At 39.3% G+C, this 144,179-nt stretch overlaps 7 protein-coding genes and 2 long non-coding RNA genes across 20 annotated transcripts; 3 read left to right on the forward strand and 6 right to left on the reverse strand.

The window, feature by feature from the left end:
• Nucleotides 1-2,750: 2,750 nt before the first annotated feature.
• On the reverse strand, nucleotides 2,751-15,047 carry LOC113585382. Of its 2 annotated transcripts, XR_004775834.1 has the most exons (5): nucleotides 14,874-15,047; nucleotides 7,700-7,728; nucleotides 7,109-7,262; nucleotides 3,421-3,543; nucleotides 2,751-3,241 (listed from the first exon to the last, which is right to left on the reverse strand). It is a non-coding gene; the product is annotated as an uncharacterized LOC113585382 (long non-coding RNA). The 2 variants fall into 2 exon arrangements; XR_004775833.1 differs by lacking the exon at nucleotides 14,874-15,047 and having other exon boundaries at nucleotides 7,109-7,227; nucleotides 7,700-7,832.
• LOC118241070 lies at nucleotides 9,377-12,238 on the reverse strand. 2 transcript variants are annotated; one of them, XR_004775832.1, is made up of 4 exons: nucleotides 11,954-12,238; nucleotides 10,741-11,378; nucleotides 10,372-10,495; nucleotides 9,377-9,665 (listed from the first exon to the last, which is right to left on the reverse strand). It is a non-coding gene; the product is annotated as an uncharacterized LOC118241070 (long non-coding RNA). The 2 variants fall into 2 exon arrangements; XR_004775831.1 differs by lacking the exon at nucleotides 9,377-9,665 and having other exon boundaries at nucleotides 10,020-10,495.
• Nucleotides 15,048-15,311: 264 nt separating the features above from the next.
• Nucleotides 15,312-19,367, forward strand: atf3 (activating transcription factor 3). The gene is made up of 4 exons (XM_027022843.2): nucleotides 15,312-15,470; nucleotides 16,049-16,296; nucleotides 17,280-17,387; nucleotides 17,819-19,367. Exons 2-4 carry the CDS (start codon nucleotides 16,057-16,059, stop codon nucleotides 18,074-18,076), a joined length of 606 nt encoding a protein of 201 aa, XP_026878644.1. The 5' UTR covers nucleotides 15,312-15,470; nucleotides 16,049-16,056; the 3' UTR covers nucleotides 18,077-19,367.
• A 5,143-nt stretch (nucleotides 19,368-24,510) lies between these two features.
• Nucleotides 24,511-25,754, reverse strand: batf3 (basic leucine zipper transcription factor, ATF-like 3). Its single transcript, XM_027022836.2, has 3 exons — nucleotides 25,567-25,754; nucleotides 25,208-25,312; nucleotides 24,511-24,672 (listed from the first exon to the last, which is right to left on the reverse strand). The coding sequence occupies exons 1-3, from the start codon at nucleotides 25,612-25,614 to the stop codon at nucleotides 24,526-24,528; spliced, it is 300 nt and encodes a 99-aa protein (XP_026878637.2). The 5' UTR covers nucleotides 25,615-25,754; the 3' UTR covers nucleotides 24,511-24,525.
• Nucleotides 25,755-27,267: 1,513 nt separating this feature from the next.
• Nucleotides 27,268-29,656, reverse strand: nsl1 (NSL1 component of MIS12 kinetochore complex). The gene is made up of 6 exons (XM_027022837.2): nucleotides 29,457-29,656; nucleotides 29,236-29,314; nucleotides 28,861-28,991; nucleotides 28,569-28,623; nucleotides 28,352-28,419; nucleotides 27,268-27,879 (listed from the first exon to the last, which is right to left on the reverse strand). The coding sequence occupies exons 1-6, from the start codon at nucleotides 29,643-29,645 to the stop codon at nucleotides 27,634-27,636; spliced, it is 768 nt and encodes a 255-aa protein (XP_026878638.2). The 5' UTR covers nucleotides 29,646-29,656; the 3' UTR covers nucleotides 27,268-27,633.
• Nucleotides 29,657-30,985: 1,329 nt separating this feature from the next.
• Nucleotides 30,986-47,997, forward strand: flvcr1 (FLVCR heme transporter 1). The gene is made up of 14 exons (XM_027022839.2): nucleotides 30,986-31,034; nucleotides 33,433-33,488; nucleotides 34,116-34,196; nucleotides 35,432-35,723; nucleotides 35,922-36,612; nucleotides 37,048-37,192; nucleotides 40,054-40,194; nucleotides 40,315-40,379; nucleotides 43,425-43,528; nucleotides 43,745-43,855; nucleotides 44,726-44,831; nucleotides 45,081-45,192; nucleotides 45,296-45,357; nucleotides 45,933-47,997. The coding sequence occupies exons 5-14, from the start codon at nucleotides 35,950-35,952 to the stop codon at nucleotides 46,014-46,016; spliced, it is 1,593 nt and encodes a 530-aa protein (XP_026878640.2). The 5' UTR covers nucleotides 30,986-31,034; nucleotides 33,433-33,488; nucleotides 34,116-34,196; nucleotides 35,432-35,723; nucleotides 35,922-35,949; the 3' UTR covers nucleotides 46,017-47,997.
• Nucleotides 47,998-48,870: 873 nt separating this feature from the next.
• vash2 (vasohibin 2) lies at nucleotides 48,871-66,782 on the forward strand. 4 transcript variants are annotated; one of them, XM_027022831.2, is made up of 8 exons: nucleotides 48,871-49,248; nucleotides 49,368-49,753; nucleotides 53,058-53,146; nucleotides 53,705-53,761; nucleotides 54,361-54,435; nucleotides 58,593-58,974; nucleotides 60,473-60,624; nucleotides 64,375-66,782. In XM_027022831.2, the coding sequence occupies exons 2-8, from the start codon at nucleotides 49,448-49,450 to the stop codon at nucleotides 64,442-64,444; spliced, it is 1,131 nt and encodes a 376-aa protein (XP_026878632.2). In that variant the 5' UTR covers nucleotides 48,871-49,248; nucleotides 49,368-49,447; the 3' UTR covers nucleotides 64,445-66,782. The 4 variants fall into 4 exon arrangements, 3 of the variants coding, with proteins under 3 accessions (XP_026878632.2, XP_026878633.2, XP_035380146.1); XM_027022832.2 differs by having other exon boundaries at nucleotides 48,871-49,165; XM_035524253.1 differs by having other exon boundaries at nucleotides 48,871-49,753.
• A 1,241-nt stretch (nucleotides 66,783-68,023) lies between these two features.
• Nucleotides 68,024-75,608, reverse strand: angel2 (angel homolog 2 (Drosophila)). Of its 6 annotated transcripts, none has more exons than XM_035524251.1 (9): nucleotides 75,575-75,608; nucleotides 72,826-73,298; nucleotides 72,459-72,679; nucleotides 71,981-72,050; nucleotides 71,227-71,642; nucleotides 70,604-70,706; nucleotides 70,281-70,341; nucleotides 69,985-70,199; nucleotides 68,024-69,305 (listed from the first exon to the last, which is right to left on the reverse strand). In XM_035524251.1, the coding sequence occupies exons 2-9, from the start codon at nucleotides 73,289-73,291 to the stop codon at nucleotides 69,154-69,156; spliced, it is 1,704 nt and encodes a 567-aa protein (XP_035380144.1). In that variant the 5' UTR covers nucleotides 73,292-73,298; nucleotides 75,575-75,608; the 3' UTR covers nucleotides 68,024-69,153. The 6 variants fall into 6 exon arrangements, with proteins under 6 accessions (XP_035380144.1, XP_026878629.2, XP_035380143.1 ...); XM_027022828.2 differs by lacking the exon at nucleotides 75,575-75,608 and adding an exon at nucleotides 74,091-74,211; XM_035524250.1 differs by lacking the exon at nucleotides 75,575-75,608 and adding an exon at nucleotides 73,942-73,976.
• A 32,445-nt stretch (nucleotides 75,609-108,053) lies between these two features.
• Nucleotides 108,054-140,636, reverse strand: galnt14 (UDP-N-acetyl-alpha-D-galactosamine:polypeptide N-acetylgalactosaminyltransferase 14 (GalNAc-T14)). 2 transcript variants are annotated; one of them, XM_027022821.2, is made up of 16 exons: nucleotides 140,357-140,636; nucleotides 135,810-135,979; nucleotides 128,524-128,622; nucleotides 125,639-125,706; nucleotides 125,423-125,488; nucleotides 120,632-120,753; nucleotides 119,984-120,071; nucleotides 119,582-119,666; nucleotides 115,759-115,862; nucleotides 114,799-114,925; nucleotides 113,133-113,225; nucleotides 112,937-113,020; nucleotides 112,025-112,169; nucleotides 109,408-109,527; nucleotides 108,693-109,012; nucleotides 108,054-108,348 (listed from the first exon to the last, which is right to left on the reverse strand). In XM_027022821.2, the coding sequence occupies exons 1-15, from the start codon at nucleotides 140,486-140,488 to the stop codon at nucleotides 108,854-108,856; spliced, it is 1,662 nt and encodes a 553-aa protein (XP_026878622.2). In that variant the 5' UTR covers nucleotides 140,489-140,636; the 3' UTR covers nucleotides 108,054-108,348; nucleotides 108,693-108,853. The 2 variants fall into 2 exon arrangements, with proteins under 2 accessions (XP_026878622.2, XP_026878623.1); XM_027022822.1 differs by lacking the exons at nucleotides 108,054-108,348; nucleotides 108,693-109,012 and having other exon boundaries at nucleotides 109,489-109,527; nucleotides 112,000-112,169.
• Between the last annotated feature and the right edge of the window lie 3,543 nt (nucleotides 140,637-144,179).

Here is a 144,179-nt window from a genome sequence, read left to right on the forward strand (position 1 = left end):
CAGACTCACAGAGAAGGAACTGCAACATTTCTCTGGCAGTACAGGAAAGCTGAGTAAGGAGAGGTGCTTTCACATAACCGCCTATTAGAACAGATTAGACCTAGCACTGCGTTTCAGTGCTGTCCTACCAGAGTCCTCTAGAGGGCAGCACAAAACTACCAGTCCAGTCTACAGTGATTACACACCAGTTGTGTAATAGCAAAAATGAAGTATGAGACCTAATGGTCAGATCAGCTGGGCTGTTCCTGTTAACATTAGAATATTATGAAACAACTTTTTACAGTAATTTTTTTATTTCAAAGAAAGAAGTCAGTTAATGAGTGGATATAATTTTTTTTCCTGCTCACGAGTGTGATTATGTATATATTGTCAGGGTTTAACATAATTATAGTGTGGATTTGACTGAACTCTATAGCACTAGACATGAGTAATCCAGTATTGTAAATAATTATTGAGTGTATAAGACATAATGAAGTAGACATTATATTTAAATCTTATGTATAAATGCTTAATGTATTTAAACAACAAAATGTATTTAAAATGACAAAGTTTTAAAGTATTTAAAGTATTAAAAATGAAAATCATATTCCACAAAAAGTATTAAAAACAAATGTAAAAAAGAGAGCAATTTTGTCATTTCAAAAAAGGAACAGTTCAAAAATGATGTGATTCTCAGCGGAAGTATTCCAACCCATGTGGCAGGAGTGCCGGTGGAAGTCTTTTTTTTAATTATTATTTATTTTTTATCCCATAACAGAAACACGTTTTTACTGGGCACAATGCTGAATGTGCTGTACACTGGAGCACATGGGGCAGTCAGAGAGACAACCACTAGCACATGCTCTGGGAGTGATAAGGACTTTTGTACTTGTATACATGAAGCACTGAAGGACATATTTAATATTGAAATATCCTTCCAATTTTGTGTGTTATACTATATGAGGATGGTTGGACGAATACATATTTGGGGTTTTGATATGTTTGTAAAAAACCTCTCAATATGTGCTGGATTCTCTGGGATTTTCCCACAACAGAATAAAGACCTAATAAATGAAATATATACAAAGGAAAACAATTTTCCTCTACAGATGACTACATTTGTCAAGTTCTGGGATACTTCTCTGCAACACACCTTGTGGAAGTATCTAATGATACATCTACACAGCTCTAATGATACACCTACACAGCTTTATTGTAGTTATTGTAAATATATGACTTAGCAAAACCTATATGGGACTCTTTAAGCTTCTACACACTTTAAATTATTTTAATGCCCTCAGAATGTACATAGTTACTGGAAATGCAGAAAGGTGAGGACAGGTACTGCTATACATTAAAAGTACTAACCCAGAGTAGATTGTAAATGCACCTGCTAATGTGGATGACAAAGCCCAGAGGTCTTGTGTGCCTGACATAGGCTGCATTCACATTACAGGCCTTAATGCTCAGTTTCAATTTCCTGCTAAGGCCCAGTCTTTATGCCCTGACTCTGCATTTACACTTTTAAATAGTCCATATCTGTTATCAGTGTGGAACCCCTGCCCTAAAGAGATCTGCATGTGCACACAAAAATAACTTCAAAAAATCCATTAACAACATACATATGTGTATGTGTGCATGAACAATGACAAAAAGCCATATTTGTGAAACAATCAAAAAACTGAATGAAATAACGAAGCAGCTTACATTCATTACATTATGAAAATGTTGGCTTACAGTTCAACAGCTTTGGAAATATAGACAAAGAGTGGTAAACTGCAAAGGGCACAGCTGCTGGAGAGAAGCCAGCAGGATGCTGAAGGTGATACTAATCTGAACAGTGAAGTGTGATAGGGAAAAAATGAGAAAAAGAAAACACATTATATTCAATTCTAGGCAATTTAACAACCTTAAAGGGCCTACATCCTACATTTTTCTTTTGTATTTTTCCTTGATGTTCTTTTACAACTTTTAGGTGGCTTTATGTTCCTGTGGCACAGAGGGACTGAGAGGTGTGCGGTTCTGGGAAGTTTTTTCCTCCATAGCAACATTAAACACAGATGTAAGCAAAAGGAAAAACAAACCCAAAACAGCAGGAACTGTCCCAACTTGAGTAGAGGAGATGCAGTAGCTGTCGTAGCTCAGCACAGCTAGACATGCACAGCTCTGGAGGAAAGAACCTACAGGCTTAAATAAAAAGACAAATAAACAGGAAACAGTTGCACAGAATCAGTCATCATGTGATTGGGAGTGGGACAGGTGTAACGATGAACAGTTAAGAGGCGGCCGTATTCGCTGAGAGAGCGAGTTTTATTATGGGCAAGTCCAGAGTTGTAATCGTTTGAACAGTCCAGGGTCACAGAGCCAGCACATAGAGTCTCAGAATACATCCTTACCAAAAGGACAAAAATCACACGATGACAAACAGGGGTTAGGAATTTGCACAGAGGCTAGGAATCACAACAGTGACTAGACCAAATGAAGACTATGTACATGACATCAGCTACATAACACAAACAAGACATGAATGAACAATGACCAGCAACAAGACTGCACAAACACAGGGATTAAATACATGGTCTAAAGCACACTAAACAAGTCACAGGTGCAACTCATGAGAGGTGGAGAAAACGAAGCTAAGGAATAGAACCTCAACAAGAAAGTAAACAAAAACACGAGACAGGGAAACCATAGAGACAGGGACGCTAGGAGGGGCCAATCATGACAGTACTTCCCCCCCCCCCCCCCCCCCCCAAAAGCACACAGCACTGGAGACTCAACAAGAGCAAATAAGGGAACAGATGCAAGAACAGACACAGAAACCAAGAGAGCAGGAGCAGACAGAACAGCACACGAACTAGGAACAGACGCAGAAGCGGAAGCAGGAACAGAACACTGGACAGAAGACTGAGGATGACAAAGAGGCTGGCAGGGAGGATGAAGAGACACAACAAAAGGCGACAAACAACAAGGGAAGACCAGACGCACAAAAGGACGAGGATAACAGCAACACAACACAGACCAGGCCAAGGACAACAGGACAGGAACAAAAACAGACACGGGCACCGGAATGGGTGCGGACAACACAACAGGGGTAAAAACAAACCCAGGCAAAAACAACAACAGGGCAGCAGAAGCAGCTGGCGGGTCCGGGAGGTCCAGGGTCCGGGGGCACAGGGACAGCTGAGTGGCATCTACTATGCCAGGAATGGGAACTGGAAGGATGGCTTGTAGGACAGCCACTGGTACAGGTGGGGTGACCCTGGAGGAACACAGATACAGAACCCTTTCGTCGGATCCCAAAGCTCATACGGGCTGTGGGTAGCTCGCAACTGCGCTTGAGAACACACGAGAACCGTGAAATGGAAATACTCATGTTTTGTGCTGCAGAACGCTCCCCCCTGCCACGTTGGTCAAGATAGGCAGACTGATGGCGCTTACCTGGGATCTTGTCGTAGTCTTGCCACAAGGGACCTGTGTACCCACAATGCTTGGGATTTACATTCTCTGGCTTGGTGGTGCTGTGTCTCGCTCTCTTACTGTGTCCTTAGTAGGTTGGTTATTCTGTAATAGTGAGTGATTAGGAGGCTGACGAATATGCAGAGAAGAGCGGGTTTTATTATGGGCAAATCCAGAGTCATAATCGTTTGAACAATCCAGGGTCATAGATCCTACACGTAGAGTCTGAAAATACATCGCTAACCAAAAGGACACAAAACACACGATGACAAACAGGGGCTAGGAATAACACAAACAAGGCATGAATGAACAATGACCAACAACAAGACTACACAAACACAGGGATTAAATACATGGTCTAATGCACACTAAACAAGTCACAGGTGCAACTCATGAGACGTGGAGAAAACGAAACTAAGGAATGGAACCTCAACAAGAAAGTAAAGCAAAACAAAGACACAAGACAGGGAAACCATAGAGACAGGGACGCTAGGAGGGGCCAATCATGACAGCAGGTGCTCCGTGTGTGTGTGTGTGTGTGTGTGTGTGTGTGTGTGTGTGTGTGTGTGTGCGCATTGGCGTGTGTGAGTGAGTGAGTGAACGGGCGTGTACCTCCTACTGGTTACCGAGGACACCATGACATTTTCAAATGTAATTTTTTTTTACATTTTTTACATTATCATTATCCCTTATAATTAAACTGTTACAGTCTGTTACTGTACCTTTAAGATGGATATAAGATAGATTGGCTATCCTGAATTGTGCCTCATTCAAAAAGCACTGGGCTGCAACCTGCCTGACAGTTAGTAGGTGGGGCCAAAGTGCTATAGGTTGAAGGGGAATAAATATGTAAATGAGCTTGTTGTCATGACATCTTACATTCCATACATGGAGTTTATGAACTAGGGATTGTATGGTGCATTCTGAAACTTTAATAGTATTTACATATTACTTCAAAAATCTTTGTTTAACTAAAGCAAGGGAAATTCAGTTTCCCTATGATAGCAGCCCTTTAAATTCATACTGGGTACACAGTGCCAGAGATCAAATATGTATCCAATTGAGGATCACATATAAAAGTAGTGTGATTAAAAATATATTATTTTGGTGTGTTTACACTGCATGAAAATAATTAGATGTGTTTCAACTATAGATAAAAGTTTAATTTATATCACCAAGTGTCAAATATTACCAATTATTTGCCCTTTGCCACCCTTCTTTTGCACAAGATCATCCATTTTGCTACTTTGACCATGACCAATCTTAACTGAAGTAGTGGTCATGAACTCATCTTAAGGTCATATGCAGTTATACTTGACAAAGCTCTATTTGTACCTAGAGTACTCCTAACCTCAAGTACAGCTCAGCTTGAAACACCATGCTTCGAGTCTCATGCAAGACAAGCATGGAAACTATTCTCTATCCTGCTCCCAGATGGTGGAATGAACTTGCAGTCTTCAAACGCAGACTGAAGACCCGCCTATTGGTGGAATATTTAAATGACCACTGACCTTGCTCCTATGTTGACTAACTGAAACTCTACTACTTATTGTTTATTGCGCTGATTGTTGTCTGTTATAGAGCTTATATGTGTTTTGCATTTCAAGGCATCAGCACCGATCCCTGTATTCTACAATATTCTAGTTCATTGGTATCTTGGACTCTAACCTACTGTACTGTACTAGGATGTATCTATAAGGAAATGACAAAGCACTTTTGTAAGTTGCTCTGGATAAGAGCATCTGCCAAATGTAAATGTAAATGTACTAGTTTACCTACTTGACCACCAACTAAAGAAAAATACCATTTTACAACAAACATTTTGTTAGAGATCTTGTGTTTCTGTTTAAGGTTATTACTTTGTATTAAGTGTTTACTCTGCATTAAATTATAGTCACAAAGCTTAGCTTGTGCTTCTGTTCCTAAAAGAATAATAGAAGCAGCAGACTCTATTGAGATAGGAACGTGGTTTTACTGAATATGGAGATTGTAATTGATATGTGTTTGATATGTGGACCATAATTACACACTTGGATCTTAAATTATTGATCATAAATGAAACTTAAATTGCAATTCAAATATTGGTCAGAACAATTTCTTTTAGATATTGACATTGTTCAGCCCTAGTTCTTAAATAGTTCTTAACAAATGAGAATTACACTTTTTAATAAAGTGAGAGAAAAGTGTTTCAGGAGCAGGAGCACTGGGTGAAGGAACGTGACAAGCGTCACAGTATTGGACCTGGGATTGTTAATGAAAAGGCTTTGCTCTTCCTGGGAAACTCTTCACTGCTCAGTGATTCAGTGGGCCGAGACACACATCCCAGCACAGCGGTGGCTGTTCTGGACCCACACAACAGCCCACCCATTCAGGGCCCTAACAGCACCTCAGAGAAAGGACAGCAGTGCACAGCTAAAGCATCAGAGAAAAGACTCAAATCAAAAGAACTGTTCTGGGTGACATATCCCCTCTGGGCCAAAGAGGCTCATGCAGAAGCAATGTGCAGACACAGCAGATGCTCAGAGGAAATGGAGCCAAGCAGAAACGTGACTTCTTTAGTATTGTACTGGAGTGCCAATGCTCATATAAATAACATAGCAGTATGTCATACATTCTCAGAAAGCAAGTCTGTCTGTTACTGAGAAGTGTGAAGATTTCAGCCTGCACGTCACATTTGGCAGACGTTTCCTTTAGTGGTAGAGGCATTATTCTCCAAGCTTCACTACATAACTACAGAAACAAAACTTGGCCATAAAACATTTCTTGCAGATTAACTATATTTGGGGTAACATTTTCAAATTTTCATTTTTGGTTTTTAACTGGGTTGTTCTTTTAATTATGACATTCTGACTTTCTGACATTGCTAAATTTAAATCATATGTTCTGGAGTGTAGATGACTGCATATTGGTTTATAATTATAAATTATCTGCTGTCCAGACATTAGAGTCCCTTGCAGTCTTCAAATGCAGACTGAAGAGCCATCTATTTGTGGAATATTTAAATTACCACTGACCCTGTTCCTATGTTGATTAACTGAAACTAGTTTTTATTATGTAGTTACTGTAGGGTATTGTTTATTACACTGATGTTGTCTAACAAACTCTAGTAATTATTGTTTATTACACGTATCATTGTTTAAGATAGACTTTATGTATTTTGTACTTCTAGGCATCAGCATTGATCCCTGTATTTCTACAGTATTCTAGTTCATTGGTATATTGGACTTTAACCTGCTGTACTGTACTAGGATGCATTCTATGAGGAAATGACAAAGTACTTTTGTAAGTCACTCTGGATAAGAGCGTCTGCTAAATGCTGTAAATGTACATTTAAATGTAATTATAGATTTGGTTTCTGCCTATTAATGTGATTCCAGTACATATATCCAACTTGATGGATTTGTTATAACTGCTACAGAAATTACAACATGTCTGCAGCTTCCAACCTGCCTTCACTGAACTACATTCCCTAGAATCCTCTTGTCCATTTCCAATCCTCTGATTATGAATTACACCTGTGTCTAGTATATTCCATTGTGTCTGTCTATAAATACTTACCTTTTGCTATTTTTCTAAGTCTAGCTTAGCATTTGTCTATCTTTTCCAAGTTGTTTAACCCTTGTACTTACCTCGTGTGTTTTGGACTCATACCCGTTTTCTCCCTGTTTACCTTTTTGCCTGTGAAACGTCTGAGTGCCACAGACTGTCAGAGATTTTACAGTCATTTCTGCTCCTGGGACCTTCGTACTCTGATGTCAGTGGATGGACTCTGGTGGAGACCTTGCACCTCTGTGACAGCATTTAATGGGCTTGTTATGAGTAATCTGATTTTGACCAAGAACAGATATGGCCTCTTAATATATTGTAAATGCATTTGTTCCTCTATATTTTCTTAAAAACTGCAGAATAAGCTATTTTAAAAATATTTATTTTAGAATAAATTACTGTAAAAAACAAAATAAACATACAGATAAATAAGTAAATAAAAGCATAAAATTATGGATGCAAGAGTATGTAAAATATGTAAATGAATAATACATAAACTTTATAGAATATAATATTCTATATTTATAGAATATCTACCAACAGTCATGACAACAGTATAATCAATTTACTTTTCTATAATAAACACATGACAAAAATTGTTGTATTACTGTTCAAAATGGGAATATATGTGAGTCAGACTGCTTCCAACCCAACAGAGTTTACCTGTACTTAATACCAATATTTACGTTGGCTGTGTTGTAAAACATCCATCTACCTGTAATGACTGAAACAGCATCTCCAGTCCTGTATGATAACGATGAAGTGAGAGGTAGAGGTCACCCACACAGAGGAATGACATGTTGTAGGTCAGCGGTGATTTATGTCGTCATTATCACATGAATGGAAACGTGAAACAAAAGGAGACATACTTAGACATGCAGGCATGCCTTAGTTATGGCAGAGTAAGAGTTTCACAAGCTTCAGGGTGATATGCATGTACAAAGCAGTTATATAAATAGTCTGTTTACACCCACTGACTTCTGAGTGTCAGGTGACACTAAAAATTTATCAAAACATGACTCAGCAGGAACGTGTCAAATGTCAGAAACTGCAGTGCTCCTGATGGTGACTGTGTTTTGAGTCAGACATAAACAGGCAGTTCAAGCAAGTGTGTTTTCCCCTGTGAAAGCACAGTCACATGACTTGCACTGACTACTGGCTTTGTTTTGCTCGAACAAACAGGAAATTCCCCTTTGTCACATGATCCAAGTCTGTGAAATTGCCCTATAACCTTTTTCCCGAAACTGTTTATAGAAATTGCATTGCAATCACAATGAGGGCATTGCATCACATTTATTCTGTTTGCACATGACACACCACACTTAGCTGAAATAACTATGCAGGGTTTTTTTTTTATATGGCAGTAACCATGTTTCATTTCATTGCTACTCTATAGACCATATCATTTTGATAGTTAAAGTTGAAAAAGGCCTTTCAGAGGAACAAAACGGTAGCATTGTGTTCTGTGTACTAGAAATAGTTTGTACCAGGCATTTTATAGTGAAATTCTAAACATAATTATTCATGTTTAGGCATTATAGACATTGTTCATATTTAGATGTGCACTATCCTCGAGAATTAATATATATCTTTCAAACTTGGTATACCCCTACTTCAATTAAATACTATTGATGAAGAATTGTTCTCTTGGTTTGTACCCTAATTATTTAAGCCAGTCTGGTGTAGCCAGAGGTAAGTGAATATCAGATTTTGTAATGATGACTCATGCAAATGCACCTGTATTAAATGTCAAGTGCTCTGCTGTTACAGGACAGTGTAATGATCCTGGGCCAAGGATCAGCCTGTCTTATTGTCACATGGTCATGAAACAGTGGAATATCACAATCTACATAATCAACATACTCAGCTAATCTTCTTTGAGTACATACAGGTAATTCTCAGTTTCTAACATATCGCATTATTATAATAAGTTGGTGTTATCTATGAACTTCATAAGAACAACCAAACATTCTGAAACATCTTCACATCCTATGAAAATATGTTGAAGAATCTAAGTGGAGGAATCTACATATTTGATATGTGTGCCCAAATTCATGCTATTCACATCATGTTGAACAAATTTGTTATGCAGGTTGGTGCTGTTGTTTATGTATGCCATGAAATACTAGTCTAGATGCAATAACTGTAACAGGAAAAATACTTAGTAATTTTTTTTAATGAATAAACAAAATGCATTTTTGTTTAATTTTAGCACATATTTATTTCTATATTTATCACTATCATATATATCACACACACACACACACACACACACACACACACACACACATATATATATATATATATATATATATATATATATATATAGAGAGAGAGAGAGAGAGAGAGAGAGAGAGAGAGAGAGAGAGAGAGAGAGAGAGAGAGAGAGAAAAAACAAGCAATATCCAAATTGAAACAGAATTGTTTGTGACTTAAACATAATGTGATGGCACACTTGCTGTGGTTGAGTCCTGTTGTTTGGTTCAGTTATTTCACTGAGTAGAGACAGTCTGTTCCTGTGCTATAGCAGCTTGCAGACACGCTCTCCATGTGTTCTGTCATCATGGCTGCTGGTTGGCCATCCTCAAAGGATTACTGTTAACTGTTTATCCCCCAGTGGAATGACGCACACCGCAGTCACACCACAGCTAGGTTAGATGAAGTCATCTCACTTGAGTAAGCTGATTGGAGAATGGATTTCATCAGCTTCCTGCTCAGTGTATCAATTCTGCATGAAGCCGGATATCAGCATGTGTGCAGACACAGGGCTCTTCTGACTAGACACGATCTCCCGAGTGCTGTCGGCAGTTATTATAAAACTGATATATATATATATATATATATATATATATATATATATATATATATATATATATATATATATATATAATATACAGAGAAAGCGAGATATGTGATAGGCAGTGATACATATAAATAAATAAATAAATAAATAGATATGTATTTAAATTGAACAAAATACATTTTGTTTATTAATATTTATTTTTAATCAGTATTTTTACTGTTGCAGGGGGCTCTTTCTACAAATATGTATCCAGACTATAGTAATTAATGCCATACATGTGTGTGGTTGTGTTTATAGAAATAATTATTTTGAAAAAAATGTTCCTGTAATATATTTTATTTCAAAATTCAGTCCTTTATAATGGGTGCTGACTGTGTTTAAGGACCCACTACAATATCTTGGTCAAATGATTACTCAATTTTGTTTTTAGAGGCCGTGTGCAGTGGGAACTCAGTGTAATTGTTTGTGTTTGTAGCCTCTGGTGTCTGCGCACACCTGCAGACGGTTTAGTGTGTATTTTTTGTGTTTATTTAAACTGATGTTGGTGCATGCAGTTTTGTCAGTCATTGAACATGTATACGTACGTCATGTGTTTCTCTTTCCCCATTTATGTGAATGTCCATGTCTTCCGTGTTTCCCATTAAACGTCTGTTACCGTCGAGGGAGACTGAGCGTCCTGCTCCTTACACTGCGGGACTCGGTCCATTGCTATATATATATATATATATATATATATATATATATATATATATATATATATATATATATATATTTTTTTTATTATTTATTTTTTTTATTTTTTTTGAACTGTATTTGTTCTGATGTGGCATATCAGATAGTCCAAACAGATTGATTTAATGGATCTATTCACTACATGTATTCCTACATCTACATCTATCTAAGGCCCTTAATTTCTGATACGGCACATTGAATTTAACATTTGGGGAACTTACGTAATTCTTTTTCTGGAATGTATGCCATTTTGAGAAAGATATTATCCAGGGAAGATGCTGGCTTTGCAGAATTGCAAAACTTTGCATTACAGAAATATCAGTGAAACTGTCAGACGCACTGAAGCCACACTTCTGTTTCAGACCAAGACCAAATAAGCAGAGACAAGATGCTTTCACATCTGCAGGAAATGATCCAATGAACCAAAGTAGCATTTCACATAGCCATATATGGAATTAATGCAGAAGAACAGTTCATATAGTCATAAATGAACTAAAAAAACAGTTCATAGTCATAAAAGGAATTTAGCCTACAACTGCATTAGCACACCCATAATACTGTAAACAGAACAATAGCAACAGTAATGCAGTAATTTCTGTACACTGCTGCTCTAATTTAAAGTGGGTATGAATTATATAAGACTATGTAAGTGGGTGATGGGACAGTCGTGATCTGCTCTGCCCCTCTAAATGGAACCTGTCCACATAGGACAGATATAGTGTAACATACGGGCTCTGCTGCAGAAGGAAATGAGGTCAGAGCCCGTGAAGGGACTGGGAGTCCTAGTGGCGGCTGTCCTGGCTGTCCACATGCCCGGGATTAAAGTCTGTTGGGTTGGAGTCCGTCGCTATGGCTCCCACTTGGGTAAACAAATATAGAGTCTGTTAGTGTCTGTTCCATGGTCAGTGTGATGTGAGGGTAGTACTGATTTAACTGGGACTTTATTAATAACTATGACCAGAGTTGATGTGCATGGTGCAAATGTACGAGGGAAGCTATCAGCTATTATTTAGACACCGTGTCAATCTTCATTCTGAAAGAGTTAAGGTGGACGCGTCGGTTTGGTTCCACAAGTGCTGAATCATTGGGGATTTTATTATCATTGAGCTGCTTTTTAGCCGAGAGTGCGCGTAGGACTTAACACGTCTAAAAACAAACCACATGACCATAGAAAAGTTGAACATAAAGTATATTTATATTGAAATATGTTGATCAGAGGCTACATTCTATACTAGAAAAGACTCTCCATAACATAAAGATGACGTAAACCTTTCAAATCAGTTGGCAGGACAACACGAGCAGTATAGTTTTACAATTTCGTTGACGATAAACAGCATGAACAGAGTTTGTTGTTGTTTTATTAGTAATATTTTAAGCCTATATTTCTATGCTTTTTCCAGGTTAAAGTGGGCAAGCTGGCGAAAACATTATTACCTGGGTGACACTATCAAAAGATTGTAGCTATCCAAAGATATGTGACGCTCATCTACTCGTCTCGTTCTTGCAGTTCAGTAAAAAGATAAGTACCTGTAACAATAGTACGGAGCGATGACTCATGCTCCAAGCCTTACCGGAATCTAGTATGTCATACCGAAAGCACAAATCAAGCATCGATCCCCACATTTGTGTTGCATACCCTTTTCTCTCGGTCGCGTGATCTTGAGGAAAAGAGGATGATTCGTTGCCACTTCTCCGCGAGGAGATGTGGCTGAATGAGTAGCGCCCGGTTACCGGAAAGGATGACGTGGGCTCCTCTGTGACATAACACACGCGGTTGTCTTAAAGAAACAATGCGACTTTATGTACAGTCTTAAAGTTGCCTGGCTCTCCTACCGTGGAGCAACTACACCCCTTATAATAAATGAGCATGTTTACCAGAAGAATATTTAAGCAGATTTTACTTGGTCAGTAAGACGGTTTATATACTAACGAAAGTGGGAAGCTAAAAGCGTTTTTGAATGTGGACTTCATGACTCGCAACTATTCTTGGAAAATAGTTTTAAATATATATTTTTCATTTTTTTATTTATAATCTCTTTTCAAATATTTCTTTCTTTGTTTTTCTTTTTCCTTTTTGTATTAATTAATTTTAAAAGTCTTAATTCATTTTTTAAAGGCTGGTCTGAAAAAAGCAACACTAGATTAGTAGTAAATAATGACATGGTTGTTTAGAAATGTTCGTGTTCTCTGGAGGTAAAGACTCGTAAAGAAAACACAGAACACTAATCGTAGCACTCTTCAAAACTCATAAGGTAACATTAATGTGACCATAACCTATCACCTGTGTGTTCTAACGTGCGAAAAAAGTAGAAAATTATTAGCATTTTTATTACTGTAACTTTTAACAGCTTACACTATTCAAACTGCTGTGTTAGATAAGAGTATGATAAAGGAATGTGAAAACTATGTGTGTCAGCTTGAAACACAAATTAGTCATTTTTCAAATTATAGAAACATGACTAAAATGCTAAAGTTTGTTATAATGGATGGCTAATGGGTGGCTAGTGTGGCTAACTGCCTCTGGCCGCTGTTCGTGTAGATCAATTATAACTGCCAAACATCATCACTTTGAAAGGTGAAACAGCTAAGCCTAAAACCTCACAGTGTAATAATAGCTAATAGGTCAGTATTGACTTAATAACAGCTGTACTTATGCTTCAGTATCTTTTTGAGGACACGTGGCCCCAGACCTTTAGCCACCTGTCTGAGATACGTATGTACAAAGGAAGAGCAATCTCCATGACTCAATTACTGCCTGCCCCTCAGTGGACTACAGAAGAGACACACTGCACATACTGCAACACTGAGCTGTACAAACATTCAGAAACATTCACTTCTACAGTTAACTTGCCCCATGGTTTTAGAATTCAGACAAAAGAAGAAAATAACACACACACACACACACACACACACACACACACACACACACACACACACACACATATATATATATATATATATATTAGAATTGTCATGAGCATTGATTATTATTATTATACTATAGTTGTTTGGTTCTATACTGACTGTTCATCAGTATTTACCTTCAGGTAATTTATCATTTACACAACACTGTTATACTGCATACCATGTGACATTTCCCAAAGAATTGGGATAAAGGTATTTAAAATGGGTTTTTAGATGAATTGGTATTTATGGAAACATTTTACATAGTTATATAACTGTGAAATAAACATTATTGTTTGCTGCCAACGCCTTGATGTCAGTGACCTTGAGCTCTGAAAAGTTATTATTATTATTATTATTACTACTACTACTACTAATATACCTATGACTACACTTAAATAAGTTTTAAATAAGTTGTAGGTCACTATTATAGATCACAACATAATATGTTAGTGGTTAGCTTTATGGCATAGTAATTCTCCCCTTCCATTCCTCACAGCCAGCAAGATATGGAAACTGGAAAATGAACAAAGCTATGTTTTGATTACTGTGGATTGTTCCTCGGTAACACTCTGTGTGTGTTTATGTGTGTGAGTGTGTGTGTGTGTGTACATTTCTAAAGTGTTATAGCTAGTGGTGGCTGCACTGAAACGGCTAAGGGAGAGGACCGGAAATTTCCAGAGCGACATGAGTATATACAGGGTTTGTAACGACACAACAGATCGAGGAAGTTGCGCCTCAAAAGAATGCAACATATGGCCATTCCCCACAAATCAACTCAACCACAAAGAGCTCAAACACACATTATCAACTCAAACAAACAGCTCAAACACACACTATCAACTCAAACACAAACAGACTTACTGGAGTTCTTGCTTTCCACCACATCTTCTGGAGAACTTTTAGAGAATGTTTTTAAAGCTCTTATTTCTTTGGTACACTCCTCTGATCAGATTCAGACAAAGCAATAACAATGAAAAGGCAGAGTTTGTGGCTGTCTAAGCATTCCTTGTGTGTATCAGTAATGGAAAACAAACTTATGGAAACAGACTGACTACACTATTTGTCAGTGCAGTCCAGTCACAAAATGACTCATTTTATAGGCATATATAGGTGTATATATAGGTAAATATAGGTATTTATAGCTATATATAGGTAAATATAGGTGTGTGTGTGTATATATATATATATATATATATATATATATATATATATATATATATATATATATATATATATATATATATATATATATATATATATATATATATGTAATATATAGGTAAATATAAGTAAATATTTTATATATTTTATATATATAGGTAAATATAAGTAAATATTTTCAGTGCCCCTCTTTAAAAGTATATTGAATTTTAAATATTGATTCACACATTATGTCTACACAGTACCTTACAGCAAGGAAATACAGATCCATAGAAATCCACATTACCTTAACATTTCTCCATCTTCAGGTTTCTGCTTATGTTCTGTTTGTTTTCTGTCTTGTCAGTAGCCTATATAAAGGACATCTATGTTTAACTAAGAGTGGCTTTATGTTGTGTTAGGTGTAGTGAGGTTGAACTAGACTGGTTATGTTTAAGCCACAAATCCTTACCTAAGTGTCCTAACTACTCTGCGTCCAGAGAGCATACCAAAATTCTTCACTCATTAGACTGGTATTCCTTCATTTGCTCATTAGTGTGAAATGTTACGACTTAAATTCCCTGGGAGTTAAAGGGAAGAGCCCGACTTAAATTCCCTGGGAGTTAAAGGGAAGAGCCTGTCCAGTTATGGTGTGTGCACAGGGTTGCCTGATTGCATCATCGTGAAGCAAAGCTCCACTTCAGGCTATAAATAGGCTGACGTCACTCCTGCCCAGCCCCTCGCTAGTGGAATACCTCTAGGGTTAGGGTTACCTCTACTACTATAAAACAGGGTGATGCAACGGGCCGGCGAAGACTGGAACTTTCCCAGCTGAGTGAGAGAACACCCTAACGAGGAGAAGTAGTCACGGTTGAGCTCTAATCAAGCCTTTGCTCGGGACAAGGTGAGTGATGAAGTTTGCTGTAGGCTGGGTTGGTGTAGCCATCGCTGTTTAAATCATCTAGCTGTTCCTTCTCATATGTACCGCGCGCTGTCCGTCTACAGTTTACGGCTTAAGCCTGTATGTGGACATGTCTAGGTGTTACAGAGACTGTGAGTTTATTCTTTAATACGGAGTCTCCGGAAAGCCTGCCCGGAACGTCACGATACACTGAAATCGCGTGTAATCTTTGCAATCGAAAGCAAGCACGTACAGAGCCAAACCAGGCTCAGTCTCACGTAACCCAGATCAGACTTAAACCCTGAACCGCAGCACGTTTCCACTGTAACTATGAAACTTGGGCTAAATCAAGCAAGTGGCTACGAGATAGTAGACAATTCAGGGCTACTTTTCCTTCAAGTTATGTAGAGTAGCTGTTGTAAATGTTGTAGGTTATACGCCAGAGGAGTTAATGCTTAGGAATGCTTGTTTGTTCGCGGTAATACAGTTCGCAGTAGCCTTGTTGTGAAACCTATAAAATCCCCTTTTTTACACTCACGTGTTACTTGATTCCATCTACCAATTTTGAATGAATGTTTTAGATTTCAGAATGATGCTTCAGCATCCCGGTGCGGGTGTGGGTCCTTCAGAAGTGAGCGCATCGGCTCTGGTCCCTTGCCTGTCCCCGCCGGGCTCTTTGACGCTGGAGGACTTCACTCATTTCAGCCCTCTCATCAAAGAGGAGCTGCGACACGCGATTCAGAGCAAACGTGTGTCCAGCGGCATGAACACCGCGAGCACTGACTACGGTAGCTCCAGCTCCGAGCGCCCCGCGGCAGCCAGGAGAGAGGTATGATTCCTAAGGCATCGGTTGTATACGTGGTTAATGTATGCAGTAGACTGCTTACCTACGTACAAACAGATCCGTTCTAAAATACTTAAATGGCTTTCTGATCTATTCATTATAAAACCTATTAGCTTGAAAAAGCCAGATTCGTGAACCGAAATTTAAATTATACAGGTGTCTTGAGTAAATCTAAAGTAAATAAAGTTGCCTCTTAAGGGTCTTAGTTAATAGTTTCTCTTCTACAGCTTACCTTAATCATGTCTTAGTGAACTGTTTCTCTTCTACAGCTTACCTTAATCATGTCTTAGTAACTGTTTCTCTTCTACAGCTTACCTTAATCATGTCTTAGTGAACTGTTTCTCTTCTACAGCTTACCTTAATCATGTCTTAGTAACTGTTTCTCTTCTACAGCTTACCTTAATCATGTCTTAGTAACTGTTTCTCTTCTACAGCTTACCTTAATCATGTCTTAGTAACTGTTTCTCTTCTACAGCTTACCTTAATCATGTCTTAGTGAACTGTTTCTCTTCTACAGCTTACCTTAATCATGTCTTAGTAACTGTTTCTCTTCTACAGCTTACCTTAATCATGTCTTAGTAACTGTTTCTCTTCTACAGCTTACCTTAATCATGTCTTAGTAACTGTTTCTCTTCTACAGCTTACCTTAATCATGTCTTAGTAACTGTTTCTCTTCTACAGCTTACCTTAATCATGTCTTAGTAACTGTTTCTCTTCTACAGCTTACCTTAATCATGTCTTAGTAACTGTTTCTCTTCTACAGCTTACCTTAATCATGTTTTAGTAACTGTTTCTCTTCTACAGCTTACCTTAATCATGTCTTACTAACTGTTTCTCTTCTACAGCTTACCTTAATCATGTCTTAGTAACTGTTTCTCTTCTACAGCTTACCTTAGTCATGTCTTACTAACTGTTTCTCTTCTACAGCTTACCTTAATCATGTCTTAGTAACTGTTTCTCTTCTACAGCTTACGTCTGAAGAGGTCGACAGAAGGAAAAGACGAAGGGAAAGAAACAAAATTGCTGCTGCCAAGTGCAGGAACAAGAAGAAAGAGAAAACAGACTGTTTACAAAAGGTAGGACTAGTTTAGTTAGGACTGACTGATTAATCATTAGTATTATTAGGAACTGGGTTTGGGATTCATTATATTATTATTATAATATTTTACTGATTCATTAATTTTGTTAGAATTAACTGGCTTACAGATTCATTAATATTATTATAATTAACTTTTTAAGGATTCATCATCATCATCATCATCATTATTATTATTATTATTATTATTATTAACTTGTTTAATGAATCATTATTATAATTAATGGTTTACTGATTCATTATTCTTTTTTAATATTGTTGATTACCGCATGTTCTTTATGATCCTAGTTGTTTCAGATCAGTCAGAATAACAGTCCTAATAACCCAAACCCTAATAAGGATCTGTTGACATTTCAGATCAGTCCTAATAAAGTTCTTTTGATATTTTGACCTCTTCTCTCATTCCTGTAGGAATCTGAGAAATTGGAATCAATAAATGCTGAGCTGAAGGCCCAGGTCGAGGACCTGAAGAACCAGAAGCAACAGCTGGTCTACATGCTGAACCTCCACAGACCCACCTGCATCGTGCGAGCCCAGAATGGCCAGACCCCCGAGGATGAGCGCAATCTCTTTATACAGCAGATTAGGGAGGGCGCTCTTCAAGGTTTGAACCTTAGTGTCACTGCATCTGCACAGTCTGTAGTGCAAACCACATGTGGTCATCTCTGAGGCCCAGACCGCAGGTGTGTGTGAAGTTTTGTGATGAAATTTCAGCAGGTTTTTGCCAAGGAACTGTGTCGGATCGACTCCCAGATACTGCTGGATGAGACTAGACATTAAGCACTGGCTGGTGGCACTCCGTAAACAGCCTGTCAAAGCATTAACACTGAAGGACTTTTGAGGCGTTTTTCTTTTTTTGTTGTTATTTAGAACTACACTGTTAGATGGTGACCATGTCATGCCATTTTGTATGTACACCGCGATCTCATGTTGACTGACAAAGCAACGTGTTATTAACTCTGTTGGTTATTGTAATCCTGCTAGTATCCCTCATAATAATGACTGCTAATGCTGTGAAGAAAAATGGAACTGAACCCACTGTGTCTTTGAGAGTGTAATGGATATTTATACTTCAGTTCATTTAACATGGGTTGTGACAGATGTGTTGTTTGTCATGAGTCGCTTCAAAGCTGAGTGATGAAAATACTCAGAGCTGCTACACTAATTTCTCAGGATATGAATGACATACTGCAGGAAAACGCCACAAACATTAACAAGGAAATGGAGATGAGTTGGATTTTGAGTTAGCAGCAGAAAAGAACGAATGATGGAGAAGCTGGTTTCTTCTTCTGAATGTCCACCACTAAGCCTGTTCCTCTTATCATCTCAGAAGTCCAAATATGTTTTGTTACGATGTTTTAGGTGGGACAGTCTGGTGAGGCCTGTTGCTAATGAGCAATAGGGGTCTTTTTGTGTTAGTAATAAGACTCATGTTTATGTTTGAAATGTTCTACTGTATTTTTTTATATATTGTAGATGTGTGGCACAATCAACTTCAAAATGTATTGCATTATATGAAGCTCTTGAGATGGTGGCTGTGGTCTTAGCACTCCTGTCAAAATATTTCACTGTTGCCCTGCAGAAATATTCCCAGAAATCCTGTTTCCCAACACAAGCCCGTCTGAACATTACAGTGTTTTCCACTTTCAGAAAGAACACCTGAAACCAGGGACTTCTGGACTTTGGTTTAGTTGTGTTCAGAATAGTCTACTGAGCACTAGACAAAGAGTTCATTATTTATTTAAATAAGATAAATGACGCTGGCGTCAATGCCTTGGATTGTTTGTTTGTTTATGAGTTATACTGTTGAAACATGGTACTACTGCCATTTTCAGTCGAAAGCTAAACGTTTGGTGGTCAAGCTTTTTTATTGTCAGTCATATTCCACCACTTCAAGCTCTACATGCGCTTATCAGAACTGTTTATATGAAGCTTATTGTAAAATCACAATAAAGTGTAATCAAACAAAAAAAAAGTGTAACATTTTTAATGGCCAAAAAGCCCTTTGTGAGTCTGGTGTATGGCAAGACTAGCTAATATTTTGTTGTCAATCTGCTGACAGTAATTCTACCACTGGATTTATAATTTTATATTTTCCATGTGTAAGTATATTTTTGTTTTGTTATAAATGTTAAGACATTTGAAAGGCCAGCAATGCAAGTTGTCAGGCAGGCAGGTTTTTAGGACAGAGGCTGAATAATTATCAGCTTGTGTATCAGTCATGAATCACTGGGTTTTATTTGTCAACTTAATGGGAAAATGGTCATGTCTGACTAAACTTTTCCATACAGAGGGAAAGTATAATCAGGCAGTTCTGGTACTTTGAAAGTTTAGTAAACTACTTTGAAAAAGTACCATTGAGTCCCACTAACCTTCTAAAATTCAACAGAAACTGTACTGAACATAGTAAAATGATAGTGAAACACCAGCTTGTCTGTGCTGAATCACTGGGGATTGTCTGATTAACCAATATATCTGGTAATTTCCAGATTGGAATTGGTCCCAAGGGTTGGTATCAAACTTATCAACTTTCAGTATTACCTACTGCTTTGTAGGAACTGCCTGTCAGTAATACATTAACAGTTTACAATGCTTTGGTTCCACTCACTAACAACTTTACTGTAGTATCTGTCAACATACAGGCAGAGAAGGACTTTTCATTGCGCTCCTATAGAACAACAAATCCACCAGTCTTTGTCTTCAGAAAAGAAGACACTGTAGTCCCGTAAGCCTTCTGGGTACGTTACATCAGTACACAGTAAAGACTTACGGAAATACTTGTGCAATATGGTGGCTTTCTTACATGTCTGTCCTTGCAAAAATCCCTTGTAATAATGAAAAGCCAGCTTCTAATAATTCTGCCCTCATCCACTGGCCATAAAACACACCTGTATATTATTGTGCTTATTTATGCTGTTGTTTCCTTTGAAGTTCTTTTATTTATTTATCTATATCGTTTATGGTAGGAAAACACATTTATGATGCAATCAAGGCAGTGGTGCCACATTTTGCTCCATAACAGCTGATGTATTGTAAGGAAAATGTTGTAAGTGTAACAAATGCGAGAATCAGAAACAATGGCACTGATGTGTGTGTGTGTGTGTGTGTGTGTGTGTGTGTGTGTGTGTGTGTGTGTGTATGTGTACCCAACCCAAATTCTGGAGGAGCTTCTGAGAGATAACCACAGTCTCATAGACTTTCTATATCACTGCTGTCAACTATGTACCTGATGCTTGGAATGGTCTCGTGGAATGTGAAGCATTTTGTAAATGTATTTGGGGTATTCCTTTAACTCAGCTGTTGTCAGAGCTCCACAATCCAATAACTGAAACAACAGGTCTAAGGTAGTTGAAACAAAACTGTAGCAAGAATGTATGTTGTGTGAATGATTGATGGGGGGAAATGTTGTTATTCATTAGTCTAAGAGGAAATGCATTAAAAGCCTTCAACAGCAGCTGGTCAAGAACACTAACTAAAATACCTTCCCTTGAGACTGTATTCATTCTGAACCCAAAAAGGTTAGGTTCACAAATTCAGCTGGGAAGGATCTTCAGATGCTGAGCCCTTGCTGAGGTCTTCAGCAGATATTACCATGCTTTGCAGTTGTTACTCAATATGACCACTGCCCTAGTTTCAAATAAAATGTATCACTGGAAACTTTGGCTCTGGTGTAATGTTTTGTAATGAAATTTAGGGGTGGCAATTCTGTGTGTTGTAATATGAGATGACACATAAAGTGTTAACATAATAAAAAAGAAAAGCTATTATTGTTGTTGTTGATAATGTGGATGTTGATATTGCTGTTGTAGTTGTTGTTAACAGTAGTAGTGTAAAGGTCCACATAAAGCTCCACTGGTAGCTATATCTGGTCAGGACATCTCTTTCTGGGAGTGCCCAGCAGCTTCTGACACTCCAGGCTGCACTGCTAGAATGTGAAACGCTGTTCAGACAACATCTTTCCCAGTATGGTGAAATCTTTTAGTTCTAAACATGAGCTTGGGGAAGTGTACACGTCCACATTCTTTATTTACTTCCTATAAATGTCCACACAGGTCCCAAATGCTTCCAGAAATGTTAGTGCAAAGAGCAGATACTACCAAGAACTACCCAACAGGAAGGATATGATTACAACCCAGCTTACGTTAACATGAACAGCTCTAAGAACCTGGGGACAGTTTACATTCCCTTCCTTTTCAACTAAACAATTGTATTTGCATACTGTAGTGATGTGATTTACATCATGGCATGACAGGTAGAGTTAAGGAAATAATCAGGTGTTGTTTTCAGTACTTGTTCTTCTTCCTTATGTGTTGTGTTTAGAGCCAGACTGAAGACACATTGTGGTCTAAAGGCCAGTATCAGAGTTACTAGTAGATTTTACATTTTATGTCAATGTTCGTAGTATATAGTATAGTGTGTAGTCATTGTTAGTTTATGTTTTAAATTGGTGAAAATCAAAACATATTTCATCACATATTTTTGCTCCTAAAATTTTATGCAATCTTTTTGGATAAGAGCATACATATCACAACGAATGCTTCTATTAGTAATAGCAGTTGCAAATCACAAATGTGAGTTCAAAATTATGAGCAGGAGACGTTTGACTGGTACACATGGTACTATCACCTTATTGTATGTAATGTAAATGTTAATGTCAGCAATTTTTCAATGTATTTATTTATATATATTTTTTGCTTTGAGTTTGGGTATTAGGTAAGCAATGTATGCTCCGAACTGTAAACGTATCCTGCCTGCACTGTTTTCTACAATGTAACGTTACTGTAACACTTGCCGTTCATAATTAATTGCTGAAAATGTCCACTAGAGGGCAGAGCAGCATAGCAGGCGTCAAAGCCTGATACGGGAGTTCCTGTAGGATTTGTATTCCAGTCATTTTTGGTGTTTTTCACGCGCAGTACAGTGTGCTAAACTGTCACATTTTAACCGGATGTTAATATGAGACTCTTAAAACTTACACAATATTCTGGACATGTTACACGTCGATTTTCTAAGTATAAGAATTCAAGTAAGTGTTCAGTATGCAGGAAAGTGTCCAGTTCAGTTCTGATGCTTTTCAAATGAGAAGCAAAAACTGGAAGAGAAACAAAGAACTGATTCCTCTGCACATTTGTAAACATCTATGTAAGGTTGAAGAAGTGATACACTGTGGACAGGAAACGTCCACAGGAAACATAGTATCAGATGAAGACATACAGCCACACTTCTATGTCAGTTCACTTTTGCCGCTAATTATGTAAACTGTGCTACTTTTAAGATTTTTAAAAATTATTTTTATTTAAACTTGAAATGTTTATTCAAAACACATGTACAGTGTATTACAATAAATATCAATAAATTCAAGATGTAACCAAGACAAGCCACCTGGCTTGGTTACCCAATTCAACTTTAACAGACATCCATCATGTGGAAATATTTAACTACATTTTACATATCCTGCACAAAACGGCAAACACACAGGTACATGTACACACTGCACAACTAAGTGATTCATTTAAGATGTCTGCATGATTCCTTTCAAGAAGAAAAGGTAATATATAAAATCAACACTGCTTTACAGAAACACAAAGCATTGAATTCCTGAAGGCGTATTTATGACAAACATTCAGACTAAAGCAGAACTGTGTCCATTTGGTGGCATTCATCAGGATCATCTGCCTTTCTGAGCGGTGCACCAGACAGACCGCTTCACATTAATTGGTTTATTACAAGCAAAAATTACAAAGGATTCATTTCACTTGACTGATATGTGACATAATGTATTTCCAAAAGTGGCAAACTGAAAGTGAAATATTGCTTGTCATTTTTGCCAAAAATGACTTCACTTTCACACTCTGAAATATAATCCTGGAATAAGTTGTTAATGTAAATATAGTGAAAACTGTACATATAAGAATCATTTTCATGTACCACTAAATCAAGCATGCAAAACTATATATATATAGAGAGAGTAGCACTTTGCTTACACAGCTGATGAAGGACCTCTGTCCTAAACATTCTGTTTCTCTGGAAACTGTGCACTTTATTACAATTTTGAATTGATCTCCTAGACTCCAAGGAGGTAATAATGTCTAAAATCGTATCTAGATAAGCAGTCAAGGAAGGAGGATGTCAGTGGTCTTTGCTGCTGGGAGCTCGGTGAAGTTCAGACAGGACACAGAAGCTCGTGGTTCAGACAGGACACAGAGGCTCGTGGTTCAGGACAGGACACAGAGGCTCATGGTTCAGACAGGACACAGAAGCTCGTGGTTCAGGACAGGACACAGAGGCTCGTGGTTCAGACAGGACACAGAGGCTCGTGGTTCAGGACAGGACACAGAGGCTCGTGGTTCAGACAGGACACAGAGGCTCGTGGTTCAGACAGGACACATAGGCTCGTGGTTCAGGACAGGACACAGAGGCTCGTGGTTCAGACAGGACACAGAGGCTCGTGGTTCAGACAGGACACAGAAGCTCGTGGTTCAGGACAGGACACAGAGGCTCGTGGTTCAGACAGGACACAGAGGCTCGTGGTTCAGGACAGGACACAGAGGCTCGTGGTTCAGACAGGACACAGAGGCTCGTGGTTCAGACAGGACACATAGGCTCGTGGTTCAGGACAGGACACAGAGGCTCGTGGTTCAGACAGGACACAGAGGCTCGTGGTTCAGGACAGGACACAGAGGCTCGTGGTTCAGGACAGGACACAGAGGCTCGTGGTTCAGGACAGGACACAGAGGCTCGTGGTTCAGGACAGGACACAGAGGCTCGTGGTTCAGACAGGACACAGAGGCTTGTGGTTCAGGACAGGACACAGAGGCTCGTGGTTCAGACAGGACACATAGGCTCGTGGTTCAGGACAGGACACAGAGGCTCGTGGTTCAGGACAGGACACAGAGGCTCGTGGTTCAGGACAGGACACAGAGGCTCGTGGTTCAGGACAGGACACAGAGGCTCGTGGTTCAGACAGGACACAGAGGCTCGTGGTTCAGGACAGGACACAGAGGCTCGTGGTTCAGACAGGACACAGAGGCTCGTGGTTCAGGACAGGACACAGAGGCTCGTGGTTCAGACAGGACACAGAGGCTCGTGGTTCAGGACAGGACACAGAGGCTCGTGGTTCAGACAGGACACAGAGGCTCGTGGTTCAGGACAGGACACAGAGGCTCGTGGGACTGGAGTGCCTCTGCCAGGCGTTTTTGTTCTTCAAGCAGCACCTGAACCTCCTTCTTCAGTAAACTGTTCTGCTGCTCCAAGCACTCATAGGCCTGATTAAGAACATTTCCATTCAGAGTCATTAAAATAATCACCAGAAGCATGTAATACATATAAACAAATTATTATATAAACAATTATTCACAAAAAGTACAGTATATAGAAATATCTGACAAATATACCTGCAGATCATTTTAACTAATCAGAATTCTGTGATTTTTATTTCCATTACTACTTGGAGACAAAAAACTTTAGGTGTTGATACTATCTGACTACATATTCAGCCAAAAAAATATATATTTTTGCTAGTAATAAAAACACAAACAATAGACCTTCTTGGATTTAGTTATTGAATTCTTCCAACAACTTCTCATCACTATATAAAATAAATAAAAATCATAGTATTCATTAATTCAGTACACAAAAATTAATGTATCCAGAACACACAGCATCTAGATGTGCATATGTGCATGCTGTGTGTGAACACACAAGGTCTAGATGAGTGTATGTACACACTGTGTGTGAACACACGGTGTGTGTGAACACACAAGGTCTAGATGTGTGTATGTGCATGGTGTGTGAACACACCTCATGTAGCTCATCGGCTCTCTGGGTCTGCCGCTTACGGCTCCTCTGTGCAGCCACTCGGTTCTTCTCTCTCCTCTTCATCCTCTTCTCATCATCATCAGAGCTCTGCAGCACATCATTACAAACACAACATAGTCTAAGACTACGTATGCTGTGGAAAGTGTGTGTGTGTGTTCTACATTGTTCTGAAATGTCTGTATACTACAGAAGCTGGACTGTCTGTCTTCAGTCCTTTGTGATTTAAAGAGCCCAAAACGTGCGTGTTAATAAATGTGACCTTTAACGATTAATATGTTACATTATTTACACACAACCCAACCATGTTGAATTTAACTACGAGTCAGTAAAGCGTACCGTACCTCACTTCTTCGGCTTAAACGCACCACTGCTGTACCGCTGTGAGACATGACAGCTGTCAAACAACACGTGCTGACTGAGCCTCAGCAGTTTGATTAAGAATAACTGAAATGATTAAGCTACTTTTTGTTTATCACGAAAAGAACATACATCTTTTGCCCAACAAAGTTCACAAGTGTGCTAGCTACATTCTCCGGATTTACCCTTATTCTAATACCCATAGCTTACTTTAAGTCACGTGGTGCGAGTTTTCTTAGCTGTAGTACTTCGAGCGTCCACTAGCTGGCACTAGAGATGCACACGCAGAAACGCGTTTCTGATGCAAGTATTTTAAACGTTGCAGGAGTTCGCCGAGCATTAAGCAGTTGTGGCTTCCTGTTGGACATGGTATCCTTCGATTAATCCAGCAAACATGAAATTCACTTGTCAGTTAACTCTAAAAAAACGGAATAAAACAAAAATAAAAATAAAACAGTAAATAATAAATAAGTAAATAAAGAGAAAGTCATTTTTATAAAATTAAATAGCACTCAGCATAAGGAATTCGAGTTGTCTTGAAAGAAGAAATAAGCAAAGAAATGAATAAAAATGTAATAAATAAGAGAAACAAGACATAGTCTAAGTAGTTACATTTGTGAATGACATTTACTGAACAATAAAACAACCCAGACACAAAGTAATACAAATATATATAAAATGTGCATAAGTTGTGATACAATTGGTAAAAAAAAAATACTGCAAAGATTTAATAATTGCAGGATTGTTTTAAAATTCCTTCTTAATTGTCTTATACCAAGATCAGAAGTAACAAACACCTTAACAGACCACAGAAAATCAATAGTGATAAAAGCAAAAGTAGATGAAAGTTATTTGTCATGATGAAAATCTACTAAAAATATCAAGGATGGTTTCCAGGGTTTCATTCCAGTCCAGCAGGAGTCACACCTGATATAACACTGACTACAGATGTAGAAGCAGGTGTGTTTCATCTGGTTGGAACAAAACCCTGCTGATCCTCCAGGTCATGGGTGCACCATACTTGAAGAAAGATAATACCAGTATGACCTCAGAGGGATTCAAAGAGAAAACACAATGGCCAAGTTACAATTTAAAAAAAGGCTTTAGAATTGTAGGAAAAAGCCCTTATGGACAGATGTGCAAGATTCACATGCTGAAGTACTAAAGCATGAAGGGGAAAAAAAAGTTGTTTATGAGCCAAGACAACAAACTGCATAATGAGCCGGCTGAAATAGTTCAGATGCCTCAAAGTTCACTAGACAATAAATGGGAAACAACTTGTAAATTATCTGTTTCTTCCAGTCAAACAGTGCCAAATTTTTGTCAAGTGAATCACTCATCTGCCTCCACTAAGCATGCATTTCATCCACAGAAGACTGAAGTTGAACAGAGCAAAAATATCTCTTTCATACAGCCATTACAGTTGTTATTTCCATAAGAGGGATGCCTCTACAACTACAACCCTCAAAGACCTGAAGGTTTTTATTGTGGACAAATGACCAGAGATGTTCACCACCATGTGAACATTAGAACACTAGGCAGGCTTCCTACCAGTGAAGGTATGTTAAAAACCCAAACATTAAAAGCTTGTGTTGAAAATATATTTTAATGATTAATGAACTCAATTTTATCATTTTTATTCTTCATGCTCATCATGGAGTTAGGGGGGGGGGAAAAAAAAAAAAAAAAAAAAAAAAAAAAAAAGTATTTCCAGTCCTCCATACAGCAAAACACTTCCGTTGCCCAAGAACTTATATTTATTACCTATAATACCACCCAGACATTCACATATAATTAAGATTTGACATACAATGACATTTTCAGGTCCCAAAAGTAGATTAGTCTTTAAATCTAAAAACCGTCAACATGTAGTCTGTTTTTACATGCTTTAAAAATTATATAGCCAATCAAGTGATTGCATACTAAATTATACAGCCCATATAAAATATGAATATAGTATGTCAAACTGAATTAGCACTGACTTTCCTGTTTAAAAACAATTATCCCCACACAGCTATTACACAGCAATAAAACACAGAACGATGCTCGACTTAGTCATGTTCAGCAGATGTGGCCGGCGCCTTGGGTGTAGGGACATAGTCCATGCTGTATTCCGTCTCAGATACGGCTCTTTTAATAGTGTGTCTGTGGGCCGTCTGTCCTTGGCACAGTGATGGGCAGGCCTGGCTGCTGGTTGTGCCCACCACCTCTCTGTAGGCCTCCAGCGTGTGAGCTGAGAACTGTGTGTTCAGCACCTGCTGCAAGCCTTCCGCTGTTTGCTGCAGAGCCTTCAGAGACTGCATGCAAGAAAGCAATCATTTTTAAAACATTTAAAATAGAAACGATAAGAAGTAATTTTATTATCTATGAAACAAAAGGCATTACTTAAGTTGGACCTTTCTAACTGACCAGTTACTTAACTATCTTGTGTTAATATTTCTAAGGGAAGTTTAGCTTCTGTGCTAGTTTATATGAAATAAACACGCTGGAGGACAGGCAACTCGATCAGAATATACTACACAGTCTGGCCTGGGGTCAAAGACATCTGACCAGCACTTGAGAAGGAAGACATATATAGTTATGACTGACAATTAAAAAGAGAGAGAGATGTATGATGATTGACAAGTAAAATATGAAGACGCACATTCTGCCTTGCCTTTCATGTGCTTAAATATCAGTGCACCATCAGGTTGGCTGTTATACAAATGCATGGAGCAAGAAAGGTATCCAGTTGACAGAATACAATCACTAAACAACAATGACCCAAACCTTCATAACTGTAGATGCTTGCTTGAACAGCTTGGGGGCAGTCACAGACACATTGTTCATGATGGCATCTGCAAAGAAACAGATTCTCAGTATGAAACCACTACAGTAGAAATATGACTGTTTTTATCAAAACTATAAAAAATGTTCACTTTCAACATTTTCAGCTACAGAAATGAACCAATAACTTCATAAGCAAAGTGTGCTTCTTAATATTCACCTTGAACAGCATCTCTCTTTACTTCTTGTGGTTTCATTCCATTTTGAAACAAATCCTAAAACAAATACAAGTTATATTATTAGTTTTGATTATATTTATATCAATATATCCATTTCCCAAACCATTTAAGGATATGCAGCTAGAATCATCCCAAGTTCATCTGAAAGCTTAAGGCCATCTAGTGGCAGAGCAGACCAAGTACACCAACACCACTTTCATGAGAGCATATAAAAACACGTTTTGTTAGGTTTGTCTTCCTTTTCATTTGGTTTATGTCAAGTAGATAACTTACCATGAGTTTTCTCTCGGCTTTCAAACATCGCACGACATATGGAAGTATTTTCTTTGGATAAATGCTGCGTTTCCAAGTGGTCTGTATTATCTTCTCATCCAGCAGGTCATCCAACGCGCTCAACTCGCAATCTAGAGAATCAGATTACCTCGTAAATGCGGAACACCTGCTGAAGTTACTAAGCGCGATGATCTCAATTTTGATCTCCCGCTGTCACAGTAAATAATTCTGTGCGTTAGTTAGTAAGCTAGCTACAGGTTAGGAAATGCTCTGGGCTTGTTGTAACCCTGTGGTTAGCGATCGGGGTCTAAACTACTAAGCTTTTTGACAACCAATTAGCGCTAGGGTTAGGGTTTAGCTAGCGCGAGCTGTTACCTTCGCCATCCTCCTCTGGTGCCTCTTCCCATGAAAAACCATCAACGACAATGTTTTCTTGCACTGCAAGCTGAAAATTCTGAAAACGTAACAAAACCCGGTTAAAGAAGAAGACATATAACGTCTAAGAAAATGATGACAAAATAATCCATTACGCTTCTGCAAAGACAGGGGTTGCGTTACTCTGCCCTACAGCGTCTCATCAGCTAACACCCACTCACCGTCAGCACTTCTCCCAACAGCTTGTTCTTGTCCTCATCGCGCAGCTGAGACTGACCATCAAGCAGATTTTTAAACAAGTGTTTATATTTTGCAAGTTGATAAACAACGACTCTCTTTGACTTTACATTTACTTTGAAACCTTCGTCTTTATTCGCTTGTAATGCTGTGATTCTGTCAAAGTCCTCCATTTTTACCGCCAAATTTTCAAAATAATGAAAACTAGTCAACCGGAAGTAAAAGTAATGTGCTCCATCAAAATAAAGTCTGACGTTACACTTCCGTATACCACGTTCCGCGCTGCCTTTCCAATCTACGACTGAATTTGTCTTGATAATGATTTAATTTGTCGTTTGACTAAATGGATGGGAATCTTGTTGACTGCCACATATCAGCAGATGATTTCGCCAAGGTACTGAGGAGTATTCAGTTCGTGACTATGAAATTTAAAGTGAGCTTTTTAAAGAGCAAAAATCGATAATCATTTGTATCAGCTGTGGTCTCCTGAATTAGGATAATGGTAGACACATAACCGTAACATTACCACTGCCCTTCCGTACTACTTAGCTATAATTTACATTTAAAATACCATAAATTTGATATATATATATATATATATATATATATATATAGAGAGAGAGAGAGAGAGAGAGAGAGAGAGAGAGAGAGAGAGAGAGAGGTCTTGTATTAGTTCTTTCTAATGTTAATGGAGCACAACTACTTTAACATACATACTCTTAGTGTATTCTTACAGATCACAGGTCTAGGGGTGATGTATCAAAGGTTTGGTGACTGATTCCAACTTTGCAGCCAAAGTTCTAGTACAAGCTAGACATTTGTACTATTGCATGTTGTTGCCTAGTTTGCTTTAATATAATATTTGTATAATTGGACTTTCGTAGACAATCTTATATGTGACCAAAGGGTTCAGTCTAAGAACTTAATTTCTTAATTCCATTTTGTTTGTAGGATCTAAATGATGTTATTGAAAGAACCAAACAGGTAAGTTCTTTATAATGGCTAGTACAGCAGAATTAAGATAACAGACACTCACAAACATTGGCAGTCTTCACTGATCATCAACTCTTGCCATCCTAAGGCCAAAATTAAGGCTCTTATTGCAGTTACTGAAAGCCAGTGAGTTTGGAAGAGTCATTCAGTTGTCAAAGATGTAAGTATTTACAGTAATTACTAAATGCTATTGCAAATTTGTATTCAGTACAAGCTGTAAATTACCAGTTGGATTTCCTTGTTAAGAATTACATAATACATCACAGGGGTTGAGCTCTCAAGTTTTACTGACAGTGAAAACACATTTTTATTTTTATAACTTTTTCTTTTGGATACTTTCATGTTAGCTTCCCAGGTCTTGTGTTTCCATGTTTTGGAGTTCACCCACTTCAAGGTTTTGAAAAAGCTCCCCACAGTGTGAGGATTCAGGTAAAGAAAAACACTGTTCTCCTGCATGTGGTGGTGTACATAGTGTACCTCTGATACAGCTTTGCTTGTTTTCATAGGACTTGGAGACAGCCCTTCCTTTATTCCAGATGTATAGAGATGACATTGCTGCTGTGGGTGAGGTAGTGTACTGTTTCTTTGAAATAATCTTAAACATGATCAGTTTCCTTGTAAAATATAGTTCAAGCCATTTTCAAATATTTGTGTAATATTTGAGAATACATCTGTAACAGTTTAGTATAGTTGTACATGTTTTTTATAGATTTATGGGTAGGTGGTGTTGTTAATGAGCACATTGACAGTTTGAGAGAACAAAGATATGCTATTTATATGTGTATTTGAGGTAGGGATTTAGCATTTAAATAACCTGAATAATCATTCCAGACCGTAGCAATGTCAAAGTTATACAAATGTGTAACATATTAATGCTGTATCCTTCTAACAGGCTTAAAAAGCAGTAGCAATAAATATCAGCTAAAACCTGAGGGGAATCTCAACAAAAAAGGGCAAATTGGCCTTGTACGCATCCTTGGCAACTGTTAGGTCACATAAAATGTGCAACATTGTATGTAATTCCTATTCATAAAGTTAGATGTGCAAATGGTCAAATACACCATCAGTCTACATTTATGATTGAGGAAACGTGTTACCGTGGCATTATTTGCTGTTAATATCACAAATGTACACAATTGCCATATAAATAAATGCTGGCTTGCAATTGGGATTTTGTTTTCCAACATGGAAGGGGTGAATTCAGGCCAGAGTTCCAAGATTTATAAGTGTTCCCACTTTCACCTTTATTGTGAAGAGTGCCCGAGTGCTGCAGGGCACAGAGCAGGACACACACACTCCCTCGACTTTTGACAAACATTTATTAACATATAAAGGGGAGCATTCCGTGACCTTTATGGTGATGACCAGTAGCCACTGAAACTGAACAGAGCTCTATCCTTTCACTCTCTCACACTGAAATATCTTATCACAAAAGAAGATACCACGTTTTGTTCAAAGCCATTACACATACAACAGGTGGAATGAGACCTCATCAAATCAAACTGAAAAAACATGCAGATTATTAAAAATACTACAGCCTACAAGTATCTAAGATCCAAACTCTGAACTTTTGTCTTTCTTTAAGTTTTACTGAGACCTGTTTTAATTACTCATATAATTTAAAGGTTTGTTTGATTATATAGAAGAACAATTACTGTAGGGGGAGTTAACTGAGGGGAAAGACAGGGTCAGTTCTTGTAGGGTGCTGGTGTGTATAGATGAAAAATCATCTGAATTTGCAAGCATACATAATGAACAATGCTGTAAAAATGTGGCTGATTAATTGAAAATTTAAGGTGCTTTCTGAAAATGATTGCAAAGTTGCAATAAAACTCAAGTAAAATTATAAAATCTGTTTCTGCATGTCAAAACGATGTTATAAAGTTATTGTTGTAATATGGCCATATAAATAAAGATTAAGTTTGTGTAAATCTGTACTGTAATCCCATTGTTAAATACACAGTATGAGGAAACATGCACAGTTATAACAGACAATGATTAACAGAGTGGAGATGATCTGTAATCTCCAGCAGAGCAGTAAAATGGGTGATATGAAAATGCTTATTTTACCCTGATCTCATCTTTATTGGGGTGGTGGTAATACATTTTTCTTATATAACACATTTCTCAAACCCAAAGTATCTTTACCAAAAAACCCCAATAAAATGTCAAGTACAAAGATGGATAAAAACACTATTGTTTGTAATAATACTATTGGTAATAGTAACTACATACATGAGATTTATAAAGTTCAAAAAACATAAAAGATTAGAAAAAACTGTTTAAATGTCTGGCTGCAGATTGGATTTAACTTTACTCCGTGGTGTGTGTCCACTATTCAGGAATGTGAGGAGCAGTTACTGGTCTTTGTAAAGCAATTAGAACTATCAAGCGAGCTGGACCTACCTGTGTGAGGGCACTGGGTTTCCATCTTTATTTAAGTTTCAGTTTCAAAAAACAAACTGAGGACTTGAAACCAGAGTAGTGTAAGTGACATTTGGGCAGGGGGGGGGGGGGGGGGGGGGCAGTTTTATACATCAAATTAAAGTTTTTGAGGTTAACAGTGAACTTGTGTTCAGAACCTGAGATTAACAGTGAGCCTGTGGTCAGAGTCAGATTAACAGTGAGCCTGTGGTCAGAGTCAGATTAACAGTGAGCCTGTGGTCAGAGACTGAGATTAACAGGGTTAAGAGTGGTTTATGAACTGTGCCTGCAAACACAGAGCTACAGTCTATAATAAAAAATTCTATAATTAATAAATTCTAATAATAACTTAATAAAATAAGAAGTGAGTATAGGAACAAGGTTTATTTACAGGGTTGAACAAGGTATCCGGTGAATGTAGGTATATGTGTTCAAGTTAAACGTGATTGCTTCATTGTTCACTGTGTGTTCTTTGAACACAGACTCATTAAACTATATCACTATGTTGTCACATAATAAAGTGATCCTGTCTTATCGAAACAGGAATGTGTATTCTCGCTCTGCTGCCAAGGTCACCATAACCACGATGAAAGGGCAAGGTACGTATGAGCAGCCAAAGCCTGTGGCGTGTTCATTTGGACAAAACTGGAATTCAGCGTTCGGTCTTCTCATTCACCTCACATTTTTCATAAACATGAATTAGACACGCATTGTTATATACTTTGCTGGGAGACCATCCGTGGCTGAGGATGGCCTTCAGGCTGAATATTATTTCTCATTTCTTCCAGCAGTTGGCACAAGCCATCAGGTTAGAAGTGGATTTTGGCTTTGTACATAAATGTATAAAAAACATGTACAATGTCACGATTCACCCTTCTGATGTACAGTGCTGTTTCCCAGGCAGATAGTTGACCAAAGTCTGTGTCAAAGCAAATTAAATCATGCCGACATCACTCTGTAGATTTTTGATAACTCTGTGAGAGATCTGAGTACCTGAAGTGTTCTACAGATGATAAATAAAATGATATATGTGTATGTGCATAAACCAATTTTCAGATGACCTGCTGAAGACCAAAACCCTAACCCTAATCCTAACCTTAAACCCTAACACTAATCCTAACAATAACCTTGCTGAAGCCTCTTAGTCACACATCTGTCCCTACTGAATCTGTTGACTTAATGGTGAGTCATGAGTTAGTAAGCACAGCACACTGGTTTTATTGCAGAGAGCTAAACTCATCAAACAGATTCCATTGGAATGGATCTGCCTGGAGACAGACTCACCTGCCCTGGGGCCTGTAAAACATGTAAGTCATTATTAATGTATTTAAAGTCAATGCATTGCCAACGAGTCCTGCATTTTCTGGTTTGTGTCTACTCTTCATGTCGCTAAGTGAGGAATGAGCCCCAAAACCTCATCCTCTTGTGTGAATACATTGCAAAGGTCAAGGGAATATCTGCAGAGATTGTTGCTGAAGTCACCACAAAAATTTATTTGTGTTTGTTCCCAAAATTAAAGATTAAGTAAATCATGTGTTCAGGTTGTGTTGTTTTGTTTTCCACTACTGCCAATCATGTGCTTCCCAGGACACAAAACCGAGAATAAGGAATTGGAAAAAAAAAAAGATATGAAATGAGTCCAAGTATTCCTCCACATTCTCCATTTGTTATATGATACGTTTTGTATTTATTGATACTATCATACTTTCTGGAGGGATTGAGCTCAAGTACAGATGTTCACACAAGATGGGATTTATCTGTAAGAAAATAAGACATAAACCAAAGGGTTAATGTTGATAAGATGCTTAAACATTTTATTAAATATTTGGTTGATCCTACTGTCTGGCTCTACACCCTAATCCCTAACCCTAACCCCTAACCCTGACCACGTCTCCCTCCGCATGTTCAGATCATGCAGTTTCTTTTCCTCGGACATGATTTCCTGTTACAGCAGATCACTAATATTAGCCATGGGATGCTCTTAGTGACTCAGCTGGTTATTCTGTTTCCTTGACAGCAGTGAATTGAGATTTGGCGTCCTTAGCAACGGTATAACAAAATCTGAAACTGGTTATTATATAATTTAACTTAGAGGAATTGTTGTTTCATGAAGGAAGGAAAGGAACCAACAACAAAAGCGTTTTTTTTTTTTTAATCTATAATATTAAAACATTTTATCAACAGTTGTGGGCAAAGATACCTTACTGCAAATAGTCCACGTAGATAAAATACTACTTGCTGTGCTGGTTAAACTAAGATTATGGATTAGTGTCAGATAAATCTAATGGCTTTATATGCTGCTGACTTCAGGACCCTTCAACTTTTTTTTTAAAGATTTTTTTTAATTTTTTTTTTAATTAGTGTGCCATAGGCCAATATTCTGAACATGGGTAGACAAGACAATATTGTGTATTTTCTTCACATGACCTATTTATCAACGTAATTGACAAGTAATTGATCTAAAACAGTTGTGAGAGGTTTTTTTTCCCTTTAATGTAGGCTAACTGACAATAATCCACAGAGGCAATCCTGTTTTGTTCAGACTCCATCTCTGCTGGTGATGAACACTCCCCACACCACCTCACTGTTCAGACTCCATCTCTGCTGGTGATGAACACTCCCCACACCACCTCACTGTTCAGACTCCATCTCTGCTGGTGATGAGCACTCCCCACACCACCTCACTGTTCAGACTACATCTCTGATGTCAGATGAGCACTCCCTTCACTTCCTCATTGGCTTCGGCCTCATCACACCAGTCAGACCACGCCAAAGCTCTATGAACATGAAGTCGCGTGTAGGCGTGGTGAAATGTAGAGAAGACGTGTTTTCAGGTCTGTTAAATTCCTCTTTTTGTCAATTTATCATTAGAAACAATGTAACTTAATTCGTTATTATCGTAATTTTTCAGCTACGTTGTTAATGCTTAGGGATACATAAGCCAAGTACTACAGCTAGGTCTGGTTGCTCGCGTTTAAGGCGGTAAAGACTGATCTTAAAACATGTTGCTCTCTGTCCATTTCTGATCATAGATGTTAAAAACGAAAACGTGACTACATCATGGTAGCGGGCGAGCTGCTCCAGGAACATGTCCTGCACGGTAGTGCACCTGACCCGAGCAGTGCCGCTAGCGAGACACCGGCATCAGACGGAAAGGCAGAACAGTATGGAGACCTCACGGATGGAGCAGTTCATTTGACTGTGCAGGATCCAAACGCGCTGGAACAGCAGCTTTTTCCCAGCGAGGGTGAGGCAATGCTTCCCGGTGAACAGAAACCTCTGGAAACGAAATTATACCGGAGGAGATTTGCTGTATTAACGATTTTCAGCCTCTATTCTCTCGTCAACGCGTTTCAGTGGATTCAGTACAGCATCATAACGAACATCTTCAAAGACTATTACAACGTCTCAAACGTAAAGATCAACTGGCTCTCCGTGGTTTACATGGTAGCATATGTACCTTTGATCTTCCCTGCAACGTGGTTGCTGGACAAAAAAGGACTCCGGCTGACAACATTGCTGGGCGCGGGTTTGAACTGCATCGGCGCCTGGGTGAAATGCGCCAGTATAGGATCAGACCTGTTCTGGGTTACTATGGTGGCGCAGACGATATGCTCCGTAGCCCAGGTGTTCATCCTGGGTCTGCCCTCCAGAATTGCATCAGTTTGGTTTGGGCCCAGAGAAGTTTCAACAGCCTGTGCCACTGCTGTTTTAGGCAATCAGGTGTGTCCAGCTCATTCAACTGATATATGTATAGTCATAAACTGATAATCAGGTGTGTCCAGCTCATATATATATATATATATATATATAGATAGAGAGAGAGAGAGAGAGAGAGAGAGATAGAGAGAGAGAGTCAGGTGTGTCCAGCTCATATGTCTGATATATGTATAGTCAGGTGTGTCCTGCATATACGCCTGATATATGTATAGTCATAGACTGATAATCATTTGTGTCCAGCTCATACGTCTGATATGTGTATAGTTAGATTTGTCCAGTTCATACGTCTCATATACATATACTCATACACTGATAAAGATTAATAGTTCATGACAGTTCATTCACATTTATACATGAAACATGACCTCTAAACAGCTGTCTGTCTCTCTCTCTCTCTCTCTCTCTCTCTCTCTCTCTCTCTCTCTCTCTCTCTCACAGCTGGGTGTTGCTGTGGGTTTTCTTCTCCCACCTGTGCTGGTTCCAAACACACCTGAAGATAAAGTACTCATGGGACACAACATAGGCATCATGTTTTATGGAACAGCCGCTGTCTCCACTCTGCTCTTCATTTTAACAGTCATTGGTAGGTGCCTTCTCAGTGTGGTTCACATAGCAGCCCTGATCTGGTGAGGTAGTGGTGTAAAGACCAGTAAAGAGATTATAAAATGAGAGATTATAAAGTGAGAAGAACATTCAGTGGTATGCGGTTCCTTGTTTGGTAAACTGCATGTGGGCACATACGGTGCAGAGTTGGAATGCCATGACAAAATGTGACTGGTGTTGGTATCCCAGATGCGAGTGACGTATATAGACTGTGTTTGGCCCATAATCGTCTAGCCTGTTGACAGCACTGCCATATCTGTGCCAGAAGTGGACCTGATCTGTTTTGTCTTACATGTAGTGTGCCAGCACAAAGTGTGTTCCAGCAGCACCATATCTTTGCCAGAAGGTTAAGGTTAGGGTTAGGGTTCACATCTCCACACTGCAAGGGATTGGTAGGGTTAGGGTCCACATCTCCACACTATATGGGATTGGTAGGGTTTTGGGTAGGGTCCACATCTCCACACTGCATGGGATTGGTAGGGTCAGGGTTAGGGGTCACATCTCCACACTGCATGGGATTAGTAGGGTCAGGGTTAGGGTTCACATCTCCACACTGCATGGGATTGGGAGGGTCAGGGTTAAGGTTCACATCTCCACACTGTATGGGATTGGTAGGTGTGTTTAAGCAATGCCTTGTGACAGCCAACATGTCAAACTACTCTCTCAGAGTGGTTAAAATAGCAGCACCCATGATCTGGTACATTACCATGTGAAAATGATATACATACCAGCTTCTACTGTGTTTATATAAAGAATTGAACACATTGCATTAGTAGTGTTTGCAGGTCCGCCATGTTTAGTTTGGACATTTTCTTGCTCTGAGAATCCTCATTCAGCTCACTAATGCGGTGATGAGTTTGACCAGGTCTGTTAGGAGACACTACGGGCAGCAGCATGAGCGCACAGAGTGGATCTGACCTGCTCAAAACTAACTAGTTACCTTGAGGGAAAGGTCTCTCTCTCTCATGCTCACACACTCAATCACTTACTCACCCATTTATTCACTCACTAACTCATATTCTCTCCCTTTCCCTCAAATTGAAATTAAAAATGAATTTTAATTACCAACTGTTGCCAAAGCAATTACAATATTTCTTATTATTAATAGTAGTAAAACTGTTGAAAAAAGGAAAATAAATAAAATACATATAATCAACAATTTATATATGCATATACTGTAGACGAATATAAATATAAACATGCTTTTATATAGATCTATCTGATTATACATGTCTGTACATATACACATACATACAAATCAATATATTTACTGGTTAATATAATATATATTTATATAATAATTAATAATATATTAATATATGGGACTGGTTTATGATACTATTTGTTTTCTTGAAGCGTATGGTAGTTATAGACATATGCTCCTACATTAACATATCCAAGTATCTATCCTGTACATATTCAACATATCTACCTTAATTGCTTACCATTTTCTCTTCAAAATATGTATAATGTAAATTAGTGTAATTAGTGTAAATTAGTGTAGTGGGTTGGTGGTGCTTTTGATGGGTCTGAGTGGATGATTGTGGGTGTAGGAGTTGGGGTGTACTTGGGATAAGGTAAGTGGGGGTATCGTTTTAAAGATCTTTGTAGCATGCGTCGAGAGAGGGGAGAGTCACCCAGCTCTGGTCAGGACATTTAAAGGTATCTTTACAAAATGGGTTTACAAATCTTTTGGGATTTGTGTCCCATGAAGATTTTTTATTTCTAAATTATTGCACCCCATACCTGCCATATAGAAGTGTGGGTTTAATTACATAATTGAATATTTTCATTTGGACTGAATACATTAATTGATTGTTTAACAGTATAATTCTTGCTTTTTATACAAGTGCATTGATAGTCCTGCTGATATGCTGAAGGTAAAGGGTTCTTCTCTCCTTCTCAGTGACTTTAGTGGTATCACTGTAAGTACATTTTGCCACATCATTGGAAGTTCAGTATCAAAAAATCTATATACTTATATATATATATATATATATATATATATATATATATATATATAAACTTTAACATTAATAAACTTTAACACATTCAAAAGCTGATTAGTAATTACAATAATAAAAGTAACATCAGCAAAAATAATAATAATTATATTATAATATTTAGTTATTATTATTATAATAATAACTAAAGCACAACCATCACCGCCACTACTACTACTACTACCACTAATAATAATAATAATAATAATAATAATAATGATAAACAGCAGTATTCATGGCAGCTGACAAGCCATTAAAATGTTACCAATATATTGTAACTATTTAATTTGTAAACATATTTAGCAAAGACGTGTGTATGTGTGGGTGTATGGGTGTGTGTGTAGGGGTGGTGAGCTTGTCTAGGAGTTTGAATGCATGTGTATAGGTTGTTAGGTGTGTGTAGAGGTTGGTTGGTTGGTTGGTTGGTGTGTGTGTGTGTGTGTGTGTGTGTGTGTGTGTGTGTGTGTGTGTGTGTGTGTGTGTGTGTGTGTGTGTGTGTGTGTGTGTGTGTGTGTGTGTGTGTGTGTGCGTGTGTAAGGGGTGTTGTTTATATTCAGGGGTTGGTGTGTGCATGTGAGTACAGGGGTAGTGTGCATGTGTGTGGGTTGGTATATGTGTAGGAGATGGTGTGCATACGAATAGTTTTGTATGTGTGTGTGTGTATGTTTAAGGGGTGGTTTCGAGAAGCAGGAATGGGGAGTTGTCACTGAGTCTTAGACCATGACATGCTGCTACATGTTGCTCGCTCGCGCTCTCTCTCTCTCTCTCTCTCTCTCTCTCTCTCTCTCTCTCTCTCTCTCTCTCTCTCTCTCTCTCTCTCTCTCTCTCTCTCTCTCAGTTATTCAGGACAGACCCCAGCTGCCCCCCAGTCAAGCTCAGGCTGTTCTCCTCACAGGTCCAGCAGAAGACTACTCGTACTCCCAGTCCATCGTCAGATTGTTCAAGAACAAACCTTTTATCCTGCTTCTGCTAAGTTATGGTGAGAGCATGTGTGTCTGGCTAATCTTTATTTAGGTTTATACTGCTTGTTGATATGAAACACATACTTTTCAGTCATACTGAACTACAATGTTATGGTGATGGGTCTGGTCTTTTTCAGGTATCATGACAGGATCTTTCTACTCAGTGTCCACACTTCTCAATCAAATGATTATTGCCCATAATGTAAGAAAATGTTTCTTGATCTCACTAACTCATCATATAAACATTCATGATGTGCCATTTTTCTTGCATGCCTGCATGCTATTTTGCCCTAAATCGGGACTAGACATTGGCAACATATTTAACCACAATCAAAGACAAAAAAGTAAGGAACACGTTGACCATGTCCAGACTCATGTTAAGCATAAGAGTTCAAACTGGCCACTGTACCTGCTGCCCAGAGTGAACAGGCTCCCACTGACACTGGGAGTGGTGGAGACAGAGTTGTCTCGCAGTGTCCCAGATATGAACCGATTAGAAACACACTGTATAAGAACATTCCCAGCATCTGCCCTTAGTTCCTAGACTGCAGTAATAAAGAAAAGAATGAGCTGATCAGGCAAGCAGTAGAATTCACAGGATCTTTTTACAGCCTAAGAGACAACCAGTAATTCAACCCCCTTCAGTACAGTTAATGGAGTGTTTTTGTTTTGTTTAATTAATTTTTTCTACCTTTCCCCCCTGTCTCGGTTATAATATTTTGCTTTAGCAATAATGTAACTTAACATTCATACCGATAAAGCATTGTTGAATTGGACTGAATTGAGAGAGAGAGAGAGAGAGAGAGAGAGAGAGAAAGAGAGAAAAGAATTACCAAAATGTATTAATGATATTCAGTTCACAACAAACAAGCAAAATACAATTACTCAAAGAAACAGAGATCTCATAAATACAGGAAAAGGAACCCACACCTGAGCAAAGTGTTTAAAAAAGAACAGCAAGTCACAGCTCTCAAAAACCCAAAGAAAACAATTTAGCTCAAGAGATCACCAAAAACCTCTACAGAGCACATAATTTTATTGTGATCCCAAGTGTTTTCGAACAAACTTCAGATTCTGAAGTTAGTCTTTTAGTACATATTAAAAACAAAGACCGATCCATGTCCAAATCCTGGTAAAGAAAAGTCCAATAAAAATATAAAAATTTGATCAGTGAATTAAAGATGATAAATATTGACAGAACAGAACAGATGAAACAGATTAACTGAATTAAATCAACAAAAGTCCATGGACTTCAAACCAGGTAAAGGAAGAAGTTTTGTTAAGTCCCTCACAGACCCAATACCACTCACTCTAATTCCTAAAGGGCCCATATCCCCCAATTTCCCTTTTTAATACAGTGGTGTTTGAAGGTTTGTGAACCCTTTAAAATTATATTTCTGCATAAATTTGACCTAAAACTTCAGCAGCTTGTCACACAAGTAGTAAAAGTAGATATAAAGAACAAAATCAAACAAATACAACAAATGTATTAGACTCTGTCATTTAGGTATTGAGGAAAATGATCCAATATTACATATCTGTGAGTGACAAAAGTACTGTATGTGAACCTTTAGAGTTAGCAGATAATTTGAGATGAAATTTGAGTCAGGTGTTGTCAATCAGTGGGACAGTCAGGTGTGAATGGGCACCCTGTTTTATTTAAAGAACAGGGACCTAGCAGAGTCTGATCTTCACAACACATGTTTGCGGAAGTTTATCATGGAACAAAAAACAAACCAAAACAAAAGAGAAAAAAAAAAGATTTCTGAGGACCTCAGCAGAAGTGTTGTTGCTGCTCATCAGATTGGAAATCAAAGCCATCTCTAAAGAGTTTGGACTCCACCAATACAAAGTCAGATGACTTGTGCACAAATGGAGGAAATTCAAGCCCATTACCCTAACCAGGAGTGGTTGACCAACCAAGATCACACCAAGAACAAGTGTATAACAGTTCAAAAAGGAACCCAGGGAAACTTCTAAGCAGCTAAAGGCCTTTCTCACATTGGTGTGCATGGCAGGGTTCGTAAGGAGAAAGTTGCTGCTCTCCAACAAGAACACTGCTGCCCGTCTACTAAACATCACTTGGACAAGCCAGAAGGCCACTGGAACAATTTTTTGTGTATGGATGAGACCAAATTGATTTTTGGTTTAATTGAAAAACATTATATTTGGAGAAAGGAAAATACTGCATTTGGTTGCAGTTATTGCTGAACAAAGGGTCACATACTTTTGCCATTTACAGGTATATAATATAGGATCATTTTCCTCAATAATAATATTTTTGTCTTAGTTATTTGATTTGGTTCACTTTACTACTTTTAGGATCACTTCAGTGGTTAAGGTACTTGACTAGTGTCATGAAAATCTCCAGTCCTATAATAATGTTTACATTTATCTGACACTTATCCAAAGCAACTTAGAATTATGACTGAATACAACTTGAGGGTTAAGGGTCTTCCTCAGGCACCCAACAGTGGCAACTTGGCAGTCGTGGGGCTTGGACCAGCAACCTTCCGATTACTAGTCAAGTACCTTAACCACTGAGCTGCCATTGTTGAACCAAACACCCATGGGTAGAACAACATCTCGGGTACACACACACACACGGCATCTGTATGGGAGAAACAGCATCCTTCTTCTCCTCTGCGCTCTTACACTACTCTCGGCACCCACAAGCTAGCAAAAACAACTCTGAAAAAGGGGTTGTTTTGCTCCCTGGTGGATCATCTGCCCATCAACAGAGTGTTCTTTTCAGAAGCCAGATTAGCAGAATCGCCGGAATTGATGCTAGGTATGGTGGTTGTGGTATTCTAGAAAGGCACAGAGTTTGAAAAGAAGGACGGACAACTCCACATTCTTGTGACACCCAACACAAATGCAATGTAATTTTCCATTACACTGGTTTCCAGTTATCAAGTAGTATTCAGTCATAATCATAAATCAATTTGGATAAAGGCATCAGCTAAATGTAAATGTGACAATGTGATGATGCTTTAGGTAAAATTTATGCAGAAATCTAAAAAATTCTAAAGAGTTCACAATCTTTCAAGCACATATTTTTCCTCAGTGTCCAATTATAATGTTTCTTTGGGTTTATATTCCAAAATCAGTCATAATTCATTTTTACATGACCATTTTCCAAGCCCCCTTTATGCCTTAGAATTAAATCGTCTGTTACTGCACCTTTAAGATAAGTAAATGAGCTCTGTTCTAACTGGCTGCCTTGTATTGGTCTTCCTTCAACAAGCACTCAGAGCTGAATGCAGGCCGCATTGGCCTCACCCTAGTGGTGGCTGGAATGGTTGGCTCCATCCTGTGTGGACTGTGGCTGGATCATACCAAAGCCTACAAGTAGGTGTTCACCTTGGAATCTGAAATGGATTATGTACACACCACCACTTTTTTTTTTTTTTTTTGCAAAATCTATTTTAATCTATTTGTTATAATGATTATAATGGTTAATGGTTATAATTCGTATAATGGTTAATAGTAGTATGTGTGTAATATTGCAGATTTTAAAGGCTTCCTGTTCTGATGTGATTATAAATGTGTTCTTTACACATTTAGAATGACTACACTGGTGGTGTACATCATTTCCTTTATTGGGATGCTGGTGTTTACCTTTACACTGGACCTGGGGGATCTGCTGGTGGTGTTCTTCACTGCTGGGGCACTAGGGTATGTATGAAGCACGTGTCCACAGGTGCACATGTCTACCATACTCATCCCTTTCTTTGTTGATTTTACACGATATAAAACTCTGGTTAGATCAGATTATCAAAGGACACCTCGTTGCACATTACAGCTGAGCTCTGTGGTTCAGTTTCCAGCAGCACCATGTGGTGGTGTGGTCCAGGGGTTTCGAAAGATACAACTAACCATGTTCTCATTGAACTGAGATGACAGAATAATTCTCATGAACATTGACTGACTGTGTTCATGCACACTTATATACCATACAATAAGAAGCTTTTAATTGTCTCAACAGCAAATAATTGGAAACTTTTGAACACCCAGCCATGTTAGTTTGAATTTTAAATCAAAACATTAAAAGCTGTCATGATTTATGGTGGTGTTGTGGGCTGAATTCAGTGAAACACTGACAAAAGAAGGTGCCTACCCGAGAAGAGCTCGCGATGTTGTGCTTTCTGGTATGAAGAGAGTGGGTGGGGCCCTGTGTGATGCTCTAATGGATTGGCAAAGGATATTTGACATCTTATTCTGTGTGTAATTACTATTCCATGTTTGCACGCCCCCTCCCCTCAACTGTTCACTGCAGTGATGAGTACACAGTGGACCAGGTCTCGCGGTGGACTAGGTTTTAGGGTGGACCACGTCTTAGGAGAGCGTTTTATTAACTCTTGTTAATTTTCATTCACATACACTTGTATAACATACATACATACACATACACATACATAACATATTCCCATATGCTTATTCCTCTTATTTGTACCATATGATTTTAGTGTGTATTATGTACCTTCATGGTCGTTTCTGCTTCATTGTTCTGCTGTTTGAGGTGAAATTCTTGTTCTTATCTGAAAGGTTCTTTATGACTGGATACCTGCCCATCGGCTTTGAGTTTGGCGTTGAAATCACCTACCCCGAGTCTGAGGGCACTTCATCTGGCCTTTTGAATGCATTTGCCCAGGTGAAATGACCTTATCTGAATAACCAGTCTACTAGTACAAGAGACTTAACTCAGTTATCAAACTAATCCCCAGTGTTGACTTAATTTACATATACAGCCAGATCCAAAATACCCTTGTGTATATCTGGCTGCCATCTTTTAAATTTATTTGACTAAAGTGCGTGTGTGAACAAACAGGTCCTACGTCTTCACCCTATCTTTGTAAAGGCATGATGTGGTGTTGACCTCTGGAATAACTTATCTGTCTAGGTGTTTGGAGTCATTTTCACTCTCATTCAAGGCAAGCTGACTTCAGACTACAACCCACAGGCTGGAAACCTGTTCCTTTGTGCCTGGATATTCCTTGGTATCATTCTCACAGGTCTCATGTTTCTCATGATCTTCTGCCATATCATTAGATGATTGTCAACAACTGTGTCTGTGTTACATTCATATTGATGGTAAATCTTTTTCTTTTTTTTCAGCAATGATCAAATCAGAGCTGAAAAGACATGGTGTCAATATGGGCAACAGCATGGGCCAAGAAGTAAGAATAGTCTCTGCTCTCTTACACCTTTTACCTTAGAGGGTTTTTGTATACATACACAGTACTGTAATAGGATGTGACAGAACCAACTCCAAAAACATACATATACATATACATATATACTTATACATATTATATACACACACACATATATACATATATATATATATATACACATATATATATATATATACACATATATATATATATATATATATATACACATATATATATATATATACACATATATATATATACACACACACACATATATATGTATTGAGCTCTTTGACATATACATACATATATATGTATGTATATATATATATATATATATATATGTATGTGTGTGTGTGTGTAGATATATATATATATATATATATATATATATATATATATATATATATATATAATGTGTGTGTGTGTAGATATATATATTTATATATGTGTGTGTAGATATATATATATATGTGTGTGTGTAGATATATATATATATATATATATATATATATATGTCAAAGAGCTCAATGGAAAATCTCAATTACAAGCAACCCTTCCCATTCTACCCTGCTAAGGTCCCTACTGTGTGCCCTGTAGAGAAGGTGGTGAACGGAGTAACACTCACGTCCTCAGGGCTTTCGCGGGAGACCTCACTGTAAGCTCACTGCAAATTTTTGGTTGTAAACCCAATGAAATGGCAGTAACTTCTAATCACTCCCAAAGGAGCAAATGAACATTCCACCACCACCTAACCCTAACCTTCACCCTAACCCTAACTCTAACCTCAGCAGAGGTTACATGATGTTGTTTTTTGTTTGTTTGTGTGTCTTTTTTTTTTTTGTATTTTAATTTTATCAATTTGCTGAAAACAATACTGATTACCATTAGCACATAATGTTGTTTACGGAAGACCATGAAGTTTACAGAAGACCATCGCAGAAAGGTTCAGAAGACTCCTGTAAATCTTTCTGAACTTAAGCAATGTTGTAGGAGCATGTTAATCTTAGACACAATGCACAATAATCCTCATATTGATCATTGAAGCTGTGTTCTGTAACATTTACCGTTTTAGTGACCCACTGCCTAACAGTACCTGACAACACAAGAAGTCTGTTGCGATAAACAACATTAAACAAGGCTTAGAACTAGTGTTGGCCAGTCTAAGTGGGAGTGACTGTGGGAGAGATGCAATTCTTGTTCACAGAGAAAAGTGATTTCCTTGAGTCTTACTACACATAGTAGGACTTCCATATCCAACACAGGAATCATAGGGTCCGGGTTATATATAGGATTTTACAATTATCTGTAATAAAGATGATCAGGTTAGGATTAAATCTATTATGAAGGTAATGTTTAACCTTGAAGCTGCATAGGGGAGACAACTGCTACTTTTACACTAGACAGATAAATCTCATGTGCGCTAATGATTACTTTATAGCAATGCAAGCAAAGGTTGGTACTGTAGCGGGTATGTTTATTATGTGTTGAATGTTTGGTGACAGCAGTGTTGGGTTTCGTTAGGTTAAGTTAATCTTCACTCCTTGTCATTATTTCATTTGTATATATATTGTGTATATATATCATAGATTTTGTGCATGATGATAATAAATAGGTAGGTAGGTACATGCCCCTGATTAGGTGTTAATCCTAATCCTAACCATAACCCTAACAAGCACAAAGTCTTTTAAAAGGCTCGTAGCAGGACCAAGGTGACATGTAGAACATGAAAGCACACAACAGTTCCTAACCCTAACTCTAACCCTAACCCTAACCCTAGCTACTGTACATTTCACCCAGGTGTCTTTACACCAAAGAACATGGTTTGCTACCTGTCAAAAACCTTGGAAAGCTTTCATAGACTATGGTCACTATGAGGATTAATCATTGAGTTAAAGATGATTACTGTATTTCTGATGTCAACGGAGAAGGCATCTGAAGGTTTAGCACTTCTAAACAATCATAGCCTTGTGATGGACATTTAAAGCTGTGTTATGAAATGTGGGAGGTAATCTGAGCACGGTAAGTAAGAGTGGACCATGCTGTGACATGTGGGAAGTAATCTGAGCACGCTCAGTAACACTGGACTGGTTACCAGCACTGTGACCCCAGGATTTACAGTACAAACCAGCACAAATTGCTTTTTATTGATGACTAACGGTTTAGATTTACTGACATGCATTGCGTAACTGAATTAATGTTGAATTGATAAACTTTTATAGTGCTATATTTGCTATTATTTTTTCAGCTAAATTTTATATCAAACAACTGTATATTTATGTTAATTTAATGGCTTTTTATTTATTGGTTTGCGATCTAATATTGTTTTTGACTGACCTCAGTACAGTGGTCATAATCATCAAACTGCAACTATGTTATTCACTAAACACAAAGTTTGCTGTTGTGTTAACATACTCCAAATTAAAACTGATATTTAAGCAAATGAATGCTATTGTCCCCATCCCCATCAAGGAGCATCGAAAACTGTGTCATGATTTCATGTTCAGTATAACTGACGCATAACAGAACAGTTTCATGATTTCCTCTCCAACATTTGTGGCTAAATGTGTTTTATTCCAGTTGTCATTCTACAGTGTAAGTGTCATTTTGTTCCACATGTCATCAATAAAAGATAACGCCTAATTCTACGTCATATTATGTGATCATTACATAGACGAGGCACCTATCTTGTATTCCACTAATTAGTTAATTACTTATTCACTCTATATAACTGTTTTGTTTTTTACAGAGAAGGCGTTCGAAGCGTCTCTGCTCAATTTACCATGAAGACTTTCTCTGTACTCTAGCTCCCTCGAGTGGCCTTAATTAAAGTACACTTATTCAGAGACGCCTAGATTTGTAGAGTTCAGAATCTTTTTATTCACACAATTGAACTGAACCTCTTAGAGGATGTAAAAACATGTAAACCTTATTAATTTGAGACTCTTATAACTTCAAGTAGTTAAAAATGAATCAATGTATTTGAATATATATATATATATATATATATATATATATATATATATATATATATATATATAATTTTTTTAAAGATTAATCGCGGTGATTTTAATCCGCTCAAACTGTCTTTAAACAGAAATGCAATTTTATAATTAAGATACATAATTTAAATTGAAATGTCATATCAAGCTAACGGGTATTTTATAGGCATCACCTAAAAGAAACCTGTTCATAATAGGCAGTCATAACTCAGGTCTTTACGCGTATGTCGAACACTTTAACTTTCGAAGCGTCTAACATGGTTAGATAAACATTTTATATTTACATTTATATTTACAGCTGAATTAATACTCTCTTTAAAAGAAACGCAGCACTCAAGTTTTAATGGCAATCCTCATTGGATACCATAACATGAAGTACTCCCCTTTCCGCATTCAGTACGAATGGCCGACAAATTGTTTGTCCTTATTTGGCCTTAACCCCGCCTCCCTTTGTTGTTACGCCCAATGAAAAACACGCTGCAGCGTGGTTGGCTAACCGGTTACGATGGTAGAACAACAGTGTCGAACGCGTTTGAATTAACCGAATTAACCCTCAAACTGATCGATTTTAACGATAGAAGCTGTAACCTGTATGCAAACAGGACACGGTGATTCCTTCATCTAATCACTTCTAATATTGTTTGAGAGAAGATTACCTTTTGGATGTCTTTTTTGAGCAGTGGGATCCCGACGCCCCCTCGGTGTTTTGTGCTGGAGGGGGGGTGAAGTTGGTCAGCTCGCGGGCGACTCTCCGTTAACGTGAATCTTTCGCTGTAGTTTCGTGTGCGATGTCTCTCCGTAGGCAGTAGGTCGGTTGGACACACATTGAGAGAAGCACAATATTTCATTGTATTCACTATATTGAATAGGATACAGGATTGGTAAAATTTCGGTCAGTCACAGCTACTTTCTAGTAATACACTCTGAACAGATTCATTAAATACGCTTTCTAAGAACGAACATATTCATTGCAGGAGGTGTTGGTGTTTGAATGAATATGCATGTTTGTAGCGCAACACGTCTGTAGCAATGCCGGTCCATAATTAACCGGGGACGCGCTGCGGGGAGAGGCATCCCAGAGGAGCGGGACAATGACGGGGCCCACCAGCTGCAGCTCCGCGGCCAACACCAGCAGACACGGCCGCTCCAAGAGCTCCAGCTCATACTGCCATTCAAGATCCGGAGCCGAGTGTGCTACATCCACTACCACCAACAACGCCGGCCGCTCCTCCGGTGAAGAGGACGAGAAAGACGGCGGAGTTCCCTTTTATGTCAACCGGGCGGGATTTCCTATAGAGAGCGTCACCTGGGAAAGAATGTGGGCTCACGTCGCCAGAGCTCATCCAGATGGCCAAGAAATGGTGGACAAAATACGAAATGCAGCACACCTGCCAAAAGTAAGTTAAGAGCTGCCATACTTGTATTGAAGAGTTTACATTTGTCATATATTCCTCCGTTGTTTTATTATAGCAATTACAGATGAAGATATATAAAGCTGTAACTTTATACAGTCCAGTATAACATATATATTTTAAGTAGTGAGAATGAGGCATGTCCTGGATGTGTGACCTAATTACCAAGCTGAAGCATGAAGTGTGGCACGTGTGAACGGACTGACTCGCTCATGCATACGGCTTCTGACGGGCTCTTGGCGGCAGTTCATGCCAAGCCAGGCATAACAAAGCCTGGAGGTCAGTCAGGGTACTGTGCCAAAGGCTTAGGCCACCAATAGATTTGTGGTTTTAGCAATGTATAATGACCTTTTTTCTTAATCTCTTTGTTAAGATACAAACAGAAAATACAGGAAAAATGCACACAAAATAAACCCCCCCACAATTTTCTGAACAAAATGGCTTCTACTGGCAAAAGTCAAAAGTCAGTATTTATTGTGGCCTCCTGTGGCACTAAGTACATCTAGAAGTCTTTTAGTCTGTTATGGTCATTACTGGGAATCCTGCGCATCAGTCTTAATCAAACAACCCATGTCATTAGTTTTCAGAATGGGAGAAGCAGTGAGCCATCATATGTTTCACACCCAATTACTGTCACAGTCTCTAAATATTAACACACCAAACAGAATGGATGGCTGACTATTATGACAACTTTATAGTCTAATGAGAATGTCTCAGAAGAGAATGAGGAGACCCTTAGTGTCTCAGACAGATAAAGTTCCCTGAAGATCCCTATTTTCACTAGATCTGTGTTTGTGCTCATGTTCCATATGCACCAAGATGTGTAGCACAAAGAACACATTCTAAATACCTGCATATACCTACATACAAAAAGATCACATTCATTTTTATCTACATATGGTTTTCCTTATGAACCACCCAAGCATTTGTGGATTGCGTTCATTAAGAAGCCTGATCATTTACAAGGTTGAAGGAGATCAGTGCTATATGAACCATATCCTTAAACCTAACCTCAACCCTATCCATAACCCTAACCCTAAACCTAACCTCAACCCTATCCATAACCCTAACCCTAACCTCAACCCTATTAATAACTCTAACCCCAAACCTAACCTCAACCCTAATCCTAACCCTAACCCTAAACCTAACCTCAACCCTATCCATAACCCTAAACCTAACCTCAACCCTATTAATAACTCTAACCCTAAACCTAACCTCAACCCAAATCCTAACCTCAACCCTACCCATAACCCTAACCCTAAAGCTAACCTCAACCCTATCCATAACCATAACCCTAAACCTAATCTTATCAGATCTGAGCTGTGTGAGAGGACAACGCTGAGTTTCTGTGGCACAGGCCAGGCAGCTGGGAATTCAAATTATCCAAAATGTTTCAAACACCAGTGGAAATCACCTTAGATGCCAAGACACTTGTCACAATACAAACCATACCAATCCATGGTGTTTCTTTTCCAAATTAGATTGAACAAAGATGATTTTGAAATCTCATATCACAATACCTTTTAAGTAAAGAACCTTTGTTTTAAATAGACTATATACCTTAAATAAATTATTTTGTTTTATTTAAGAAACTCCTTGATGCCATCTTCAGGAATAATCCCTGTAATTAAAATTATGTCCAGAGCCTGAACACAAAACAAAACAAGCACTCAGCTTCTAGCTTTTGATCTAGGAATTTAATTACACTAAAGGAACAAGCTTAATGTGCTCCTACTGGTCTGCTGCTCTCAGCACTGCAGTAGAGCTGTTTGTGAACTTTGTGAACAACACAGGGAAATTAGCATCCTGAAACTGACAACTTTATCTTTATGGAACAAACACATTCTTCATTCTTACTGCCTGATGATGGTTTTAATATAGCCTCACAAGGGGCACAGGACAAACTTACAAGTAAGTACTACTTACACAAATAAGTAAGTAGTACTTACACAAATGTCTGGACTCTTCTTCAGCTTTGTTTTCTTGCCCAGTAGACACAATTGAGACCAGGAGAGAGTGAGAAGGAAGAAGACCACATTGAATCAATACTAGAACCAGAAACTAGTCATGTTTTACATTTACATGTTTTACCAGTGTAACTAAGAAGGCTTACTTCTTCCAAAATGTTGGAATTGATTTAGATTCAAGTCACAGCAGTGCCATGTGGGTCCTCTTGATTGCGTTTGGCTGCATTTGTACTCGAGGGACAGTAAGTTCTTTGCTCCCACTGGTCTCTGCTACTCCCTGCTGGGTTCCCTGTTCATGGAGAGCACTTGGCGTTTTCCTCTGAACAGGCTTAAATGCCAGACAGTATTAGAGAAGACAGAATGGCTGACTTCAGACTGATAGAACTATTGTGCCAACCTAAAGGTCAGAGATCTGTGGGCTTGGACTAATTAAAGGTAGAAGAAAGTCTTCATACTGATGTTGAATAGAAACATACAGTTGCTTAAAAGCAGACTAAAGCTCGTCCTGTGGCTAACAGTGAGACATTACATAGGATTGCTGCATAGCATGGCTGCACATTGCTGCAGTAAAGAATGTTTGGAGAAGACATTTTAAATGACTGTTTTGTAGGTTGGTGGCACTGGTAGCATGGAGTCACTGATGTTAGTGGTTAGTGCTACTTTGCTATCATGATGTCCTCTGCATTTTCTTATCTTGTTCAACAGGCTTTCCAGCCATATGTCTTTTAATTGTTGCAGAATGAGAAAATGACCCCATTTAACTTTTTGAGCAGTCTCTATTTCTCCTTCTGCCTATGGAAAATCAGTTTCTGCTTCAGCTGTGACAGGGAAAGAAAGCATTCTTTTGGTGTTGAAGATTAGCTATTTAGCTGTTTTGACAAGCTTTTGATGTCATGAAGTTTCAGAAAGAGAAAATTGCACATTTTTCTTAGATTGACTGTTAACTTTTCTCTCCAATTGGAGTAAAGGTCTTTGAGGCGAGTATTAGCCAGAGCTTTGTTCATGAATACTCCTGTCTGTGATATCTGATTAGCTAAAACATTGGCAGAATGTTTCAAGCCCTCAGTTACTGGGATTTGTGGGTTGGATTTATCTACTATAAACACTCCACCTTTTGCTCCAAGTCTGCTGTATTGATTGTCTTTATGCATTATTACGCATCATTACACATTGTTATGCATTATTTCCACTGTCACTATTTTGCTTTCCAGGTCTGGATGTCTCTAGGACCCTCTCCAGTTTCCTTTTTAAGCTTCAGTCAGTTTTACGTACTTCATATGTTTATATTAACTTACCCAGTTTTGTGCTTGATTCTTTCACAGCAGCCTGTGCCTTCGGTTCCAAACTTCAAGCCGTCCATGTCAGTTCCTGACTGGCTCCACGCTGTCCAGAATTACATGAAGAATTTGCAGTATCCTTAAAGCACCTCTAGCCTGACAGACGTGCCCCAAACTCCAGCATGACAGACATGTCCCAAATCCGGACAGCCTACATCGCAGTAAAGCTCATAGACACTATAGTCTCATAGACATTATAGTCTCTTGGATGCTAGTTCTCAAAAAGTTCTCCACACATGAATTTTGAGTTGCTGAAAATGCCTCTTTTTATAACAGTGTTGCTTTAATTTAACATGATGGTCTGTATGCTTCAGATGCTCTTTGTACTTTTAATGTGACTTTTCCAGTAATGCGAGATAATCTTAATTAATTTTAAACATTTTTAGATATAAAGCTCATAATGCAGTGGAATATTTTTGATATCTGCATCTGACATCTAATTTATGCAGGACTAGACCAGATGAGTTAGATTTTACTGACTGATGTTCCACGCATTTGCTACAATACATACATTTCTGAAGAAAAAAAGAAGCTTTCAAGACAGGGTATTGCTTTCAGCTATGCAAAGTGATCCACATTGAAAACCCATGTGACAACAAGTCCACCCAGCCTGCCTCTTTAACTGTTGACAGATACAACCACACAGGAACACAGTTTTTTGAGATTCGGAAAACCAGGCCTCTGTGTGGGTAAGTGATATTGCTGTGACATTTTAATTTTGCTGTTTCCTTTTTTACTTTCATGTGTCCTTTGTCATAACAAAATCGCTGATGCACTAAACATTCAAAGAAGAATTTAGGTTGGTGTGCAGGTACTGTGAAATTACCTCATTTAGCTTTTTCTTTTTGTCCCTAGGTTTACAATAATTTGTAAATATTAGTTTGTAAATTTAGCAAATGTTCATTTTCAAAAATGAAAATATATAATGTTAGTTTGTCAACGTTACTTGTGTGCATGTATGAACTCAAGAGGTCTGATCAATGAGTTAATGAGGTCTGATGGGTGAGTTAATGAGATCTGATCAGTGAATTGTCTGTAATTACTATGTGTCACTGACTGCTGTGTCATGCTTGAAGCCTGTTATGAAAATCCAGACCTGGAGTTTGAGATGGGTGGGCCTGTTCCGAAGGGTAGTATCGAGAGCTCTAATGGGTAATATGGATGGCTATAACTTGGTTACTTTCCTTGGGAATTGTTTGGGAGTGAAGAACGAGTAATGAGGAGTGTTGGTCAGGAGTTGAACTGCAGGATGACAAGATTGAGTTAATCTGTGCTCTCCGTCTTTTAGGCTAATGGAGACTGCCCGAGAGATGATCCGAGAGTCCCTCCCCATTAAATGCCTGGAAGCAGTTATCCTTGGAATGTATCCTTTCATCACTATTTAGTATAGTACAGTTTAGTATAGTACAGTTTAGTATAGTATAGTTTAGTATAGTACTGTTTAGTATATTACTGTTTAGTGTTGCAATGTTTAGTATTCTACTGTTTAATTTAGTAGTGTTTAGTATACTACTGCCTCTTTTGGTACTATATATGTTAGAACCGCAGGCATTTTCTAGCCTGTAGATGTAAATTTCTGTCAGAAATCTTGATTTCTTTGGCTCTTTTTGCGTTAAAGCTAGAATTAGGTTTTGGTTGATAATAAGGTAAATTTGGAATAATTTAACTGTTGCAGTCATAGTGATGTTAAACCCCCGAGAAATAACACAGAGAGAGGCGTTAATACCTCAAAGATCAAAAAGGAGTGGTAGGGTGTTAATCAGATTTACATTTAAATTTACATTGACAAATCAAAGGTTAACTGGAGTTGTGACCATTATTCTGGGTTGCAGAACAAGTCTGACAATTTTGGTGAAGGTTCATCCACGCTGGCCACATTCACTTCTTCACACCTACATGAGGAATACACACCTTACAAAGCAAGCAAGACAAAATGGGGAGAGAAGTTGTGAGGTTTATTCATTAGCAAAGGAATGAAATAACAAAACAAGCATTGCCATTATGAAACAAAATATCCACACGATCCACTCCCATTGTCCACCTCTAGATAACAGAGCTTCATTTCAACTGCTAATGAAGCCCTTACCTTCTCAGCCATATTGTTATTGGACATGAGCCTACTGTGCAGCAAAGAGCCATCTAAAGCTTAGAAGAGTCATCTGGCATGAAATCACAGAGAGGTTTCTTTCATGGACACCCTAGCCTTTCACCCTAGCTGTAGGCTTCTCTGGCTCAGTTGTTGCTAGGGAACTGTGTCAGGGTGGTTGGAATTGACTCATATGGGAAGGCTAACCTGTGTTTCCTGTGATTAGTTTAATTTGCTTGTATATAAAGACAGAGCATAAACTCTACAGACCTGTGGGCAGCTGAGATTATTTTTATTCATGTCATTTCGTCTTATTGAAAGAGTTAAATGAAGAGAGATTCCATTATGCCTCATTGGATTTCAGTGACACAAGTAGCAAGGGAACAATGTTACAAATTACAGTGCCAAGAGGGGATTAAAGAATCTTCTCCATGTGTATTTTAAATTCTGAGGTCTGTCAGGAGCTAAGGCACTGTGATCTGAGTTTTTACTTTTAGAATTTTGAACACTGTATATGGCAAAGTAAGAGCTGTTGCAGAGAAGAACCCTGTTAAAATTATTTGCTAAAGTGATTTTAAAAATTCTGATATACAAATGTTATGGAGATGTTGTTGGGTTCATGTTAATCCTTCATAGGAGCTCATTTTAATATCGATGATATTACATTTTACATATTACATACATCTTATAAAAGGGTACATTTCACTAAATATATTTTAACAAGAACAAAACAGATTTTTCCCAAATCCTACATCTTTGGTGTTTGAAACCAGATGAGGAGAAGTGTGTCATTTTGGTTCATAAGCTGATTAGGCAAAAAGGTGATTTCTCCTTCAGTGGAATTTATAAGAAAAGGTAGTGTTATCCCTGTCTAACCCTAACCCTACAAGAACAGATAGTGGTATCCCTCTTTCAATGGCAGTTGTAAGTCCTGGCAGGTAAAGAAATGCAGATAAGTTCTGAGTTGAGCTGGTCTGATCGGTAATGTGATCCTTTGACGTGTGTGTGTTTGTGTGAGTGTGTGTGCGAATATGTGCGTAGGTGTGCGAATGTGTGTGTAGGGGTGCATGTGCTGTGCTGCAGAACACAGTACACCACACTGAGAAGGCCTCATTTATACCTGCAGTAAAAGGTTTCTAGTCACCTCCATTCAAGCTAATGTGATGGCATGCCATTATGAGCCCATCTTTAATTATTGACCATGCGTGTCCAGGTTTATCTAGATGCTTCCCTTTATCCTACTAACAGCTGTAGCAATGCAAAGCTGTCATCAGAGCTGTAATTTGATATGCTAAGATTCCAGCAAGAGCACTTGCAGATGGTGCATTGGAGTTAACTGAGTGTGCAGTCGTGTGTGTGTGTGTGTGTGTGTGTGTGTGTGTGTGTGTGTATGCAGGCAGGTGTGCATGTATGCAATCGTGTGTGTGTGCAGGCGGATGCGCGTGTATGCAGGCGGGTGCGTGTGTGCGTGCAGGCAGGTCGGTGTGCTTGTGTGCAGGCGTGTATGTGTCTGTGCAGGCGGGTGCGTGTGTGTGTGCAGGCAGGTTGGTGTGCTTGTGTGCAGGCGTGTATGTGTCTGTGCAGGCATGTGTGCGCGTGTGTGTGCAAGCATGTGTGTTGCCTGAGTTGACCATGTGCTGCAGGAACAGATGGCAGGGCCATCAAGGTCTGTGGGTTGTGGAACATGGTGGCACAGCAGGTCTGCTGGGTGAGCTCTCACTCTGAATTAGCAGTTTGTTTATTATCACCAAATAATGCAGACTGACTGACTGTTGCCAGTAAGTGTGGCTGTTGTAAAAGAGAAAAAAGAAATTCACTTTGACAGCTACAGTAAGCTTTCATATTTGACTTATTGGAATTCAAGAGAGTTAATTAACTGGTAAGTGTTGTCTTCTTTGATATTACAGCAGTTCTCCATGGCCTATAATGTTTATATTGCAAATGAATGTGCTGTAAAAACATTATTATATACTTAATTCAAATATTCAACACATATGAGATTATGCTAAGAGGTTCTCAACAGCAAAGCATTTTTATATGAGGTGTTAAATGAAATCACTAAGGTCTGTGTCTGTTCCTGATTGTTCCTGATTGACCTAAAGCAAATGTCTCATTCCTCAGTCCCACTGGCTCCTCTAGGAGTGCTGCAGGAATGCGCTGGTGCAGACTGTCCTCTGCTTCCTCTGCCGGATCTCCCGTGTGTCTGTGTTATTCCTCATGGCAGTGCTATCACATCATGTGCAGCCATGCTACAGTGAGCACTGACACCAGTTACATAAGACCAAAGACAGAATGCAGCTCACGGCACAGAGCCAGCCGGAGGAAAAGAGCCGTCTAGACTAGTGTCTGCCGATCTACCACACACATTCCTCCATCACAACAGGATCACTGCCCTGGCGCAGACACCATGGTGTAGCTCTTCAGTTAGACCTCTGTGGAGACTTGAGAGTGGAGTAGCATATCTGATGATCGACGAGCAGATATGTAATGTGCTGCACAGTGTGGATGAGAAGGTATATAGTATGTGAGTATGAGAAGGTGCATGTGTATATATGTGTGTGTATGTGTGTGTGTGTGTGTGTGTGTGTGTGTGTATGTATGTATGTATATATATATATAATATGTACAGTGGCTTCGTTGTTGGCATGTTTGCCTCTCAGTTTCACAAGGGTCTTGGGTTTGAGTCCCGATCTGGGTGGAGTTTCCATGTTCTCTGTGTGGGTTTCCTCCAGGGTCTCTGGTTTCCTCCCACAGTCCAAAAACATGGGGGTTAGGTTGATTTTTTTTTATTTTTTTTTATTTTTTTTATATGTGTATGTAAAGTGTCCTTGAGTATGAGAAAGGTGCTATATTCATGTAATAATAATAATAGTATGTAATAATAATAGTAAGGTGTTTAGTATCTTGCATAATTCGCTGCATCTTTTGTCTTTATTTGTACTCGTACAGTAAAATATCTGCTAAAACATTTCCCTACAGTCTTTGCTGTTGTAATTACTAATTAAGTTTCTAATTAATAATCATGCTCATATCTTTAGGAAGTGCTGTAGACTTTCCCCATGCCGTTAATGGGTTAATGTTTGATTTAGAAATATCTGGGCAAAAAATGGAGTTCTGTTTGAATCAAGCAAAATTAATAATATGCACAAACGCTGAGACTTGGCTTTAGTGGTTTAGTGTTGTGCCATTATATTCATGTCCGTACTTATCTAAGATGACGTATGAGCCCAGTGCAAGGTGGCTCTCCCATGAGCGTCTTGCAATTAAATGTGTAATCAAAGAATATACGGAATATAGTGCATATAGAGAGGTGCACAGCATACTGCAATAGTCTGGGATTAACTTCATAACCTCTTGCTTCAGAGTAAATGTCTCTGACCCCTGGACTACTGTCCACGTCACTCATGTGCCAGAAGCCTTGACCCCTTCTCCAGCTACCTGACCAACAGCCTGGCCTCAGTCGAGCGTTTCCCCATCAGCTTTAAGACACAGTTCCTGGGCCACCACTTCCACCATGTGGTGCTCGGGCTCTACTGCAACGGCCGCTATGGCACACTGGGCATGAGTCGCCGTGCTGACCTCATGGACAAGGCCCTGAGCTATCGCACGCTCAGCGAGCTTGTCTTTGAGTTCGAGGACTCCTACCGCCGCTACCAGCACAGTGTGAAGAAGGTGAAGATTGGTCTGTACGTGCCTCACAACCCACACGTGTTCCAGCCCATCGAGTGGAAGTACCTGGTGCTGAACCCCTGCAGGCAGGGCCATGAGGACATGCGCAAAGAGCTGGAGAAACACGGGCGAGACATGAGGATGAAGGTGAGACGTGGGACTTGGCCGAGACATGAGGATGAAGGTGAGGTGTGGGACACGGCCGAGACATGAGGATGAAGGTGAGGCGTGGGACACGGCCGAGACATGAGGATGAAGGTGAGGCGTGGGACACGGCCGAGACATGAGGATGAAGGTGAGGCGTGGGACACGGCCGAGACATGAGGATGAAGGTGAGGCGTGGGACACGGCCGAGACATGAGGATGAAGGTGAGGCGTGGGACACGGCCGAGACATGAGGATGAAGGTGAGGCGTGGGACACGGCCGAGACATGAGGATGAAGGTGAGGCGTGGGACACGGCCGAGACATGAGGATGAAGGTGAGGCGTGGGACACGGCCGAGACATGAGGATGAAGGTGAGGCGTGGGACACACATGAGATCTATGCATGAGATCTGAGAAGCAGGCACAGCAAACATGAGACATGAGTACACACCTGACAGGATCATGCCAGATGTGAGCCCATGTACCAGGCTGCAGAAAGCAGACATGTGACTTTGTCCAAAACACGTGAGTTTGGCCAGAAGCACACGTGACTGTCCGGTGAACCTCCATCTCATCAAGCTTGATTGTCCTCATGAGAGGAGATATTCTGGTTTTGACCAATGAGCAGGCAGTTTTGAATGACTGATTTTATAGACTGAATGCATCTGTTAATATACTTTATGTAAACACTTAGTAAACAAGCATTTATACATATGCAAATATCCAGACATAAATGCAGATCATTCATGAAAGAGACACCTGTAAACATTCCAACATTGGGCAGAGATCACCACCATCAGTTACTGAACTGTGAGTACATAGAAATAAATGTGAAAAGACTGATAACCTATAGTTGCACTTATAGGGTAGGTGCACCTGAAAGGCTGGTAACTCCGTATATATTGCTAAATTTAGTTTTTAAATTGAATCTATTAGTGACGTGATTTGGTTGATGTGACTAATCAGCAGAGTAATGATTCACCTTTTGGAATAATGTCTGTTAATGGAGCCACTGAGTAGGGAGCATGTGGGGAGGTTTTAACCCTGACTCCCTGTGGTGGGAAGTGCATTTACATTTATGGCATTTAGCTGACAGTTTTATTCAAAGCGACTTAAAATTATAACTGAGTACAACCTGAGCAGTTGAGGGCCTTGCTCAGGGGCCCAACAGTGGCAGTGGTTGAACCATCAACCTTCCAATAACAAGTTAAGTACCTTAACCACTGAGCTACCACTGGGAAGTAGACTTAATGACCCAGGCTCAGTCTACTGGATGGAAATCCAGTGGAGTTGATGATGGTCGATACCATTCTCTGATAATGTTCATCTCTTCCTGCCGATGGTGAGATTTTTTTTGCACTTATTGACTGAACATTTGATCAGAATTGGTAACATCAGGAAAAGACATAGTTACACAATGGTGAGCAGATTCAGTAAATGGGGTTATGTTAGAAAACTTTGAGTGGCATTTTTTATGCGAACGTGGCTATTTTGTTTCAGATTCTGAAATCGTCTACTGCGCAGTCTCCGATTAAAGAGAGGGCCAGAGGGAAGTCTTTATCCCCACGACGCCAGCGAGGTGTGAGCCCCCAACGACGCCAGGGAGGTGTGAGCCCCCAGCGCCGCCAGTACCTTCACAGAAGAGACAAAACGTAAGTACTTTGCTGATTCTTACCATTACAGATGATGTATTGTTATAATACTAATAGTACTAATATTATAGTAATAATAGTACTGGTACTATAATAGTAGTAATTCTAGTAATAATACTAGTAGTGCCGATATTATAATCATAGTATTATAGTATACTTGTAGTACTGATACTATAGGAATAGTAATTCTAGTAATAATACTTGTAGTACTGATACAATAATAATAGTAATACTAGTAATAATACTAGCAGTACTCATACAATAATAGTAGTACTAGTAGTAATACTAGTAGTACTGTTAATATAATTGTAGCACTAGTAATACTTCTAGTACTGTTACTATAATAATAATAATAATAATACTAGTAGTACTGATACTATAATAATAGTAATACTAGTAATAAAACTAGTAGTACTCATACTATAATAATTGTAATATTAGTAATAAAACTAGTACTCATACTATAATAATAGTAATTCTAGTAATAATGCTAGTAGTACTGATAATATAATAGTAGTAATTCTAGTCATTCTTGTAGTACTGATACTATAATAATAGTTAATTCTAGTAATAATGCTAGTAGTACTGATACTATAATAGTAATACTAGTAATGATACTAGTAGTACTCGTACTATAGTAATTGTAATACTAGTAATAATACTAGTAGTACTCATACTATAATAATTGTAATATTAGTAATAATACTAGTAGTACATGTTCTGGTTCTCATTACCTGGCATTTCTGAGAGGAGAATGTCCAATTGCAGAAGTTAATTAACTGAGGTAATTTCATTTAATGCTGACATATTTTCAGTCATTGTTCTTATATGGGGGTAGTTATTGCTCTGGAATAGTAATTAAAAGTTGAACTTATTTAATTAGTGAATTTTATTTTTTTTTAAAGAAGCATTTGTGGAGCTGTACCTTCCTTTGATTTTTCAGATGTATTAACAGTAAATATTTAATATACAAGTAATTTTTTAATAATAACATTTATGTCACAAATGTTATGGATTTGCCTTGTTGATTCATTTAGCGTTTAGATGCATTGTAAGTAGTATAAGCTACTTATATGAGTTTATGTGCTCTTAACACAGAGTTTGTGTACAGTGAAATGCATGAAAACGGCACACACCACAGAACCCACTGACTGATAAATATGACAGCACACTGTATCATAAACACAGTTGATCATGACAGCACACTATGATAAACACAGATAAACATGACAGCACACTGTGTGATATGCAGTGGAGGCTCCTCCTGCTGGAGGCCTTGGTTAACTGCATCATCTGTGTCAATTACCACTGGAACTAAAGTTGTGCAGGACAGTAGATCTCCAGGACCAGAGTTGCATTATAGTTTTTTTGTCTTGGCTACTCTGATCTGCAAGGCTTTTGGAAAATGTAGGCAGAGCAGCAACACAGTAATATTATACTTCTATTTCTCCCTGTCTGAGTCCTGATATATAGTGATTGTCCTGAGGATTACACACACCATGACATAAGATCCCCATCTGTTGCACAATTCAAAATCCAAAACTGAAGTAAAAGAGGTTTACACAGCTGCTGAGGTGCTTGGCACTGCAGGTTTTAAACGTGGGTCTTTTACTTTCTGAAATGCACCAAATGGCTAAGAACTGAATGTAATATCACAGGAACACTGGAATGAAGTACAGTAGGGTTGTGCATGGTTAAATAACAGAGTCTGGGCCGCCCTACTCTCCCTATAGTCATACTTCATCTCAGTGGTGTTTAATCTACTTTTAAGAAGGCATATAGAAGGAAAAAAAGATGCCTTCAAGAATCAGTGGGTATGCAAAATGAGTTTGATATCAACCCTTAAACCATCAGCTGGGGAAACGGCTCTTGCTGCCCTCTTCTCGGGCATATAAACCCCATCAATAATAGAAGAACAGATAGAGTAGATTTTGGCAGCACTGACTGTGCCACACTAACTCATAACACTAACGCACTAAAGTTACAGCATAGTTCATCACGCCTTGTCCTCTGGTTGTAATGCAATTTTATTCTCTGGTCTATATTTTTAAATATTAAATGTATAGTTTGATTTTCTACTTTCGTTATTCCACCATGTATATACATGCTTGAAATATTCACTGAAATCACAAGACCGTTAGCCCTTAGTAAATCTGCATTCGTTGGTATTGGTGTGTGTTTTTGCGTGAAGTAATCGTCATTACTTTGCAGTTGCAAAAATGATTTTTTGAACTGGTAGTCAACTTCAGGCAGGTGTAATGGTATTTCAGTTAATGTGTTAGCATGCCTTTAAAGTGATACGAATATATTCAACTCTTAATGCTTCTGACTTTTGAACCAGCATGATGGGAGCATGGGGGGCCTGTGACTGGTGCTATTTTGAATCTATAACACCCACCTCTCAGCACCTCTCAGGCTTGTCACATGTTGGAGATGTTAATTGGGAAGGGAAGGGCTGCAGCTCTACACCCAGAAACACACCACCGATTTTACTGTCATCTACACCTGCAATTACGTTTGCCTCTTTAAACCCAGAGAGAAAGTGAGGATAACAGCAATATTTTCATGATCGCATGCTTTATGCTTCTCTGTGACTTTGAGAGCTAAAAACTGGAAGATCTTAAGGATGTTTTTATTGTCTAGGATAAAACAGAGCTGAGCTTTAGTCCAAGACAGGATTTAAATGAATAATTTTATTTAAAAATTGTAACATGGCATATAGGATAAATTAAACTCATTCTCCTTCCAACATGATAAAGTTATCTCTGTCAGTTCTGACATATAACCATAAAGACATTAAATCTCCTTTCAGCAAAACAATTGCTAAGATGTATAAAATCAAGCACAGTGCTGTGCAAATTCCATAGACAAATACTTGCTGTAGAATCTGTCAAATACTGGCTGTAGCCCACACCGACTCACAGAGTGCTTAGCACGTAAACATCTCTCACTACAGAGTTCCTCTAACATTCCTTCCCACCAGCGAGCATTGTGTGAGTGATTTCATCTGACAGGAAGCGAGACATAGTGGCCCAGAGAAAGTGGCCCATAGTGGCCCAGAGAAAGTGGCCCAGAGAAAGCTGTTCTGACAGCTTCCTTTCTCACACACCCTGGTCTCTGTTCTCACACAGCTGTTCACACAGCAACCTTTATTGGCCTCTGATACCCTCAGTTAAATGTCTCTGTGTCTGCGTCTAATAAAATATTCATAAAATAAAATGACTATTTATTTCGATCGCTGATACCTGTGCATATAAATCGCTTTAAGTGGGCCTGGTTGGTGTGGTTGACGTGGTTGGCCTTGTTGCCGTGGTTGATGTTGACGTAGTTAGCGTTATTTATATCGTTGATGTGGTTTGCCTGTTTGGCATGGCATGGAGCATGTTGTGTGTTAGAGAGTTTGTTCTTCATGAGCATCTCAGCTCAAATGGAGACAGATCAGTCAAGATTGAATCTGTGTGTGGGTGTGGGTGTGTGCGCGCGTTTGCAATCAGGGAGGTGCCAGCGATACACTGCCTGGGTTTCATCAAAAGCAGTCTATGTCCAAGAGTGAAATGACCCATGCAGTGACCGTCTACAGCTCGTTGCCCAGTTTTTTCTTCCAAAAGCACCTAATTTCTAACATTACACATTACAATAACATGACACATAACCAAGCAATTTTCATACATAGTTGCCATGTCATGCTGCAGAGACGTGTGCTAATACCTGTGTGTTTGTACCTGTCTGTGTGTGCGTGTGTGCGTGCAGGCCTGCCATCCTGAGCAGGAAACCAGCAGAGCTCAGCACTCTGACTGATGGCTACCAGATCCGTATCTGAGGGTGAACTCGTATCGGAGGCCCTGTGCAGCTGGACAGCCTTCTCTCTCTCCATGTCTCTCCCTCCGCCGTTTACAGTTTTTGTTTTCAGACCATTTCATTATGTGAGCATATATACTGACTGAATATCTCAAACAGGATCATTGAAGAACACAAAGAATGCACAGATTTTAAATTGAAGAAATTGGGAAATTTCAATTCATTTTGATAATTTTAAGTGAAATTTTATTGTACATGGAAATCCATGTTTTTAGAAAACTTTGACTGCTATATATGTAATGCAAATGAGAAGAAAACTATTTTAGCAAGGGTTAAAAATGAATGGGGACATGGAGCTGAAGTGGTAGCTGAGTGTGTTCGAGACAATGTCCTAAGGTTATGCTTAATGCACAATGACAGAGATGGACTTTTCTATACACAGCCAACATGTGACACGTTTTTTATATGTATTTTTAGTCAGTTTCCGTTTGGGGTAACTATAAGCAAGACAGCAATTTGAAAGCCCCAACGGGTATTACTAAAACAGCATTATGGAAATGTGTGCATTGCAACATGTTTGTGTTATTTTATTTTTATGTTATTGATGCTCTTTTTTAAGAAAAAGGAATATCAAAGGTGGAATTTACTAAATTTTGGCTTATTTTTGTGTTTGGCTTTTAAATAACCTCTGAGATATGTAGCATATCAGGCCAATATTCCAGCAAATCTCACATCACACCATGTCTGAGTTCAGTGTACTGGTGAAAAAACTATGCATGCCCAATAAAGGCGAAGGTCTGTCTTCCAGACAGTTGTAGCAATTAAAAGCCTGCATGGTGGACCTCAGTATTAGCACAGGGTTAACCATAGATAAGTACTTTACCTGAACAATACACTTAAACAGAAAATAAACTAGAGTGGCTGACTTGTATATTTATCCCTGGTTATGAATAGCTTGTATCCATCAATGTATTACCAACATTTACAAAATTATTTACAAAGATGTTGAACCACACAAGTGCATTATAATTCCCCCATTACCTTGAGGTGTTCAACCAGTGATCAGCCTGTGCAACCTTACCACCCCCCAATCATAACGCAGGGATTATCTTTGGGAACCTTGCAACCATAACCCTCCTACCCCTGACACACACGCGCAACAGCCAGAGATCATACTGGCAACCTTCAACAAGGAGTAAGGTGACCTCCCATCTATTCATGCTGTTACTATAACTGTTACTGTTACTTTGGTATCTGCTAAATGTTGAATGATTTCAACTATATTTTCATTAAATGTCCCATAAATGATTTGTGATATAGTGTTCTGTCATAGAAAACAAAATTGAAGTGGTAAGTAAACCATATTACTGGATGTATGACTTGGACTGTATCTCTTACTGGAAACACTACAAGCTCTAATTTGAAGGTGCTAGTAAGGCAGGAAATCTGTAACACATTCATGACTCGCATGGTTGGTCACATCCCACTGGGTCAGTTTTTAATCATTTTTAATTTACATTCTTCTTTGCTGACAAAATGTTATATTTCACTTTATACAGAAACTGAAACATTCCATGTCCTTTGAGTGTTTTACACGTTTGGTAGCTGAAGGTCAATTCTCCACACTCTAGTGCAGATGTACAGAAATGACTTCTTAGCTTTTTAAAAATCCTCATAAATAATAAATATGTGATTTATTGATTAAAGAGCACATCAAATAGAAATGACTATCAGACTAGCAGTGAGGAGCCCCTCGACTGGTGCTGGTGGTGTTGCAATTAACAATAGGGTAAAAGCATCTCCATGACTGCTGAAATGTAACAATATTCTACAAAGTATTATTTGAAATATTTGTCTGCTACATATATGACCATTATGGTACAGTGAGAAATTTGCCTCAGTCAAAACCCCCAAATTAAGATGATGGGAACATGTGAGGCAGGAGGCAATCACCTCGGCATTTGGGAAAATGGGGACTTTACTATGTTTCTGCGAGGTGAGAGTAGTCTTTCATTTTTGGAAAAATGCATATCATATTTAATAGAGAAAGAGTCAAACATTTTACTGTTTTAATGGTCCCAGTGCTTTATAGTTTCAGCAGCTTTATAACTTTGTAAGAATGAATGATTTGTCAAATTGATGAAGTTGTGATTCATCTTGTGTTGGAGCTTATGGCATGATCACTCTGAAGCTTTACCAGGCTGTTCTCAGTTTGTTTCACTGAACAGGCCTTTCATCTGTGCTGTGTTAATGCAGCATTTTTATATGTTAAGAGGATGGTCTATTCCCCCATAAGAAATTCTTGCTGTATTTTGTCAAGTGTAGCATGTTGTAATAATAAACATTTGTTTTTTTTCATATTTCTCAATGTCTTATTTTATAATGCTGCTTGTCCTAAAAGAATGTATTCACTCTTCTGTGAATAGACACATTTTTACATGTAAATTGTTTTTAAATTTTACCAAAAAAAAAGTGCAAACTCATTTTGAATATCACACCAGCTGTTAGACTTACTTGATTAGAAACAAGAATCATCTGATGAATATATTCATCAGAATACAGAAGTGTTTAAATTCCATGAGCATGGTACTGGTCATGAGTCCCACAGCAATCAGTGTTCTCATGAAGAGCAGCAGAGCATTCAAGGCTCTTTTTACTAACACAGGACCACACACAGGCATTTACACAAACAAATGGGTTCTTTCTCAACCCTGCAAAGACAGAAGGATTCCAGCTTTGTCTAGTCTCTGTGGGTTTGGACCACAGGAGACTGGAGACTTGGGGAGCTGCTGGGATTGCGAGAAGCTTTACTCAAACTGCACTAAGCTTCCTGGCAGCAGCACTCACTGTAATACAGGACAAAAGGGGAGAAGAAGAGAAAGTTCATGTGAGTTGGAGGAAAAGGTGACATCTCCACCAACCCTGAATATGTTCACAGGCATCAGTCAGTAAACAGCCTTTGCTGTCACTTGCTGCTTCTTATTTAAGACAAAAATTTTAACGGTGATCATTCCTAATCAAGATAAGTACTTCTAGTGGTGGTTTACATCCAATAACCTTTTTTCACCAACACCAGCTAGGGGATTTGTAAGAGACAGTAAACAAAACATTTTTAACTGTCATCTTGTAATATGGGACATTTGTGATGAGGGTCACTGTCAATATTATTAACATATTATTAATGTAACCTAACGTTTGGCTATACCTAGTATGGCAGTAATTAACTGCAAAGCACAAAATGGATGAGCATGGACACAGAAGACAACTCAAATTCAACACTTCCTGTGACGATTTCCAGGCATCATGGATGTCATACACGAGTGCTTTGCAGTGGCTGGTGGTTGCCTGACTCTTATTCAAACAACCGTTGTGTCAGAGGCTTAAGAGACTTAAATTCAAGATCAAAATGTTGTCTTCACATTGACCTAATACATCAATTCACTAAAGGCCCCCTCTATAGGCAAATGAACCCACAAATCGAATCCCAATTACATGGAGAACCATTGGGAAAAACAGGACTGCTGTTTTTATGCCAAAACTTGGATGTGTTTACATTTGCTCACATATACATGACAGCAGGCCTTCATTGTGTCTCTCCCAGTAAAGAGCGCTGATCCTGGACCAGCTGTTTATACCCTAATTAACATTTTACATTTACAGCATTTGGCAGATGCCATTATTCAGAATCACAGAAGTGCTCTGCAGTCTCATGTGACAAGAGATAGGATAGTTAAGTATCAGACTAAAGCCTTGGAGACAGTGGAGAAAAAGATAGGAAGTTTTTAAAGTGCATATTTAAGTGGTTATTGACTCAGTGAAGAGGGGAGACTTTGGCCTTTCTTGACTTGAATTTCATTCAACCACCTAGAGAGAGGACAGCGATGAGTCTTAATGCTTGTCTTCTTTGTGTCTTGAGGCTGATGGTTATAATGACTGGAAGTACAGATGGACACAGATCACAAGTCATTATAGAGTCTTATCCTCATTCAAGTTTAAAGATCAGAAAGCAAAATATGGAACAAAAGCAAATAAATGTACTCTCCTTGAACTAGCTGATCTGGGTTATTTAGCATGCCAGTGGGAGGTAGAACATTCACTCATGCATGAAAACTATGAGGAAAGTCAGTTCTGCATTTCTCATCCAGTTTTAATGGTGCCAGACCAGGGACATTTAGCTGAGCTAAATTAATTGATTGTTTAGAGCAGTTAAATGTTAATACTTAATTTAATCATTACCAATTTCAGAATTAAACTATTTAGTTTAGGCATTAAAATGATCATTCCTCAAAACTATGATAGATAACGATACAAAAACATGTAAATATCCTTATAAAGTGACTTCTTGAAAAATAACTTTCAAGACACAACTGATTTAAAATAAAACCAAATGTACATAAAAGGCAAAATTGTCCAAAATCATAATCACAATTTACAGTGCGTTATATGTACAATTGCAGCACAGGACCACGGGTTCCACCATAACGATTCAGGATTTTCCACTTCTGCATTTGTGTCCAAGAAGAGAGAAATCCACACGTTTGTGAAAACCACAAATCCTCCAGCTAATGGAAACTATGCCCTAATTAATTAATTAATTAATTAATTAATTATATCTTCCTGTAGATATTTATGTGAGCTCAATCTGTGTGGCCTCTTCTTCTATCACTGCAGGTGATAAATTGGTGTTACAAAGCACAGCGATTAGGCCCCACAGTAGCTGGCGTGTTGTGCTCAGGAGGGCAGCCGGAAGCATGCAATGAGGGGCAGGTGGTCAGAGGAGTGGTGCTGGTTGGGCAGGCGGTTGACCTCTCTGAGCTCAGCCTCACCGACCAGGGCCAGCCTGGCCAGCAGCTGCAGACCTCGCTCCTCTGGAGTACTGCATTCTGGGAACATAAAGGTAAGGTTCTGATCAGTGTGAGGAGTGTGCTACAGATGACAATACAGCAAGCTACAGAATCAAAGTCACATGCCTACACCAGGACTATTGTTAATGCTCCCTTGACAACCTTTCTGCACTGAACAAGCGTCTTAAAACAAAAGCAGGTGATCAAACTGCACTACCTAAGCTCTGATTACACAAGGAATGTGCTCCATTTTATTAGAACACCCAGCTTCCATTGACACGCACTGGCCACTTTGTTTGAAAAAACAAAGCAGTGTCCCTGCTGAGCCAGAAATATTCTACCACACAAAAACACCCAAGCATCAGGGTTCCTGGGGTCAAATGAGCAGAGGAGTTGGGAAGAAGGCGAATACAACTTGTGTATGACAGACTGGCATTATAACTACAGAAGCAAGTGTTTATAATAAATAGTGTTTATTATAAAGTAGGTGCTAAGTGTATTTTGCAAACAGTCTACGGCAATAACATAATTCATTATCCTGAGTCATACTGAGGTTAACAGTACTTAATGAGGGACAATGCTTATAAATAGAAGTTAGGTGACTAAAACATGTATAATGGCAACCCCACAAATACACACCACACATTGGCTGCTTCTGTGCTGGACACCTTACGTGTCCTTACCTGATCTTACCTGACTTGACCTCATCTGACCTCACCTGACAGAGCTGAATAGAAAATGTAATCGACAGTGACAGCTGTCCGCGCGTGGCACGTGGTGATTTCGGGGCGGCTATTCTCCCTCAGATAGTGGGAGTATGCAGAGGTCAGCCTCAGGCCATGTTCAATGCAAAGCTTCTTTGAACCAGGAAGCAGTAAAGAGGAGAAATCCTTCCCAGCACCCACACCAGTGCTCATGTCACTCCCACTAGCACTGCAAAGAAAGCAGTGGTCAGCAAAGAGGAAGGTCAGACCAAGCAGGCAGGGACGGGCTGCACTGTCAAGGCAAATTTACCTATTTAAAGCAGACAATGCTTGCAGGTTCAGCTCCTTCACAGCCTGGTCTGTGGTGGTAGCTAGAAAATGGCACAGGTAATGTAGCTGTCTGAAAACAATGAGTTTGGCAGCAAAAACAGTAAACAGATGCCATTTGTCAAAAGTGTGGATGTGACAGACTAACATCCCGACCCGAACAAACAACGAACATCTCAACCCAATGTTCGACTATCCCCATGCTGACAAACCCACAAATCAAGCACAATTTTGCTAATACAGGGAGTCATTTTACACTGGGAACTCAATATTGTGCCTTGAATAGTGTTTATTACTGGTGCTCACCTTGGCTCTCGTACTGGCACTGTTGTGAGATGCCCAGACAGGTGGGCCAGATGGGGGCAGTGAGGAGACGCTGACCTCTGGAGCCGTCCTCCTGCCCTGAGACCTACAAAAGGAAGAGCAATGAATATATAATTAGCTAAAGAGATATATAATCCAAACATATATCTGCAAAAAAAAAAATCTTTGTAAAGTATATACAATTATACATACACATATATATAATATAAAATTATAGAAACTACAATACTTCATAATAATACTTCAGAACCCTGAGTGGTTCAACAGAAATCGCCCCATCACTGGGAGCTTGCTGGTTCAAACCCCTGTGTACTATTGGCTGTTTGTGGCCGACAGTCCAAGGTGGGAGGGACGGGGTCATTCCTCCCTGTTATTCATTACGACACTAGCCAATCGTGGACATCTGGGTACTTGTGTTTGCTGATAAGAGAAGTTAGTACTATCCTTTGAGAAAGAAAGAGAAAGCACATGCTCACTGCACCCTCCATTGCTGAGGGAACTGGCATAATGGAGTAAAACTGGGTGGAAAAAACCCTTTCTAACTCAGTAACGATGCTGATCACGCAGTTTAGTAATAAGATACCTGCAGAAACGCCGTTACTCACCTTCCCGATGGACAATCCAGTGTAGTCCAATCGGCTCTCCCTAATGAAGCTACAGAGAGGAGAGCAGGGCAGTGAGTTAAAGTCCCCACAAAGCACCACGGGACAGGTGCTGCCATCGGCCAGCCCCGCCACGCGGCTAATCTCGGCTAGCAGCATGGATAGCTGGGCCAGTTTGATGTCACCACGCCTGGGGTTGTACAGCAGGTGAGTGTTGGCCACACAGATATGGCAGGCCGATGGCTCCACAGGCTGCAGCAGCAGAATCAGGCCCACGTTATCACGGTCCAGTAGGGGGATTCCTCGCCGGAAATACTCCACAGGGTGACGGGAGAGCAGTGAGAAGCGCTCGCGTTTGAACACCACAGCACAGCCGTCAGGCTTTCTGCCTGTCCGCCTCTTATACTCGCAGTGGTACCCTGAAAGGGGAGGCATACACAAACCACTCCACTCTAAATAAACCACAACTATGCTGAACAGAACGTTATAAACATATGTAAACATACAGCATCTGCCTAACAAGTTAAGTCTCAAATCTTCGCCAATGGCTCCCTCTAGTGAACATTCTTCACTTGATATTGAATTGCACTTTTCATAAATGTTAATCCAATACCCTTATTACACAGACTTTTAAATTATTTTTTGCCAATTTGATAAGCACACTACTGCAAGGTGAAAAAGACATTTAGACATAGGCCATTTAGACAATACACCTTTATATTAAAAGACCATTAAGTGGTCCTGAAATGTTAAGTACCTAGAGATTCCAGACTGGGTTTGATCTGTTTTAAATAGTGGTCCTCTTGCACCTCCTGAAGACACATTATCTGAAGAGACAAATGTAATTAAACATGACCCAGCAAATGAGCACTAAATCCACATAGCACAAAGTGAACAGCAAGAACATAACAATACCCGCAGTAAACATCATTCAAAATAGAGGTTCTTTGTTCAGTACCTAAATGTCGATTTGTTATCATATATTAAACAAATGAAGTTATTTCATAAACTGTCAAAAGCTTTATTGGCTCTACACCCCTATATATCAACAGTGCATAGACCTATACTGCTGTTTATGCATTAATATATACAGACCAAAAGCATTTAATACTGAAAATACAAATAACTCTGACATCTCTTGTTCATATCAATAACTTGATGAGAGAAGATGGGGCACAGCCTACCATCAAAACAACCAAAACGTTCAGTTCTTAGATCCAAGAATAAAAGCTTACATCTGCACTGTGCTGTTCCAGCTCTTTGATGATCTTGGTGAACCTGTGTCCCCAACTTAGTATGAGGGGGTTACAGTGTTTGTAAAGGTAAGCATTGCTAAGGAGTAGTTCTTGTGAGAGGATATTGTAGGACATCACAGAGAAATCAAAGTGTCGTTCACGAATGCTCCCAGTCTCCCGTGGTCCATACCCACAGGCCTCCTCCCACTCCCTCTTTAATTCTGTAAGAGGACATTAAAATAAAAGTTAGGAGTTGACATTTAATTTGCACCAGACTGAATATCATATATTTCCAGCAGCATAAGAAAACAAAATCAATTAACAACTGCTTTTCTGAAACTGGCAACTTATTTTAGAGGATTTTTACCTGTTTTAGTCCCTCGATTTTCAGAGCTTGGTGGGACTTTCCCAGGGGGAAGAGATGCCCCTGTGATGTGAAGCCATACAGGACTCTGCTCCTGGCTTTCTTCCAGAGCTGAGCGCTTAGGGCTGCGCTGCCAGTTTCCATGTGAGCCACTATCCTCAGAGCGCTTCCTCTTTCTGAGACCTTCTTCATCAGCCCGGTCCATCCCTCCAGAATAGAGATGAACTGGAGAGATGTGCTGGGGAACACTGTGTGGAAACAGCCCTGGCCGTCTCCACTCACGCCAGCGCAAGGGGTCGGGAGGCCTGGGCGCGGTGGCGTGGTCCGTGTGGGAGGTGCTGGGGCTCCAGGACTGCTCGGGAAACTGACCCCACCACCATGAAGTCCTCGGCTGGTGTCGATGCCAGTGTCTCCGCGCCCTGGCAAAGGTTTGAGCAGAAGTCGCTGCTGTCAGGGGACGGGCCAACATGGATCGACTGCAAGAGGGAAAGATCAATATTAGCCCAGGTTACTGCTTGGATATAGTTTAGCTAGCTAGCTACTGTTAGAACCAATGCAGCACTACCTAGCAAAACCACACAATAAGTGCCAGCCTCCAAACACTAGGTGCTGAACAAGAGAAAACTGCCTGCCTGCCTGCCTGCCTGCCTGCCGCTGCCTGCCCAGTATGTGAGCTGGAAACACACCGCCCACTGCAGCCTGCACCTCAGCTAGCCTAGCTTATCTTAGCTAGCTCATAGCTTACTTCGTGTTTGCAGCTTGACTGGCATAGTGTACGTTTGGGTGTCGATACATTTAAAGAAGTCCTAGTTAAAACGGTGCCGGCTGTTCCCAACACTTGTAACTTAGCATTAGTAAAATTCAGCTTTCAAATAAAGTGTAGTTACGATGACAGATGATGTTAACTCGGAAAACAAAACACAAGAGAGGTCTCTGAAAATGACGTCACTACGAGGTCCGGCATGTGTTGGACAGACGGAGGATAACGCGCGTTTTATAATGTCTCCCTTATACGAGTTTAAAATGATGATGATACAGTATGATGCAGCAAAATGAGATAAACAGGATTAGTGCAGCAAAATGAGATAAACAGGATTAGGTAAGGTATCAGTACAAAACCCAAGGCAGGAGACGGTCGTGTAGCCAGAGCCCGTTTATAAGGAGCCTCCTTAGTATCACACAACCGCCAGAGGGCGCCAGAAAGAGAGTCCGAAATTAAGCAGAATGGAGAAAAACGTTAAAAACGAAAGATTAAAATAGTTTCTCACCACTTGACCAAGATCTTCCTTTTGTAATATAGAAATATGTGTTCCACTAAAAATAGCAAAGATAATCTTTTATTTCCTTTTTTTGTACAGCGGACGGGTTTAAGCCAGTAGGCTGCTAGCATTTCTGCTACTCGCGTGTCAGCTCACCAACCAATCAGCACTCAGTATGAGGAACGCTAGCGCCTCTAGCGTCTGACAAGTCCTAGATGTCCTAGATGTCTCGCTAAGTAGCCACTGCAATATACACTTAACTCACACAAATGCAGACAGTAAATCACGGCGTAATCAAATAATAAATCATTTATATTTTACATAACGATGGCTGTTGGATACATTTATATTAAAAATAAACATGACTTAAATGATGACTTAAATCGTAGCATAGATTTCAGGAAGCATAGATTTCATGGTAAATTATAAATGAGCAAATATAAAAATAACTCCAGCAATTTTGTATGGTTTAGAATTTCACAGTCTAAGTAGAAACACTGGTGATTGTATCAGTATTCAGGTTGCGTAATCATTCCTGCATGCTTAAAGGTTATCGATTTTCTTTGTTTCTAATGTGAAGTTTAGTTTTGCATATGATTTATGGTTCATCATGTGTATGTCTATGGACTAAGTATTTTAAGTTTCTATTTAAAGGAACTATCCATTTTGACCACTAGATGGCAATGTAAACCCACGCTCGCTCTCTCTCTCTCTCTCTCTCTCTCTCTCTCTCTCTCTCTCTCTCTCTCTCTCTCTCTCTCTCTCTCTCTCTCTCTTTCCCTCTAACACTTAATTAACTGTTCTTATTAAATAATGTTAGACAAAAAGTTAAGTGTATTGTACTGAAATGGACCTCAAACAAACTGAAACAAGCTGTTATTGCATTGTCTAAGGCCTTATTGCTTACTATGCAATAACAGGTTCCTGCACGTTACTATAACCGTAACCCATGGGTCTTTATAACCCTAATTAAAGGGACTTTATTAGACATTTAAACAATACATTTAGAATACAGTTATAAATCAGAGAACCCTCATCTAATTAGTTTTACTCTGTAGAACATGTTATAATATTTGTAGACAATTGCTTAAGTTTGTAATTGAAATGAAATGATGTAAGTAGTTTGTAGTAGAAACATAAATCATAGCTTTCATAGCTTTTTCAAAGCTTACAGAAGTTAAATATACTCATCCTTCTTCCACTATTTCTTCTGTATGCATTTGCTTTTAGAAGAGGCCGTCCAATAAAGCTACAGTTTAGTGCAGTGTAAGTGATATTCAGTGAATTAAAAAGGGATGCCCTGGTGCTCTGTGTAATGGCGCAGCTGATTGAGGGCAATGTTGGAAGGTAGCAGGTTTGTTCTCTGATTGCAGCTAATGCGAGAGACGTCCTACAGTGATCAGGTGTAATTAGAATACAGTGAACAGCAGTAGTTCATCCAGGTCTCATTTTCACAGAAAAAAATGACAGTGAATCTGTGTGGTGTGTCACACCTTAACCTGCTGCAGAACCAGAGCCACCGGCGAACGTCTGGTGATAAACGTCTGGTCTTGTGGATAAAACATTAACAGCGTTACTTATTTTGTTACTTATTTCCTGTGTAGAATGTCAAAGTCAGCAGATTTGAGCTTCACCAGCCTTCTTCTTCTTCTTTTTTAAGAAAACACACATCAAATATTAACATGTTTCTACAGATGAGCAAGCGCTTCCTGGCAGAGTGGAAAGTGGGTCAGGACAGTCGGAGTTTCTGCATTAATGTGTGAAATGCATTTCCTGGATTTTTCATTCCCCCAAGGACAACATGAAAAAAGGTCATTGAGAGCTATGGCGGTCTGAAAAACCTTCTTTCACAATAAAAACCTTTCTGTGGAGAGACATGGCGCTCCACGCCGTGGACACCCTGAGCAGAAACTCTCAGGGATGCTATGGCAATAAAGCACTGAAATGTTAATGTGACATTTGACAGTCATTTAAAGAACCTGCGCGTGTGGCACGAAGGGACGTGCTGGACCTAGTGTTACTTCAGGACACGATTAACCGGCGTGTTCGTTTGAAGGGCACCATGAATCAAGTTCCTTTTAAAGTGCATTTCTTTAATTACCAAACCATTAATATGACATTCATATGGCATTCATTTTAGTTCAGTGTGTGGGGAAGAAGAAGAAACTGAAGTATGTTTACATACATGCAAACGTACCCAGACTGTGTACAAAAGCCCTGATTCATACTGAGTCAGCAAGATTGGCCAACCTCTGGGACGTATACCGATTTAGACGAGGGAAAAACTAATGTATGAACCCTGGGAAATCTAATGTATGATCTAATGGTATAATTAAAGGTCCAATAGAAGGATTGTTTGAAATTTGCTAATTATTTATGTGAGCAATTGAATTTGAGTGTAATTAACATGATTTTATACTTTTCCCAAAAATACCAAACTGGTTCCTAACAATAAATAAAACCTTACTGAGCACTGGTTAAAATGACCTATTTTTCAGAAATTCTTTGCATGTAGCTAACTGGTTCCAGTTAGCTTTCATTTAGTAGTGATGCTAACATATATAATAGCCTGATAATGACCTCCTCCTCCACTGACTCTGTAGACTCAGCAGCCATTTTAGGTACTGTCGTCTGGACTGAGGAAGCTTCTTTGATATTCTGGGATGTGAGTGTACGTGCAATGAGAGAGGCCTGGTTCCGAGGAGGGAAGAGGTGAGAGCGTTTCAACAGACCTGGCGTGTGGGCAGGCATCAACACTGTTTCACTTCTTGCTCGTGTAGTCTTAGAAGGTTCATAGAATGCTTTTTTAAAAATTTTTTTTATTATGTCTGGAGATATATTTACCAAATTTGACCTGGGTATTGTAAATAATTTTTGCTGTGGATTTTTGACGGTGAAAATGGTAGACTGTAGAAATGTCAATTACCAAGTTTGACAGGATTATACTTAACCATGACTTTTATTTGATTGGATTATTTGTGGTATTTGTATAGCAATTTATGATACAAACTGCACTGTCATGCTATACTGACTTACTAGGCTTTCTGCCACTGATACAACTGTAATATGTGTGAGATTGAAAAATTTGCTCTCCTCTGTGACAAGTGAGGCATGCCAGAACTATCTACAGCCCTAAAATAAAAACAGTGATATTAAATCTATTTGGGTTTTATCTTTTATAATATGAGGTCAGTCACATCACTCACATTACTGCAAACTGGTTAAATTAAGGACAGTACAGATAATCCTAAATTATTTATTTGGTTGATTAATTTTTAATAATTTGAACAGAATGAGCTCTAATGTTCATGCATGCTCTGACAGGTATTGAGTTTGAGTGCAGAGGGACATGGTGATGCATGGTGTTGTGGTGACAGTTTCATTCATCAGTCCCAGACTAGGCAGCTCCTGAGTAAGTAATGATGGAGCTGCCAAGCCTCACAGCCAGGAGTGTTCACGTACTCAGCAAAGACACGAAGGACTACATACACATACACACACGGTCACATCTGAATACACAGTTATCAGGGGAGCTGCACATGCATAGTGAGTGCCAGAAACATTTCCCACATATGCATTCACCACCCACATTCCTTACACCTCCACTCACCAGTCTTTTTATTAAGAGTATGTAATCACAGGTGTACAGGTGTTACAGGTGTACAGGTGTACACGTATTACAGGTGTACAGGTGTGCAGTTACACACTATATCTTATCTGTCACAATGCCCTGTTCATCATCTGCCATTTTCCTGACCACAGGACCACTGCTGACTGAATGTTATTTGCTTGGGGTCAAAACAGCAGGGACACTGTATCTTTAAAATGTTCATAGTTAATAGGGTGCTAAGTGTTTGCATTACCTGCACACGACAATGTTCTATAACACCTTTGAGGTAATAAACTGTTCTTCTGTTTCTTTACACTAAATGACTATGTAGATATAGGTTTAGGGTTATTATTTCTAGGGTTCGGGTTAGGGTTAATATTTCTAGGTTTTAGACATCATATTTATAGAATTTATAAAAAGTCTATTTAAATTAGACAGTGACGCATTTATAAACAAATGCATAACAGTTGTTGCCCCATACAAATAAAGCTGCCATACTCCTCCAACGGACACTCTGCATAGAAATGTGCAGTCCGCCTCACAACCCTGAATATTCACAACTCAACCAGGTCTTCCAGCAGTCAGAGGGGCCGGGGCCAGGAGTCAGTATCGGGATAATAGTATTATTGCAATAATAAAAACAGTCTACCATCAGAGACAGATGAACATGCTTGCAGCAGCCATGCAAGTAAAGGAACAATGGTAAAGATTATTACTGGAAGAATAATCCAGTAATAAATCATTAAAATAGAAAAAGGTACCACAGGAAATAAAGCAAATCCAGATTTTTTACTGAAGTTATTTAGTTGAATATTCAGAATGAATATTGAAGTTATTGCTCCTAAGTGCATAATCTGTACATCATACTTTATGTTGTCCATATGAAAAAGATCGGGTAAATATGGAATTTATCAGAGAAGAAAGAATTAAAAATAAATGTAAAAATCAATTATGGATTCCAGTTTCCCCATACAAAAATTCCCATTATAAACCCTTCCAATTTACCAGTAAAACGAGCATATGTGTGGGCTTCGGTAGCAACAGTAGCAGCCCTGCCAGACTGTGTTTTTAAGGGAAGTGTCAGGGGAAGACATCATTTCTGGGTGGCACAGTAGAACCACGGCTCTCCATTACTGCCTGCTGCTAGCCACTCCTGCTGTCTGACATGACAGGTCTGCTTCAGCTAGCAAATATGAATGTACATAGTGCAAAGCTGCAAAATGCAAAGTTGTGCAGTGTCAAAAATGAGAAATTAGGTCAAAGTGTTACATGTCCCGTACTGCTGTACATGGAGAGGTCCCTGCAAGTCCCTGCAGAGAAAAGTGTGATAATGAGATCAACACAGTAGAGCACAAAGCAATGAAAAGATACACGTGATGCACTTGACCACATTTATGTCTACTGCATGTTCAGTTCTTATAGTTATTTTACTGCGGTAGATAATTGGACTTTGATCTGTTATGCTTAAAATGTGAATGTGTAATGATATATTTTTGAATGAATGTGAATGGATGTTGATTTAATGGTAAAATGTAGTTAATCTGATGATAATAAAGGTAAGCCATGGTACATTGATCCTGAAATGCACCTCTCACATATATTAAACAACCCAGATGTTCACATATACACGCTCATATATTGCTTTGCCCCCTACACTAAATACAGTAAACCCAGTGCAGAGACTAGAATAATATTTCTGCTGTAGTCAGCAGCCAAGTGGCAATACAGGTCGATGGCACCCGATCTTTTTCATGTTATGAGCTATGGCTGCATGAATAATTAAACCAATCAATCTCGAGGTAGCGCAGGGCTATTATTCCGATCGATCTGAGGGTTCATCTGTGTAGCAAACTGAAGCCCAGAATGCTCAGCTGAGATGATACACTTTTCATTATATTGCTGCAAATCTTTGATCCCCCAGAGAGTTTTCTAATTAATCAGGCCAGAGAAAAGTGCTTCAAAGTCTACTAACGGCATCAGCATTTGGGCTTCATCAGAGAAGCAGGGAGCACCTTGATCACTATTTTTTGGTAATTTTTCTTTCCTTTTTCTTTTCTTGAGAGTGTTTTCAGTGTGGACAAAGATAATCCACTCAGGAATCTCGTCACCTCCATTCTACCTGACTCAACATTTAAACTGATGGGAATCAATGACCCAGACAGCAGCCACATACACACCACCATTTACACCACCATTTACACTACACATACACACACTCCACTATTACACTGAAACACCTACACCCAACACCATTTACCCTACAACACCTACACACACCACCATATACACTACAACACCTACACACGCCACCATTTATACTACAGTGACTACACACACTACAATTTACACTAAAAAATCAATACACAATAACATTTATACCATAATACTAATACATACCACCACTACATCTTTTGTTACGACCCTGTCTAGGCTGGGAGGCCCTAACATAGGGTTTGAGTGTTACAGCAGTAGAAATGAGTGATGCAATGAATAACCAAGCAATAAAGTTTACAGCAAAGATCAAGTGTATTTACAAGTTTTGGTGTTCAAAGAGTGCCAGGAGTGACCAAGGCCAACACAACAAATAAAAACCACAGTAGAAACAAAAAGATGGCTGACTAAGCTAAAAAAGATAAAAAGACAATGACTACACTGACTACACTTTTAGAAACAAAGAGAAACCCACACCTAAACAAAATGGCAGACACTCCCTACCACCAATGTATAACTATACACAGGACAAATAAAAAAAAAAAAAAAAAAAAAAAAAATTATATATATATATATATATATATATATATATATATATATATATATATATATATATATATATATATATATATACACGAGATACAAGAAACATATATTATCCAGCAATCAAACAAACAAGGGGCAAAACAAACCAGAAATCAAGCCCTTTCACCTATGTCAGGATCTTCCTTAAGTGCATGCTTTGCAGATCCCTTGTCACCTTGTCACCAACCTCTAATGAATGACCAACAGCTTTTCAGTCATAGATTTGCCTTCATAGCTGCCTTAGAGTCGTTAAGATTGCATTTGGCTAGTTGTCAAACAAAGTGCAATCGATTATGTAATTTGGCAACGAATTCACAAAGGAGGACACTATTCCGGGGACTGGATGACAACCATTGGTCATATAAAACCTTCAATGGACCACGCACTGTGCGTCCAAAAAGTAATGCAGTAGGGCTGAACCCCAAAGACTCTTAAACTGTTTCATGGATAGCAAAAAGGAGCAGAGGAATACCTTCAACCCAATCTTTATCATAATTTGCACAGTAAGACCTCAGCATATTTTTGAAAGTCTGATGGAACCTTTCCAATGCACCTTGAGACTCGGGATGATATGCACTGGAGAAGTGGTGTTGGATATTTAACTGACGTGTTACTTGATTGAATAGGTTTGAGGTGAAATTAGTCCCTCTGTCAGATTGGATACATTTAGGTAGGCCAAAGGTAGCACAGAACTTAATCAATGCTTTAATCACAGCTTTAGATTTAAGTGAACGAAGGGGGATCGCTTCTGGGTATCTAGTGGTGGTGCACATTAAAGTCAACAAGTAACGATGTCCTGCCCGGGTCTTTGGCAGGGGGCCTACACAATCTATCAGAACAAAGGGTTCACCCACCACAGGAATTGGAACCAAAGGTGCAAGGGGAATAATTTGGTTTGGTTTCCCAATCAGTTGGCATGTATGGCAAGACCGACAGTAGTTCACTACGTCTTTTCGGATTGACGGCCAAAAGAAATGTCTCAAAATCTGCCGTGTGGTCTTTCGCACACCCAGATGACCTGACAATGGGTGATCATGTGCTAACACTGTTTCAATTCTTGCTTGTGTAGTCTTAGAAGGTTCACAGAATTTTTTTTTATTATGTCTGGAGATATATTTACCAAATTTGACCTGGGTATTGTAAATAATTTTTTCTGTGGATTTTTGACGGTGAAAATGGTAGACTGTAGAAATGTCAATTACCAAGGTTGACAGGATTATACATAACCATGACTTTTATTTGATTGTATTATCTGTGGTATTTGTATAGCAATTTATGATACAAACTGCACTGTCATGGTATACTGATGGTATACTGGCTTTCTGCCACTGATACAACTGTACTAAAAACAAGACATGGGCAACTGTGCTAAAAACAAGACATGGGCATGGCATTTAGCTGGTACCACTATTTGCATTACTGTGTTCCACTCTTCACTAGGGTCAGTCAAAGACAACTTCTGCATTAGCACTTTGTTTTCAAGGTAATACTCACTGGTATATCCTGTAGCCTTTTCTCCTTGTTTATCTATGAGGGTGAAGGAATGTAAAAGGGTGCTGTCTGCTGTCTGTGCCACAGCCAGCTCCTTTTGTGACATGAGATCTGGCATCTCAGGATCAGGAACAATGGGCACAACTTTTTCTTTAGGCGCTGCAAACACAGGTGCATCATCACCTACAGGCACATCACACATGATTGTTCCTTTCAGCGGAACCACATCACTGAGTTTCCATGCCTGAGCATGGGTCAAAACACAAGCAGGAAATGTGCCTAATGCCACATGTGCAGGCTCACTAATGTCCACAGGATTCTCTATTACCTTGGGCACAGGGAACACTATACCACCATTTACCTGACACTTTTATCCAAAGTAACTTACAGTTATGAGTGAGTACAACTTGAGCAGTTGATGGTTAAGTGCATTGCTCAAGGGCCCAACAGTGGCAACAGTGGGACTTGAACCAGCACCCTTCTAATTACAAGTCAAGTACCTTAACCACTGAGCAGATTGTACTGCTACTTTAGCTAGCCCTGAAAACACACTTGAGCATAGGTATAGATTATGTACAGGAAGCCTCATAATACTTAGTCCTACACCCTGCACCAACACATTGTTACCACTATATGTGTCTGATGACAATGGCAGCACACTTCCCAATATCAGGGATACAGCAGCACCAGTATCCCCTAATCCTGTGATTGGCCATTGTCCCTCATCATCATCAGTGAGAGAGACAGAATCTTGGAAAATAAAGGGCTGAAAAGCAGGTTCTACACATTCAATTGTATCTGAGGGTAGAACACTCATTGCATTTATTTTTTTAGCTGCTCTTGTTGCTTTAAGCTGTAGGGCCAGACAAGATGCAATGATGTGCCCTTTTTCATGACAATAAAAACACTCCCTTGTTTCCACTGTGGGAGAGGAAACAGGTGCTTGTGGTGGTTTCAGGGTTTTACAGGGACTAGGATTAGGCAGATTTGTAGTCGCATAGGTACGCGGAGCAAACTCAGTTTTGTGAGTTAGAACAAATTCATCTGCCGGAGTAGCAGCAGTCACCATGCTCGCTTTCTGCTCATTCAAGTAAACAACAACTGTTTCTAGGAGACAATTTTTAAGCTCTTCAAGTAACATCAGCTCTTTTAGCTGGTTGAATGTTTTCACACTACTTGCACTACACCACTTCTCAAATAAAGTTTTCTCCCTTGCAAATCCTGTATGTGTCTGGTAAGGAGATTTTCTCAAATGCCAGAAATTCTGCCTATAGGCTTCTGGTACCAACTCATTAGCACGCAGTATTGCGGCTTTCACAACATCATAGTTAAAGCTCTGCTCTAAAGTTAATGATGAGCAAACCTCTTGCACTTTTCCCACTAACTTGCACTGCAGCATGAGTGGCCAAAGATCCTTAATGCTGTGGCAATAAGTTCAAACATAGAAAAATATGCATCTACCTCAACATCCTGCTGGTGCCAAATTTATCTGCCAGCTGATGTCAAATCCATGTGCAACCAGTGTAGCGGGTACAGGAGTAGTGGGTGATCTTTGCAGGCATGGTTTTGGTACCGGGGTACTGCCATTAGCTGAGCCATCTGGCATAGGGGTGGAGAACTTCCGGGGCCGAGGAATAGGACTCTGCAGATTGCTGCCTCTTTATCTGCCTTTTCCACCTCAAGCTGTAAGGCCCACACTCTCAGTAGCTTCATCTGACGCTCCTGCCGCTTAATTTCCAGCTCCACTTCCTTTAGCTTCAAAGCCAGCAGTGGGTCACCACCAGGAAACTGGATGACCTGAGGCTGTATGTGTGAGCTGACCACAGAGTCCTCTCTGGTTTCCACTATTGACATGCCCTGTGTCAGGTTCAGCGCAACATCAACAGGACCACCTCCTTCTGGCAAAATTCCCTCTCGTACTAAGCAGGCCTCTAAGACTTCCTTGATTTCCCGTTTTGTGGCTGAACTGGTCACCACAACATCAAAGAAATTGGCTAGCAATAAAAGGTCTGCCTTTCTACACAGGTTAAACTGCTCCAGGACAAAGAGTAAAACCAGACAAACCAAAACTCGCCATGCTAACACAAATGCTCCCAACACTGAATGAGTCAGAGAAAATCAAAACAAGGACCGGAACAGACACTGAACCAAAGCAAGGAAGCAAAGCAAAACAAAGACATGAGACAGGGTAACCATGACAATAGATATGCTAGGAGAGGTCAATTGTAACATGATTAAATCACTGTAGTGGAATTCCTTCACGTAACGTTATTAGAATTATTATAATGATTAGATATTAGAATATGTTTGCCTAGACATTTTAAAAACAATAACATTATGAAAGCAAGGAATAAGTCATATAGTTGTAGAAACATATGACACACACACACACACACACACACACACACACACACCCACACCCACACAGCACTCTCTCAAATACATGTAGTTCCGGTAGTATTTGACTCTAATATTCTACAGCAAACACACAGACACAATTCTCTCACACGCATATAGTCCTGGCACTATATGACTCTAATATTCTACAGCAATAACACACATACACACACACACATAGAGAGAGAGAGAGAGAGAGAGAGAGAGAGAGAGAGAGAGAGAGAAAGAGAAAATGGAACCTGAACCACATTTATAATATAGGATGGAGGATATAGCAATCTGCAGATATTGTAGTCATTGTCAATATATACACTGTCCAGTTAAATATATATGAGGTGTTGGGAAAAGTAGATACACAAATGTAAATGACTGAGTGATATATTGCAGGTGTAAATGACTGAGTGACATACTGCAGGTGTAAATGAGGGAGAGTGATATACCTCAGGTGTAAATGACTGAGTGACAAACTGCAGGTCTAAACTATTGAATCAATCTTATTTTGCAGGGGACACAGTGTCATTGTGGAAGGGCAGGACTGATGGTTTGGTCCTATGCAGCTCTCTGACTCCAGCCAATTAAAAATCCCATTTCACCCTCAATAACGCTTTATTATATGGATGGGTGAGTTCATCCTCTGCCTACACACACATGCTCTCTCTCTTTTACACACACACACACACACACACACACACACACACACACACACACACACACACACACACACACACACACACACACACACACACACACTCATTTTGTGTCAAATTAAAAGGGCCAGCTGAAGTTTTAATCACCCGAGGTGGCCAGATGGAGTAGCAGGTAGTTGTGTCATGCTGCTACAGGTAATCAATGTAGGACAGAATAACAGCACTTGCTGTAAAGCTGTTTAGCATTACAAATGATACAAACACTTGACTACTGAATGACATCTACTGTTGCCTGCATTAGATGCATGTTTGTACAAAGACACAGAACTTTTATGATAATTCATAATATAAGCTTGCATTTCATTACACTTAAAGGTTACACGGTTTCTGGTAACCTTGACTAAATGACCCCAAATCCAAATCTGACAGTTTAATAGAAGGATATTCATTAAAAAAAAAAGATTAGTAAAGGACTGTCACTCAGTTATATCATTTTCCAGGGCTAGGGTCAGGGTGTCATTTTCCAGGTCAAAGACAGCCTGTAAAAGACTGGAACACAAAAGCTCTGGAACACAGACTGTCTGTAACTCAGACATTATCTGTACTGCAAAGATTGTCTGTAATGCAAACACTGTGTTCAATGTTTTCAACAATGGCTGTTGTAAACAGCGCTATATAAACAAATCTGGACGGTTTTAAACAATTTTGAATTGACTTTGTTAATTGATATATGATTTAACTGTCCACATAAGTTCATGGTAGAGATTTAACATCTTGTTATGGTTCTTCTGTGCCCTCAGGGGGTCCTGAGGAACTCCAGGTTGATCTAACTCAACCTGGCATTCCCATAACAGTCTGGGGCTGTTTTTCAAGGTTTGGGTTAGGCCGCTCATTTTCACTGAAGGGTAAAGTTAATACTATAGATACAAAGATATTTTAGACAACAGGCAACAGTATCAGGAAGTCTCTTTCTGGCTTCAGCATGGCTATGCCTCTGCATAAAAAAATGGTTGAACCTCAAACCTCAAACCCACTAAACATTTTAGGACAGTTCTTATTCTATACAAACAACACAAGTGTCATATGCACCCCTCCTAGATGTTAGATGTGACATGTTAGATGTGACATGTTAATGTTACATGTTAGATGTGACATGTTGAGATGGTTGAGTGTTGTCATCTGACTGTAGGCAGCAGAGTGGGGAGACAGCCGAGGCAATGTGGGTGTTCCCACATCCACAGAAGTGAGCCTGCTGGATCCCTGAGGATGACTGCTAAGAGATGGGATGTTCTGGGTGTTGCTCAGATAAAAGAAATATCTTATGGTGCCCTTTTATGTCTTGCTGTAGTTTATCATTTTTATTCATTTTTATTTTCTTACTGGTTAGTGAGGGGAAGATGCTGACCAGTACAGTATATATAGGTAACTCTATAACGTATTAAGGATACTCCATAGTGAAAGTTATTCCATATAGCTAAAGGTTTACCAAAATGAACGGAATGTTAAAATGCAAAGCAAACAACAGCAACAGTAAAACCCAAAACAAACAAAAATCTAAATCTGCTAACACCTCAACACTGTGGATCAAGTGTTAAAAAAGGTAGCATTCTGTTCTTTTACCACATATACAATTCTTTTTCATTTTAGTACTAAAATATATGTCAAACTAAAAAAATAAAACAAATAAATAAATAAAAGAAACAAACCCTTGTATTCAGTGCTTCTGGGTCTTGTGGATGATGGCTCAACATTGCTGTAGTGTGAAAGTATGAAAGCATGGGCTTGACATTGATTCATTGATTCTTGGAACAGCTGTTTAGTAAATGACTCCTGCTAAGTGGAAGACTTGCAAGTTTTGCTAGTCCTTCTCTGGCACTTCCCATCACACCCCCCTGAAGCCTGAGACCAATTGGACACCAACGCTGTTTTGGAGCTTGGCACGGCTGGTACCTGCCATGGTATAAAGACTGACGCACATCAGGCAGGAGCTGTTGTCTAGTGTCATGGAGGCATCCTTAAAAGCTGCTGTTATCTCCTTGAAAGTCACTATTACCTGCTGTTAAATCATTCCCTATCTCACCAACCACTGGTTAACAAAAGCTTCAAAGCTCCCCCGTGCCTTTATACACAGGTTTGGTAACAGTCTTGTAGAACTTGGTTAGATGTCTTAGGTTTTGCTATCAGACCTAATAGACCCACTCATTAACTCATTTATGTTCATATGGATTATGATAGAAAAATCTGTATTAAAATAGTCGAGAAAAAACATTGCAAAAGATACAATATATCTAAAGATACAGTATATCTAGATACAGTATATGTAAAAATACTGGAGAGTTGAAGTAATGCAGAATTTACACACAACAAAAAATCTGTTTTTGATTCATATTAAAGCAAAGTGTTATATACTGTCATATCTTTGGTGTTTAAAATAATACATCATGAGCTGTAATTTATTTAGGCTATATTTGCTAACAATCAAACTACAAATGTGATAGTAATGTTCATTTAAAACATGCACTAAAACATTTATTTGTCCAAGTGCAACAGCATGGGTCCTAGAATATCCCCTCTGACATCAGCAGCAGCTGCAGAACCTGAGTGACAGTGAGTTCGCCCAAGCTTCCTGGATTCATCCCAACAGCAATCATTAACACCTTGATACATCAAACAGAGCCACATTTCTGTACCTGTGCAAGTCAAATGTTAGTTTGGGAGTGGAAGAGTACAATGATGAGGGTGAAGCCTAACATTAGAAAGGTGGGTGAGGCACAGAACGCCTGAATAAAGCTCTGTGTCAGTGGAAGCTGTTTATGTTTTTATTCCCCCAAACAGCATCAGGAGCCACAGGCTGAGCTGGTTTATAATTACAGTGCTTCTGTACCCAGGCAGTCTTAATTAAAACCTGCCAAAAAACAGCAAACAGGGGGCAAAACCCTCGCCCACAGAGAGGCAGCACTGGCAGCAGAGGGCAAACCCCTCCCCCAAGGAGAGGCAGTGACAGTGGCAACACGGTGGCTGAGAAGAAATAAAATTGCAATTGATGATCTAAAATAAGTGGAGATGCAATTGTGTTCTCTATTGTACAAAAACATGTTCAGTTTCTGTTTAAAAAATCAGTATATCAGGGCACTAGTAACAGGAAAAAAGCATATTTTGACAGGATAATAATAATCAAATAGCACTACACAAATAGCACGGCACAAGTAACACTGCACAAAGCACAAATTTGTTGTCAATTATTAGTGACAAAAATCACTTTCTTGTTGAATTCAAATCTACCGCATTACCTCAGGGAAGCGCTCCCCAACCTAGTGTCATTTGCATTTTCTTAATTCATAGACAGTCTTTGTTAAGTCCTTTTTAATTGTCTGGACAAAGATAACATTTACTACATTAATATTATGCTGATACTAAACAAATCCAAAATATTAGTTTTGCGTCTAGTGAAAGTTTTAACATTTCTAAATCTTGGGAAAATGTACCAGGGTTTGATGAAGAGAATCATTTATGACTTAAGGAAAACACATTTGTATGAGAAATCTTTTTGTTCTTATCTTCTAGCTCCAGAGATTGCAGCAATGTCTCTGTGGTGCTATACTGTTTACCAATTAAGTAAAAGATGATGCCATTTCTCTTATAACCATGCTGTTTCAGAGGCCCTATGACAAAAACAAGCTTTACCATCTTAATGTATATCTCCTCCAAAACCGGATATGTCAGATCAAGGTCAAACACGATCATTTAAAAAAAAAAATTTCCTCCGCAGTTCCACTTTCCTTAGAACTATACAAATATTTAGAGTTTTTTTTTTTTCTTTTCAAAGCAGAAAGTGGTCTTTGGAGATATAATTAGAATTGTAGAATCATGCATCGTGCTATCCTCTCACTTCACTTACTCTCTCATCTTGCTTCATAAGAATTATGATGGCCTTATGAATAATAAAACACCTCATGTTAGCTGTGCACTTTTCTTCTGTCTGCATGGTGTTCCTTATTCTTAGCCTAATTAAGTCACCGTCATCTCAGTTTAGACACTCTGACAAACCCGTTCATTTGAGTTCATGATTAGGCTCTTTTCCAATGTTGTTTTAATTAAGATCTTTGCTCACATGTGTCTGTGACCTTGACTACCTTTTCCCACACCCCCACATTTTCTCAGCACAGATATGTGAAATTGGTGCCTACCAATCAGAACAGCTGTCCCGGTGTTTGTTTCCATGGAAAAACACTGGTGGCTTCTGAAGTAGCTTGCAGGTCCTGTCAGCTCCACACTGCTCCCTGGTGCAGGGAGACAGATTTTCAGTGAGCTTTTCCCTGAGCACTGAGATCCTGTTGTATGATTCATACCTGATGCTGTGGCTACTCTCAATGAAGCCCTGCAGTCTGTGGTGTGTGTGTGTGTGTGTTGTTCTCGCTGTTCCTGTTATTTCATCTACACAAAAGAACAGTCTCACAGCATCTCAGAGTTTGAGACGTGATGATAATGATTAACTTCTGGATATGAACCAGGGTGCATGTAATAAACATCTGGTTGTGAGAGAGAGAGAGAGAGATAGAGAGAGAGATGAAAACAGATATAGCATTTTATACGGAAATTAGGAAGGTGGCAGGTGGTTTTAGAACCATTTGGTCCTGGCATAAGACAGAGTAGTGTCATCTAGGCTGGGGGCACTGAGCCCTGCAGAGGGGGGAGGGAGATGAGTGCTAATGGGGGTGAGAGAAGGTGAGCAGGGGTAGTAGCGAAGAGTGGGGTGAGAAGGCGGGAGGTGAGTGGGTATGAGTGGGGGTGATGGGGTGAGTGGAATGAGTGGGGTGATAGGGTGTGAGTTGGGGGTGATAGGGGTGAGTGGTGGTGAGTGGAGGTGAGTGGGTGTGATAGGGGGTGTGTGAGGGTGATGGGGTGAGTGGGAGTGAGTGGGTGTGATAGGGGGTGTGTGAGGGTGATAGGGTGTGAATGGGGTCCGTGGGGGTGATAGGGGTGAGTGGGGATGATAGGGGGTGAGTGGGGGTGAGTGGGGGTGATAGGGTGTGAGAGAGGGGTGCGAGACAGTGTCCTATTTTCAGGATTGGAGATGAGGGTTAATTCAGTAAACATACTCTCTCCCTGATATTGATCCCATGCTGCAATCTCCCTATACGGATCCTGTTGACACACATTCACACACACAATGTTAGTGTTTACACACACACACACACAAACACACACTGTTACTGTTTGCACACATATTGACACACAAACAGCTGCCATCAGACACACACATCTACTAAGCCCTGTGAGAATCCCTTGAACAGACAAGACACATGCCTCCGAAGTAGTGATCAGGAGTTATCTTGTTTCATGTTGTTTTAACAAAGACAAAAGCTCCACATGTGAACTTACATACTAATCCAGGTCATAGAATACCACCATCACAGTAACAACTATTAAGAGAAGAATCTTGATTTACATGTGAAAACAAACTTGTGTATTTTGTGTGCAAAAAGTATTGTCTTATTAGACTCAGAGCAGATGTTTTAACACAGAGACTGTACATACAATACTGTTTGGTATTGTATGTTTTAAATACCAACAAATATGAGGTTATTATCTCCTTAAGATGACCACTGGGGAGTATGTAGTTAACAACAGAGTTTCACTAAAGTTTTAGATGCTTTCTGTGGAAGACTGGGAAATGAGTAGTGAAACTGAGATTTGTACTGAACTACAGTGATCTGCAAAACTAAATACCAAAGACCAGTAGCGCAACTGTTCAAAGTACCTAAATATGTCACTCCAAAGAAAAAAGGTAAAATATGACAGTTGATTATAATATGATAAGTGAGTATAGTTAAGTCTGTTTTGTAAATGACTGCATATGAGTGTAAACACCTATCAAAGACACAAACCCCTCTCAGCCTTTAACACTGACACTGTACAGTAGTGTTAAACTTGAGGATAAGCACTAGATTTTAAATCAGAAACAGGTGCAGCTCCTATATACCACAAATCCTTTGAGAATGATTGTTTGTATATAATCATATGTATCCAGACAAAGCTCTGGTGTTGGACTAATACTGTAAGCACTGTAAGATTTCATTCAAAAGAAAAAAAGGTGTTAATTCAAAAATATTTGTGATTGTTTGGCTGTTTTTTTACTGTGTAGACCTAATATGAAACAAATACATGTGTAGTAGAACTGAAACTTGAATTTAAGATAATTAGATGAAAAGTAAAGATATGTTGCTGGTTTCTGCTTTCCCACAGTAGTACCCACAGAACCCCTGATCTCAGAGACCCAGTTACAGCACCTGAATACTTTATATTGATACATTCTGTGACAGAAATATGGAAGGTCTGAGATTTGTCATAAGTTCAGAGAAAACAATAAAAACATGACTTATTAGAGAGCTCATTTGCATATTGCAGTAATATTTCCAACACTGCAGTAATGATTTATAATTGATGTGTGATGTAACCCGAGCTATGAGGTTCAGCTATGGGGTTCACTTTGAGATACGGAGATCATCTAAATTATAGTTAATAAAAAAGGTTTGTCAGGTTAATATTCGAGCAGTGGATGCCGTGTTTAAACACAACAGTATCTGAGCATGTAAGAAGACATGAGTCAAGAATCAAACCTAGAAGAGAGGGGAAAAGAAGGCATTTTAATTCTCATACCAAGAGGAGAGATCACACCCTTCCAAATGGAGCTTATACTGTTTCTTTCTCTGAGAGTGAGAAAATAGTAACGGATCGCAGGTCACTTCAAGACATGAAGGAGAAAAGGGAAGCAGCTCAGTAGTGCCCCCTGTAGGCTTGCTTGCCTGTAGCTGCCTGTATCATTAACGACTCTGTCAGACTACTGGGAGATTAAACCTACTGCTGGGCCCTTGATACTTCACTAGAATGATTAATGTGTCCTTGAAAAATCCAAAGTGTTTCTCTATTATAATTCCTGGAAGACTTCTCAGATTAATTCATCCTCAGTGCCTTACTGCTTTCTGGGAACATTTTAAATATAAATTGATTTTGAAGTAATGTGTTATGTTTAGCCACGTCACATGTTCGGTCCAGCTAGCGAGTTCACTCTGTCACTGATAAACTGGGGAACACATGAATGTCAAATAGGCAGTGACTGTTGTGACAGTACACACAAGAACCAGCACACAATAATTGCCAAAGTCCATTTATAAAACCTGCATTATCGGCAGACTGTGTGTATCTCTGATAATTATTGTTCATTGCACGTCTCTTTTACATACTGTTGTACATTTACATTTCATTATTTGGCAGACACTCATATCCAGAGTAACTTACATATATTTATCAGTTTGAATGTATGTGTTCCCTGGGATCTGAATGCGTGACCTCTGTGTTTCCAGCGTCTTGCTTACCTCCTTTACAAGCCACAATTACAGTTAACAAAAATTACATAAGAGATGTTATGTTACTCAAGGAAAATCTATATAACATAACAGTAACATAAAATTATTTTGTACAATCTATTACATCTGTTACACTTCTCCAATAAAATCTGTGATGATACACAGCAGTTATGAACATATGCATAACATTCCCATAATTATTTTCAAGACAAGTACTATTAATGAGAAGAAATAAGGCTGATTAAAGAGAAACTGGGTGAGACTTGAATGATCTTAAAAATACAAAATTATGAGTCCTTGTCACAAGATGAACTTTCTATGGGAGTTTCTATGGCTGTCACACTGCACTGAGTAGCATTGAACTGTCGTACAGTGCCGAGGAGCAGAGAGGTGTTGTACTGCACAAAGGAGAAGAGCTGTCGTACTGTGCTGAGGAGCAGAGAGCTGTCGTACTGCACTGAGGAGCAGAGTTGTCATAGTGAGAATTAGATTTAGACAATGGAAGCTTGGATTTCAGATGAACAAATCTGGCCTAGCCGAATTATTATAAAGTTAGTTGTAAAGTTCTATTTCTGATTCCTAAAGACAAATTTGAACTAGAATGGCATTTCATCACCAAATATCCTCTGCAGTTCTTTAGGCTGGTTCTGTGTGATTACGTTCTCACAGTGGGTCTTACCTTGTGAATTTGTTGTGTATGCCGATTTAACCTATAGTCAGCACAGCTTTTCTCACTCCCCAAATAGTTGCTGTGGCTAAGGAAAAATCCCAGACCTCCTATAACACCTCACACCCATTAGCCACTGCCACTCCTAACCAAATCTAATGCTTGCATTATTGCTATGAGGACAGGCACTCAGCAGGGACATGGCTGTGTGCAAATGGGCTTGTATTGATAAAACGATCCTGACAGCAGTGAATTATCCAGCACTGACAGCAGTGAGTTATCCAGGACTAAGAGGTGTAAGTTATCCAGCACTATGAGCAGTGAGTTACCAGCACAAACAGCAGTGAGTTATTCAGCACTGACAGTAGTGAGTTACCAGCACTAAGAGCTGTGAGTTAAATAAGTGTATAGCTGTTGAGGGACTTATGTTGAGATCATGAATGATTTATTAATTTATGTGAGCAGAATAATAATAATAATAATAATAATAATAATAATAATAATAATAATAATAATAAAATAATTACACCGTAGTTAAGGTACTTATTAATAATAATAATAAGAAGAATAATAAATAATAATAATAATAATAATAACACAGTAGTTAAGGAACTTAATAATAATAATAATAATAATAATAATAATAATAATAATAATAAATAATAATGACACAGTAGTTAAGGCACTTGACTAGTAATCAGAAGGCTGCTAGTTCAAGCCCCACCATCCTGTTGCACTGGTGGGGCCCTGAGCAAGGACCTTAACCCTCAGTTGTTCAAGTTGCATTCAGTCATATTTCTAAGTTGCTTTAGATAAATGCATCAGTTAAATACCAAAAATGTAAAACTACTACTGGTGCACTATATATATATATATATATATATATATATATATATATATATATATATATATATATATATATATATATATATATCATTAAAAGAAAACATAAAGAAACATAACATAAGAACATAACATAAGAAACAATGATGCCTGAGACATATCCACTGTAGTTGATCTCCACATCCTGGGAAAAGAGACCTACATTTTTTTGTTTTGTGTCTTTCTTTTATTATACTCTTGCATTGCATGTTGTTCTGTTGAGTTCATTTAGACTAACAGTTTTAGAAGACAGGCACTAGGTGGCATGTTATGCTCTCCAATACAGTTTTGTAGCTTGTGTAGCTAACTAGGTCTATTACAGTTTTAGAAACACATGAAGGGCTGTTATGTGGCTAACTTTATCATTTGGGTTACAGGGATTAAAAAAGAATCTTCTCACACGTGGAGGCTCCTGTCCTTTTCATGACAATCTCAAGAGATCTATTTCCTTTCATCTCTGTCATCATCAACAACTCCTTATCCTTTGGTCCTGTACCAACTACGTTCAAAACTGAACGGGGTACCAATACTCAACAAGGCCACACTCGATGGCTCCAACATAACCAATTACAGACCGGTATCACTTCTCTCTTTCCTCTTAAAAGCTCTTGAATGAGAAGTTTACAGTCAATTATCTCTTTTCCTCAGCCAGAACCAGCTCCATGATCCCAATCAGTCTGGCTACAAATAAGCACATTCAACAGAAACAGCCCTAGAGCAGTGATGGGGAAACTTTATGTATATGTATATATATATGTATATATAAACATTTATTTATATAGCGCATTTTACAACACATGTTGTCACAAAGCAGCTTTACAAATGTCCAAATCCAAGCTCCCAGTGAGCAAGCCAAGGGCGACAGTGGCAAGGAAATAGAGGAACCAAGCCTCAAAGAGGGCCCATCCTCCTCTGGCTGACAGTGGTCACCACAATAATTACAATTTTAAGAGAAAAATAAATTAAAAATGAAAAAAAAAGCAATTTATGTCTAGTCCAATTTCATAGAGGTCCTAGTCTTGTCCCGATGGTGCAAAAGCTGCTAAACTGTCATCTGTCTTGATTGTTATGGCCTTTGACACAGTAAACCATAATATTCTCCTTTCTGTTCTCTCCAGTCTTGTGTGACTGGCTCTGTATGGAAATGGTTTCAGTTCTATATGAAGAGACTGTCCTATCAGGTAACATGGAGAGGATCCACATCCACCCCGTGTAGACTATCTAACGGTGTCCCCCAGGGCTCAGTATTAGGCCCTCTTCTCTTCACTTTGTATATTCATTCTCTTGGTGATGTAATATTTTCTCATGGCTTCTCCTACCACTCCTATGCTGATGACACCCAATTATTTCTTTCTTTCCCACCTTCTGACACACAGGTCTCCAGACGTATCTCAGCATGCTTTATTAACTTTGGACAACCAGTTGTCATTCTCAACTCATATTTCTAATCTAACCCGGTCTTGCAGATTCCTCCTTTGTAACATACGAAGAATTCAGCCCTTTCTCTCGCAGGAAGCTACCCAGGTGCTTGTGCAATCTCTTGTGATCTCAAAACTAGACTACCGCAACTCACTCCTTGCTGGTCTTCCTCTAAGAGCTATCAGACCAATACAACTGCAGCAGCACGACTGGTCTTCAATCTTTCGAAATTCATGTCACTTCACTGCTGTGCTCCCTTCATTCAATTCCAGTAGCTGCTTTAAGTCTCATGGAAGACAAGAATCAAGATTATTTTCTGTCCTGGCTCCTAGATGGTGGAACGAACTTCCACTTGCTGTCCAGACAGCAGAGACCCTTGCAGTCTTCAAACACAGATTGAAGACTCACCTATTTGTGAAATATTTAAATGACCACTGACCCTGCTCCTTTGATGACTAACTGTAACTCTACTACCTATTGTAGGGTATTGTTTATTGCACTGATGTTGACTGCTCCTATGTTGACTAACTGAAACTGTCTGTTATAGAGCTTATATGTATTTTGCACTTCTAGGCATAAGCATTGATTCCTGTTTTTCTACACTTTTCTAGTTCATTGGTATCTTGGACTCTAACCTGCTGTACTGTAATGTACTGTAATGTACAAGCATTAATAATATTCAAGATGTTCAGGCAGTAGATTTTCCATTTTAACACAGATAAAACTATAAATGCTTGCATCATTAGAAACAAGGGAGGTGTTTTTACTGAAAACCCATATTATAATATCCAAATATTCAATCTCAGACTCATCACACACTCATTAAATCGTTAAAGGATGTCACAAGGATAAACATACATTTTCTTCATCTGTCTGTGCATGGCAGGCCTAATGCTTGGATATGTGGCACATGGAACCAAAAGATGAGCTAGACACTTAGTAACTTAAAAATATATGTCAATATAATGGAGCTGAATCCTGGAGGCTGACAAGATAGGTGTGACAGGTTAACCTTGAAGTTGTATTAAATGAAAATATGGTCTTTATGGAAGGTTAGTTAGTTAAATGAAAATATGGTCTTTATGGGAGGTTAGCTACAAAAGATTGAAGGTGACTTAAAAATATCCATAAATGAAAAATAATTTGCACTGACTCTGTAGAGAGAACCCCTGCTGTATCAGTTATTTTCTTGTTGCACTCTGCCATTTATTGCCACATATAGAACTCTTTAAAGTGCCTGCAGTCCTAAGAGCAATTTTCAGAGTGTTAAAAATGCCGTAAATGTAACACAATGTCCTTTTATCGTTAATGAGATTGATTGAAAGTGCCTCTCGGCACTGTATTGATTTACAAATTTGTCAGTTTCACAAGATGGCTAAATGGTTGTGTTGACCATTTAGATGCCATTAAACAGACCAGTCATCATTTACATCATAAGTGAACTGCACCACATTTTTGTTAGAGATTCACCAGAAGCAGATACAATCCACCTCAGTGTTCATCAAACAAAAAAAAAACATATTTAGAGTTGACAGCACCTGCATCCTGCAAACATACTTAATTACATACTGTTCTTCAATGCAAAGCAGTAATCCTGCACAAATTTCTACCCACAGGGTGGACTTTAACCTTTCTCCAGCATTTGGATCCACGCATACCCAAAACAAATAAACAAAACAGAAAACTGAATTTCATACTGTGAAAGCCCCATAGCTGTCTGTCTACATGCAGAACCCTCTATCTGTCTGTCTCCACACACAGAGCCCTGTAGCTGTCTGTCTCCCCACACAGAACCCTGTAGCTGTCTGTCTCCACACACAGAGCCCTGTAGCTGTATGTCTCCCCACACAGAACCCTGTAGCTGTCTGTCTCCACACACAGAGCCCTGTAGCTATCTGTCTCCACACACAGAACCTTGTAGCTGTCTGTTTGACAACAGCAGGAGGTGGTCATGTCAGTGAGAAACATAATATATTAACATCACAGCAGCTGGGATATATGTAGCAGCTGTGCTTTATGTGGGTGCTCATACAGCTCTGTTGTTCCTTAAAACAGAGAGAGGCAAGCTGAATGAAGCTTTCACACCCGAGAGGTTAGTGTCCTCTCTGACAAATCACATCTCAGCTAGCATTCTTCATCTGAGCACAAGGGTGTTTTTTGTCACTTTGTTTTATTTCATGAGAGTAGGGGATGTGGAAGTATTGGCATCCTAAGACCTAATTTCCTAATTTCTGTGTTATCTATTCAGTGAAAAGTCTTGTGCTGATATATGTGCTATATACATACATATATGTATATATGTATATATATATATGTGTGTGTGTGTGTGTGTGTGTGTGTTTGTATGTGTGTGTGTGTACTAGTGTATACACAATACACAAAAGCCATGTTTTAATGGCAGCTATATGCAATAAATATTTTTTTTATTAGCTTTAATCCCATAATCAGATGTTTCTATTCAAATTTAGATGTTTTATTAATTTATTCTAATTGATATCAAATGTCTCATGATTATGGATGGAAGATAAATAAATAATTACACTCTTGTTCAGGATCTGAAACTCAGTGCAGGAACTTTGGAGCAACTGTCTACACTGGCAGCCTGACCTACCCAAGAAATTCCATGATATATTTAGTGAGCAAAATGACCAATCGTGGTGAGGGATCCTAACAACCGTCTTAAATTACACACCACTCACGCTTCACTAACAAGAAAGACTATAGTAAGAATAAATCGTGTTGTCAACATAATACATATTATCTATATCAATACCTACCACTAATCAATATAGCTAGTTCCCTTAAGAACTAGTGTTTCATACATACGTTAACTCCTAGAGTAGTAATAGTACTGGTATAAATTCTAAATTTTTCAATGGAGAATGTAAAACTACAGAGAACCAGGCCCAGGTTGTCTGTGTCACTGAAAATTACCTAAAAGTTTCATATCCAACATCAAGCCACTGGCAATGACAGAATTTTGGTAGCAATATGTAACTGAGACTAAAGGAGGTTTGAGGATAAAAATATGGTCTTACCACCACCTACAACATCTGTTCCAGATGCTGGTTAAGTGGCCACCTACAAACCTTTGTTTCTCTCACTCATCCATTTTGCCTTCATCCACCTCCTCCCTGGTATTTCCAACGGAGCGGGTCTGCAGGTAGAATGTGCCTTTTAGCTTTTGAAATGTCTGTCCAGTGCTTTCTCCTCAATGTAAACCCAAACTCTTGTGTCTCTTTCATTTGACAGAGCTTTGAGGAAGTGTAGATGAGAGGAACTGAAGCTCACAGAGCAGGTGGATGATAAATTAGCCCTATCATTATGCAGTTTAATTTGAAAATGATTACTATGACTGATTTGGCTCCTAAGCAGTTAAATGTTGTGCTGATTCCAAATGGCATTAAGCAGAAAAAGCCCACGAGGCATCACGGCCCCATCAGCTCCTCTGGTGCCCCGTGTGTGCTGTGTAATTACAAAACCACAACAGCCAAATGGAGATCAATGGCTGAATGAGACACAGGCTGGAGCAAAAAGCACAAACTCAGCTGCTCCCTCAGAAAAAATACCACAAACACAACATAAAATGTCACAACAAAGCATCCCTGTCCAAACGGAGATTAGTTGGCAGACAAAAGCAAGGCAGAGACAGAACTTTACACCCAGCATGATACCAGCAGCAATACCAGCAATTCTGCTATTATATTGGCTTGGAAATCAAAGCATTAACTTTCTTCTTGAATAGACTTATTTCTTGATTACACAATTTTAAACATATGGTGCATTATACTTTTCTGTATTCTTTGGTATCATATATGATTTTTATGGCATTTTAGAGTCCTTTTTACATTATTTGTCATTTTTTACTTGTTGTGTTGTGTTTGTGTTATTATGTTTAGATCTGTTCTTTATCTTTAATTTACATTTTATTTTGTCACATGAAATATTCATAAGCTTGTGCAAAAGCAGCACATGGGGCACCCCACACTGGACTAAACTGAATTAAACTAAATGAACTAAACTCAACTAAACTGAATTAGGCAGATGGCAGGTTGCAGTGTAGGTTGTGTTTATGTAACCAAAATGAAATATGAGAGACAGATTTGAGAGTTAGAATTCTTTAGGGCTTTGGGGCATGGTTTGAATTACGGGGGGGGGGTCTGACCCTCATAATTGGGTTGGACACCCAAAAAGATGTAAAAACATCTGTTTGGCAGGAGTGGAGTGTCAAAAATGATAAATATTCTTCTTACCTGTAAATGTAATATATTTCCCTGGGAAAAAGTTGATCCCCACCCCAAATGTCACTGTATAATTTGCACTCTGCTTGGGGAATGTAACTAAAAGCAGTCAAGTTATGTTTGAAAAGAATAACAATGTATTCAAGCTTGTGAGCGGTGAGTATAATGAAATAGAATTCAAAATGGGGTTTCACATTTTAATTTTAATGTAACACTCCAAATACATATTTTGACAATCAATTCTTGAATTATCATTCAAAAAAGAGAGAAATGAATCAAAAAGCTGCAGCATGACCCAGATGTAATCAAATAAAAATAACACAGTGCACCATGAATAGTTCCCATCGCAACTGTCAGTTTGAAGGAACAGTGTTGATGCAGGTCCACTTCACAGTAAGTTTAGTCTGAATCTCCTCTAAAGTCAGAACCTCTCCCCCAACATACTGGACCAGTCACAAGCACAGCAGCACACCAGTCGAATGGAAAAGTTAGTGAATTCAGACACAATCTGAAATTAATATAATACTCACAATCTGGGCTAGACATACACTCTGCAGCTAGTATACCGCCTGTTGCTACAGCTGTAGTGTATGGGGCATGCATACATATGTAATACTCTAGAGGGCGATGCAACACCCCATCCCATAGGGACTACAACTGGCACTGTAACTAGGGGAGTATGGCTGAATGAACAGCTAGAATAAACCAGAGAAATAACATAAAAATAAGAAGCATAATGAGTATACTTCCAGAGGCTACATGTGTGTTACATCTACACCTTGTGTTCCAATCCAGGCAACTCTTAGCTGGGACTGATTGGAAAATCTACATCTTTTACATATTGAAATACTTATTTGCAGACAAAATATGGCCAAAATATGAATTTGACGTGAATCTGAATATGGCGTGGATCTTAATATTACACGTGAATCTGAATATGGCATGAATTTGAATTCCATCATTTGTTTACCATGCCTCCTGTTGACTTTTTCCCATTGATCTTTTGCTCCACAGAACCCCACATTAATCTGGAAATGTCAATAAATCTGGGGAAAATAAATCTGATCTCATATCTGACCACAGCGTTCACACACAGGTGTCACGTGTGTGCACATCAGTGCTACCAAAGCAGAGATACAGTCTGGCTTTCTGATTACTGAATACACAGAGGACAGCTGTCACCCCGGCCTAAAAGATCCAGATACTGGTCACATTTAAATGAAGTGTAAACAACGCTCACAATTTATTGAATCAAGGATCAACACATTGTAGTTCAATCTTCAGCAGCAAGGATGGCCTTAAAATATTTCTAATCTGTTCGCACAATAGGTCCATCCCAGTCAGGAGGGCAGGCATCTGTGAAACACAACAGCATAAGGAGCTCCAAATGTTAAGACCAGGATGAAAGAGATAACGCCAAACCTCTTTAAGTGACAGACAGTTTGGAGTGAAATCAATGAGAGTACGACTTTAATGCTACGCACCAGCGACATAGATCAATGCGTGAGACTGAGAAGAGAAAAAAAATGAAGTGCCAAGACTTAAAGCTCTTCCTCTTGCCTTCATTCTTTAGTCCTATGTTCTTGGCTCAATTTTTCATTTTATCACAGGTGTAACTCTGATGAAAAATGCCTATAGCTATTTGGATTAATCTTTCATTTCCCTCCTTCTTCAGTGTTGTCTGTGGAATACTGTCAGGATGATATAATTGCCACAGAAGGCAGTACATAATAAGCAGCACTGAACTCAAAGCCACATACTCAGCAATAAAGGAGATCGATTGAGGCCCCACAGTTCCTGATCTTTCAGCAGACAGAGGTGGATGGAAGTCATGGAGAGATGATTTAACTGTAGAGTGGGAAGAATGAGCAGAAAACAGAACCTCACAGCGTGACCTCTCGAGATCCCGCAGGGTTACAAATACAAAGACACCGCATTGTATGTCTCATTACCCACTTACCCTCAACGCATAGATGCATTCTCAGCAAAATGGCTCAATAATGGGAACAGTGTTAGAGAGCTTTTGAGCTTTGAACCGTGGCAGGAAACCTTGGCAAGAGCATATCAACTAACATTTATCTGAATGTTTTATCTGTTGCATAATTTGCACCTGCGAGAAAATAACTCGGGTGGAAAATCGCAGAGGTTATCACCTTCCAATGTGAGAAACATTTGCATACAAACTTGTAAATGCTTTCTGATACATGTAGATATAAGCAAAACTAATAACTGAGTTTCTGCACACACTTATTTGAGTGTCTGAGCAGACTGAAGGCTGGAACAGTACTGAGATGTTTTAGAGACCCTTGCTATGAGTCTTGTATACATACTGAATTCTAAACTTATTTATGAGTTATGTTACAACCCATGGCTAGTGCTATAAGGATGGCTTGACCATTTATAAATGTGTAGCACATCACAAAGCATAAACAAATGTAAGTACGTATAAATATAAGTACTCATACTTTCCTACAGTTACATTATGTATTTTATGTATATGTGTTTGCTATGTAATGTCATGGAATGTAATTTTGTAATTTTGAGGTGTAATTTTTTACAAATATTTATTTATAATGACTAATAGCAATCTGTATTACTTATGAAGTGTTCTGTATGCATTTATGTATTATGTCTACAGTGTTCATAGGATGGTCACTGCTGATTCAATTTAAGGCATATTGCAATTCATATTATGACTGATATTTCAGGAAAGCATCGTAAGGTTTTGTTAGCATATCAATCTCAAACGCCCAGTGTGAAGCTGAAAATAAAATATACAACAGTAAGTAACATTTATTTATATAGCACATTGTGACGGCCTGAGTGCCGCAAGGCAAACAACAGGATGCAGATGCTTCTCTAGATGTAAACATTTATTTGACAAGATGAAACATGGATTCTAACACAAACAATAAACGTTAATGGCACTCACATACAACAAACCAGTGAACACCGTGATAAAAACAATAACCTGGTACAGAACTGTGAGCATGAACAATGATCGACAGAAACTACAAAATACAGGGGTTCAAATACAGACATAAATGACACGAGTAACAAGGTGCAGGTGTGTGATAACAAGGGGGCGTGGTTACAAAAAAAGGGGAAATCACAGTAGGAACAGTCAACAAAAACACACCACCAGCACATGATGTGTTGGTAGGGGAGGGTTCTGTTACACACATATAGCACATTTATACAACTTCTCTTGATCCACAGTGATGTATAACAATGAAAGACATTAGGTACCTTGCCTGTCAGAGAAGATAAACACTTTCAAAAACAGTGTTACTCAGAACTGGGCAAAAGAATGGAGAGTTGTCGTACAAGTGTCACCTGAAAGGTTCACAAGCTGAGGATAAAATGTTTCACGGAAAGCTCTGCCCCCCACGAGTCACGTGGTATGCGTGCAGGGGACTTTATGTTTGTTGCCACACCCATGATGGCACACACCTGCACGGGGTTAATGTTGAGTGTATGTCTGTTTATTTAAACCCCTGTTAGTGTGGGCCTCATTGTTGGTCATTGCTAGCTTCAGTGTCGAATCTTAGTGTCAATGAGTGTGTAGCTACTGTTAATGTAACCCAGCGTTTATGTAATTTTATGTTGTCGTTGTTACTGTTTATACTGTTTGTGTATTCCTGTCTATTAGTGTTATTATGTGTGAGTGCCAAGAGTGTCCTTTATGTTTTATGTTATTAAATGTTTCATATCGTCAAGGGAGTCTGTGCGTCCTGCTCAACGCCCTGCGGCACACGGGCAATAACAGTTAGCTCCAATCATTTCACTTTTACCTCAAAAACTGTAAAGAATTCCTCACAAATTCCAGGATTAGTTATATAATTATGAAATAACATTAAATAAGACTTTAGATATATTACAATATTTGTGAAGTCATGTTAAATATGTTAAGAATAATGAAGTGCTTTGTTCTCGATAACACCAAAAAATCTTGAAAATGTAAAATTTAAAAATCTCAAAAGACACATAAACCATCCTTCCATCTCCATAAAAATAATGATCCCAGGATTCCAATTACAGCTGCTGTACAAACATTTAGCAGGGTTTGTCATCCATAAATCCAGATTTGTAATATGTCCAGAAACAAACATAGCAGCATAAGCACATAAAACACTAAAACAGGTAAATGACAGATAAATGATCTTGGGAGTCAGATGTGTAATATGTTTAATATGTGTAATATTGTCACGGTTTTCTCGTCCTGACATCACAGTTCCCATGGTGATGTCTTCATGTGTTGTTTGTTTTGGTTTCTGTTCATGGTTTTGCTTTGGTTTTGTTTTGCCACGCATCCTTTTTTAATTCCCTGCCCCTTATTGGTTTCTGCTGTGACTTGTTATGTCTCATTACTGTGTGTATTTAAGCCCTGTGTTTGGAACTCCTCATTGTTGGTTATTGTTGCCATCACTGTTACTTGCTAGTTAGTTCCTGAGTCCTACCTTCTGTGCTATTGATGTTTCGCTAATCAGCCATTTGTCATCTCTCTGTCAATATATTTTCCTTGCCTTTTAATTTATGTTTCAGTTTGGCTTGGTGTTTCCCTTGTGTTTTAGCCTCTTTGTTTGCCTTCCATGTTGCTTTGTTAGTATCTCTTGCTCTCATAAAAAAGTCCTGCACTTGTATCCTGCTTCTCTCCTTATCTCTGCTTAATGTCACAGAATAACCAACCTTGCAGAGGGCCTCGCTGGATTTCCACGTTTCATCCTCATCAGTTCAGACTTCACCCAATTCTACAAAGAACACTGGCTTTACCCCAGGAGAAGAGTTGGAATATCTTAACACTCTTCTTTCTGCTCATAGGGCTGGGAAGCCTGTGGTTCTACCATCATTGTTGGCAATTCCTAGAGAGTATGATGTGGAGGACAGTACAGTTGAAAGAGTTATGTTTCTATGCCCATTTGTGTCCCTCAGGTTTCCGTTCCCAGATCAGCTTCATCAACATCCTCTGTCAGGATTTTCCCCTCCCTGGCTTCTCAGGTCCCATGTTGGTACCTCTCTCACTTGTTTCAGTTTCTAGCTTTCTTTTGGGTTTTTATCTTTCATGTGTTTTCAGCTTTCTTCATGGTTTTGTTATTCTCAGCCCTCTTGTTTGTTAAACTCTCCAGCTTATTGGTCTCACCTATTCCTGGCACTGCTGCTGTTGTGCCTGTTTTCAATCCCTGTGCCTCTGTTTCGGACCCTGTGCCCCAAAGCATCCGTTTCTGTGCCGTCTCCTTGCATCGCCCCTGGTCCTGTGGATGCTCCCCATCTTGCCTCATATTCAGTGCCATCTCTACTGTCTTAGCCTGACTCCTGCTACTCACCTTGCCCCGGTTCATGCTTCACCTATCATCTAGTAACCTGCTTCTGCTCTTCATGTCGCACAAGTGCGTTGCTGGCTCTGATCCCAAGTCTTGTGCCTGACTGTGCCCTGTCTTTTGTGTCTGTTTCTGTCTAGCCTGCTTCTGTTCCTGGTTCTTGGTTTGTCTTTTCCTTTTGATTTGCATGTTGAAGGGGGGGTTCTGTCATGGTTTCCTCCTCCATGTGTTGTTTGTTTTGGTTTTGTTCCTGGTTTTGCTTTGGTTCTGTTTTGCCACGCTTCCTTGTTTAATTCCTTGCACCTTATTGGTTTCTGCTATGTCTTATGTCTCATTACTGTGTGTATTTAAGCCCTGTTTTGGAACTCCTCATTGTTGGTTATTGTTGTTATCATTGTTGCTGTCACTGTTACTTGCTAGTTAGTTCCTGAGTCCTACCTACTTCTCTGCCACTGATTTGTTAATCAGCCTTTTGTCATTTCTGTCAATATATTTTCTCTGCCTTTTGCTTAATTCGTGTTTTGGTTTGTCTTCGGGTTTCCCTTGTGCTTCACATCTGGTTTAGCCTCTGTTGGCCTCCCATGTTTGTTAGTTTCTCTCACCCTTTTAAAGAATTCCTGCCTCTCACCTCGTCCCTAGTAAATGTTACAAATATGTGTAATAAATATGTTGCACATACTGTACACAATGTTTCAAAAATCCTAGAATGTGATGTACCCTGAAGGCATTATCAGTTACAATGTGGTGTTTGCTTCAACATTCTGCAGACAGAAGTGTGAAATCAGCCCAGAGTATATCAGTAAACATCGCTCGCTTATGATGTGAATCCAGAGTATAGTCAGCCCGTTTAAGTTGTGGTTCTTGTTTTGCTGATGTTCCGATGTTCATGATGGGGAGACCTAATGTTAGGCTAATTATATGCTGTTGTGTTTAAGGTACTGACTAGTAATAGGAAGGTTGTCAGTTAAAGCCCCACCACTGCTGGGTTGCCACTGTTGTGCCCCTGAGGAAGGCACTTAACACTGAATTACTCAAGTTGTGTTCAATCAGAATTCAGTCAGTAAGTTGCTTTGGAAAACTGTCAGATAAATGCTGTAAATGTAAAATGTTAGGATAATTATACTGTTCATGGTGGGGAGATAGTTGAGTGTAGGGAGATATATTTCTTGGCAACTTGCTTGATTCATCCAAACAGCTATTGCAGTTTTAGTTGGATGACCCTCCAAACATGACCATGGAAAGGTATTGCTCAAAGTATGAAATTTGGACTGACTATCAGAGATGCAATACATTTTGCCTTTCCTGGTCCTACAGCATATGACACACTACTGAAATGGATCAGCATACTAGAAACTAACATTCTGTTCATAAGTTTAATTACATACATATCATGAAAATGATGGGGATATATGCAATGGAGATGAAAATGACAATATTCAATTATTCAAAACATTTGCTCCATACAGAGCGCACAATACTGTCATCAAGGTCAACACAAAGGACACTATACACATAGCCGTTAGGAATCCTGAGACACTTCTTAAGATAGTGTGCTTTTATAGACTGTGGCTATAGTGCATATGTTCACCCATATCACCATGTTCCAAGTCTGTTTTGAACCTCGAAGTCCTTCTCTGTTCTTTAGACATTGTCATTAAAGCATGTAACCCAGCTGGTCCTCCTAAGACATTAGGATCCAATGGAGAACCCCTGAATCCTGATTGGATGTAATAGCTGGGTCACAGCTGCCAGGAGGGGCCAGAATCAGGTCACCTGAGCTCTACATTGTTTGGAGCACAGACTGGCTGCTGTCTCACTCCCTGCTGACCCCATCTCTCCTTGCTCTGTTTCCCCTGCTGCTTCATATGTGTCAATGAACACTCTTTGACTGCAATCCCTAGAATTCCCCAGAACACCACATGCTGGAGTCTCCCCAATCCGCCAACCACATCCCCCTTCCCAATCAAATCATGCAAATCATGTTTATATATATAATCCCACTCTTTGTCAGTTTATTCTTTATGAAGTATTGTTTAGGTTCATTCATGTGTACTCAGCACTCTGTTTTTGCTGACCTGTGTTGTTCAGTTCTCAGCTCTTTGCATTACTCTCTAGTGGTGTTCACTACCTGAATTGAATACATTTATGTCTTTACCCTGTATATATTGTGTATACCCTTTATATATTGTGTATACCCTGAATATAGTGTGTATTCCTTATCTTATTACTGACCTATGCTGGTCTCGTGACCGCGTTTTTAGAATTCCCATGTGAATAAACCTACAGTATTTATATTTCTCCACGAGCATCTGACCCTGTTCTGTAGCATTACAGTTGCAAATGAGGATAACAGGAGAAGCAACTGGATACCCCCTACATGTCTTGGTGTCTGAACACTTGTGGTTGTGTCTGGTCTTTATAAAGTGGCTTAAAGCAGACAGCATATACTCTCTGGCAACAGAAGGAAAACCACACAGCATGACAGCATGGCATCACTACCCTTCCAGAGCTGAACTCTCAGTTCTGCATTAGAGCTTGGAGCAGGGGACAAAGGGCAGTTATGCCATAAATCATTTTATGTGTGGTTGTCACGTTACTTAAAACTGTCTTCTTCTTTAAGCTACGTGGAAATAAGCAATCATCTAATGCCAAGCAAACATCAGTATATTACACTATCTAGGGTTCATTTCCCCACCATTCATTCAGTATACTAGAAACATCATGTAGGTGTAAAGTAGGTGTGAGACTACAGCCCATCTAATGCCAAGTAAAATTTTCATTAGCCATATTATCATAATACTGTCATCATACTGTCATAATACTACCCACCATACTGTCATCATACAGTCATAATACTATCATCATGCTATTAATACCATGCTACTTCTATGCCATTGTGTTGAGAATGTTCCATATTGCAAATTAACCTATCAACAGTGGTCATGTGATCAGAAACTGACAAGTAATGCAAATCAATTGCTTTAGTGATGAGTGTATAGAGAAGCACTTACTTTATACACATCTTTATACCCACCCTTGTACACACCTTTAAAACCCACCTTTGAACACACTTTTATATATATATATCTGCCTACATTCTGTGTCCTCTGAAGTGGAAGCAAGACACAGGTGCTTCATTAAGAAAAATAGGCCTTTTATTGAATGTTGATGTGCTAGGAGATTCATTACACAAGTGCATTGCTTTGGGGTGAATTTTTACATTGACGTAAAAAACAAACATTCTTCTTTGCATGTAGTGCACCAGTGTTCTATTAAAGAGCTTGCTCAAGTTTGTGCATGTCTAACAGTTTTGTGTGTATCTGGTAGGTTTGTATGTGTCCTGCAGGTTTGTTTGTGTCCCGCAGGACTGTGTGTTCCCGGCCAGCCAGGCCTGCTCTGCAGAACAACAGTGTGATTGACACTCCAGGGAACCTGCATGGAAAGCACAAACGTCTTCACTGTACATTATATATCACACAAGCAGATGAGAAACTGATTAATGGTACATTTGTGTGAATATTAGTTTCTATTTATATTACTATTATGGTTTATAAAACAATTGCCTGGTACAATTTACACAGGGATTATTGTGCCCTGCAATTTTCTGCAGAGCCAAAGGAAATAACCCAGTAACTCAGAATCAGCTTATATAGCAGGAAAACTGCTGTTGGCGCCAAAAGCATCTAAACAGAAGAATCAGTTGATCTAAACAAAATGACTAAAAATCTTGATGCTGTTTAATATTTTGGTTTTTCCTGGTTGCAATCTTCTATTACCTTATGTGAGCTACAGAAGAAGTCAATGCTGTGGATCAGAAGGGTATTGGTGACGTTTCTCCTGGAGATATACACTGAAGCCCCCCCCACCTATCTATCTCTCTCTCTCTCTCTCTCTCTCTCTCTTGGCTCTGGGCTGGAGGCGCTTGGTGGGCATAGGGTCATGAGAAAGGCATCTCCCATCTCTGCGTGTGGGCTGATGGCTCACAGGGGCTGATCACCAACATACGACTGCTCTGTAGTCCGTCCAGCGCCATCTCACTGTCCAGGCAGAAGCGTGAGACTTGGTGCTCCAGGTGCGTCCCTGATCTCTGCCAGCGCTGAGGCATGGAAATAAAATACAGACGAGAGCAAAACACACACAGTAAACACGAGATAAGCACTCAGAGAGAACATACCTGCATCACATATAGCACCAAGCTGCACTCTCCCTCCTACAGAACGATCTAGATTCTCTACATACAACAACCCCAGTGGAAAAAGCTGCTACACCCAGCCAAAAATATTCTAACATTTGAAACGTGATGAATGTGACACAGGAAGCTGTTTCCAGCAGCTTGTGGGAGAAAAAGCTTTTCCTTTGAGGCCTGTCTAATTGTCTGGCTGTCTTGCCATAGCGCTGTCAGGAGGGCCTGCTACAAGCCGCATGACGGAGCGAGAGAAGGCTTGATTTACAGCCTGTCAGAGAGCGGGGCTACCTGCTTGGCTGGGTTACCTGTTTGCCATCACTGATGTTGCAGGGCATGAGTAGAATCTGGGAGGCTGGAAAGGTGGTGGAGACGGACAGGCAGTGCTGCTGCTGGCGAATCTGCTGCCCATGTGTGTAGATCCACTCCTGCACAACACAGGTTGGCATGGTTTAATCCAGGGCTTTGGAATATAACAGAGCTAATGCAGAGATGGGTTATTATGAAGGGCACTATACAATGATGACAATTCTTTAATGTATATGTCACTAAAGATTTCTGTTACTGCCATTTATATATCACTGAAAAATCAGGGAAAGCAGACCTGTGCAGATTTTAGTCAGAAAATGACCTTTTAAAATGTATTTTAATGATCTTTTATACTTTTAAGCATTTTTAAAATCTCTCTCCGTCTGCTTCTAGTCTGTTAAGAGCTATTAGTGCACAATGAGCATTTAACTGCCTTCTTGGGAAATCATACTATAATCAGGTTATGGAGTGATCGGGTTATGGAGTCATCGGGTTATTTAGTCATCGGGTTATGGAGTGATCAGGTTATGGAGTGATCAGGTTAGGTATTCAGCATTTTGTGCTGTTGTTTCTGAATCTCTTCAAAGGATCTGTAGTGCCAGCTGCTATCTGTTTATAATACCACCTGAGCAACACCAAACTAGGGGGTTGATTATAGTTTAACATAAAGCTGGAAGGCTGCATTACTTTTGGGAAACACCTTTATGTCTTTTACATACTGCAGAAGTAATTTGTTGTTTTACATAAAATATAAGCAACCCAGCCACTTTAAATGTTTAATTTCTTTTAACCTCAAATAGGAAGAAATGTAAAACACAATTACTCCCTTAACTTACTATATGAGGTCCAATAAATTCAAATGTTAAGACAGCTAGGTTATTTACTTAAATTAAACAACAAAGGTGGTTGTTGTTGTTGTTGTTGTTTTTACATGTGGTCAGGCCCCAGGCATCACATGTGCGTCTGATGCTGACATAGATTTGTAAGGATATCTCATTACTACAAACTGTATATGTTAACCTGTCAGTTCTCTATGAGTACAAATAAAACCCCTGCTAGGTCAATACTGAGTTAATATTTAAGATTGTTTTACTGCTTTCTGATGTGGCTAATATCCTCTGGCAGTAATAAGGGGTTGGCATGGATGTGTGCTTTTGCATCAAGCACTGAGGGACAGCTTTTCTTATGGCAGCCTAACAAATAATACGACCACACTAGAACCACAATGCATTGTTTGAAATGATTCATTATGAAAGATACAAAGAAAATGTTATTGCCTGTATTTCTCACACCTGAGTTAGACCTGGGCCCACAATAATATATAATTAATGGCAGATACTAAGAGCAGACCAGTGGAATTAAGAATATAAGGATTAATATTAAATGTGCAGGACCTTCTAGTTTGGAGTCAGCAGGGCTGTGGGTTTGATCTACAGGTAAAGAGAAAAACTGTGGTAGATTAGTGGGGTTAGGGAGCAGAGGACACCTCTCTGTTTAATGTAATTACACCACAGCGTAAAAATGTGACCTAAATTAAATGACATTAGCCTTCCGTAAAAAGGAAGCTTTTATGTTGCCCCTGGCTGCACAGATGATAATGTAATCTATCATGTCTCCCTGTTGCAGTGCAAACAGCCTAAGAGTGAGATGATAGGGTAGTAAGGTGGTAGATGTTACAGACATTCTTGGGGAGCAAGACTACACTGCTTTTACCACACCAGTCCTATCATTGCTGATAAAGTATTGTACTCCTCTGTTACAGCTGTGTAAGAAACACAATTTTGCCCCCAGATTCATATAACAATTTTCAGATTTCCGTGACCAAAATGACCAAATTCCAGTGCCAACAATAAAAGGTTTAAGGACCCCTTTATGTAGGACACCTTTTACTGTGTGTGTCCTCTGTATTTGTACTCTCTATGTGTACTTTTACAGAGCTTGCTGGTCATCTTTCTCTATGTGAAGGATACAGCACTATATATCATTTACAGGAGCATATTAGAGACATCTCCACCAGGTGCTGTACTTCTGCATACCTGCTGACAGATGCACTTGAGCAACTGCATTACTGATAAATTTATTTGCTGTCAATAATTTAGTAATAAAGAATTTTCTCAAGGCTCTCTACTTAAAAGCAAGTTTAAAAAGCATTAAAAATGCATTTATTTCAGTTGAACTCATTGTATGGCTATTTTTATCAGCTGTTTTTTAAGTGATTTTCATTATGTTGACAAGGCCCCTCTGTGATTAAGGCATTAGTCTCAGCTGTGTCTCCCTCTAAAAATATTAAATAAATAAATAAATCGGTTTGTCCAAAGCAGCACAGCTTCAGACGCATGTAGAACATGGTAGCCCTTCTATGAGTGTAAGGGTAAACAAATACTAAGGATTAAGGGTTTGTTAGTTATCGCTACCAGGTCAGCCTATTCTCACTAATGTTCTCTAATCACTGGTCACAGACAGGGGAACACTCCTGCCCCACTAACAACCCGCCCCACCAAAACACCCCCACCCACTGAACATGCTTTTTCTCTGCCAAGAAGTGCTATTCATGGTTAATGAGTACTGAGCCATGTTGCTAGGTAACAAACCTTTTCAAAGGTTTGGCAGTGATACCTGGCTCCGAACGGGGACGTCCTTGGTCCTACTGCAGGGGGCCAGTGTAAGCACTGGGAGGTCCTGCCCCTCCACCTGCTGTGCCTCCAGGCAGTTCTGCCTTTGCCGTATCACTCCAGACTTTGCATCAGAATCATCTGGAACTCTGGAATAGGGATGAGATGCTTGGAATATTACCAAAGTCCTTCCACTTTGACCATGTGGAGCCACTCACACACACAATGTGACAAAACTATCAGACTGCCACACAAACTCCAGTTCCAGCACCCGTGTGAACTAGGATTGATCTAAGCATTTGTACAACATCCAGGGTGTAGTATAGTTCAGTATCCCTGTTGACTAAAACATTGTAACTGCTGAATTGCTAGTCATATTAAGATTTATGTAAATGAACAGTGCTGGGATAACGCATCAACTGATCAGACCTAGCAGAACACACAGCTGTGGTACACAGAAATGAAGCAGGAAGGATCTAGCCAGATCGACACTCAAGCACAACACACTCATGTTCCCAAAAGAGAGGTGGGAACACACACAAGTTATACACTCAATGGTTAAGGTAACTGACTAGTAATCAGAAAGTTGCCAGTTCAAGCCCCACCACTGCCAAGTTGCCACTGCTGGGCCCCTGAGCAAGGCCCTTAACCCTCAGTTACTCAAGCTGTATTAATTATTGTCATCAGCTAAATGCCATAAATGCAAATTCTTGTGATAGAAAGGGCTCAAGATGTGTTAGTGGTGCATCTAGCACACTGTGCAGAATATCTCACACTAGAGAACAATAAAAGCATCCAGATCAAAATTCTGGATGAAAGGAGCCTCTTACAAATAAAAACTTTATCACACAGTAAAATAAAGACATGAGTAAACTCACATAATCCTGCCTTCGTTCCCTCCCACACACTCACTCACTTGAGCTCTGGATAGACGTTGTCCAGATACCACTTGAAGGACTTGCACATAAGATTCTTTCGGAGTTCCTGCCTGCCACGAATGCTGATAAAAGAGGAAGAGAAAGAGAAAAAGTAGAGTCAAATAAGAGAGAACCCGCCTGTATAATGGCTTCCTCTTATCATAACACACCCGCGGGATGTCTGCACTGACTCACTCTCCATAGGACTTTCCTCTTGCTGCTGGTCGAGCTGAGTAGTAGAAGAGTCTGAACTCATCCATCCACACCTCAGCAGTGCGTCTGGTGTTCCTACAACCAGTCGTACATACACAGCTCAGGAACACACACAGTGGCCCTCACACTGACCTCAAGACACTGACCTCCCGACTGGAGTCTGTGTCCCTCATCACACTCATCATAGTTTTTACCTGCTGTAACACATGTGCCATGATCAACAGCTGGTGAACCAAATCAGGCATGTGAGTGAAGGAAGCAAACAAGACTGCTGGGAGGCTTTGCACATTTACTGAACATGTTTACAGTGCTGATCCCAAGCACAGATCCGGGGTTTATAATGTGAACTGTCTAGGTACCACAATGTCACAGATGTCATTACTAATCAAAATTTGGCCAGAAATTTAAAAAGCAGGCAATCAGAGAGGTTTAAACTCTATCTTTTAAGCAGAGAAGAATGAAAATACATAAACTGTTGTACGTAGGGTCTGAGGTACAAGTATCCCAAAATATGCATGTAAATGATATATTATTGCATTATCTATGGCTGTCAAAACAGATACAATGAACAGAACAAGTTAAATATGTACCAAGTTGTGTATATTTTTATATATTAATGTCTTTCTGTATTAACTGCTGAATATTCATTTACTCACCTATACAGGCAAATGAATGTGTGTTACCATGTGCAGCACTGCACCACTAAACAGCTCTACAGATTTAAAAAGTGTATTGCACTTTTCCTTAATATTTCAAAAGTTCCATGCTGAGCTGTCTTTCCCCAAGGGCAAAACACAATGAAAGATAACACATTCTACACAGTAACACAGTAACCGTCTGCCAGCAGGGAAACAGGCCTGTGATATAAATCTGTGGCAAAAAGCCAGTGAGGAGCATCAAAAATCATTCCATGGAGCTGGCAGTGAAAACCATAAGAAAAGAAAAGACGGGTTTGGTTTATGGTAAATTTAGAATATTCACACCACCACCAGTAGAAAGTAAATCAGTACGTCAGTGTTTTCTATTTAGATTATTTTCTGGATTTCATCTTGTTGCAGAAACATCCTTGTGGTATTCATGAATGTGCTTGTTCATGTGGATGAAAAGTCAAAAATAGGTCTGGTAGTAAGTTATGTGGAAACACCACAACATTAAGAAAATTAGCCTGCTGTTTGTAAATATTCTTCTCTCATGCATTATCTCAAAAAGCTTTTAACAAATGTAAAACTCTGAAATTCTAAAACAACATGACCGCGTCTTAGCATGTGTAAGTACAGACCGATTCCCTAAAGTTACATGCATACTGGTTGAAATCCATTTTGGATTTTTGTACAAAAATCACTAGAAATCTGGTCAGTCAAATGAATTGGACTCTCAGAGAAGCTGTAATGGTAAAATTGAATGTTCCTGTTCTGCAGTGGGCTGAATTCTTTAAGGTTGCAAATTTTAACACTGAACATTTTGCATACATGAAAGGCCTGGATGGGTGGCAGTTAATGCCACAACAGATTTAATATGTAATTTATAAAAATTTGTATGGAGGATTTTGACAGTGCTTTCTGACTTGGGTGTGTGTTCTCTGCGATGCTGTGGGTTGGTCAGTAGATATGAGTAATACACACTGAAGTGCTCACTGAAGTGCTCTTACTTGATGTACGTGTTGGCATTGCCCTCAGGGAAGATGTATGGATGTTTCTTACGGAAGACATGGCCAACTCTGCTACAGGGGACGATCAGCAGACTCCCCCCACACATCCACACTCGAAAAGAGAGCTCTGCGGGAGAACGGACACGCGACTTTTAGCCTGGGCTTTTTAGAGCAACGTTAGAGTTACTCACTATTACTGGAGGGCAGAAAACATTAAAGTAAATGATCAAAGACCACTCGAACAGACCATGAAAAACATGCTTACATTATCTTAAGAACTCCAAAACATACTCAGTATAGTTAAAATATTGTTTCATGTGGTCCAGTATAAATGTGTCTGTGCTCATTGTCCCTGTGTCTCATATGGGCCTGTGTAATCATAACCCTAACCCTGTCCCTTCTGAAATGAAATGACCACTGTGCTGGCCACAGACAGAGCGTAGGAAGTGGAATGATTCATCTCAGGAAGGCTGCTGTAAAACATATACAATTATAAATAAATGAATCTTTTAGAAAGTGCCCCAGTGTTGCATCTTCCTGTCAGACAGGTGTCTACGGATTAATAAAGCTATTGATGTTAACATCCGACAAGGCAGGCAAACCATCTCATGTACAGTAATGAAGTGAACAGTAATGATGTGTTCAGTAATGTTAAGCCATCTTGTGTACAGTAATGACGTGTTCAGAAATGTTAAGCCCTGTCGTGTGCAGTAATGATGTGTGCACTAATAACGTGTTCAGTAATGTTAAACCCTCTCGTGTACAGTAATGACATGTACAGTAATGACATGTACAGTAATGACATGTACAGTAATGACGTGTGCAGTAATGTTAAGCCCTCTTGTGTACAGTAATGACATGTACTGTAATGACATGTGCCATAATGTTAAGCCCTCTCATTTACAGTAATGATGTGTACAGTAATAACGTGTACAGTAATGACTCCAGGCAGGCACTCACCAAAGTTCTCTCCTCCCCAGATGTCCATGGCTGTATCATATTTACCCAGGTGGATGAACCAAGACTTATTTATCACAAAGAGGCCTCCAGCAATAATGGGTGTCCTGGGGGATTTAAAGATGTTGCAAAATTATTAGCTGACACAAGTTATGTGACAGTGTAACATAAAAAGGTGTTTTATCCAGCATCATAACTGTGTTTACAGTCAAAGTTTTAATTGATCCAGTGACCAGAGGCCTTTTTAGATATTTTGATGTAGGTTACGTTAGTTCTCCATTGTCTGGACCCTCAGCTAATGTGAATAAAACAAGCTTGACAGAATTCACATTAATGTGTGTCAGTTTATACTGCTCTAAAAAATATTCAAAACTATTTTTTTATTGAAATAATTGTGTGTCACAGTTATTGGCATTCGTGCATTTTATATTTTCTAGAGCCCCCTTAGCCAGGATAACAGCACTGAATCTCCTGTAATGCTTGCTAAGGTAGGAGCACACAGAATAACGAATGTGATAATTCATTTATTCAGAATCTGTCCAGATCTTACAGAGACTTGGGCCATTGCATAATTCCATGATCATGGAACAACTTTTGTATGGATTAGGTGATATGCATTAGATCACTGACCTGCTGAAAGATCCAACTATGACCCAGTTTTAGATTCCTCCAGAGTCAGACAGAATTCAGTTTAATATCTCCTGCTACTCAAAGCAGTCCATCATGTGAAATAACATGGCAATGTTTCCAGTAGGCTTGGGCACTGTCTACGTAGTTGCCCTAACACTAGCTGTCTTAACATAATGCATCAACAACAGGAAATGGCATCGTCCATCACCCAGCCATAGTTAAAAAAAAAAAAAAAAAAAAAAAAAAAAAAAAAAAAAAAAAAATATATATATATATATATATATATATATATATATATATATATATATATATATATATATATTAATGATTTTTTTCTTAACTATAATTTTAGTTTAATAAAAGGTTAGACTTCTCTTAGGTTTTGATTTAAAGTTTAAAGACCTGGGGAATAAAGTGTGCCCCATGAACACCATACTAAAGTCCCATAAATGAGGGATTTATTCACCATAATTTCTCCCTTTCTGATGTAAAGTGGACGAACCTCATATTTAATAAATCTTACTTATTCTTTACTCTTAACAGCGAGAAACCTAAAGCCCCTCTCTGTTCTGTTCTGTTTTCCCACTCTCAGTGAGTCTTAGGTCTGAACCATCTAGCGACTGGGCCAAAGCCTGTACAAATGTATATCATTTGTGTCTTGGGGTGGTTCTTCTAAGGGTTTATATACAGTTGTGCTGTTAGTTGTAATTTTTATACACATGGGTCACTGTATTGTAATGATTGTCTTAAGATTAACGGTTTCCATGCAGATGTACATTAGAAATTTTAGATCATCAGACATCAAGACTGCATCTGCATAAGAACCACTAATTCTTAGTATATCAAAACAGGTCTTAGGTCAGGCTACATGAACTACAGGAAGACTGGAAGGTAGCCAATGTTATCCTAAATTATTTTGCAGTGAAGTCAGCAGGATTTTACTATGCAAAGTTATAGCTGTTTATGCCTAAACCTATGATTCTATATTCATTCTGATAAAAAACCCCCCCCAAAAAAACCATACAAATCATCACCTATACACAAGGCTTGTCAACTTCAGAATGCAGTATATTCAGGAATACATCCTTATTATGTTTGCACATGTACAACGTTTCTCCAGTTCATATTCTTTGCCCCATTATGTTCAGCTCTGCTTGAGTAGTGCAGTCAGCCGACAGACTGTGACAACAGGCTGTCAATCAAATGTGCTCACTGGAATATTGAGACCACACGCACAAACTCAGCCAGTACTGATGAGTCAGTTTAGTTGGGTTTTGAGTTGAGTTTTATTATATTGCTCATCTGTTTTAAAAACTTGCCTAATGTTTAAATAGAGGACTCCAGTTTAGTATCATGCAAGCATTTTTAATACTTAATAATATGTTCCCTGGGTCTTTAGGAGGCTAGACATCTGGATCCTGCAAATGAAAGTGTAAGAGGATCACTTCATTATCTAGGGGACACACTACAGGCGTTCCCTGTGTTTACAAACAATCCGACAGCACCTACATGCACTAAACTCACATGTTACCTTGGCTATTTGTATTCTAGATGGATTCTTTCATTTTTAACTATGCTTTCTATTCTTCACATTCCGTATCAGATTTAGTCATATCATATCCTTTACACTGAAAGCAGTATAGTTTGTAAATACCGAAAATGGCATTTAAATGGCTTTGAAATTATACAGCTTACCAAACTATACATCTTAACAAACTAACCAGCAATATCCAACCCAGCCATGTCCACAACACTCTAACCTCCAAGGTGTGTAAAAGGAGAAAAATGGCCATCACAGCCAAACACTTTGAGATTTCATGATGATTTGCTGTTTGACAAAATTTGGCAATTTGGTCTGCCGTGCTATAAGTACAGGGCGCTGAAGATGCTGCATTGTATTGTCTATGACTCTCACTCCAGAGATGTCTGAAAGCTTTTCTGTTTCCCAGGGCTACACCCACTGTTGCTATCCCCCACCCCACCCCCCCTCCGGTCTGTCAGCCTGAGTAAGTGTGTTCATAAAAAGAGGCTCAGGGAGAAGAATCATCCATGACCAATGCTAAAAACCCCACAGCCTCCAGGCGATACAGAGCTCAGCTCTGCTAGACAGCCATACACGCCTGCTGGGCTCGTGTCTGTTGTGTGATGCTGAGTGGTGCGAAAGTAAATCCACAAAACTGAAACAAAGGTTAACATGAAAATGCAAAATATTAAAAGCTCAGTTTGGTGTTCAGGGTGCACTTGCTCTAGGGCCATTAGGGGCAGGTTTGCCTAACATGGACTATTATAAGAGCAATAAACTAATCTTAGGACATGGCAGAATGGTGGTGACCAGTCATAACATCACCCAGACTTGGCAGAAGACTTTCTGAAAGCCAGTTTTGACTCTGTCGCCATAGACACAATCTGGCACCGACCATCATCATTCTCTATATCTCTGTCAGTGTCTTGCCCACACACACATCCTCTAGCTACTCTATTCATGGACAGGCTGAGGTGCTGAGCAGGCCAGGATGTCTCTGGTGCTGCGTCAAGGGCAGGGTATAGCTGGACAAATGTGGGCTCTGAATGATGGGTCAGCCCCACAGCCAATACACTGACCCACAGACAAGCACTGCCCTACAGCCAAACACTGCCCCACAGACTGCTTCATTGAATCATTAATAGTCTTCGTTACAACAGCAAGAGAAGAAAAGGAGTGAGAGAGGAGAGAGAGATGAAACAGATCAGTAGGAGAGAGAGGGATCAGAGAGAGAGGGATCAGAGAGAGAGGGATCAGAGAGTTGTTAGGTGTTGGCTACGAGAATAACATAAACGAACGTGAATATAAAGGGAAAAGGGGCGCGAATAAAGGAATGTGGGAGCGGATGAAACCATGAGCTGGGATTCATAAGGCTGAAAGTGCTCTGAATACAACCACATGTAACATAATTATGCTCCTTTGGCACGGTGCTTTCCGAGGCCACATTTTCATACAGAGCTCAATGCCTCTTCTTTCTCATCCAGCAGGACTTCTCGATGCATATCACAAAGCAGTGAGAAATCGCAGGAAGAAAGAGAAAGGCACAATAAAACCTAAAAAGCAGGGCTTGGTATGGCATGTTAGAAACGCTGTACTGAGCTGTTTTCTCCTTCCATGCTCTCCCGGAGATGGGAACGATCTCTAATATTCCCCTTAGTGCTTCCCATCACCTACTTAATGGGTTCTGTGGGGTCCTCTCGCTTGGCTCTCTTCTCTGCTGATAGCTGCTCCCACTTGAAATGAAGACTCCAGTCAAAGCCTGGAGAGACAGACAGAGAGAGAGAGAGAGAGAGAGAGAGAGAGAGAGAGAGAGAGAGAGAGAGAGAGAGAAGGAGGGAGGAAGAGGGTTAGAGAGAGAGGGAGAGAAAGAGAGAGAAGGAAATTAAAAGCAGAGACAGAAAGAGATAACTGGTACAGGCAATGGAAGGGTTTTATTCTTAACAGTTCATAAAGCCTTGTGATTCATTTTGAGCAACAGCATGAATGCAAATTGTGACTACTGTGGCTTTATTTGACACATTAGGAGAGAAGGCAAATCTTGAGGTTAGTGGTATGAGAGCTTCACTTTAGTCATACCGCCCTGCAGGTCTGAGGAGGCAGCAACATATGCAAATGTGTCCATGCTGATGATGTCAATCACTGGGCTGGCGACACAGTGTGGGTCCTGAAATGAATTAAGTTTGTTTAAAATCATCATCTTAATTATGCTGTTCAAACTTAATTAAGAAATAACTGCATTTCTGAGGCATTTTTCAAGGCATTAATCTAAATTCTAAGGCAAATTGAATGCAAAGACAAAAAGACAAAAGGTGCTTAGGGTTTTATCAGCATGACTTCACATCTAAAGAGGGGGAAAATCAATGAGCACTGCGATTATTTGAGTTAAGATTGTGTGAAAGTGTACACACACACACACACACACACACACACACACAAATAACACACACACACAAATACATGCTCTGAATCTTCTCCTGACACTTGCTTTGACCAAATCATTAATTCTCTTCACGCTTGACACTCTTGTCCTTTCGTGGTGGCAAGATGTACAAAAAAAAATCCATATACACATACAAGAAATGTACAGACTTCATACATATACAAGGAAGTACAATTTGGCATTTCTATTCTAACATGTTTTTTCAGCTGGTTTCTTTTACTAGCTTGAATAAAAAAAAGTGCACTACATAAGTAATCTGTCTGGCCCTGCAGAAGACTCTGTACCTCCTTGATCATCTGCAGCAGTGGTGGAAGCCAGTCCTTGTTGACCTCACAGTGGCTGTCCAGAAAGGTCAGGACTCCTGCTCCAGCTGCGTCAGCTCCTCGAACCCTGGACCTGATCAGGCCTGAGCCACAGAGGACAGCAAACCAGTTCAACTCCACCACTATCCCCAGTTCACAATTACCTCCACAACACGGCTCCCAATGTTTGGTGTTATGAAGACATTGCTACTGTAAACAGGAGATGTTTCCAGAGGTTGGGATATTTCAGACTTTAAATATATGAGAAAATAGGGAACAGCTGATACCTTGTCAATCTCTCTAACAAATGAGTACCAAACAATCAGATGGTTTGATAATGAGCATTCACACATTTGAATGGCACACAGTCTAATCTGAAGCTGTTATATCTAGGACAATGTGTTTTGAGACTAAATAGACAGGGATGCGATTATGAGTTTAAGGGTTCAGTTGCCTTGTATGAGGAGACGGGATATTAGCAGGGAACAGCAAACTCAGTGGCATTGTTAAAGTGCACAACTCTTGCTAAGATTCACACTGCAAGGCAACTTCAGCCAATTAAAAATCCCATTTCATTGTCAATAAGGCTTTATTTTCTGGATGAGTAAGTGCATTTTCCTCTACATAATGTGTGTGTGTGTGTGTGTGTGTGTGTGTGTGTGCATGTATGTGTGTGTGTGTGTGTGTGTGTGTGTGTGTGTGTGTGTATGTGTGTGTGTGTGTGTGTGTGTGTTTGTGTGTGTGTATTTGAGTGTGTGCGCGTGCATGTATGTATGTTAGTGTGTGGGGGGGGGATGTCAATGTGTGTGTGTGTGTGTGTTTGTGTGTGTGTGTGTGTGTGTGTGTGTGTGTGTGTGCGTGCGCGCACTTGTGTGTGCCCGCAAGCATATGTTTTTGTGTGTGTGCGTGTGCATGTGTGGGTGTAGGTTTGGGTGTGCATGTACATGTTTGTGTGTGTGTGTGTTTTGTGTGTGCTCATGCATGTGTGTGCATTTCACCTACAGCTAACAGAGTTACTAGAGCATAACGGCGTTACAGCTAACAGAGTTACTATAGCAGATCAGTGTTACTATAGTAGAACAGCATTACAATAGCAGAACAGCATTACTATAGCAGAACAGTGTTACTATAGTAGAACAGCGTTACTAAAGTAGAACAGTGTTACTATAGCAGAACAATGTTACTATAGCAGAGCAGCATTACAGCTAACTATAGCAGAACAGCGTTACTAGAGTAAAACGGTGTTACTATAGCAGAACATTACTATAGCAGAACAGCATTACAGATAACTATAGCAGAACAGCGTTACTATAGTAGAACAGTGTTACTATAGCAGAACAGTGTTATTATAACAGAACAATATTATTATAGTAGAACAGTGTTACTATAGCAGAACAGTATTACTATAGCAGAACAGTGTTACTATAGTAGAACAGTGTTACTATAGCAGAACAGTGTTACAGCAAAACAGAGTTAAAACAGCAGGATAGCACACACTGTTTCTTGCTCCAGGACAATAATGGGGTTTAAATGCATTAAACCTTTTAACAAAGTTCCTTTGTTACAGAGTTGACTGAACACAATCTTGCACATTAGTCAGTGGTGTACAAGCGACATTGTGTGACTATGTATAATAAAGCCTCGTAGCTTAGGGATAAATGGGTGAACAGCAGACAAGTGATTCCATTTATTATTAGCAAAAGCTTTTGCTGCATCAGTTTACTGATTTAATCCTATTTCTTCTTTTTCATGCATGATTTTTTTTTTACAGTACTGACAATGTTTTAATCAGTTCTGCTATGGAAGCTGCTTACTACACAGTTAGTGTTTTAATGTCATCCTGAAAAGATGCAAAAAATGTGAGAAGAAGAAACATCTGACACATTTATCTCTCAGCTGTTTAACTTTGCTATTTCCTCAGTATTTTTTTACTATGCCTCTGGAGAGGAGTTTAGTTTTGGTGATTTGGGTTAACCACTATGGTTTACATGTTATTAAAATTTAAAATAATTATGTTATATTCTTATCACCTCTAACTGTCTTTATCTTAAACTTAGGTCAGTTATGAAGGCATACAGAGAACCCCAGGACAATTCTCTCACCCAGTGACCATGTGGTTTGACTCTAATGTTAATAAACATGGATTATTAACACTTTTCAACAATTCTATATAGAATAAATCTCATCCACTGGGAGAAATAACACTCAAATGAGAATAGGGTATGACTTAGCTTGGATGTGGCATCATACATGGTCCAATCTATCTTACAAAGAATCTAGACTCCAGCTTACCAAGTAATTCATATGCATAAATTTGTCTTATTCCATGTTGTACTTAAATGCAACACTGGAAGGGTTTCCACTGTAACACTAATGCAGTCTGCATTCTGCAGCAAGTTTAGCAAATTCTAGTAATGCATGTTATCTACATTACCTAACATGCTTGAAATTCCTAATTGCACAAACCCCTGTCTGTGTTTATTAAATGATGATAGCTCTTTAACTTCAGTTCAAATGCATTTAATTTTTGTTGGTCTAACAGCAGATAAAAAGACTATCATGTGTAACTGGTTTAATCCACATATACAGATATCATCACAGTGTTTACTCTTCTATTATGATATTATCTCTCTTGAACAGACTATAGGAATGGTCACACAAATGCATTTTAGTACTGACATGATGTGTCTCAGAATGGTCAGATGGACTCAGTTTTTCATCTGGTAAATGCTACACTTCGCTGAGAGACACAACACTTTCCAGAAACACACTACACTTTCCAGAAACACACTACACTTCCCTGAGAGACACCACACTTTCCAGAAACACACTACACCTCCCGAAGAGACACTACACTTCCCTGAGAGACACCAAACTTTCCAGAAACACACTACACTTCCAGCAAGACACTACACTTCCCTGAGAGACACTACACTTTCCAGAAACACACTATACTTCCCTGAGAGACACTACACTTTCCTGAGAGACACTACACTTCCCTGAGACACTACACTTTCCTGAGAGACACTACACTTTCCTGAGACACTACACTTTCCTGAGAGACACTACACTTTCCTGAGACACTACACTTTCCTGAGAGACACTACACTTTCCTGAGAGACACTTCACTTTCCTGAGACACTACAATTCCCTGATAAACACTACTTTTTCCTGAGAGACACTACACTTCCCTGAGAGACACCAGTTTCCTGAGAGACGCTACACTTTCCTGAGAGATGCTACACTTCCCTGATAAACACTACACTTTCCTGAGAGACACTACTCTTCCCAGATAAACACTACACTTTCCTGAGAGACACTACACATTCCTGATAAACACTACACTTTCCTGAGACACTACACTTCCCTGATAAACACTACACTTTCCTGAGAGACACTACACTTCCCTGATAAACACTACTCTTTCCTGAGAGACACTACACTTCCCTGAGAGACACCACACTTTCCTGAGAGACACCACACTTTCCTGAGAGACACCACACTTTCCTGAGAGACACTACACTTCCCTGATAAACACTACACTTTCCTGAGAGACACTACACTTTCCTGAGACACTACACTTCGCTGATAAACACTACTCTTTCCTGAGAGACACTACACTTTCCTGAGACACTACACTTCCCTGACAAACACTACTCTTTGCTGAGAGACACTTTCCTTGGCTAAAATACCACCCATCACTAGCAAGGCAGGTTATCATCCATTAGGACAGCTAACCTGTTAAACAGCAAACAGCTCAGCTCAGCAACTCTAATGGGATTTCATTACACAGTAAGTGCTGTTTTAGCTGTAGCTGTCTCCAAGGCACTGAGCATTACTCCCAGCCACAGCAACAGTGCGAGGAGACGGCCGCTGGCCATACTGAAGTGGCAAAATCAATATTTTCCGTTTAAAAGCCTCCCATGTTTTCAGTTAGGCACAGGCCAAAACACTTTGCTTAGAAATGGATTTTTAAATCTTTATATCAAGCATCCTAAACGCTGTTTGCACAAGATGTTTACAGCATAATCCATGTTCTATCAGGTTGTAGAGGTAATGTATCTGTCCAGCCAAATGGGCAGGGGAAGGGCACATGTGTGTATGGGGGCGGGGTTATAATGGGGACATGTGTGTCTGGGGGCGTGGTTACAATGGGAACATTTGTGTCTGGCTCTGGGGTTAAAATGGGGACACGTATATATGGAGACGTGGTTAAAATGGGGACATGTGTATGGGGGTGTGGGTGAAATGGGGATGTGTGTGTATGGGAGTGGGGGTTGAACAGAATTTTTGACAAAAGATCTATATCTTTTACATACATACTAGATAACAGATGGTACGGACTACACAAATTTTCTATTCCCCAATTTATTGTGTATTACCCAATCTTTTCTGATCCTGATACAAAAGTGAAGTACAAAGTCATTTGACAAAGCCAGGAAGTGGTGATCTTATGAAAATTAATAATATAACAGGAAGTGCAGTGTAAAAGTTATTTTCTGAAACTGCTAAACAAGCTAAAGGTTAGTATACAGCCAGCCTCTGACTAGGGTTAGGGATTGGGTCTCTGTCAGCAGTGCAGTCAACGGCCTAGTCTGTATTTATACTGTCAGAGTAAAGCATTTACTAGTGCTCACCACCAACTATAAGGAAACAAAGAGAACTGCACTGCCCCTGCTGACAAAACATACTAAATTCATACAAATGAAGAGGGAAAGACAGGGAGAGAGAGAGAGAGGGGGGGGGGGTGTTAAGGCTGAGAGACTAGTTTACCTTCTCTTCGATTATTGCGAAGACACCTTACTTTGGGCAATTTAGTGAGAAGGAGGCAGTCGTTTTCTGAAAGAATAAACTCAATTAATTATCAGAAAGAATGAAATGATTACAATTTTCATTATCCAAGGCTCTCATTTGTTTCATTTACAAGAAAATATATTTAGGACTCTTCATGCCTGAAGAGAAGCAAGTGAAAGATTCCTTGTTACTCACGGTCATGGCTGAAGTCATCTACCAAGATTATCTCGTGAATCAAATGCACAGGCGTCCGATTTAGCACACTGAGAGAAAGAGGAAGAAGCCATGAGCCACAAACACACAAAGAGCAAAATATTCAATAAACCCAGAATGTAATAAAACATGATTTAAAACTTTTTGTTTTTAAAGTCAATGCTGATGTTTTATAGTGAATGGCAATAACTATGCTTACTACAGCATATATTTATCACAATAAATATTTATCACATCATATATTTATTAAAAGAATCACTCTTTGAATTGCCCATATCTTTCACTATAATTTCACTATAATAGAAAGTCAGGAAAGGTGACCGTCTCAGAGGCTGCTACTGGGTTAGCACAAAATTCTAAATTAAAACTTGATAACTATTGATTTCAGTTGTCAGATAGATGATGGTGATATTAGGTCAAGGATGATGGTGAGATTAGGGCATGAATGATGACAGTAACCACTGGCTAGGATTCAAACTGATGTTGTAACCTTGTGGGGACGAGGGTTTCCTAAATCCAACACTGTACTGGTCCTGTGCTCATGGGATGATAGAACTGCTATTAGGCTTTCGACTGTAGTCTACCATTGCTTGTACCACGTGCCACCTAGACACGTTGATCACACACACACACACACACACACACACACACACACACACACACACACACACACACACACACACACACAAGTATACATACAGACACACACAGACTTCTATTCTGTTCCATTATGAACGGCCCTAACTGAAATATTTTTTTTTTTAGTGAAGTGAGGAAAGGTTTTATAGTGGTGCCCCACCTCCTTCATCTGAAGCAGTGTTTGATGGTAATGGTGTGGTGTAGTTTTCTGCTAATGTGCTACATTTAGAAAAATGCCTCAAAACGAAATAAATCCATTATTTGCTTTGATGTACTCTGTTATGGCACAGATATTAATGGTATTTCAAGAAAAAGAAATGTCTGCATATTGTATCCTTGTCTACAAAGTTTGATATCTGTATTACTTCACCTCACAAGATTGCCAGACACTTCCCAAATGACATCAAATGTCTTCAGAAGCATCTAGATTAAAACAAAGGCTTATGTGAGCATTGTTGCAAAGGCTGAAGGCCTGAAACACTGCTCTCTTCTGTAGGAGAAATGCATCGTTCCCATTAAAAGCCCTGATTTAGGCACCAGGAGAGACTGAGAGAACAAGTGAGTTCACAGAAGCTTCCAGAACATTGTCCTCCACCTCTAAATGCTACTCGGTAGTAACAGCATCTGTCAGCACACACACCAATCAAACAGAGCCCCAGGCCATACTTCAAAACTCATTCTGTGTAAATGGTCGGTGGTGGTGGTGTGTGTGCATGTGTGTGTGCATGTGTGTGTGTATGTGTGTGAATATGTATGTGTGTGTGTGTGTGTGCGCGTGTGCATGTGCATGCAGGTATGTGAATGCATGTGACTGAAATCTGCATAGAAGAGAGGTCAAATAAAAATCTTTATGAGGCCATTTCTTCTTTTTAACTGTCTGTGCTGTTACTAAACACAAGGACAAATTTAACCTCAGTATGTTTATTCAGTATTTCTAGATTCACATACACCAGAAGGAATTTAATGACTCCAAAAATGCTTTTATAAAAAGGACAAATATTTGCTCACATTTGTATCATGATGGCTAAAAGTGTATTACAAAAAAAGTGCATTACAAAACCCTTCTGTTATCTATGGAGACCAATTATCACCATACAATGTGGTCAGCACATTACTGGGAAATGGATTCTACTTGGAGTGATTAGTTACTGGCTGGATGGAAAACTGCTAAGCCACATGAGTGTTCTCAGTGTACTCATTAGCACACACGGAGCTGAACTTTGTCATGACAGAGTGGCTCATGACAGCTCAGAGTTCAGTTCAGCCAGTCTGAGTGCTGAGTTTAGCCCAGTGTTAGCTGCTAATGTCATCTGTGTTAGTGATGATTCTCAGGGAGGTGCAAGGTCATTTATATCAGTGAAATAACAGCAGAGATATCAATGAGAAACAGTGGATATAACAGTGAATATATCAATGAGAAAACAGTAGAGATATCAGTGAGATAACAAGAGATATCATTGAGAAAACTGCATATATCAGTGATATTACAGTGGAGATATCAGTGAGAAAACTCAGTGGATATATCAGTGAGATGACAGTGGAGATATCAGTGAGAAAACTCAGTGGCTATATCAACGAGATAATCATGGAGAAAACACGGCAGGTGAGGCTGGAATGGCTTGGTTCCTCACTCAGGAACATATAGTGATCTACCAGATTTAGAGCTCTATTATTTATGGGCACTAGAAATTGAAGTGAGGGTGGTAAATGGTGGGTGAAAGGCCCACATCAGCACTAGGCAAAGCAAAGCAGGGCACCTCCACATGGTATTAATGCTCCTCATGTTCAAATGGTCTGGTAGGACACTGAGTGTAATGAGTGCAGAGGACAGATCTCTGTAAGCAAGCGTAACATGTAGAGGACAGATGTCTGTACGTGAGTGTAACACGCGTAGAGGACAGATCTCTGTAATTGAGTGCAATGTGTGTAGAGGACAGATGTCTGTAATTGAGTGTAATGCATGTAGAGGACAGATGTCTGTAATTGAGTGTAATGCATGTAGAGGATAGAGCTCTGTAATTGAGTGTAATGCGTGTAGAGGACAGATGTCTGTAATTGAGTGTAATGCATGTAGAGGACAGATCTATGTAATTGAGTGTAATGCATGTAGAGGATAGATGTGTGTAAGCGAGTGTCATGTGTGTAGAGGACAGATGTCTGTAAGCGAGTGTCATGCATGTAGAGGACAGATGCCTGTAAGCGAGTGTCACGTGTGCAGAGCTACTCACCTCCTGACTGTGCGTAGCAGAGTGGAGCGAGCTTCGTTGTGGAACGTGATCACGATGCTAGTGGAAGGTAGCTCTGAGTCATAGTGCAGCGTCGAACACCTGTGAAGACACGGCAATTCAGAGGAATAATGAGGCACCCTGGTATCAATTAGTGTGAATATGTTCAAATGAAGATCAGAGCACCTTTCTGTGCAGTATGCCCTGTGTCATTAGCCATCTGAGCACATTTGCATTAAGCTGTAACAAGTCAAACAAAAGTTAGTGACATCTACTGGGCGTTAGAGTGCGCACCGTTTTCAAGCTTCCAAAAGCCAAAAATGTTGTTGGTAGATCAGTGTTAAAACAAGATAGGCATGTGAGAAAACTGGTACTGGGATAACAGGGGGAGTGTGATCTGAATGCTAACGCCTGACAATGGCAGAACCCCGAGGAGCAGAGTCGTCAGCTATGGAGTTTCTCATTAAAAACTGTAGAGGCTCATTAAAAGTCAACAGCAGATCACATCTATCCTCACCACATGATCTCAAGGCAGGAAGAAGAAAACCTGTAAATTTAGACTTTAGCTGCAAGTTGAGAAATAATAAACCTTTTGTATTATTATTTTCTATATATAATACTCAGGGAGAGGTTTGAAGCTAAAGATTCATGAGTTTGTCAATTTTTCCTTAGAAAATATACAACATACAACTTTAGAACATCTAGGATATAGCTGTAGGAAAAGCAAGAGATTATGGTAATAGACAAGATAAGATAAGATAAGATACAAGATAAATTCTGTGATCTCAGTTAATTGTGCTCACATGTAAACATCTTTCTGTTGTAGCCTGATCTCCTTATACAGGCATTAGTTCAGGATTCATTTATTCTTATATGGTATACAGCAAATGCATGTTTAATGTATAGAGAACACACCGGTGGGAGAGCCGTTGATTCAGGGAAAAAGGGGGCTGATTGCACTTAAATATTGTACTCTGTCTAAAATTCCTTAACACACTCATACACTCTCATGCCTTTAAGAATCATGACACAACAGACAGAATGGGCCAATATGGAGTGGATGCAATTATAGTAATCAGTTTCTCAGCAATTATTTATTTATTTATTTATTATTGTAGTCAGGCATTATATGTCTAAAACACATATTATGTGACTAAAACACTCCAGTGTTGAGGTATCAGTGTCAGAGCTGTACACAGGTCTGAAGCAGCAGATATTCCAGTCCGGGTGGGTTTAACAGACAATGAGCACATCCTCTGGAATAACGACACACTCAAACTCCCACAGAGATTTCCCACAGAGCATTAACTCACACAAGTTGTCTCTTCTATCAAGGCTATTTCTCATTTACATTAACTTAGGGCACTAGAAATACTCTGCACACACTACTAGTGTTCCAAACCCTACAGCATTGTTCTTTAGATCCTTAAGGGTCTGATTAGTTTATATCCTACCCAGCAGGCCAGGTGACCACCACCGTTACTCAGCACTTTATGGGCTGAACTCACCATTAATCAGCACTTTATGGGCTGAACTCACCATTACTCAGCACTTTATGGGCTAAACTCAACATTACGCAGCACTTTATGGGCTGAACTCAGTGACCTGGAGCAGCTAAAACACTAATCCGTACAAAGAGTGCCAAGTTATGTTCTCATCTCATCAATGTCATATTAACCAGTAAGAGCTGCTATTTAGTATACGATTACTTCTGCAGTTTGCAAACACACTATATTAATTCCTGATCTGGGTAGACTAGTAGAACCCATATTAACCTTTTTAATATCCCATTACTCAAGCAGTTTAGAAAACACATAAACACTCTGTGTGGCTGACAATCTGCAGTATATGTGGTCCTTGTGTCTGATATGCAATTTATTTATTCAGTGCACAACCTGATCAATTTCGGCACCCAATCATCACCTGTTTGTTTGCCTTCTTTCATTTTAACATGATCCAACATTACCTCAATATGCAAATGCACAGCTGCATACAACAATGCAGACTTCAGAACAGATGTTTAAGGAGCTTCTGTTACTCTTTTTTTAAAGAGTCATCAGTCAAAAGTACCTTTAGACTCTGAACATTGAAGCAATATTCATATCAGTTCAACATGAAATGTCATATTTGCAAATGATGAAGAACAGAATTACAGCTTCAGAATCTGTTTCTTGCAGTTTTTGAATAACTGCTGGTTCTCGTGTATTGTATCTGATATTCGTGTAGTAATATATCTTATAGCTAACTAATTTTAAACAAATTGTGTGATAAAGACTACTACTCATGTTGTATAATGTAATACTTTTAGGTGCTAACTGTAAAATAACATGTGATTTAGATTTCACACATAAATAGACAAGTCATGGCCTTCATTAAAATATGATTGCCCTGTTGGATAAACAGTTGATACATTAGCTATGGTATTTTACTGTATCTATGGTATCTATGTGTACTTTAGTCATTAATTTATCTATCTAAAAATAAACAACAAAAACACCTCAGTGATTGGGCTTGGCATTCTGTCTGAACTATTTTTTAGACACCCTGGAAGCAGGAGCTCTCACTGCAGCAATAGCCCAAGGTCTTCCTGAGATAGGAGGATGGTTTAAACAGCAGAAAACAGAATAATATCAGAATGCCTGTCAGATACAACATCTTGTGGAGAGGAGAGCCCTTCACTGTGCACTGAGGATGACGGATGCTCTCCCAGAAAACCAGGAGCTGCAAAAGTCAGTTGGAGTGTTTCTCATGGAGATGAACCAGTGAAGCTGTTTCCTTATTCAAATGAAGTCGCTGATGGTCTGTACATGTTCTGTGCATTAAATACCCTAGCTGGTAATGTACTGGTGAAGGTTTGCATGCCCTCTGTGCATCAAATTCTCTTTTTAGACAGAGACTACAGTATATGGCCCCAGAAGCTAACACACAGCATATGGTGAGAGGATAGAAAAAGATACTAAACTGAGCTTAGTGTTCTAGAGGGATAATAATAATGCTTAGTCTGAACAGTTTTGTTTTGCTATGACTTTGCTGGGCAGAATCATTACTCCCATAGTAGGGTCTAGTACTCCAATCATAATGGTGTAGTCCTGCTATAGTAGGGTGTAGTCCTCCCATAGTATGGTGCAGTCCTGCTATAGTGGGATGTAGTCCTCCCATAGTATGGGGCAGTCCTGCTATAGTAGGGTGTAGTCCTCCCATAGTATGGTGCAGTCCTGCTATAGTAGGGTGTAGTTCTCCCATAGTATGGTGCAGTCCTGCTATAGTAGGGTGTAGTCCTCCCATAGTATGGTGCAGTCCTGCTATAGTAGGGTGCAGTCCTTCCATAGTATGGTGCAGTCCTGCTATAGTAGGGTGCATTCTGTCCACAGTATGGCAGGTTTTTTGTACTCTATCTGGTACTATGCTGTGCCTTATTATTACTTTTATTATTATTATTATTATTATTGTTGTTGTTGTTGTTGTTGATTAAGAATGTTTTGTAATTCCTGAATCCTGTGCATTATGTTTTCACCAGGACATGAGAACACATACATTCTAGTGTCTAGGGTTAAGTAACTAAATCACAGAAATAGTTCACTTACAAATGGCTGCAAACTGATCTATTCCATGCAGGCATCCATCAGGCCCCAACAATGGATCAACAACTCCAAATAAAAGAGGACACTGCTCATTCTGTTTAAAAAGGACACTGCTCTATCTGTTTAAATGAGCAAACTGCTCTATCTGTTTAAATGAGCACACTGCTCTGTCTGTCTAAATGAGAACACTACTCTTTCTGTTTAAATGAGGACACTGCTCTATCTGTTTAAATGAGAACACCACTCTTTCTCTCTAAATGAGAACACTGCTCTTTTTTTTAGCAAACACAGAGCTCTAATGGCCATTCACATAAAAACAAATATGGATCCATTAAATTTATAACTCAGCTGAACTGCCAATTAAGCAAAATGTACCCTCTTTAATTAGCTCTTCCCCTGCAGAGTCTCTTACTGATTGGCAGTACATACCACGCACTATAAACAGCTTCTTTGGGAAACTGCTTGAGAGAAGGAAAGGGATAGTTTTAATCATTCATACTTGTTCTCTCCCTAAAAAGAACTGCACGCTAGCATTTCTTCACCATGGCCAGAAAGTGGATTAACAGCATGTCTAATTGCGAGCTCCTGGCAAACAAGCTTATCAGTTATTAGCCCTCAGGGGCTGAAGCTGCACTGTGTTGGCTCATACCAATTCACTCTGGAAGCAGCTCTGCACCCTGGAGTTGCAGGCTGTTGATTTGGCATTAGGGCTATTGTCAGGGTGGTAGGATCCTGCAGATAATTGTCAGAATGTCATTTTGCATTTGGTTTAGCTCTCGGAGGATTAAATCCAGGCCTGTGGGTTTATTCCATTCCCCTGATGTTACAGTCAAAGATACCTGCAGGAGTGTGCAAGCAGAAGGGAAGTAATAAGCATCAGTTCTACACACTACTCAAATACATATCGGTGACAAGCCACCAAAACACAGAAGTTATTTTAAACCAAGTAACTGAGAGGCTCTTCTAAACTGGCAGCTACAAACAAGTCATGACTCCTGAAGGTTAGAAGCTGAAGAGAAAGTTGTTCTTTGTTTATACAACTTCAGCTTGTTAATTAGAGTCAGAGAGACCATGACATGCATGTAGCCAAACAAACAGCCCAAAATGAGGAGCTGAGTGCAGGATGGATAAGCTCCAGGAAGCCTCTCTGTTGGGAAATACAACATGGTAGAGTAGGGTAACAACAGGACACTGGAGCTGCATAATCAGACACCTCCTCACCTTTCATCCAAGATACTCTCTATTGTCACACAGACACTGCATGAATTATTTCATTACAGACACAGACATTTTATCTAATTGTCGACAGAGGCCTCTGACTGCTATAATAACTCTCACACACCAACCAAAAATACTACACTTTTACATGACTCACCTGTCACTTTAGTGTTTGACAAAGATGTTGTATACCACCCTTAAGATCATTTTTAATTTACACTATAAAATAATAAAAATGTTTTCTGCCATAGACTATGTTAGTATTAGTACAGTATAATATTTATGCAGGTAAATAGTGTTTGACTTATTGCTGTTTTGTTAACATTTGTAACTATTTTGTTTGCTTAAATGTTTGAAGAAAGAAAATATCCAGGTTTGCTGTGTTGCTTGGTGAACTCAAGACTGTATTAGATCTGCAAAGGCCTTTGTGACCTACAGATAATCAGTGTTAGCATGTCAGTGCAGAATGTTAACTTGTCAGACAGTTAATAGTTATGAAAAGGTAATATAAATTTGTTGGACATGTATGAATGTCTCATGTTTTCTGTAGAATTTACATAATCATAACATTATTCAATTACTAAATTTCAATTGTTCATTTTGGAAGACATAAGACTAGGATGGAAGTAATGGGTGACCATCTGAAGTAATTTCCCTTTGTATAACCTCAAAAAAAAAATAACAGTGACAAAATGCACAAAGCAGTTTCACACTGACACATAGTAGAATATCCATCTCTGACTGTTCCACTATCTCTCTATTCAAGAATGTAAACTATGGACTGTACCATTATCTCGCTATTCAATGTAGACTACAGTGTATAGGTCCTCACGTCTCTCTTAAGTCTCACTGGACTATTTATGTATACATTTTATCTATCTATCTATTTTATCTATCTATCCTGTTCTATGCTATAGAAGTATGCAATTAATAACTGGCTTCATGTGCAAATTCAGCCCTAAGTAGATCAATACTGGACCTCCAAGTAACCAAAACTTCACAAGGTCTGAGCGGCATGGTCTGAGCAGGATGGTCAGAGCAGTTGTCTGAGCTGTCCTGCAGGGAGTGGAACTGTAGCCAGAGTATCTGACCTCCCTAGTCTACAGCAGGGAGAGGCCATGTGGCCAGCTCCCCATGGACTGCCACAGGCAGTCGTTCCAGAGAATGGCTCAGATCAGACCAACACAGCCACATTAAACATTCTGTCTGGCATACAAGTGCAAGCACAAAGAAAAAACTCCAACCTCAACTAATGCAATTCTGATTAGGATAATAATACAAACATTGATTAATTACTTAATTAAGTTTTTCAAAAACACTAACCAACCTGATGAGATTACAGTTTAATTACAATAAACAGTTCATAAGACTTATTGACTCCTTGTCATATTTCAGGTCACCACTGATGTGTGGGACACATTTCCTCAAGGGATCAAAGAAATGACATTACAACAAGAGCTGAACAATCAGTTCAAATATCTGGAAGCATAGAATAAGACCTGTATAGTACCAGTATAGTACCATTATATAATCAGTGGGCAGACGAACATTTCTGCCCAATTAGCACTGAGCTCTTTTCATGCCAGTGAACTGAGTAAACCCAGTGCATGCTGGGGAGGTATCCTGTGTGCACATTACCATACGCATAGTGTATGCATTCTTAGCCAATTATGTGAGATGCAAAATAAAATATTTGTCTTTATTAAGCGTAACTGGGTTTGTCATAAAGATATAAACGTTTCAAGGCCTCCCCAAGCTGAGCAGATTTTTTACCTCACCTCTAAGCCTGAGTGAGCAGGAGGTTCAGTTGAAGCATTGTTAAATAGAGAATCTTAATGGGATATATCTGTTAACAAATATCTGTAAACAAATGTCTAAGTAATTGTATTGTACCATTTAAGGCAGGCTGCTATAGTAAACATCCATTACATGTGACTGTTGCAAGTAACTAAAGTTTGCTGTACAGTTAATTAATGTAAAAAGTTAAAATACTGTAAATATCCAGTTATCAGCAGTTACCACCAGTTTTCATGTAATTACCCTACAATTAGCACCTTGCCATGTGTTAAAAATATTTTTGCAAACATTTTATCTCATTATCATTTCAGTGTAATTTAATAGGAATATTTTAGTGTGTAGCACCATAGTGTAAATATTATTTTTAAGTATGTTTGGTTTATCCTTCATCACCATACTGAATGACCAATAATAGCATATACATTGTAAGGTTACTTTATAGTAAGAAATTTATAGTAAGACATTGTTCAGAATACAGTATGTTCCAGCAAAAAAGATCATATCAATAGTGAGTGTATACTCTATGGTATGTAAAAACATAAGACGACAGTTACATAAAAGTACATAAGTACATGTTTGAGAGATACCCCTAACCCTTTAATGAGGTACCCCTAACCCTTCTACACAGGTATGTCACAGCCAATGCATGTGAGCCAAAAGCAAGAAAACCCCAGATGCACACATAGGGCCTACCTGTAATGTCTGGTGTCTCTAAGGGCTCTATTACTGGGGACCCTCTCACTTTCCCTCTGATTAAACGCATATAGACTGTAGGGATCTTGGCCCGGCCTCCACCTGTGAGCGCTGAGGTAGCTCTTTTCTTCAAACTCTTCCAAGAGATCTTCCCATTCTGTGTCTGAGATCTGAAACAGAATATTGAAGCACACCAGTGAGCCTAGGGATAGGTTCAGATGCTTCTCTAAAATAGATTATGTTCTCCAACCCTAAACCTAACTTAGATTATGTTCCCTAACCCTAAACCTGATTTATATTATGTTCTCTAAACCTAAACCTGACTTAGATTATGTTCTCTAACCCTAAACTTTACCCTAGATTATGTTCTCTAACCCTAACCCTAACCTAGATTATGTTCTCTAACCTTAAACCTGATCTAGATTATGTTCTCTAACCCTAACCCTAACCTAGATTTTCAAACTAGCAGAAGAGAAGATCTAAAGTTTCTGTGGGCATATCAATCGGGTTTCTTGTTGTTGTTGTTGTTGAACACCGCCCACCTGGATGGCTGACGGCACTTTGGTTATTGCTGATGTTGACCTGAGCTTTCCTATACCTGAGCTTTCCTATACCTGAGCTTTCCTATACCTGAACTTTGTTTTACCTGAACTTTGTTTTACCTGAACTAGCACTTTGCTTGTTGAGAGTATGAATGGGGACTGATGATGTCTCTACTCTCACCTCCTCTGCAGCAATGAACACAATATTTTTCAAAAGGACATAAAAGACATATAATGTTATAAATTACATCTGTATCCATAGTGCCTGATTTTGCAGTACATCTATTTATCTTTAAACCTTCATGTGAGTGAAAATAAGATTAATCTGTCGATCTGTATTTTTTCAGGTATTCAAAACTGTTAATCATATGAATAATAATTAATGAAAACCATCTGTGATAAAATGGTTAATGTTGTTATACTGCAATCCTATTAGCCTTGAAGAAGACCTGTACCTCTGGATTGAACTGTGCCTTTAATGAGACAGCAGGCCATTGTAGTGGCACTGTGGTGAGCCTTCTCCCCAGACCTCATGCACCCTTCCGCAGTGCCGTCAGCCTGGCGAGGAAGTCATGGCCTGCTGCTTTACAATGGCTACAACAGCGTCTTTACAGCCCGTAATAGAGGTGGATAATTGCAGATGTCTGTTTCTTAAGATAGACTGCTAAGCATGACAATGACCAGGCCTTCAGTTCAGCTTGCACACCAGCAGGCTGCAAGGAGCGGTTGCACTGGGAGGATCAAATATGATATGTCCATTACAAATTTGTCATCATGACTCAGCGGCCCTTTTATTCAACAAAATAAAAAATGTATATATTGTGAAAATGCAGTGACAAAGTTTCAGATGTTAACCACTGAGTCATACACCACTTGCTGACACATTCACACATCGTAATGACGAGCTCAAAACAGTTTTGCACATTTCATTACTTTTATAAAGACCAACATTATCTAAACTCTGTATTTATCAGAGAGATGATATGATTATTCTCCTCTTTACTTTAAGCCAGATGTTTTAAACTTAACATCTGATAGACCTGTGCTATTTTAATGAAACAAACTCAGTTACATAAGATGAATTTAAAGAGAAAATTACAATAAAGAAATTGCCACTCTGTAAACTCATCTATCAACTAAGTAAAACTTAATTTTTCGGTACATGTGGAAGGTTTGTTACTACTGCACACACGTATTTCCCCAAGAAGTAAAAAAGGCCCCTATACATTTCTACATTTTCTGTACGTTATCTATATGTTCTCTGTAGGTTCTCTGTATGTTCTCTGCATGTTCTCTGCATGTTCTCTGCATTTTCTCTGCAAGTTGTCTGTACTGTACATTCTCTGTGTGTTCTCTGTACATTCTCTGTACGTTCTCTAGTGGAATCATTAGGTTAGTGTCGGTCCCTGTTGGAGTTCTGAATCATTTGGTCCTGAGTGCTCTCATACTGCCCACTAATGAGAGCAGGAGGACAGACCAAGGGAGTAGTAATTGGATATTTCCTGTCCTGTCATCTGTGCTCCAACTTGTGCCCATCCTTTTTATAGTTTTACAGCAAGTCATAGTCTGTGGTCTCTGGCAGCAGAGAGACAGCAGCTGGTTAGCTGCATGAGAGGGGAGAACAATATATTGTGGGTTAATCATTATCACAATATTAGGCTTTTTGAAAGTGGCAATGTGAAAGACCACGATATTCAGTTCTAACTAGGGGGATCCTACATGAAAATATAGCACCACTGAGTACAAGAAGAGTATACTACATGTCAGCAATACAGTACACGGAGAACACATTCACCATCTTATGATTAGGTCTGAGATCAGGAAATATGTTACACAGAGAACACATTCACCATCTTACCAGCAGGTCTGAGAGTTTACTACAAGTCAACAAACTCAATCTCCAGTGTTCCTGTTTCTGATGAATCCCTTATGTCCAAATCAGTTATTTGCTGAATTGAAATATAAACTGCATATTTTTTCAAGTCATATTACCACCATATACAGCAGTACATTTTTTCGTTACCTGCACTACAAATTTAAAACATGGGCTGTGGCTCATGGTTTTAGCCAGTTCTGCAGGACTGGGAGCCCATATATATCACAGCAGAGCTCATAACCATTCTCAGTTGGTGCTAAAGACTGAGTGACACACTTGACAATGTGGGAATCAAACTAATACATGATGACACAATAATAGCAGTTGCGTATATAGCCTACAACAAACAGCATGTTATGAACCAGACATAATACCAATGCCAGACATGATGAATCAGTTTTCTGATGTAACAAATGATAAGTGTTGTCAACAGATGCATGTGCAGTACATCTTCACATCTAAGAAGGCTGTGATGTCATTGATGTTTGATGAACATGTTAAACACACTGGCTACCCTTCATTATCATAGCCATATACACCAACACCTGACCTAGCAAAGCCATTTTAGGCTTCACATTTTATTTCACCAATAACAGCTATTTCAGGCTTTGCTTGCCATGTCGGGGTTTTGCTATAAATAGTTTGAGTGGCAAATAGCACTAGCAAATGTAATGTCCTGCAGGCAGTCCTGAAGAGACATTTCCTTGACACTCCTTTGGAGCTTTGTTTGCAGTAAAATGTAGCCCCACTGCCTGTGTTTGACGTCCAATGTCACAGTCATTAATCTTACCACAGAACAGCCTGAACAGAGCATTCAGGTTTTCTAGACATCATAGGTCTGGATTTTGTTTTTTCAACTTGTTTTATGCCAGAATAGAATAAATCACTTAAGGAAAGATTTAATGAAAAGATCCTTAAAATCATTCAATAATTTACTACAGAAGTCTCAAAAACATCAAAAATGTTTAGTCTTCCAAATATTATCATGATTATCCTTTCACTTAAGAAACACTTGAACATAGACATTTACATTATTTTAATCTCAGTAAATTTCTTGGACTGTATTTTTTCTACAGCATCCAAGCGCACAATCGCATTTATGAGTTTCACTCCCTTTCAAACTGAACCTAATTAAAAGATGCCTTGTACAATACACACAGCTGGAATTTAAAACATTCTAGTGAACAATAAATAATCCAAAGGTAACAAATGATTTGGTATTTTTGAGTTCAGTTTCAGCATGTTGACGCAGGACTAAGCACAGTAAAGGCACGGTGACACGGCAGCGTTTAGTGATTGAGCAAGTGCACTCAAAGTGACTTTGGCCGGCCGGACGGACACTGAACCGTTTTAAATGTAGCCCAAAATGAATCAACACATCCATTTTTGGATGTGGTATTTTGATGAGTGATACTGCTTTAACTTCTATCAAAACAAAAATACTCTATGACAAGCGTAAATATACCGCAGCAGAAACAATGCATTTAATAATTTAATGTAGGCCTAGTAATACATTTAAGCGCATTAATTATTATTTTATTTTTTATTTTTTTTTAGTAATGTATCTTTAGTATCTTTCTATGCCTTTTTTTGTACATGCTATACTGTAATCATTTAAGCAACCAAATATCCGTGCCTGTAAACAATGATGCCTACAGTATGCTGAAAAGGAGTGTCTGGGGTAGCCTACACTTCAACTAATCAGATTTCGAGACCATCTTAAAACTATGAATGTTAAAAATTAAGTGGGTGGAAAGTATATGGTTTTGACATCCTGATTACTGACAAACAAATCAAAGTTTAGGATTCGAGTCCGCAAACAGCATGTTATAATCTATGGGTTTACGGGCAACTCTTATTTAAAAAATAATTACAAATAAGGTAAAGATGAACTTGAACAACGACTGAAAATGGTTTTACATTTTCACTGTCACGTTTTTACAAAACCAGTAGGATTTTACGCAATGTCCTCAGAAAAATCCAGTGTAATAGGATACGTCCTCTGAGCAAAGTATTAATATGAGGCGGTTTTTGTATCGCGTGAATGCCTCGCGACCTTCCGTCTATTACAAACTCCTCTCACCTGGAGCAGGTTGCCCCTGCACGCGGGTTGCACACATACCACTCACCTCTTTCTCTTTTGGTTGCTCGTGTCTTTGGTCAGGTAATTTCCGACTGTTCAGAAGAATAAAATACAGTAAAGCAGCTATCCAGAACAACGCTGCCAGAGCTAAAGTCAGCTTTCGGGAAAGCCTTTTCATCTTTCACGCGGTTGTTTAAGCTACATGTTCCCCAACAATTTAACACCAGAAGCACTCTTCAGTCTCACGCGCTGTGAAAATGAACGGTTTGCGTGCTCGGGACCTGCTTTATATCCTCGTGAAACATGCAGGAATGGAGATCTGGCTCTCGTATGCAGCGCCGACTCGGTGTGAGCGATGTTGGACGTAGTCCAGCTTGATTAAAATCATCCTGTTCCGTTGAGGTGCAGACAAAATGTGAATGGGTTTAGCACCACCTACCGCGGAAAGATGTGGACCTTTTTTGTAATCGCACTAACTCCCTTCTCCAGTCCCCTTCTCATAATAAAAAAACAGTCGTTTATTTTATAATCCAGTTTAGTCTATAGCCATGTCATCGTCATATGTTCTTGAAAATATTATGTAGAGTAATGAGCAGGCAACAGTCTCACCGTATCACATTCACTTCATCTTTATCACACCTTTTTACACAGACAAGAACAGTCAGCAGCAAACCGGACAACACGTTGTAGACAGTACTGTCTAGATGTGCACAAGTGTTAATGGACCAGTACTACAATGTGACTACTGGTTTATATTTTCCTAATGACCCAATGATTATGAATGCCTTTATATATGTATGCATGCTGATTTATAACTAGAACTAGAATCTAGGGAGAGAGAAAAAAAATACATCTCTGATGTTTATTCCGTTTGCGTCCAGATCCTACTGTGGCTCCACGTTATCCTTCCTTGTGTCTGTCAAGTCACAGGGGATGGAGAAGTTGCCGGACTGGCGAGAACACATTAGCATAGCTCTAATTATCACACATGCAGTGCGCCAGAGGTTGTACAAGCTGCTTAGAGAGTCATTTTCTACGAGGAGTTTTAACTCAAATACTCACGCAAACACAACACTCAGTGAATGCTATTCACAGAGGCCCATGGCAAGAAAAGGGGCTTTATGTATTTCCCTGAGAGTGCTATTATAGAAGCCATGGAGGACAACTGACAAAGTCAATGTTTCCACTTTTGTTTTAGTCTATGGGGTTAGATTTACATCCCATTCCCATTTAGAGGGGAAAAAAAGATGAATATAGTGACAAATAATTCTTCAGTTTAAGAGATGTCTTATGATACTTATCAGCCTGATCTCAGGGGGCATCACTCTGAGCTTGAACGGCATCTGTGTGAAATTGGATTTATGGCGTGTCAGATATGTTTGGCTCTTTGTATAGCTATGTGTAGTTATGACAGCAGAGAGATTGTGCCTGTGCTCTGATGAGGAGTAAGCTCTTACTTGTCTCTTAGGACTAATGTTGCGGAGAACAGGCAGAATTTGGTGTGTGTGTGTGTGTGTGTGTGTGTGTGTGTGTATGTGTGTGTGTTTGTGGCTGATCATTATAAATATGTGGATAAGTAACTGAATACTCTGTGGCCTATGCCGTATTCTGTCAGACATTAGATAAATGAGATGAGAGGGAAGAAGAAGAAGGATAATGTTACTGAGGTGAGCCTGTTCACTCAGCCGCTCGGTCAGAAGTGAACGGGAAGTGTAATGTAATCCATAAAAGCTAGTTCACTTGGATCCTCTGAATAGGAAAGTGATACTCAAAGCCGAAGGACATTAGGACATCACCTAGGTGAGAATGTCAGTCTGCATGTTCTAATGCAGATTTCAGTGAAAACATCTACATTAGAAAAATAGAGAGCACGACAGAATATGATAATAACCATGTGCCTACCCAGTTGATATCCTCAATGAACTGACACTCTGTACAATGAAGATAATGAGGTAATAGCAAACAGCAAAATGTTGTGTTTCTGTATGATGAAAAGGTCACTTCTACCACCAAGGGAGGGAGACAAGAAAGGAAGAATACTGCTAGCCAAGGAGAGTGGAGAGAATAGAGAGAATGACTTTATTAGGGCCAGAAGGGAACAGAGGCTCCTACCATCTTCCTGCTTGCTGGTAGTGGAGTAGGGGATGGCATGAGCAGGTGAGCAGATTCCAAAAGTGAAAGATGAGTCTGGTCTGCTAAACTGTAACGGCGGCGAAAAAAAGCAGACTCAAACAGAATGGCCAGACGGTGAACGAGAGGCTTAACGGAGTGTGTTCACTCTCTACCTGTGCCTTAACGGAGTGTGTTCAGTCCTTACCCCTACCCCTACCTTTACATCAAACCCTACTCCTAACCCAAACTCTACCCCTACCATTACCCAAACCCTACCCCTCTGGCTTGGTTAGTAATTTGCCATGCCAGCATTATCATGCCTCAGATTACAGTATTTCAGGAACCCACCTTTGTCTGAACAGCTCCTAGGTTTAAGGTTGGGGTACACACAATAAAAACAAAAAAACAAAACAAAACACCATCCTATAGATCAAACAATATTCTAATGTAATTAGATTTACATGTAACGTTGGTTTTATTAATTATGCCATGATAACTGCTGAATATTTTTTAAGATTAAACCATAGTACCAGTATCTCTGGCAAAGCTAATGAATGGTTCTCAGGTGGCAGGACCATTCATCAGAGACAGCTGAGTAACTACAGAAAGATGAAACACCTTTTTAAGTAATGAGGAGCAGACTAGTTTTATAGAAAGGTATATTTACTAATTTATGAAAGATTCACACTATTGAGTGCAATGTATTCCCAAGGCAATTATACTATTTCCAGGATATACAGGTTGTGCTTTTGAAATGAATGAGAAATCACTGTTCATTTTTAGAGGAAGATGTTGGGTTGACGTTATGGAACACACTTTGGCTCTGGTCCAAACACAAGGCAGTGCACTATAATATATGGGGCTGGATTCAACCTCCCATGAGTACAATGTTAATTTGTCTTCAAAAGGATTAACTTCACCTCCAGTGAAAATGCAGCAGATAGATCAGCAAGTCTCACCTCCAAGGCCAGTGTCAGGAGAGGCACGGTGCAATCTCAGAAAGAAAAAAACACAGAAATGCCTAAGGAGACATCATTAATCTCCCTAAATGGGAAATAATAAGATGTGCAATCAGCTTTCTGCACTCTCTCTCTCTCTCTCTCTCTCTCTCTCTCTCTGTCTCTCTCTCTCTCTCACTCTTGATAGACGTTGTCTAGAAACCACTTGAGGGATTTGTACCCAAGACTCTTTCGGAGTTCGTGCCTGTCATGAATGCTGATAAGAGAGGTGGAGAAAGAGCAGAATAACAGAGGAACCTTTTGCATAATGGCCTTCACCTCTTATCATTAAACATTCACACATACACACTCAGTCACACAAAACAAAACAAACATGATTAAAATTCATTCCACAGGCGCTGAAGAAATAAAGTACAAAACATCACATTATTTCCTCATAAACCCTATCTGCTCCCATATTTTAAGAGCCAAGGTCATCAAATTCTCACCTTAGAACCACATTCCCCTATTTTACATAACTTTATTAACAGAGTTGAACTTTCCATACACTGTATTTAATGAGTTTTCCTAACTGTACCTGTAAGGTGTTTATACAAATCAGCCACAATGTTCAGTTTTATAATAACAAACAAGCATCCTTTCATTCAGAAATAAAACAAACAGCAACCACTTCACATAGATTTCCCAACATGTAATATGTTTCATTTGTTTAATAATACATTAGAAAAAATAAATGAGCCACGAGAACATGAATAGTCCAGAAAACCGCCAAATCTGGATCTCTGATGGTAAGACCAG

This window comes from Electrophorus electricus, chromosome 3 (genome assembly GCF_013358815.1).
Source record: "Electrophorus electricus isolate fEleEle1 chromosome 3, fEleEle1.pri, whole genome shotgun sequence".
In the NCBI taxonomy this organism is placed as follows: Eukaryota; Metazoa; Chordata; class Actinopteri; order Gymnotiformes; family Gymnotidae; genus Electrophorus; species Electrophorus electricus.

What these genes read in the sequence shown, in the direction of transcription:
- batf3 (XM_027022836.2), bottom strand. Translation starts at nt 25,614, where the DNA reads ATGTCTCACAGCGGTACAGCAGTGGTGCGTTTAAGCCGAAGAAGTGAG. An exon ending in GTTTAAGCCGAAGAAGTGAG is followed by an intron (nt 25,313 to 25,566) that starts GTACGGTACGCT and finishes GATGTGCTGCAG; the next exon opens with AGCTCTGATGATGATGAGAA. An exon ending in GAGCCGATGAGCTACATGAG is followed by an intron (nt 24,673 to 25,207) that starts GTGTGTTCACAC and finishes GTTCTTAATCAG; the next exon opens with GCCTATGAGTGCTTGGAGCA.
- flvcr1 (XM_027022839.2), top strand. Translation starts at nt 35,950, where the DNA reads ATGGTAGCGGGCGAGCTGCTCCAGGAACATGTCCTGCACGGTAGTGCA. An exon ending in CTTCATTTTAACAGTCATTG is followed by an intron (nt 37,193 to 40,053) that starts GTAGGTGCCTTC and finishes TCTCTCTCTCAG; the next exon opens with TTATTCAGGACAGACCCCAG. An exon ending in AAATGATTATTGCCCATAAT is followed by an intron (nt 40,380 to 43,424) that starts GTAAGAAAATGT and finishes TCCTTCAACAAG; the next exon opens with CACTCAGAGCTGAATGCAGG.
- atf3 (XM_027022843.2), top strand. Translation starts at nt 16,057, where the DNA reads ATGATGCTTCAGCATCCCGGTGCGGGTGTGGGTCCTTCAGAAGTGAGC. An exon ending in CCGCGGCAGCCAGGAGAGAG is followed by an intron (nt 16,297 to 17,279) that starts GTATGATTCCTA and finishes TCTCTTCTACAG; the next exon opens with CTTACGTCTGAAGAGGTCGA. An exon ending in AAACAGACTGTTTACAAAAG is followed by an intron (nt 17,388 to 17,818) that starts GTAGGACTAGTT and finishes TCATTCCTGTAG; the next exon opens with GAATCTGAGAAATTGGAATC.
- nsl1 (XM_027022837.2), bottom strand. Translation starts at nt 29,645, where the DNA reads ATGGAGGACTTTGACAGAATCACAGCATTACAAGCGAATAAAGACGAA. An exon ending in ACCAGAGGAGGATGGCGAAG is followed by an intron (nt 28,992 to 29,235) that starts GTAACAGCTCGC and finishes CTGATTCTCTAG; the next exon opens with ATTGCGAGTTGAGCGCGTTG. An exon ending in AAGCATCTACAGTTATGAAG is followed by an intron (nt 27,880 to 28,351) that starts GTTTGGGTCATT and finishes TCTTGCATGCAG; the next exon opens with TCTCTGAAGGCTCTGCAGCA.
- galnt14 (XM_027022821.2), bottom strand. Translation starts at nt 140,488, where the DNA reads ATGAAAAGGCTTTCCCGAAAGCTGACTTTAGCTCTGGCAGCGTTGTTC. An exon ending in AGAGACACCAGACATTACAG is followed by an intron (nt 128,623 to 135,809) that starts GTAGGCCCTATG and finishes GTGTCTTCACAG; the next exon opens with GTGTTCGACGCTGCACTATG. An exon ending in GACCCCACAGAACCCATTAA is followed by an intron (nt 115,863 to 119,581) that starts GTAGGTGATGGG and finishes TAAATCCCCCAG; the next exon opens with GACACCCATTATTGCTGGAG.
- angel2 (XM_027022827.2), bottom strand. Translation starts at nt 73,617, where the DNA reads ATGTATCGACACCCAAACGTACACTATGCCAGTCAAGCTGCAAACACG. An exon ending in ACCCAGTCTGGAATCTCTAG is followed by an intron (nt 71,643 to 71,980) that starts GTACTTAACATT and finishes CTCCCCTTTCAG; the next exon opens with GGTACCACTGCGAGTATAAG. An exon ending in TTTCTATTCAGCTCTGTCAG is followed by an intron (nt 69,306 to 69,984) that starts GTGAGGTCAGAT and finishes TTATGTTCCCAG; the next exon opens with AATGCAGTACTCCAGAGGAG.
- vash2 (XM_035524253.1), top strand. Translation starts at nt 49,448, where the DNA reads ATGACGGGGCCCACCAGCTGCAGCTCCGCGGCCAACACCAGCAGACAC. An exon ending in AAAACCAGGCCTCTGTGTGG is followed by an intron (nt 53,762 to 54,360) that starts GTAAGTGATATT and finishes TCCGTCTTTTAG; the next exon opens with GCTAATGGAGACTGCCCGAG. An exon ending in CTTCACAGAAGAGACAAAAC is followed by an intron (nt 60,625 to 64,374) that starts GTAAGTACTTTG and finishes GTGTGCGTGCAG; the next exon opens with GCCTGCCATCCTGAGCAGGA.